The following is a 132,142-nucleotide window of genomic DNA, read 5'->3' on the forward strand; positions in this document are numbered from 1 at the left end:
GGAAGGAGAGAAGCAACAATGTATGGTTGCCTCTTGCACACCCCACGCTCGGGTCCTAGTCTATAACCCAGGCATGTTCCCTGACTAGGAATCGAACCAGTGACCCTTTGGTTCGCAGGCCAGCACTCAATCCACTGAGCCACCCCAGCCAGGACAGTATTTTTGCTTACTGCTTCAATCTCATTAGTTGTGATTGGTCTAATCAGGTTTCCTGATTCAGTTTTGGAAGATTGTATGTTTCTAGAAATAAAACCATTTCACCCAGATTTTCCAACTTATTAGCATACAGTTGTTCATACTATTTTTCTCACAATTCATTGTATTTCTGTGGTGTTGTTACTTCTCTTCATTTTTGATTTAATTTATTTAGGTTTTCTCTCTCTTTTTTGATGAGTCTGTTTAAAGGTTTGTCAATCTTGTTTATATTTTCAAAGAACCAGCTCTTGGTTTTATTGACATTTTGTATAGTTCTTATAATTCTTTATGACAGTGGGTTTTTAAAGCCCCTATTATGTTTGTATTGCTGTCACTCTGTCCCTTAATGTCCACTAAGATTTTCTCTATATATGTAAGTGCTATTATGTTGGGTGCATATATATTTACAAAGGTCACATTCTCTTATTGGATTGATTCCTTTTAGTAATTTGCAGTGATAGTCTGTCTCCTGTTATGCCCTTTGTTTCAAAGTCTATTTTGTCTGATATAAATATTGCTACCTAACTTTTTTTTTCATTTTCATTTGCATGAAATATTTTTTCCATACCTTTCACTTTTAGTCTGTGTATCTTTTGTCCTGAGGTGGGTCTCTTGTAGACATGTATGTTTTCTTATCAATTTAGCTACCTTCTGTCTTCTGATTGGATCATTTAATCAGTTTGCATTTAAAGTTATTGTTGTTAGGTACTTATTTCATTGTATTCTTTCCACCTATGTTTCTCTCTCTTGATTTCTTTTTTTCTTTCTTCTTAAAGAAGACCCTTTAACATTTCTTACCATACTGGTTTGGTGGTAATGAACTCCTTTAGTTTTTGTCTTTTGATTTTTGCTTTGTTGTTTGTCTAGGAAGCTCTTTATTTTGCCATCGATTTTAAATGATAGTTTTGCTGGCTAGAGTAGACCTGGTTTTAGGTCCTTGCTTTTCATCACTTTGAATATCCTATGCTCGTCCCTTTTGGACTGAGGTGTTTCTGTTGAGAAATCAGTGGACAGCCTTATGGGAGCTCTTTCGTGTAAGTAATTGCTTTTCTCTTGCTCCTTTTAAGATTCTCTCTTTGTATTTAACCTTTGGCATTTTAATTATGATGTGTCTTGGTGTGGGTCTCTTTGGGTTCATCTTGATTAGGATTCTCTATGTGCTTCCTGAACTTGTGTGACATTTTTCTTCACCAGGTTAGGGAAATTTTCAGCCATTATTTCTTCAGATATGTTCTCTATCCCTTGCTTACTCTCTTTTTCTTCTGGTACCCCTATGATGCAGATTGCAGATGTTGTTACACTTGATGTTGTCCAAGAGGTCCCTTAGACTTTCCTTATTTTTAGATAGAGGGGATGGGAGGGAGAAAAAGAGGGAAAGAAACATCAATGTATGAGAGAAACATTGTTTGGTTGCCTCTCATACATGCCTTGACCAGGGACTGAACCTGCTGTCCAGACATGTGCCCTGACTGAGAATCAAACTGGCAACTTTTCGCTTTACTAGACACAAGGCTCATCCAACTGAGCCACATCAGTCAGGGTGAGACAGTCCTCATTTAAAAAAAATTCTCTTTTCTTTTTGATGCTCTTCTTGGGTGCTTACTGTTCTTTTATCCTCTAATTGCTGACTTGATCCTCTGCTTCATCTAATCTGCTTTTGATTCCTTCTAGTGTATTCTTCAGTTTGGATATGTATTCTTCATTTCTGACTTTTTTATGGTTTCTATGTTCTTTTTAATGCTTACTATCTCTTTGTTTAAGTTCTCACTGAGATCATCCATTCTTCCCCTAAGGTCCCTGAGCATCCTTATAACCATTGTTTTAATCTCTGAATCTGGTGTTTTGGTCGCTTCCATTTCACTGAATTCTTTTTTCTGGGGATTTCTCTTGTTCTTTGTCTCCCCATTTTGTCTGCCTTTTCATGCTTGTCTTTTTGTATTCAGTAGAAATCAACTTGTTACAATATGATGACTTGGTGATGTAGGTGTCTTATTGAACTCAGTGGCACAATCTTTCAGATTACCTGAGCTCAGTGCTCCAGGAATGTTTCTTGTGGATTATGTTCACCCTCCGGTTGTAGTTGAGTCTGCAATGCCCTTGGCCTTTTTGTGGGTGGAGTTACTTCTTCAGGTTGGCTGACTTATAAAGATAAACCTCAATCACTCTGTATGAGTCACTGTGAAGGGGCTGCTCCCTGAAGCAGAGTTGTTCCCAGCAGGGTCTGGTGGCAGCCAGAACCCTCCTTTGGGTGTGCCACTGTGTGGCTATTTGGGTCAAGCTCTGGTGTGGTCTCAAGTCCTTTTTAATTTCTGAAAAAAACCTTCAAACTGCATTCCATAGTGGCTACACCAATTTAAAATTTTACTATGCTTGTTATTTTTTGTTAACAGTTTTTCTTTCAGGTGACACTTTTTCATTTGCATTGCTTGATGATTAATGACGTTGAACATTTTTTCATGTACCTATAGGCCATGTGTATGTCTTCTTTGGAAAAAATGTCTAGATCTGGCCATTTTTATTTGGATTTTTTGTTAATTTGCCATTAAGTTATATAAGCTTTTAATATATTTTAATATTAACCCCTATTTAGATAAATGATTTGCAAATATTTTCTACCGTTCCATAGTTTGAATTTTAATTTTGTCGATGGCTTCCTTTGTAGTGGAGAAGCTATTTAGTTTGAAGTAATCCCACTTGTTTATTTCTACTTCTATTGCCTTTGCTTTTGTTGTTAAATTGAGAAAAGTATCACCAATGTCTATGTCAAGGAGCTGTGGCCTACTAGCATTTTTATAGTTTTCTGTCTTAACATTCAAGTCTTTAATCCATTTTGAATTAATTTTTGTGTATGTTGTAGATAGCGGTCCAGTTTCATTCTTTTGCATGCAGGTGTCCACTTTTCCCAACATCATTTATTGAAGAAACTGTCCTTTGCCGATTGTATAGTCTTGGTTTTTCTGTATGAATGTATGTATATATTTATTTATTTTGACATTATCTAAGTTTAGTTTACTGCAAATATCAAGACAGCAGACTAGAAGTTGGCAGCTTCTATTTCACACCATTCACAGCACTCACTCAGTTCTTCATTTCATTCACTCACCCATGCAGAAAAATGCCGGCATACACTCAGTGGTGTCTGATGTTTCTTGGTTTCCTTCCACAGTATAATAGGAAACTTGACATTTCAATTAAAAATGTAAAATGAGGATATTTATCATCAGACTACAAAATTCCTCTTCTGGAAGAGGGATACTATGGTGTCTGAAGAAATGTTTTGGAAAAATCATATGCAAAGTGAAAGGAGCACCATTTCAAGAGCAGTAGGACTACATTAAACTTAAATAAATTCCAACACTCATAATAAACAAATCTAGTCTCAACAAAAGTTCCAATAAGCTAAAATTATCTTAACAGGCACAATGAACAGTGTAAACACTGTTAATGGGCACCAAGTTTAATAGGGCAGACAAAAATTGCTTTTGCATTCACACTTATTCTTTTTTTCCAATTACATTTTTTTAAAAAATGGTGCTGCTTAAGCTATGAATGTTTTACAAAAAATCTTAATAAATATGGCAAATTCTAAAAATCTAGCCAGATTATCATGCAAGATATTATATAACCAAGACAAATTTATAATAAACATAACTTGCATTCAAAATGAACTCTACCCTTATATTTTATTAAAAGGGTACGTGGGCCTGCGAAGCAAAGAGTCACTGGTTCAATTCCCAGTCAGGTTATGTGCCTGGATTGTGTGCCAGGTGCCCTCTGGGGGGCATGCGAGAGGCAATCACACATTGATGTTTCTCTTCCTCTCTTTCTCCCTTACCTTCTCTCTAAAAATAAGTAAATAAAATTTAAAAAGGGGCAAACATCATGAATTAAGCTGCTTACTTGAATTATAAAAGTAACATAATTGATTAGGAGAATAAGAAACTATCTATAAATATGACAGTAAAAACTGCAATATACAATGCTTATAGGAGTCATACAAAGCAACAAACTCTTGTACAAAACAAAAATATTTTAATACCTTTAAAACCCAACTTTTCCTTTAAAATCCTTTATGAAAAAGATTCTCAAGTCAGAATGAACACCTCAATTAGTCAAGCATCAGCAAGCCACACTACAGCTGTCTAGTATACAAAGAGACATGCTTTCACCAGTCCTTTCTTTCCAGTCTCTCTGCTTCGGAATCATACAGACTCTCTGGCTTCTCTGTACTTCCCACTCCATCATTTCTTCTGATCACGAAAACTGAAGTTGTTGAACACCAGAAATCTGTTGATATGATGCTGTGTAAACCATAACATTTTGTTGTGGGCCATCTGCAGTTATTAAGACAGCTGGTAACTGGTTAGTAAATGCCTCCTCCCTTAGCTCTTCACTGAGTCCATCTGCAGCTGTGACTGCTCCACCAATTCTTTTCTCTGCTTTCATTGCCTCTCCGAATTTCTAAAGGTATAATTTCAGAAGTTCTACATAACCGTCAAAGTCTAAGGTACACATGGCAAAAAGAATATCTTCTCCATTGATTGTCTTCCATTTCTCTTGACGGCATCCTTCACTCGCTTCAGATGTTATAAAGCTGATGAACTCAGGCATTCTTGAACACGTTTTTCGGCATCTTTTGTAATCTTTCCCGTGTGAGGTATGGCATTTTTCATCATCCTTGCCACATTTGCGATGGGAAGATATATATCTTGTTCTCTGAAACGTTCTTTTGAACCTTTTGTGTCTCCGTGATCATTCACGCTGTCCTCAGTGTATCATCATGAGGCCGTATAACTTAATGACTTCCTCCAATATAGCCTGCAGAAATTCCTAGTTGAGAAGCGTCATTCTAGAACTGTCGCCACCCATTGTCATGCAATACTGTCAGAACCGTGTTGTCAATGACATTCAAGAACTCCACTCTGAATCGGTGCCTAATCTTTGCCCAGTTTCAACCTCCAGTGCAGCCCTGCTTGGCCCCCCTCTCCAATCGGCTGTTTGGCTGGACAGAAAATGGCTGTGAAGGAAGCAGTCCCGGCGTGGAGCTCCGCTTCCAGCACTCAGCCTCCCTCTCCCTTTTTTGGTTATAATTTAATTGACCATCTATGTGCATCGGTGTATTTCTGGGTTCTATTTTTTGTTGTTGTTGATCCATGTGTCTGGTTTCTTTTTGTTTTGTTGTTCGTAGACAAGGATTGCAGACCCATTGGCGGACTCCCGGCTTGTGCCAAACCCTCTCTGGGGGAGGAACTCGGACCTTCTGGTCCCTTAGATTTGCAGTCTGGCCCTGGAGCCCCTCTTGTTTTACATGAGGACATTGCTCCCCCTGGAGACTGAGTCTGGAATTCCCTGCACACAGATGTGCTCCCGTTCAGATAAGCTGCAGGAAGACACCACTGTCCCTCTAGGACCAGGAAAAGTTTTGTTTAAAAGCCAACTGGAGGGGACAGGTCACACTCTCTGGTCAAAGCTGGTCCAGCTGAGCCAACAGACCGGTGCCCCCACTTGTCACAGACGATTACGGGAGGCAGGCCTTTGTGTACTGTCCAATCAGAGGCACGGAAGGGCAGGTGGGTGGGGCAATGCTCAGCGAATCACACGACACTCCCGGAGGAGTTTCAACAGCGAGTTCTGTGCGGTTAACCACCCGGGTGTCTCAGTATCCGCGTCAGTCGCGCTGAGAGCTACGCCGCCCCTGCGGTAGCTGGGGGGACGACACCAGGGGGCCCAGGTCCGGAGTCTGTCGATCGGAGTCCTCTGGGGGCGCCATCTGACCTCGGTGCCCTCACAGTATCGGGGCAGGGCAGGCAGCCGGACCCTCGCGAACCGTCCGGTCACCCGGGGCAGTGACGTCTTCTGCCCAGGAGCAGCTCTGGGCAGCTCTGTGCCCGCAGCCCCGCGTCTCCTCAGATGATGCGGTGACCACGGGGAGGATCGCCGGGGGAATCGTGACTCATTTTCCACGATTCCTGCGTGGGAGGAGCTGTAGCTCCTGGGCTTTCAAGTCCCTCCTTTCTCCCCAGCAGACCAGTTTCACCAGAGTTTTCCCAATGTTTGGGGAGTGCGGTCTCCAATTCACGTCCCTGTCCCCCACCCCCACGACCCCGACCTTAAGGGCTGGCTAACTGCCTGCATTTCCAAGTCTGTCCCTGTATTGCCAAACACCAACTCCCCTCTCCCATTCAAGAATCGTAATCAACTATTTGTCCTCCCCCGTGCATTTCAAACACGCCCATATTTTAATTGTTTATCATTTTCCCACAATCCATGGGTAGCTGTTTTAATATTTATTTTTTGTTTGCGTATATTTTACAAGAGAGAAATGTACCCGGAGCTACACTGTGTAAAATCCTGGTGCCCCCCCCACCCCTGCCAGATCTTTCCTGGGCACTGACATCCTATAGGAAGTCCTTTGGGTGGAAGTTCCTCCTTGAAACGTTCCTGATGTTCTCTCCTGTCAGCACGATCTCTCCCTGGGTGTGACACCTTTAAAATATTTATTCCCTTTTTTAAAGTCCCCATTTTTCAACAAATGCAAAATGTATTTAATTAATAGATCCTGAAAAGTGTATAAAATATTCTCAAAGAGGCATGGGAGGTAAATTTTAGGAAAGAAACAATGTTCCGATGTTGGGAACCTCCCTGCCTGGTTTCAGAGGCTGTAACCCCTCATGGTTAAGGCTGAGTCAGAGTTGGGACCATAAGCCACTAAGGAGACAAAGCTTATCTCCCTGGCAGAAGTGCCACTTCTGCCCACTTCACCCTGCTTGGCCCTGAGCTTGGCCAGTTAGCCAATGACAGGTAAGAATCCTCAAGGGAGGATCAACCTAAGACAGGCTCTGGTCACGGAAAAGGCCCGCAGGGAAGGACTCGGGGGGCTGTGGAAAAAGGGGGTGAGGGACCCTCGCCCCTCGGCTTTGAAATAGCCTGAGTCCTCATTCTGTCTGCAAGAAGTCTCCTAATCTCTTAGCTGCCTTACTTCCCTTGCCTGACTTAAGCCTGAAGCAATAACAGAGGGCAGTGCAGTCCTGTGCTGGAAGGGGCGGATTCCCTGGGGAATCAGGCCTAACAAAAATACATACATTCCTGTGAAACCTACTTAATTTGTACTCTCAGTTTAAGAGATAAGGTCCAGACCTGAGATGAGTCTGGCGCCTAAAGTTTTATGGCCCTCTAACTAATTGGCTGTAACTCAGAATAAGCCCTCAGAGTTCTCTGTAAATCATATATTGTTTAACCCTTACTGCCTGACAATGATTGATGAGCTTTATCCGTATTCCTATGTGAATGAACCTAATAAAAGCCCCTGGAGAGAGAGGCTCTGGGCCCTTCTCCCCTTGAGAGAAGCGGCCACCTTTCCTCCCCAAGCAGATCATGTCTTGGTAGTCTTTTTCTTCATCCGTGGCGGACCCGGGGGGCTGCGTTAAAGCCCCTTGCCATCTGGCGCCGAGGACAGGGACCTGAGGATTTTCAGAACCTGCACGGACCAGAGGCTTCGAGCCACCATCGCCACGGCTTCATCCATGGCGGACCTGGGGGGCCGCGTTAAAGCCCCCCGACATTCCAGTATTACATTGCATGCATTAAAAATTATTTTCCTTTTTCCTCCCCTCCTCTGAGTGTTTTAATAATGTTCTGAAGTTGGTTCTTTCATTTTGGGTGAGTTCAAATGGATTTCCAGGGCTCAGAATTTCAGACCTAAAGTGTGCAAGTATGATTAATAGTTTAAGCCATTTATTTATTTATTTATTTACTTACTTATTTACTTATTTATAGGGGAAGGGAAGGAGAAAGAGAGGGAGAGAAACGTCACTGTGTGAGAAATACACTGATGGGTTGCCTCTCACACACCCACAACTGGGGACCTGACCCACAGCCCAGGCATTTGCCCTGACTGGGAATTGAACTAGTGACTTTTTGGCTTGCGGGCTGGTGCTCAATCCACTGGGCCACGCCAGCCAGGGCTAGTAGTTTATAAAACAATTTATTGTCATGGAAACAATGATTAATTAACATCTGGTTTTTTCAGTAAGAGCTGAATTGTGTCTCCCAGTTTCACGTGTTGATGTCTAAAGGCCAAAGACCTCAGAATGTGCCTGTACAAATCCATGGCCCTAAAGGAAATAAGGTTGAGCGAGATCACTGGGGCGGGTCCTAATCAATATGACTGGTGTCCTTATAAGAACACACAGGGTCACGGAGAAGCACAGAGGAAACACATGTGAACACAAAGATCAAAGACGCTCCCATACAAGACAAGGAGAAGGGCCTCAGGAAGAGCCAGTCCTGTTCACATCCTGATCTGAGATTTCTAGCTTCCAGAACTGAGACAAAATAAATGTTTGCTGTTTACACCAACCAACGAGGAACTATGTCACGGCAGCCCGAGTAAACTAACAGCGCCCGTCAGGACACACTTTAGAGGTTCCTGACAGAACTGCGGACACAGCAACTGAACTGACTCAGGTTGAGGTCCAACATCACTGTGGCAGACCACCTCCCTTGTGTGACATCGTGAGAGCCAGTGAGGCCCCAGCTCCTGGCCGTGGGGTGTCCTGGTCTGTTAGAGGACAAGTTGCACAGAAACCTGTAGAATAACTGAATTTCATCCTCCCTTTTTGTGTACAAACCATCCTATTAATTGTGATGTGTGTGAGACCTGGAGAAGGTCTGGAGGGACATTGGTGTTGACTGCTACCCAGGCTACCTGGGGCAGGCAGTTCAAACATCAAAACAGCGGCAAAATGCAAGATGCTCATGGCCTGGCATGAAGTCAAATGACATACCATTTTCTCTAATATTCTCACAAGTATGTGAGGAGTGCTCTCTACCCTTCCACGTAGCTGGTGGTGGGGAGAATGGAGGGCTAGATTCCTCTGGGAATGGGACAGTGGGACGCGCTCGTGGGAAAGCCTGAGAGAGCTCCAAAGAGGCCCCGGATTTGAGTCCAGGTTCCGGGCCCACTCAGGCCAAACTGAGGACCTGGGTGTGCACACCCCTCTGTGCCTGCTCTCCCCTCTGCCTGGCTCTGACTGTTGGTGACCTGGTGCACCTGCCCAGGGAGATGGAGAAGCTGTACCTGTCCACCTGCTCCTCCATGGTCTCCTGGGTTGAGCTGTGTGATGACGCTGTCTGGTGTCCAGCACAGGGCTGGCCTGGGCAGGGCTGCACTGGTAAACTCATTGTAAATGCTGCTCCCCTCCTCAGGCAGGAGGGGCATCTGCAGAGACCTCCAGCTGGGGGAAACAAATGACACCTCAAGGGCCCAGGATTATAAGTGGGTAAAGAAGCTTGTCCCCAGCACTCACTTCTTGTCCTGCCAGCCATGACTTGATAGACCCCCCAGGATTCCCACACCTGACAAATTGCTGCTGCTGTTGCCCAGGCAGGCCCCCCTCCCTGTCTGTTGTCCCCCACCCCAATGCGCACACTTGAGAAGTGGCCAGGGCTGAACAGCTGCCCACATGGGATCACAACAGTGGCCTTACCCCGACTGGCCTGCCCTGGGCTGCTGTAAGTTACCTGAGGCTACACGCTGCTGAATGAGCACAGGCGTTGGAGGGGAGGCCAGAGCCACTGTCTACAGCTTTCCAGAACCCACAGCCTCGGAAAGTCAGGAGATAGCTGGAGAACATGCTGTTCTCTCAACTGCCTCCAGTCAAGTGAGCTGGAGAGGGGCCTTTCTCTAGAACGTCGGGGTCTGGTTACCAGAGTTCTAACTTCTGTTTTGTTCTGTCACCAAGGATATGAGGACACCTTCCTCAAGAGTCCATTACCTGAGCCCTTCCTTCAATCAGACCCACTCAGAGGTCCCCTTGGGCTGGTGACTGCTCACCTGCCTCGCCCACACCACATCCATAACTGTACACAGACACCCGACACAGCCCTCCCCATAGCTCTGCAAAACTGTACCCAGGGTCCAAGCTTTCAGGAGACAGAGCTGAGTTCAGACCTGTTTTTTTCTGAACAGTCTATGTCCTGGCAAAGCTGACAATTACATTGTGCCTCTCAGGGCCTTTGTAGAGTCCCAATCCGGGCACAGCAGAATTAATGCCAGAAACTACTTCCTAGGGACATTGGCAGGTATATATGACATAAAACCTACAATACCTATGGGCTGGTGTCCCCTGTGTCTGAGGCAAAGTCTCAGAGATGGCAGAATTACAGAAGGGGTGGGACGGAGAACAAATACCACTTAAAACAAGCCTGGCCTTCTGTTTTGTGATCTTGGGAATATCAAATGCGTCTGAGCCACATTTTAAAGTCTGCACTTTTAAGAGACTGAAATTAAGGAAATTCAGACATTGTCACCTACTAGCATGAAACCTGTGGTCCCCTGTCATACTTGAAATTAGACGTTGTGCCTCCCATGGGCATCTGGAAAGATCTCCTGGACGTCCCTTGGGGCGAGGAGCTCGGGAAGCACAGTCTTCCCATTGCCCTCCAAGAAGCTGGGGAATTACCTGGGGTGGAGTTGGGGGCAGTGCAGAATTCCAGGGCCAATGGTGGCTCTGGGCATGAAGCCCCTTGCACTGTGGCTGGTTTGGTATCTGTGGAGAGAGTAGAGTGTAGGAGTTGAGTGCTCTTCTCAGGCAGGATTTTCTTGAGCGTTAAGGGCATGACCAGGAGAAAGCACCAATGACTCAAATTCTAAACACACACACATGTGTGCGTATGTGTGTGTATATGTATGTGTGTGTGTGTGTATATATATATATATATATATATATATATATAATGATGTCATGCAATTCTGAATTAAAATATTAAGGGCAAAACATAAAAATCTAGAACCATCTAATTTGAGAATATAGATAGAACAGCTCTTTAATGAAATATTATGTTGGAATTTGTTGGAATATTATAGCCTTAAACATATAATTTGTTAAAATATTACCCATTCTGAACAGGTAGGTTTTACTCTGACTGTGAGGGCAAAAACTGGATAATTCCACGACTTGGATAATTCTCTACTGGCTTCACAATACAAAAACAACAATGTACATAGCATATGAAAATGAATATGAAAAACTAAGATGTCAATTTTTTTCTCACCTAAAACCCAATATCTCACCTCAAAAAACCCCCCAAATCATTTGCAACTAAGAAAAGTCCTCCAGCTGCCCCAGGAGGTCCTGTCCGAGCCCTGCAGGCAGCCCTGCGGCTCACACTCAGCAACATGGTTGCACTGTGCACATCCTGAGTTCATCTGAGGATCTGGGGTTCCCTGCCCATGCCAGGGGGACCCCATACCACGTGGGAATTCAATACTGAAGACCAAACTATTTCAGCCCAGAGAGCAGAGCATATGCATGTCCCGTATGAAGAAGAGGAGGGGAAGGCTCCGCTGGGCCTCCAACCCTCTTGGGGTCTTCAGCATACCATATCGTGGGGATCCGCCCCTCTTCCCTGAGCACCTTCTTCAAACCTCTCTCCAAGGGCCACTGCCCCCTAGAGCTACTCCTGGCTGCCCGAGTCCAGGCCAGAGTGCGCCCTCTGCCGGCTGAATTCAGCAGGACCTCTGCAGTCTGGGTCCCAGGATCTGCTCTGAGCTTAGACCCCTGCCTCCCTCCCTGCGTCTGCAGATCTTCCAGGAAGGCCCAGAGATGTCTTTCTAAGAGGATTGTCCCGAGTGCCCGCCCCAAAGTCAAGAACTGGCACATGCCACTCAAGGACAGACGACCCCTGCTCCTTCCAGTGTATCTGGATAGAACCTGGCTTGTCATCATTCTGGTGTGGATTACATTTCCAATGGGAATGTTGGATTTCTTGAGTGTTAATATATTGTATTAAAGTGCACTGGCTCTGTTTGTGGGTTTTTTTTTTAATGTTTTTGTTCAAAAATTTGAAATCCCATATGGTGCATTGTTGTTTCTATTGGACTTGGCTGGACAAAGCATAGGATAGCTAAGCCCAATGAGAGTGGACAGTAATGAATTCCCAAGGAAGCTCTGCCACCTTCCAAGGTGTGATTTACCCCGCAGCCCGCGCATGTGCGGGCGCACACATACTGTGAGGGGATAAAAAAAAAAACTAACCTATAGAGGCAATCATTTTACAGTACCTACGTATATGAAATCATAATGCTGTGTACCTTAAACTTACACATTGTTACCTGTCAGTTATATCTCAGTAAATCTGGGGAGAAGGAAGGATTTATCTGGAGTTTCATAGGAGCCATGCTTGTAGTCACCTTGGTGGGTCTGTAGCGGTGGGTGTGGGCGGTGTGTGTGGAGAGAGTGTGTGGAATGTGTACTGTTCCACTGTGGTTGAAGATCAGACTAGGTGCTATTTTAGCAGTCGTTTGTTCCCTTTAAGAAAACAGATGTTTGTATTTAAGTGCTGATGAATGGACAGGATATCCATTATCTCTAGCACCTGGAATACCATAGGTGCTTAATAAATTTGTTCCAAATTTTTTTAATATGGAAAAAGAACGTTGTTACTATGGTAAAGGTAATATGATTTGGAAGAGGGTTCATGACACCCTTAAACGTTTTTCAGTCTTTTCAGCCCAGGGCAGTGAGTCCTGTCTTCTCAGCATGTCTACACCAAGGCCCACAGGAGGGGCAATCTCGGTGAGCAGCGGGGGCAGGGGCTGATGTCCAAGTCCAGGGAGGGGCACAGCTGCGGGTGGGAACCCTCAGTCGGGGCTCAGTGTCCCTCTGACCCTCCCACTGTTGACGGGAATGCAGACTGGTGCAGCCACTGTGGAAAACAGTACCGTTTCCTCAGAAAATTAAAAATGGAACTGCCTTTTGACCCAGCAATCCTACTTCTGGGAATATATCCTAAGGATCATAAAACACCAGTTCAACAGAATACAGGCACCTCCGGGTTCATAGCAGTTTTATTTACGATAAATAGCCAAGATTTGGAAACAGCCCAAGTGCCCATCAGCAGATGAGAGGATCAAAAAGCTGTGGTACATTTACACAATGGGATACTCCATGGTTGTAGAAAAGAAGAAAATCTTACCTTTTGCACCATGGATGGACCTGGGAATTATTATGCTAAGTGAACTAAGCCAGTCAGAGAAAGACAAATACCATATGATCATACTTATATGCAGAATCTAAAAAACAAAATAAACTGATGAACAAAAAAGAAACAGAGGCATGGACACATGGAACAGACTGACAGCTGTCAGAGGGGAGGGGGTGGGGAGTCTGGATGAATGATGATGAAGGGATTAGTCAAAGAGCACATATAGATAACTCATAGACACAGACAACAGTGTGGAGATGTCCAGAGGGAAAGGGGGATGAGGGGAGGTGGAGGTGGGCAAAGGGGGTGGGAGGGATGGGAAAGACTTTGCTTAGGGCGATGGGTGCACAATACAGCGTGCAGATGAGGTTTTATTGAGTTGTACCCTTAAAACCTGTATGGTTTTGCACTCCAGTGTCACCCCAATAAACTCAATTAAAAATGTACAGTCATTTTGTTAATATTAACAAACAAAAAACCCCCAAAATCAACAACCTAAACTTTTACCTTACCAGACTTGAAAAGACATGATACCAAACCCAAAGAAGGAGGAAGGAAATAATAAAAATTAGTGCGGAAATGAATGAAATAGAAAATAGAAAAAATCATGCAGAATGTCAATATAGATGAAATGGGTTCTTTTGTTGGACAGGACTAGCTCCCAGGGACAGTGCACACAGGTGCACCTGGAATTCTTGGTGACACGAGCTGCCCCATCCCCCAAAGTTGAAAGGCCCCCTGCACAAGGGCAACGTGCTCACCCTGTTGGAGTCAGAGCAAGAGGCCCCCAGCTGTGCTGAATTTGTGTCTGGGTCCTGGATATCTGGGTGGGCCACATGGGTAGTGGGAATGATGTTTGAATGATGTTTGATGTTAAACATTGATGAAACATTTATACAGCATATTTGTATGTAAAAACAAAACAAAATAAAATCTCTAAGGAATCCACTAAAAACCTATTGGAAGTAATAATTGAGTTAAGCAAGATTGTAAAATTCAAGATCAAAATATAAAAATCAATTATATTCCTATACACTTGTAATGAACCATCTGATAATGAAACTAAAAAAAGAAATGCATTTACAATAGAATAAAAAGAAATAAAAGTCCTGGCTGGTGTGTCTCAGTGGTTTGAACGCTGGACTGAGAACTGAAGGGGCACCGGTTCAATTCCCAGTCAGGGCACATGCCTGGGTTTCAGGCCAGGTCCCCAGTGGGGGTTTTTGAGAGGCAACCACATATTGATGTTTCTCTCCCTCTCTTTCTCCCTCCCTCCCCCTCTGTCTAAAAGTAAAAAGTAAAAATTAAAAAAACCAAAATCCTTTTTAAAATTTTACAAAATAGGTACAAAACACATACTCTGAAAATGACCAAACATGCCAAAAATTAATAAATGTATAAATAAATGGGAATGCATCCCAATTTCATGGGTTGGAAGACTTAACATTGATGAAGTAGCATGACTCCACCAAATGATCTAGCAATTCAGCACAATACTTGTCATGATCCCAGCCGTAATCTTTGTAGAAATTGGCAAGCTGCTTCATAAATTTATGTGGAATTGCAAATGAATCAGAATCACCACACCCATTCTTGAAAAAAAAATAGTAAGACTAACATTTCTTGAATTCAAACCTTTTTACAAACCAAAGAGGATCAAGATGGTTTGGAACTAACACAAAGATAGACATACAGATATGAAGAATTTGAGCTTGAGATTTGAGAAATAAACCCTTATATCTATGGTCGACTGGTATTGGAAAAAGGTACCAAGAATGGGGGAAGAATTAATCTCTTTTCATCGCTCTCTGTAAGTTGGTGTTGGACCCGCTGGACAACCACATGCGAAAGGAACAGGTTGTGCTGCCCACCTCCCACCACTCACTGTGACTTACCCAGAAGGACCAAAGACCTAAACATCAGATGTAACTAAAACAAACTTAGATAAAACACAGAAGAAAATTCCGGACCTTGGATTTCACAAAATACTGTTAGATATGACACAAAGGGCAATAATGAAACAAAATTAGTAATTTGGACCTCATGATATTAATGATTTTTTTGTGCTTCAAAGGACAGGCACCATCCAGAGATGAACACACCCACTGAAACCCTTGTGCAAAACTGCTGGGAATATATAATTGTGTTGCCAGTTTGAAAATATGACGGTTTATCAAAACTGAGTTACTACTATCAAATAGTAACTGAGTTACTACTTGATCTAGCAATTCTACTTCTGCGTAAGTACCCAAAAGAATGGAAAGCCAGAATGCAAGCAGATATATGTCTACTCATGTTTATATCAGCATTATTCACAATAGCCCACAGGTGGAAATAACCCAATCATTCATCATCAGATGAATGGATCAAAAAAATCTGGCACATCCATACAACAGAATCTTTTTCAGCTTTAAAAAGAAAGCAAATTCTGACATATGCCACAACATGGAAGAACTTTAAGGACATTATGCTAAGTGAAATCAGCCTGTCAGAAAGGGCCAAACACTGTATGATTTTATTTGCGTAAGGTAGACAGAGTAGTCAAATTTATATAGACAAAAAGTAGAGCGGTCGTTGCCAGGAGCTGGGGTGAGAGGAAGGAGAAGTTTTGTCTAATGGGAGAGAGTGTCGCTTTTGCGAGATCAAAGTAGTCCTGGAGATGTGTTTTAAAATGTCAATGTTCTCCCTCCTGAAAAACACACTTATAAACTGTCAAAATGTAAATTTTACAGCATGTACACATTACCACAGTTAGAAGTAAATTTTTAAGGCAAGAGAGTGAAAACACAACACACAGAATGGAAGAATTTGGCAAATACATCTGATAAGAAACTTGCATCAAAAATATCTGGAGACCTTTTATAACTTAATTATAGAAAGTCAAAAAACTGAATTTAAAAATGACAAAGGGTTAAATACACCTTTTCCCAAGGAAGATAGACAAATGGTCAAGAGCACATGAAAAAATATTGGACGTCATCACTCACCCACAAAATGCTAGAGTGAAATGAAGTCATTGATCAAAACCCCAAAGCGATACCCCTTCACAGCCACTAGGTTAGCTAGAACCAGAAAGTGAGATAGTAACAAACATTGTCAAGGACATGTGGAGGTGTGTGGACCCTCACACACAGGTGGTGCAATATAAAATGGTGTAGGCACTATGGAGACCGTCTGGGAGTTTCTCAAGAATTAAACCTAGAATTACCATATAATTCATCAATTCCTATCACAAGTGTGTGCCCCAAAATGAAAATACATTTGAACAAAACAAAAACTTGTATATAAACTTTGTAGCAACACTATTCACAGTAGCCAAAACGTGGAAACAAACCAAATGTACATAACAGGGGAATAGATCAGTTGTATCCATCCAGTGGAGAACTATTTGGTTGTAAGAACAAATGAAGCGCTGGTGCATGCTACAACCTGGACGACTTTGCAAAACTTACGCTCTATCAACGAAGTCAATCACAAAGACCATGGATAATAGAATTCCTTTCACAATAAAGCCCCGGATAGGGAGATCTGTAGAAACAGGAAGTCAACTCACGGCTTGCCAGTGCTAGGGATTGGAGAGGAAGATGGGAAGTTTGGAAGTTACAGCTTTGTTTTTTTGAGGTGACAAAAATGTTCAAAATGGACTGTAGTGATGATTGCACATATTTGCAAATATCCTGAAAACCATTGAGTTTCACACTTTGACTTGTACACTTCAGATGCAGGGCACAGTATGCAGATTACAAATCAATAAAAGTGGTTCATATGAATAAATAAATAAATGTGTCAGAGTTTTGCAATCCAATCTCTCAGGCACATTAGAGTTTCCAAGTTAATTAACACGTCCATCACCTCACATAGTTCCTGTTTTGTGTGTGTGGTGAGAACACTTAATTCACTGTTTTAGCAAATTTCAAGTGCACGATCCAATATGTGTACACCAAATCATCATGTTGTAATTTTTAAATATAGACAATTTTTTTAATCCAATTTGGCTTTTATTTTATTGGAAAAAAAATTATTCAAAGCCAAAGTGTGTTACTTTTGGTAAAACACTTGCAAACAGCCACCTGAAAGTGCTGTTTCCTGTTTTAGAAACAAAACATAAATACAGAAACATAATACAAAAACATAAAAACAAAACTATAATAATAAAGTAATTGACTTTTTAAAAGTACAAAATTCAAGATTTCCAAATATCAGGTCATGGAAGCAGTTTGAAGGGTTGTAACACCTAGTTAAATATCAGTCTAGATATTAATACACATTTGGTCCCTCAACACAACATTAATGTGTCATTTTCAATCTGTAGATAAACCATCCTCTTTCTTGCATACTGAATTTAAAACAAGGTAAGTGGCATGCATCACTTGCTAAATGAGAAAAAGGCAAAATTTGTCAATATATTATGAATGTTATTAAAAAACTATGTTAGTAAAAATACTAACATAGTTACTATGTTAGTAAAAATGAAAATCATAATATAATCTTTAATAGTATACTGATCTAAATTCACTTTTTAACTTAAAGTTGCTTCCTTTTCCATACCACACTTTAAAAATTTTTTTTCAATTACTGGTGACACAATATTATATTAGAGTCAAGTGTACAACATAGTGATTACACATTTATTAAGTACTGTACAGAAATTTTGTTTTTCAATTATACCTCAATAAAGCTGGGAGAAAAAAGTTTCCAGGTGCATCCCACCCACTTCTACATAACGATTTATTATTTTTCTTACATTATTGAATATAGGAATAAATTGCCTTAAAGATATTATAGTCGTTTGCACTTTAAAGTTCAATAGGGACCCAGGCAAAAAGTTATCTGAACTACATTTCCTCCCAGGGTGGACTGGACACCTGAGAATGTAATGAACACGTCTAACCCTGTGGTTAGACAGAGAAGAGTCCTTGCGCCCAGGCTGACGCGTGGGGGTTTTAACTTCCCACCACAGCCAGTGCTCTGGGATTCTTTTTCTTAAGGACCAAATGAGTGGGATTGGGGAAGAAGAGATGGGGAAGGTTAAGGCTTGCAAGGATCAAAGACTAAAATGGAACCAGACTCAATTACAGACGGTGAAGTCACATTTCAGTGTCTGCATTTCTAAACAAGGGTCACAATCCTGTGAGTGGACTCACAGACTTACCGCCAAGCCCTTGACCCCTGGAGGACATTAGACCCTCTTGTTCCACTGTGGCTTGGCCGGGGTCACCTTCCTGTCCTTGCTTACATGCTCCATCTGAAAACTAAATCAGGATTCCCTGCACACAGCTGTGCCCTCGCCTTCATAAAGAGCTGCTGGATCTACTACATGGGCAGCCCCGGGACTGGAAAAAATTCTGTTTATTCAAACATTTCAAGCTGGGTCAGCTTCCAGTTCGCCAGGCGAGGCTACTTCAGCGGAGCCAGAGTTCTCCCATGGCTGTCACTCAGGCTTGGGGCCTGTCCAATTATGAGCGCGCTGGGACAAGTGGGTGGAGCAACGCACCGCAGTGGCTTGTACATCCTTGTGGCTGCGTAGATCCAGCGTCGCCTGCTTTTCAAGGTCCCGAAGGGGTCTCCTACAGCGTCTGTCGCGCTGTAACCTATCTTGGGAGTCGTAGGAAGAACTCTGGGAGACCCAGGAAACCTAGAAATGGTGAGTGCCCAGGGCCAGTGGGGATGGGAGGAGGGGCTGGTTGGAACCGGTTGGAACCGGCGGTGGAGGGCCTCCCTACACCACGCCCCCCGTACCCCCCAGTCACCTCGGAGTCTTGAGGCCCCAAGTCCCTTGGGGCGCTGCTTGGACTCGGTCCCCCTGCCTCGCAAGGTAGGTGTTGGGCCAGCAGGGGCACCCCAGACGTCCTGTCCCGTCACTGCGCGCCGCTTCAGCCCCGAGCCTCTCTGAGCGGTTCTGCGCTCCGCAGCCCCGCGTCTCCCCAGATGGTGCGGTGACCACGGGGAGGGTCTTTCGGGGGACAGTTGTGACTTGGTCTCCGGGGGTCATTTGTGGGAGGAGCTGTGGTCAGTGGGGTCCCCAGTGTGGAGGAAAAAGGGGCACTATAATAAATCTAATCGAAAGTAACCTGACAGGGTGATTAAGTCAAAATTCCTAACCCGGCAGGCCCTGATCACGCCCCAGGCACACAACTTTAGGTTTATCTTTGTCTTAAGCAAGCCCACTGCTTTGTTCTGGTGCATCTAGGTTAGCACACCTTTGAAACGCCTCTTTTTCAGACATCTTGGAAACATAACCACCTTCAAGGGACCACATAATCTCGTTAAGCATCCTGTAATTCAGTCCCCACCTGGCTTTCTCCCACAGTCATGTAATAATCTTCCTTAGGTTCCCTCCTTACTTCCAAATGCGTAAAAGAAACTGCAAACTGGAAGAAAATTGTAAGGGTCCTGTACTGAGAAGCATTTTTCTCACTCTGTAGAGATCTTGCTTTTAGGCAGATCCTCTGTTCAGATCAAATAAACTCTACTAAACAAAAAGATTTTCTACAGGGATGTCTCTTAGTTTGACACCAGTCCTTTCTGGGTCCCCAGGAGGACTCTTTTTGTCCTGAGTTTTCCAAATGCTTGGGGAGCAGGATCTCAAATCCACAACCCTGTGCCTCTAACCTCGCTCTTTCTGGGGCAAGTCCCTACATTTTAAAGATTTATCTTTTTACGTGTATAGGTATTTTACATGAGGGGAAAGCAGAGAACAACCACATGGAAAACTTGAAATCCTTGATGTCGGGTTGCTTGAAATCCCCAGGACCTTCCCTGGGCACAGGCATCCTAGGAGAAGTTCTTTGGGTGGAGGTGGCTCTTTGGAAAACTTCCTGGGTGATCCCTCCAGTCAGCACTGCTCCTTCCCTGGGTCTCTCACCTTGAGAAGATCAACAGGGATAAAAAATATTTAATCAATAGAGCTTGAAATATAAAATAGTTTCAAACGGCAAGAAAGAGGTGAATTTCAGAAAAAAGAAAATATTCCAGTATTACATTCCATTTGTATAAAATTCTTCTTTCACTCTTTAGTCCCCTAAGAATGTGTAGGAAGTTTTGAGGTATGTTTTTTAACTTTTGGGTATTTTCATATTAAATTGTAGAGTTTAGACTTGCAGAGTAGAAATATTTAAATATGATTAATTATTTACAAGCCAATTATTTTCCATGGAAATACAGTTAACTGATATTTTCCTGAAAATATTAGGTGTTAGAAGTTTTCTAATTGAACTACTAAAAGACTCTTACAGTTTTCTTTCTTTTTTTCCACGTAAGGCTGGGTTTATGTAATTTTGGAGGATTTTTAAAGCACTGGGCTTTTGTTGTTTAAAATATCAAGAGTTGTCCAAAGCAACTCCGGTTGGGGCTGGAGGCCTGTGTTCAGTGACTCAAGCTAAAGCCCTTCATGTGCTCAGGGAAGCACATGAAGGCCCAATTGTTCCTGGGGAGCCTCTGCCTGCAGGTGTCCTACCTGCTCACACCTACCAGGGAAGGAGCCTGCAACTGAGAAGCTGCAGCCCTGGAAAGCTGGGGCGCACGTGCACATGGGGTCGAGGGTGGTGGGGAGGGCGATGATGCCCTCTTTGAGGTTACAGTTTTTTAGGCCCAGACATTTTTAGACCTGAGGTTTGAGTTTTGCGTAGGTGCTCTCCACAGCGTAGGTGCTCTCAGGTATAATTTTTGCACATTGAGGAAGTGTGAAGATCAGGGGTTCTGACTACCGGACAAAGGTTTGAAGAATTGGGGAAGAATTTGGATTCTTAAACTGGATCAGGCTGGAGTTCCCTCACTGTGCGAGTGGACGCCCGGGGGAGGGAGCGCTCCCATGCTTCTGAGAGAGGGAAGAGTGTGGAGCTCCCAGAGCTCACTCCTGGGGCTGCTCACGTGTCCCTCCCCTCCTTCCCACTCTGGGGGTTCTGTCTCAGAAACGGGTGTCCAGACTCCAAGTTTGTGATTATGCTCAACTTTGTCAATGTGAGTTTTTCCTTCGCTGTAGGGAAGCAGGCTGCTTCTCTGTTTTGATTCCAGTATGGCTATATCTTTTCATTGGATTGTTTTTTCTCTTGGATATTGCGGCCCTTTAGCTCTCATTCCCATTAGCACTTGTAGCACTTGGACTTTAAAATACAACTTCATTGAGGGAAATGGCGTGAATAAGGCAAGATTGATTGGCAAATAAATAAAATTGCATTTTAATTCAGGTAAGACAACATGAAGATATGAGATGGGTGTTTTTAAGTTCTCAGGGGCATTTTTCATTTTTAGGTCAGTTTGTATGTGCCCGCCCCCAGAGAACTTTGACATGTAAAAGGTCATACTATTCCTAAACTCCTATTTTAAAAGATGGGAGGAAAACAACTATTGAATTTTGATTTTCATTGTTATGAAAAAACATATCAAAGCTTATGTAAATTTTTGAAATTTCAAGTATAGGGCTAAGTTCAAACCCCTAATGCATAAATATCCAGAGTGTGAAATATAGTGAATGGAAAAGTATTATAATTCCCTTTGGTTTTTTTTAGAAAGGGATTCGTAAATCTTTTATATTCTTGCAGTTTTATAGCATTTAATTTTTAAAGGCTTAAGTTTTAAAATGGTTTCCTGTGTAGAAAAGTTAAGAACAATTAATTTAAAAAGCAAGGTAATTAACAATGATGATTAACCATAGGAAATAGGGTGTATATAAATTTCTGTTCTTGTTTTAAGTAAATGATGAATGGGAAAGTGCTTTAAATGCCTGAAAGGAAGCTGATTTACGGTCACTGCCTGCATATCCTGCTCCATTCCTGTGCTCCCACTCCCTCCACCCTCAAGGGTCCAGTTCTGATCACTTTTGCTCATCCTCTTAGTGTCTTTATATAAAAACAAGCCAGTGGGATTGCGTAATTTTTATACTTGTGTCTGTTCTCGTCATGGGCAGTCAGACTCCACATATTTGATGTTTGTTTACCAAAAATTAAGCATCAGCCCTCCCTTTCCCCCTGGTCCTTCTTACCTATCAGGCTGTTGGCTGCCTGCTGGGGGCCTCCCGTGAGCTGGTGACCTCATGGAACCTGGGTGCTACATTCAGAGGACTCTGAGTTGAGAGTTTAGGCTATTTCTCACCCTTTGGGAGCAGGAACATGGGAATCGGATCCTCCTTAGAGTGGACCTGGGTCAATGTCTTGGCTGCAACTTATTTGGTCATTAGCATGAAGGTGTGAATGAGGCGGGGGTCACTCTACAGTAAGGGTGGGCCTAAGGGGGGTTTAAGAATGATTATATCCCAAGAATGAGGGGAGCCCACAAGGTGGTCACTCTTTAAAGAGCAGGTATTTCAGAGGGAAAGAGCAGAGACGGGAAAAGGCAGCCCATAAACGGTAGGCAGAGTCCACTTCCCTAATACCAGAGGACTTCCCAGGACCCTTAGGTACATCTGCTGCTGCACCTGCCTCTACTGCATCCAAGGCCCTGACCCTCTGATATACCAGGGACAACACCCATAGTCTCACTGTGGCACAGCCAGGGTATCATCCAAACAGACTTAAGCCTGGGGTCCTCAAATCCTGCATAGCAGCCATTTCCATGGGGGCAGTCTCTCACCCAAATGGCATGGACTCGAGGTCCTCTGGACCTTGCTCCAGGAGAACAGGTATGATGTGACATTCATGTCACTCTGTGGACATTCATTTGGCATTCAGGACATACATATATATTGGAAAAGGGGGTTCAGAAAAAGTGGATGGGCGGTTGCCCCACACACCTGGTGAGTCCCTGACGCCTAGGTTAAGGCCATTCACTTTGTGACAGCGCGAAGAAATAGCTCCAGTCCCTCAGAGCACCCACACATTGTCTAGATTCTTTTGTGTTTGGGAGGTAATGTATTCCTTGTTTACTAGTTTTTTTGATCCCATTTATGCTGTTACAAACTGCTCCTCGAGTGGGTGCTCCTACCATAGAAGGCTCTGGACTGTTTCAGTTGTCACAGGACAGGCATCCCTGGCAGCGTTCTCAGAGCCCCCTTCACTATAGATGCTTCAGTGACCACCTCTCTGAGCTCCTTAGACTTGCCTATGATGGCCTTGCATTGTAATTTTGTCTCCCTTTCCTTCATATTGTTGACTAGATGCTTCTCAATTTTATTAATTGTCTCAAAGAACAGCTTTTTTGTTGTTCATTTTTCTCCATTGACTTTTTTTTTTGTTTTTACAATTACATTGATTTATTTTCCCTAGTTTTCTATTCTTTTAGTCTGCTTACTTTGGGTTTAATTTGCTCAGCTTTTTATTGCTTCCTAAGGTAGATACTTACATTATATGATTATAGATCTTTCTTTTGCTAGTGTATTTGTTTGATGGCATAAATTTTTCTCTAGGCATTTCTTTTGCTGCATCCCACAACCTTTGGAAAGTTTCATTTCATTTAGTTCAAATAATTTTTAATTTATTTTAAGATAACTTCTTTGATCCCATGTATTATTTAGATTTCTGTTGTTGAATCTCCAAATATTTGGACATTCAGCAACACAAATGTTTCCCAACTCTCTTACTATTATTGATTTCTAGATTAATGCCTGTGGTGGAAGAGCTTATTTTGTATGATTTCTGTTCTTTCAAATTTTTTAAGGTGTGTTTTATGTCCCAGAATGTGTTCTGTCTTGGTGAGTGTTCCATGTGAACTTGAGAAAAGAATGTACATTCTTGTTGCTGTATGAAGGATACCAACAATTTACATTTTCAAGGCTCAGGTTTTAAATCATAGATTTCAATCACAGATTACAATTTTTAAATTAAATTTTGTTGTTACGTGGCACTGTTCAGTTCAACGCTGTCCTTCGTGAATTCTTTCTGCGGCAGTTTATAATTTGTGATAGAGTGTTGCTCTCTGCAGCAGTACTGGTGGGTTCGTCTAGTTCTCCTTCGCTCCCGCCTCATGCGTTTTACCCCCGTACGGTTACGCACAAGCGTCTAAAGGACTGCTATGCCTTCTTAGAGAATGGACTCCTTTATCACTATGTAATGTTTGTCTTTATCCCTGAGTTGTTGGGGGTTTTTTTTGGTCTGAAATCGGCATCATCTGAAATTCATATACCCTTGCCAACTTTCTTTTTTTATTATTATTATTGTTGTTCAATTACATTTGTCCCATTTTTCCCCCATTACTCTCCTCTGCCCTACCCCCCTCCCGCCTCCCATAGTACATTTTCTCTATGCCTTTACCTTTCACCTGTGCCTTCATATTTAAAGTGGGTTTATTGTGGGCAACATATAATTGTGTTTTAAAATCTCATAGTACAGTACTTTGTCTTTCAGTTGTAGCGAGACCATTGATGATTAAAGTGGTGATTGACACGGTTGGATTAATATCTACCACGACTTGTCCTGTGTTCTATTTGTTGCCCTTGCTCTTCATTTTTTTTTCAACCTTTTTTCTTCATTCTCTGACTTTGAGTGTTTGACCTGATTTTTCTTCTCTCTTATATCTTTCTTATAAGAAAATACACATATTTTCTTAAGCTTTTTAGAGGTTGTCCTTGAGTTTTGAGGATACATTTACAACTGAACCACCACCTTTGTCTAGTCACACTGTACTGCTTCACTGGTTATGCAAGTACCTCACACCACACTACTCCCACTTCCCCCTCTCTGTCCCTTGTCACATTGCTGTCATTTATTTCAGTTATCCATAGCTTGAAATTACAGAATACATAATTTCCAATATTGTAAACAAGATGTCATGTATTATATGACATGTTTAGTGTTCTCTGTCCATCCCGTATCTGCACTGTGCCATCTGTCATTAACTTGAGGAAGTCTCAGTGCCTGTTACTTTGCTGTCTTTCTGTCTTTTATGTTCTTCAGGTATTTCCATTAGGTGTATTTAACCTTCTGTTAGAAGAAAGTATCTAGGGATTATGGGTATTGTGTTCTGCTTTTTTGTTCTTTTTTTTTTTTTTTGGTCTTTGCATTAGATTTTGCTGAAACATTTTTTTTTAAGATTTTAGTTATTTACTTTCAGAGAGAGGGGGAAGAGAAGGAGAGGGAGAGAAACATCAGTGTGTGGGAGATACATCTATCGGTTGCCTCTCACACACACCCAACTGGGAACCTGGCCCACAACCCAGACATGTGCCCTGACCGGGAATCAAACTGGCAACCTTTTGGTTGGCAGGCCAGCACTCAATCCATTTAGCCACACCAGCCAGGGCCGAAATAGATTTTTTTGAGTACAGGCCATGTTAAGAACAGAATATTTGGGATATTTTTCTAAACGCCAAGTTTACTTTCTCTTTTCCAATTTTGGTGACACCGAGTTGCCCTGTGACCTAAATGCTCTGAAGTTCATTTCAAGTTTTTTAGCTTTTCTCTTGTGAGTTTGGGAATGACAACTTCTAAGGTACTTAAATGTCAGACCAGAAACCGCTAGTCTCCTGCTCTAATTCCTTTTTTTTCCTGTTCTCATTCTTAATTTTATTCTTTTACTGATTTTAAAGAGAGGGGAAGAGAGGGAGAAAGAGAGGGAGGGAAACATCTATGTGAGAGAAACATTGATCGGCTGCCTCCTGCATGCACCCTGACCCAGGATGGAACCCATAACCCAGGCAGGTGCCCTGAGTGGGAATCAAACCGACCTTTCAGGTCTGTGGGATGATGCCTAATCCACTGAACCACACCAGCCAGGGCAACCTGCTCTAATTCTTGATGACTGATGGCTGACAGCTCTAGAGCCTCATTCCTGCTCCTTCCCCTTGTGCCCCCCATCTGCACAGGTGATGAGAAAGCCTCAGTGTGCCCTCCCTGTGGTAGCAAGTGACTGAATCCTTGCAAGCTGCTGCCCTTGTGTGTGAACCCTCACCCTAGCTCACCCCGTAACCTCGGAAAAGAACGTGTCCCTGCTCTTCTCTCGCAGGCTATTCAGTGCCCTCTTGAGAGGCCTGCCTTACTTACGCTGTCCAGACACCTCACTTGGGACAGTAATAAACCCTTCATACCCTACAGGTTGGGTGTGCTGTCATCCGCGGAGGGATCCCATGCTCAGGGGTTGAGCTATGCTGTTCCTTGTCTCCTCCGGGAACTTGGGAATGACCGAAGGGAGGGCAGCCCCCAGAGTGGCTGGTCAGGAAACACTTCCTCCTGATTGGAGAATGGATGTTATATGCTCTTTTGGAGGAAACCACTGCTACACCCTTAATGTATTTTATAATCATGAGCAAGTTCACCATAACACTACTGTGGATGTCAATGACCTCCCTTGTACTCTAAGCCTCTTAACCTGGTCCTCAGTGTCAGTAGCACCCAGGAAAGACTTTTTGGTTGTGTTGGAAAGAGCTCTTCTGCCATATTATTATCTCAGTGTGTGCCTGTGTGTGCCGGAAATTGGCTGGAAGCAGCCCTGAGGCACATGTCTAAAGGGATTTGTCATGTAAGTTGTCTTGCCTTCTACTTTGTGTCTGAGCTCTAAGTCTGAAATAACTTTTTAGACCATCAGATCAGACAGAAAGAGAAAGGAAAAACTGAGTCTGTGGAAAATATTCCACAAGGTAAGAGCAGTACTTTTCCACAAGGATATTTGTACGCAGCCAGCTGCCTGCAGTTGCTTCTCGTGTCCTGGAGGAATTTATGACAATATAGCTAGCTGGGCTTTGTTACAAGTCGGATTTCCACAGGCCTCCTGGACGCTCATGTTTGGAATGGGACTAGAACAAAATGCTTGTAGATCTTCACTGTGGTTTTATTCATTAAAACCTCATGGCAGATGTCAACACCTGCTTCATGGAGTGCTATAAATGGTGGCTGTGAGGAAGGAAATGAAAGACTATTTCTCATAAAGAATTGATGGTCTTAACAATGATAATATGTTTCATTTGAATAGCAGTTCTGTTATTCCCAAACATTCTCTGAACCCTGCCATCAGAAAGAAAGTAAGGTGTAATGTGATCAGAGTAACAATGTGTAAACAATTTCCACATATTCAGGTTGGTGTTAGATTCATGAGGAAGCAAGTGTGGACAGAGAGTTTCTTATAGTTAAGTCATAGAATACATGTTAGGAGACAATAGAATCACTTGTAACCTTTCTATAAATGGGGTCTGGGTGTCCAGTGCTGTCAGTCTCACACATCTTATTCTATACAAATTTCGGGTTTGTAGGACTCAGTGGCCTTTGAGGATGTGGCTGTGAACTTCAGTCGGGAGGAGTGGGCCTTACTGGATTCTCCACAGAAGCAGCTCTACAGAGATGTGATGCGGGAAACCTTCAGGCACCTGGCCTCAGTCAGTAAGGATGACAAGTTATCTTCACCTTGTTAATCAGAGGACAGAAACAGGTGTTTCTTGGCCAACATTGATCTCAGAGGTGGGATGTGGGAAGGGAGGACACTGGTAAATAAACTGGGCATGCTCACAGCTCATCGTAGAACTAGAATCTAATAATTTTCCTAGAATTTCTAATAGTTTGGAATCAAATTTCTGGGTCTGTATTTTAGGGAAAAAATGGGAAGATCATGACATTGAAGATCAGTACAAATATCCGGGGAGAAGACGAAGGTGAGTCACACTCACAGCAGAAAGCACTATCTTGTTTAGAAAACTGTTACGCTACCAGATTTAAAAAGAAGCGACCAGAATAACTTACGCTTCAAACTTACTACTTACCAGAAAATTTCCACCTAGTTTCTTATAATGACAAATTTGTTCAGTATTTGAAAAATAATTTAAATGGAAAGAGTGTCAATAAAACCTTAGGAAGAATATCACTGTTTTGATAGTAACAAAGGCAAACTCCTCTTGCAAAGCATGCAGTACATTAATTAAGTTTCTATCATTCATACAAGGGGAAAACCTACATTTTTGCTGTAAATCATGAAAATATAGTTCAAATATGGTACTAATAATTTTAAAATCATTAATGAAAAAATTATTAGTAATGTGCTCCTCAATTTTTACAGAAATCCAATGTTAGAGAGACTCTGTGGAGGGAAAAGGAGGAGTCAATGTGGGGAAAACCTCAGCCTTTTCCCAAATCTCCGTCTGAAGAAGAAAACTCTTCTGGGAGGAAAACTGTGGGAACACAGCACGTGTGGGAAAGCCTTCATGCACCAGTCATCCCATAATGGGCACGTCAGATGTCACCCTGGACGCACACCCTGTAATTGTCAAAGTTACGGAGACAAACTGTGTAATTATGATGTATGTGGGAGAGCCTCCAGTTATCTCCAGTGTTTTGACAAACATGAAGGAAATCACAATGGAGAAAAAGTCTATAAATGTAAGGAATGTGGGAAAACGTTTAGTTCTTCGAATTCACTTCAAATACATGAAAGGTCCCACACTGGAGAAAAACCTTATACATGTAAACAATGTGGCAAAGCGTTCGGTTGTTGCAGTTCTCTTCGACGTCATGAAAAAATTCACACTGGAGAAAAACCCTATGAATGTAAGGAGTGTGGAAAAACATTCAGATATTATCAAAATTTTCGAAGACACGAAAGTAAGTTTACTGGAGAGAAGCCCTATGAATGTAAGGAGTGTGGAAAAGCCTTCATATGTTATCAGAGTTTTCGAAGGCATGACAGAAATCACAGAGAGGGGAAACCGTATGTGTGTAAGCAATGCGGTAAAACATTTACTTGTCTCCGTTATCTTCGAAAGCATGAGAGAAACCACACTGGAAAGAAACCCTATGAATGTCAGAACTGTAGTAAAGCTTTTAGGTATCCCAGTGATCTTCAAAAACATGAAAGAAATCACACTGGAGAGAAGCCCTTTGTATGTCTGGAGTGTGGGAAGGCCTACAGAGATCCCAGTTCCTTACAAACACACCAAAGAACTCATGTTGGAGAGAAACCCTATGAGTGTAAAGCATGCGGGAAAGCTTTCAGTTCTCATCAATGTGTCCAAATACATGAAAGAAATCACACTGGAGAGAAACCTTATGAGTGTAAAATATGTAGCAAAACGTTTGGTTATCCCAGTTCTCTTCGATACCACAAAAGGACACACACTGGAGAGAAATCCTATGAATGTAAGGAATGTGGGAAAGCCTATAGATATCTCAGTTCCTTACGAATACACCAAAGGATTCATACCGGAGAGAAACCTTATGAATGTAAGGAGTGTGGAAAATCCTACAGATGTTACCAAAGTTTCCAAACACATGAAAGTAATCACACTGGAGAGAAGCCATATGTATGTAAAAAATGTAGTAAAGCATTTAGTTGTCTCCATTATCTTCGAAAACATGAAATAAACCACACTGGAAAGAAACCCTATAAATGTAAAAACTGTAATAAAGCTTTTAGGTATCCCAGTGATCTTCAGAAACACGAAAGAAATCACACTGGAGAGAAGCCCTTTGAATGTAAGGAGTGTGGGAGAGCCTACGGAGATCTTAGTTCCTTACAAACACATGAAAAAACTCACACTGGGGACAAACCCTATGAATGTAAGCAATGTGGGAAAGCCTTTAGATGGTATCGAAGTTTCCAGACACATGAAAGAACTCACACTGGAGAGAAGCCGTATGTGTGTAAAACTTGTGGTAAAGCATTTACTTGTCTCCGTTATCTTCGAAAACATGAAAGAACTCACACTGGAGAGAACCCCTTATATGTAAACAATTTGGAAAAGTCTTCATTTATCATACAACCTTTCAAAATGTGAAAATGCACACTGGAGAAAAACCATATTAATGTGCAGAATTTGGGAAAGACTTCACTTTTCCCAGTTCCTTTCAAAAGCGTAAAAAGACTCACTGGATTAAAAACTCTAGAATGTAAACAGTTTGAGAAAAGATTTGAATTGGTCCACATTCTTACAAGTGAACATTTCCTCCAAAAAAGAAATGGAAATGTAACATGAGAAAGCTTGATAGAAATTAATCCACATATAATGTGTCAGAAAGTTTTCAATGTGAAAGAGTTTTCATTAATGTTGTAAGTATATTCTGTTTATTACACCTTTTTCTTCATCATTGGACTGTGGATTTCTAGTAATGACTTTCAGAATGAATGCTCACACGAGATAATGAGAGTCAACAATAGTACATGTAATTAATAGGTAGTGCTTTTTTCTTAAAACATTTAACTATTTTCTATCTTGAAGCCTCTTATTAATAGATACATGGATGAATTTAAGTCCGGTTTTTATATGCAGTTAGGTTAAACAGCTTTCTATATTGTTTTGTTTTATGGGGCCATTGAAAAATGACAATTTGGTGTTAGGGTTTTCCTAGTGGCCTGAGGCAGCCCTTCATATCCCTAGTCCCTGAGACACATTCTACTTTTCCCTCTGACAAAGCTCCTTGTTTGGCGTGGTAAGTGCAGGATGCTTTTTCTATGTTCCATACTGATAATTTCATGTATGGCAAGTTTAGGAAAGAATATAGTTATATGTGAATTATTTTCATATTTGGACCTTTGCTTTCTTTGGACTGATGTTTGGTGAATACACTTCGAATTAAGAACAGGGACCTGTGATAGGGCAGCAAAATCAAGAGCTGAAGATTTTCCCTTCCATTGGGTAATGGTAGGACCTTGATTTTTCCAGAATCCAGCTCCTTTATGGTCCATGTTAAAATTCCTTAGTATCCTCACTTGCATGAGGTTTGGAAGGCAAGAATGAGTAAGGCCAACATTCCCACGGACAAACAGGCATAGGAGCTTCAAAGACAAAATCTTTCAGCCTGTTACCTGGATTTTTTGACTTTCCAATCGAGATCATTCTCAAAACCACCACCAACTGTCTGATATCCATTTTCTGAGATGCGTAGTTTTCCACTGATGTCTTCACAAATTCCACATCAAAGATGCATCAGAGTTTGGATTTTTCTGTAAGCCCTGTTGTGTCCACCAGCAAACTGATTCACACTTCTTGCTCATGTCTGATTCCCCTCTTCTCTAGATTATATCCCTATAAGATCTAATTTGTATAGGAAACACCTTATGCACTTAACAGTGTTAGTGTTTTCCTTATTCAACATGTTTCCAGTCATGTTCGATTGTATGTGATTAAAAGTATGTGTATTGTCAAATGAACACATATTTTATTAACTGTTTTCTAAACCCTTGTATGCTGACAAATACTGTGATTTTTATTTCCTGGGAAGGTATGTTAAAATGTCCAATAATAATTATGAATTTCCAAATAAACTTTGTAATTCTCTTCATTAATAATTATACTCTCTCTTCCCGAAAGCGACCAGAGGTGACCTCTGATGATGGTTCGCTATTCACTTGACCCAGAGAACCCCACAAAATCATGCAAATCAAGAGGTTCAAATCTTCGTGTTCACTTTAAGAACACTCGAGAAACTGCCCAGGCCATCAAGGGTATGCATATTTGAAAAGCCACCAAGTACCTGAAAGATGTCACTTTAAAGAAGCAGTGTGTCCCATTCCGCTGGTACAATGGTGGAGTTGGTAGGTGCGCCCAGGCCAAACAGTGGGGCTGGACACAGGGTCGGTGGCCCAAAAAGAGTGCTGAGTTTTTGCTGTACATGCTTAAAAATGCAGAGAGTAATGCTGAACTTAAGGGTTTAGATGTGGATTCTCTGGTCATTGAGCACATCCAGGTGAACAAAGCTCCCAAGATGCGGCGCCGAACTTACAGAGCCCGTGGCAGGATCAACCCGTACAGGAGCTCTCCCTGCCACATCGAGATGATCCTCACTGAGAAAGAGCAGATTGTTTCTAAACCAGAGGAGGAGGTTGCACAGAAGAAAAAGATATCCCAGAAGAAACTGAAGAAATAAAAGCTTATGGCTCGGGAGTAAATTCAGCATAAAATAAATACTAATAAAAGTAAAAGCAAAAAAAAATTATACTCTGTGGGTTAATTTTATTATGTGCATTTATGATCAGGTAGTTTTTCCTCAAGCATATTTTGTTTTATTTTTTTATAGATATGGTTTTTGTCATGACACAAATTGCCATTCAATCTTAATACCAAAATCCCAAATCGTGGTTTTTTCATGCTCTCTTGCCAGTGACCCGTGTGATTGAGGCTGTAGTCAGAGAGGAGTGTGAGGGGTTGTAATAATAAGAATAACCACAGAGCGCACATGGCTGTGGGTGTAACGTCAAAGGCTGATCAGGACTTTTGTAGGATTTGGCCTGTGATACGTGGTCTTATGGCTATTTAAGGCACCAAGACATTTTGTATATTGAATGCTCTGAGGAGGTAAACAAGTTATGTTATTGGCGATCATAAACCGCAATTTCTGGAAGGCATTGTAGTGGAGCTACGCCTAATTTGTAAGAGGCCTCAGTGAGTCACATTAGTAAGAAGAGGACGTTATTAGCCATTTTTACAATTTGGTGTTGTCACCTTTGTCATTTTGTGAGCCACTGTCCATCGTGCTCACCAAGGACCTTTGGTGAAGGAGGTGTGTGACGTCTTTCTCCGGCGGCCTGAGGCTTGGCTGCGCAGTGATCGTAGCCCCTGTCCTCTGAAACAGCCTGTGGCCGGGGGACTTCCTCCCTGAGCACTGGTGTGTTTCCTGTGGAGCGTTACACCATTCACCATAATGTATTTCAGTTAAAGTATGTAAATTCACTTCCTAGTGGACTCTGTAATATTAATATCGCATTTCTAACTCAACTGAGGCCTCTAAGTAAGTGTAGGTAAGTTGTGAGGGAACACAAACTGGCCAGGGAGGCAGGACCACTCGCCCTGTCCGGCCTCTCGCTCAGAGACTGTGCTCTTGACACTGTGTTCAGCATCCCTCATTCCCATGCTCTTTAATAGAGTTGTCATGCCCAGTTCAGCACAAGTGATCAAGGCCCTGTAGGATCTGGATATAGCGACAGGAGACAAACATGTTCTAGCAGTCATGGGGCCCGTATTTGGTGGGAAAAGAGAGCTGGTTAACAAATGGTAAAGCTTTAGTTTATAAGAAGGAAATACTGGCTATGAAGGAAATGAAAACTGACCGGATGTAATAGGGAGGCTGTGTGTGTGTATTTTATGAGAGTAGCATCCTCAGTGAGGGTGTCGTTATTGACCCCTGGGAGTTTGACCATGTAACACATCGTAAACACTGTTTCGAGAACTGCTTGGTTATGGAAATAAATACAGGGTGGTAATACAGAATGCCCTGCTTTCATTGACTCACAGTAAAGATTCACCATAAAGATAAAGATATAAACATGGTTTATCTTCATGTATGCAGTTGTTACACATGTGTGTAGGTGACATGTGGTTGTGAGTCTGGACATTGTTTTGTGGAACTTGAGACTTCCTATTAATTTGGGCCACAGATATTTGTGGTGTCTTTCTGTGTTTAATTCATTTGAAAGGATTTTCACTTGACTTTAAATATTTAATATCGTATAGTATTTGCCATTTTTATGTTGCTGCCATACACACGACCCAATGTGTACCCCACTACATCCGATCCGCCCAATTAGAGAAAGAGTTACGCTTACCTGCACCGTTCTAGCCCATCCTGAGTCTCCTTTATGTGTAGGATGATGTCTATGCAAGATGCTGTGACTCCCCAGTGGAAACACCACAGAGAGTTGTGGCATTGTAAAGGCAGTCATGCAAGGAATAATTGAGGTGAGTTGCAGAGAGAGGATATTATTTGGAGTCATATCCTAATTGAGTGTGACAGGACAGACGGGAACTTTATAACATCGTTTTCTTGCAAGAGTAGTTGGAAGCCTTTCGTTTCATGATCCAGCCCCATGGCCCATTTGCTGTTCACATGGCCCATTTGCTGTTGCAGAAGTGAATAACATACTTGCTTTCATATGCTGAGATAATGCTCAGCTTTCCTGCCCTGGCTGGATGGCTCAGTTGGAGCATCATACCCTAATCGGAGGTTGTGGGTTCAATCCCCAGTCAGGGAGTGTATGAGAAACAACCAACCTCTGCTGCTCTCTCACATCAATGTTTCCATCCCTTCCTCTTTCCCTTTCTCTCTCTATAAAAAGCAATAAAAAAAAATGCCCCCTGGTGAGGATTTAAAAAAAAAAAAAGATCAGTTCTTCTGAAACTTGATTTTTGTGTGTTCAGAACTTCTTTCCACAGCTGTGGAATCTTTCTGGGGAAGAACTGAAGTTTTGTGAGGAAGAGTTCAGCCCCCACTGGGTCTTCCTTGCTGCCCGGTCTCAACTGAGAAAACACCCGCTAGGGCTGCGCTGCCCTCATCTCACACACACAGACGGGAGTGAAGTGACAGGGCTCCCAGAACCTGTCCTGGAGTTTAAACCAGGCTCCTCGGACAGACCTCTGGATGCACTGTGGTCCTGAAGCTTAAAGGTGCGTCCCATGTGGGCTCTGCCTGGGGACGTCCTCAGTCATGCGTGTCAACATCATTTCCCTCCAGCACCCCCATAGGCCAGTGCCAGCTCTTCATTGTGTCTGCTCACTTGGAAATGTCTTTAGAAATCTATGCATGTCCCGCTTGAAATTTCTCTGAGCAGCAGCTGTGAGTTGAGAGGGCGACAGAAGCAGTCAGCAGACAGAACCTGTGTCATGGGGACATTCCGTCACCCACAGCAACCAGAGCCATGTACACTCGTGAGATCTGCTTGCCTAATTATTCACAGAATACTTTAAAATATACTGCATTTGAATAGGGAAACAAATCACCAGGAACTCGTCCAGTACCAGCCTACTGTCTCCTCCCTAAACCCCTTTATTATAGAGGCTTCAGCGGTATGCATCTCAGGGTCCCTAAACCACCTGTGGTGGACGAAACTACCCAAGGCATTCTGGTACCAGAAACTATTCCTGTCAAGTGGTGCTGCCCACACAGAACTAGAGGAGCACTGACATGTAGGCCTTTCCAGTGGCCTGGGTGGTTGACCCTCCACAGCCCACTTCCCCTTTGCCTTGAGTCATGAATGCGGAACCCCTCAGACTTGCTCACCAGAGGCTCCTCATTGAGAAAGTATCGGTAGCTGCAGGACAAAAAAATTGCTCCTCCACTGCCTGGTATATCCCACTTACAGGAGGAAATGTGTTCCCCTCACACGGATGCAATTCATTCTGGAGGAAATCACTTTTCTGGACCTAATGCACACTTCAGGAGTCACTTGGGATCACATGAGTGACCAGGGACTTCATGTAGTCTATAAATGGCGTGCTGCCAGCACGTGTGACGGAGTCCACTGTGGAGATGCTGTGTTCTGTTCCCACATCAAATAGGTCATCCCTGATCAAAGATTGCACCTAAGCATCAGACCCATTAGTCAAACTCTGGCAATTATGCTCACATGAGAGAATTCCAGAGTCTTTGGTTTATTGCAATAGTGCACCTGAGCCACCACCCTTACCTCTCACTCCAGGGTCTGCCATGTAACATCACCTGCACAGCCTGTGTACCCTGCATGTCAGTGTTGCGTTTTGGGCATCCTCCTTCAAACCCCTCTGGCCTGTCCAACACAAATGTGCTGTTTTCCTACTGCATGCACTCATTCAGTCGTTGTCCTGTCAGTCACTGGGGCTGACCTGGGCACGTCATTAATGCCAATCAAGAAATGTCCAAGACACTCAGGTTACATGTAGTAGACAGCTAATGCTTTAGATGATTTCTTGAAAGAAAAGTTTCTGCAGCCATGGTCGCTGATGACCAGTTGGCTTTGGACTACTTATTAGCAGCCAGGGAGAGTTCTGCTCCCTTAAAAGGGCTACTTGCTGCGTATGGGTAGGCTACACTGGCAGGGTGTCACCAATAACACAACCCACGAGACAACAAATTGAAATACGCACGTTACTGAAATATTTAAACAGACTTCTGGAATCATATTAACAGTTCCCCGGATCTTTCCAACACTCTGGGATGACTAGATTCAAATCTTTTTTTAAGGTTTCATTATTTTAATTATAATATTAATATATTGCTTGTGCTTTTCACATGGCTTTTAACTTAATGTTCAAATTTAAATTTATTTATGAGTTTTGGCTCATTCATTGATTGAATCTATTTTTTTGAGGAAAACAACCCCTCACATTGCTACCACTCAGATCTGACTGAGCTGTGAAGGCTACCTGTGTTCTCTGTACAGTTGATGCTGGCATAACCCCTTCAGATTTCACCAGGCACAAGACGGTCAGTTCCAGGATGGATCTCCCACCACTTCCGGTTGGGGGGGGGCGGGTAGTGGATTGAAAAATGTCTATCAAAAATTCATGTGTCCCAGAATTTAGAATTTGACGTTATATAAAAATTGGGTCTTTGTAGATGTGATGGGTTAAAGATATGAAGATGAACTCACCCTGGCTTTCGTGTGGGCCTTATACCCAATGACTGAGTCCTTACGAAAGAGGAGAGGACAGAGAGACATGAAGGGAAGAAGACCCAGTGGAACACAGAGGCAGAGACTGGAGCTCTGTGACACCAGCCAACGAATGCTGGCCCCACCGGGAGCTGCTGGTGAAAACCTGTGAATCAATGTACAGCTTTCCATTCATCCTCACTCAAACTATCAAAACCTAATAGCACCTTGTCTTAAAAATTCTAATTTATTGTGTGGCTTATCATATGGATGTCCCGAGGATGATTAACCAAGCTGGATGCCATCATTGAAATTTATCACACCTGAACCAACAATCACACCTGAACACCTTCATTTTCCAATGTAACTCACTGAAATCATAGTTTACATCTGGGAATCACTCAGGAATAATTTAAATGCACGAGAGACAAAAACCCAACTAAAACTAACAAGATAAAATAATTTAACAGAATGTAAGAAGAGGGAAGAAAAGATTCAATGAGTGGGAAAAATCAGCTCACATTAACAGGAGTAGGTATGTCCAGTCACAGATGTGAGCACTGTGCAAACGATGGGCAGGTCTCCTGACCATCCCCAACACCCACCCACTGCCCCCAGTCGTCTCCAACCCTGTCAGCTGTTTCTGCATTGTGACCTCACACGGCTCCACTTCTTAGAACTCCTGGTCTAACATGTAAGAACCCTGTCTATACCTGGCTCCTCCTCCTGTTCCATAAGGGTCCTGTGCTGGATCCTATTGGACCATGGAGGGCCATGTGACATCCCCCTACCCCAGAACCTCTGCTAGAACTGCTCTATCTAAAGTTCAAGGAAGTCCAGGAGATGCCTGATCACTCTAAACTCTCATCACTCCTTTTCTGTCTTGACCCAGGGAAAGAATCTTCTTATCCTTGCTCCTGTAATTTGATATTTTTTCCACCAAATACTGTTGATCACTTGTTAATTGAAAGATTACGACAGGCCCTGTGCTGTGAGCAGGTGAGCAAGTTTCATGACTCAGGACCTATTGCCAGGGCTAAGACAATGAGCCTGCTGCCAAGGTTCTCTCTGTGTGAAATGTTCCCAGACAACATTTCCTTCTGAAGAAGCTAAGGTTTGCTCTAAATAATTTTTAGTAACAGATAGAAGTGATAATTAAATTATACTATAATGTCTTATGTCTGAATTAGCCTTTGGCAAAAAAAAAAACCCCACAAAAAATACAATTTATGTTAGAATGAGATATAAAAGCAAGCTTAATAAAATCATATTTGTATGGAATCAAATTAATTTACCATTAAAACAATCTCTGGAGCCCTGGTGGGTGTGGCTCAGTGGATTGAGTGTGGGCCTGGGAACAGAAAGGTGGCCGGTTTGATTCCCAGTCAGGGCACACACCTGGGTTGTGGTCCAGGTCCCCAGTTGGAGGCATGCAAGAGGCAACCAGTTGATATTTCTCTCCCTCTTTCTCCCTCCCTTCTCCTCTCTCTAAAAATAAATAAAACCTTAAAAAAATATCTCTGTAGAGGAGGTATCACCTTTTCCTGGAGTATAAGTATTATAAGAAGAAATGGTAACTGATCAGTCTCAAAGTTACCTCTGTAGAATGTAATGTAAAAGTGAATAAAAACCATGGGAAACAGAAAGTGAGGTGTACAAGGACAAGATCTCCTTTCTTATCACTTGAAACCGAATCTCTCACCCACAAAACCATCTGCTCTCATATCTTTGTCTCTCAAAAGAGTTTAATAATGTACATCTTAATATAACAAAGCATCACAAGAAGCCAGAGCAAGACACAGGGTTAACATTAAAGGAAACGGGTATGCTGAGAGCAGTCTCAGTGGACCACTTCCCAAAGGCCACACCACTGGACTTTCCGGCACAAACTTCTCATAATTTTCCTTCAGTTTTCACAACATCCTTCTGGGCTCCTGGCTCTCTCTGCCTCCCTGGCCAACCTGTCTTCCCTCAAGGCTGCAGCCAGTCTCTCTCTTGCTTTTTTCACTTTCCGAGTCTGTCTCTGGATATCTGCGCGGGTAACCGGTTGTCTGCAGAGAAGCTGTGGGACACAGAGCCCTGCCCCTGGGATCATCTCGGCCCAATCTGAAGACCACGCGGTGGTGGGCTCCGGACTGGTGCCTAGAGACCCAGGGCCAGCACGGCCCAGGGATCCACCTGCACTTCTCCGTGCAATTATATTCATGATATTCATGACGTCCAATGTACTTAAAGGCTCCCCTTCACTGCTGCAGGCCTGGAGCCCCTGCAGTCTCCTGTACGCACAGACTTGCTGGGGCTTCTCCAAGGTCTTCTCTTGCTCCTTGAACCTGACCTCATTGCCAGGATGGGAAACTATCCTTGTGACTGGCCTCTTGAAAATGCAGCTGGTCAGCCTCTTAGGAAGTTCAGACCTTTCACGACGTCTGCACTTCGCCTTTGATAAAAGTTGTCTCTTCTTCTGTAGAGTCTGGGGCATCATATTTCTTTTGAGGGTTCTCTTTGAAAACACAATAAAATTTAAAGTTTGAATAACATAGGAGATAAAGGCTTTCAGTTCACTTGGATCCTCTACCCTCCTCTCTTTCTAGAGAAATGTATGTGTTCATCACAGTCATCTGGAAAATTGTTAAAACTCAGTTTTCTGGACCTCAACCCAAGTAGACCTAAGGCTGGGCCAAGAATTCACATTCCTAAGGGTTTCCAGATTGCTGCTGATGCTAACACAGGCACCGCACATTAAGAACTGGATCCAGGGACATCAAAGCAGTTGTGAGTCAAGAACAGAAGGCTCAAGGTCATTATCCAGTTTCAATTCCAGACCATTTCATTCACCATCTTCCTCTGGGGATGTTTCCCTCTCCATGTTCATGTCAATGCCAACTGCACATATGCTGGGACCCTCTGGCCCAGTGAAGCTGTGTGTCTTTCAACCCCTCAATGCGCACTTCCACTTGCACACCCAAGTCCCATCTTTCCTTAAATATTCTCTGGTTCAGAAATGACTCAGACGTATCGTATTTCCATCACACAGTTTCTTTTTTGCACAAAGACCTCTACTGTAAATAACCATTTTTATCCTGCTGACTCTTTTCCTTTTCTCCTCCTGCTCCTCCCTGTTAGTCTCAGCTAAACACAATTGATGTTTCTTAGAAGTCAGAAGCTCAGCATTTATTCTCACATTTATTCTAAATCTACACCTTTTCTAGGCCATCCATCCATTTCCCCGGCTACAAATACCATTAATGAACTGGAAATGCCCATAGAACCAGTGTAATCTGACTTCTACCCTGAGACTCAAATATCCATCTGCCCACTCAGCATATCAGTGCTCACATCCTTGACTCAACTCACAGTGACCACGTGTCCCACTGAACCAACCAGCTCCCCAAATAATTCACTACTATCTCAGTGTCCCCGAAAGTCACTTGTTGATGGTAAAATCCTGTTTAAAATTGAGTGTTATTCTGGACACCCTGCCACCCCACACTCATATCAGTGGACTATCTATCCACCCTTCTGAATCCATGTAAATGTTCTCAACTTTTGAATAATTTTTCAGCATCTTTCAAATTTCCTACAAGCTATTGTTTATACAGAATGACCTTCCCTAATCCAGCAGTCAAAATTAATATTACATTCTCTGTGTTAATTTTTTCAATTTTTATTTGTATGTTTTTAATATTATTTTATACTATATTGGTTTTTTATATATTTTTTCCCTAAGCTGGATACTCCATGAAGAGAAGTGTAATATGGACTTTAATGGTTTGCATTGCCATGTTCACTTACTGACTTGCTCTCAGAAGGTGTTCAGATATATTTATTGAAAGAAATTATTCAAACTCAAAAAAAACTCTAAATTTAATTTCAAACAAATTTACCCAACCAGAATTATACAACGATCTGCAATATATTATCACTGCTTAAGAGTTCAAATCCTTTCCCTCTGTAACCCATTATAAAGCTCTAGTGGCAATGAGCTATTTGCAGTGCAAATCCAATCAGCATACCTTTTCTTTTAATCCCCTCATTTCTGTCTTCAGAGTTACTTTTAAAAGGAGAAACCATAAATCTCATTACATCCCTGTTGTCTTGCCATAATACTGCCCCTTCCGTTGCCCAAGATGTCTCAGTTTGCAGTGAAATTTATGTGTTCTTCCCATTTATAGATCACCTTTTATATGCCAAGTTGCGTATGTACTAAAACGTGATTTAGAATTCAACTTGAAAGTCACTGCCCCTGTTGATTTTAATCTGGGCTGGAGGAAAGAGTTAATAGACTGATGAAAGTCTAATATAGTGTTAGATATAATTAAGTGCTGTGAGAAACAGTAAGGTCAACAGAGAGACAGAGAAAGGGGAAAGGATGGAGGATGAGAGGTTAAGAGGGATAAAGAGAAAGAAAATAACTACAATTATTGATGACAGATTAGGAAAGAACTAACTGATGACAAGATTTTGAGTACAGCACTAAATTTTTGTTTATATGACCAAGCACACTGAATATAAAAAATTTTTCCAGAGAGGGGAATAATTTAAACAGTGCAAGGTCAAACACTACTACTAATTTCTAGTGATGATTGATGTTGGTTAAAAACAAAGCAAAACTAAGACAAAACAAACATCAGGCATATTATTCCCAAGAAAGCTTTATATACAAAAAAATGTACAATCCCTTGACACCTAATATTATTAACACCTAACATTCTTAGGTGTTAATATCTTAAGACCTAAGAAATGACCTTTAGTAAGATACTTTCTTGTTTTAAGAGTAACAGTCTACTAATTTCAGGTTTCACAAAAGGAAAAGTATACAGATGGACACTTTTGCTGTCAATATGGAATCTGTACTCACCAGAATAGGGTGGTGGCTTGTGGTCCAGAAAGAGGCAGGTTCCCCCATGGCTGCAGAGTTGTCTTGCTGACCCACTCCTGAGGTCCAGAGAGCCTGTGGCTTGCTGAAAAATGAAGTGACTTTTGCCTCTGATTCCCCTTTTATAGAGGAAGGGAGTGGATAATCCCATCAGCAGATAATCCGACATCCTGTCACCTCAATAGTATTGAACAGATTCCTAAATCTTTATATAGAAACACAAAAAATGGAATTATTGACACTGTTCAAGACCATTATAGATTTAAAAAATTAACGCATTCATATGTGTGCCCTGGCTGGGGATTGAACCTGCAATGCGTTCGATTTTGTATGTGGCCAAGTGCTCTTGTCTGCTGGGCCACCCGGCAGGGGCGAAATGATCAGCTTTTCAGGGTTGTGCCAAAAGGAGGGAGGTCCCGCATCTAGACAAATATGCTGACCTCTTTTCTTTCTTAGGAATTGTATACTATCAAATGACATTAAAAATATTAGTATGAAAGTCCTTTTTACTGTGGTTGTATGTAGCAAAATTAGGTAAATGCGTTATTATCCACTGAACAAAATCAATGCATTTGTTGATGGGGGTGGTATTTTCAGTTTCTAGCAACATTTGAATGATTTTTTTATCACCCACATTGTTACATTCTATAAGAACAGAAATGGAAGTTTCTATGCACAAAAATTTCCATGCAATTTATGTCTTAATAGGAAAACATAGAGACTGTTTAAATGTTTATCATGAGAAGACTATCCAAAATACTTATTTATAATTCTATATATTACACAGACATTTAAAAGTAAATCAATATTCTGTACATTTGCATTTCACCTAATTACTGATAAATTTGAGATTGTTTCAATCACCTTACTCTTTTCCTTCCCTTTGCTCTAATTAGATATTGTTCCTTTACTCTGTACTTCACTGACTTTGATTTAACTATTTTATTATTTCATTGTTCCATCTATAAATTTGTTAGTTGATATCATGTACAAATCTTTGTGTCATTACACTGATAATTAAATCATGCACCATTAATATGCTATACTACAATTAATTACTTTTCCCACCACCCCAAATGCTAATAACTTAGAACATTTTCAATTCTATTTTTAACATTCCTGGGTTTTGCATTACTGTTGTCATTCATTTTAATTCTATTTGTGCTTAGTCTTTTAAATGTGTTTTTTTCAAAAATTTGAAATCCCCTGTGGTGCATTTTTGTTTCTATTGGACTTGGCTGGACAAAACGTAGATTAGCTAAACCCAGTGAGAGTGGACAATAATGAATTCCCAAGGCAAGGGAAGCGCTGCCACTTTCCAAGAAGGTGTGATTTACCCCAAAGCATGCTTATGTACACACACACACTTGAAAATGTATGTGGGCTTGTCAAGGTAAGAAACGTCCAAATCTGTAGAGAATTTTTTTAGTTTATTTGAGCCAAGCTGATGACGTATGCCAGAAATCAAGACCTCAAATGCTCCCAAGAATACCAGTTTTGCAGCAGTTTTAATGCGTTTAAAATTAAGGAGGAGATGTAAGGAAGATTACATGGAGGTGGGAGCAAGCTCGGGAGTGAGGGATTGGATTACAGAGTACCTAACAAGGTTATGTGCTTTCTTGAAGGTGGTTACAGTGTATTTCCAGGGAGTGCTAGCCTAGATGCACGAAAACAATAAGGCTTGCTTAAGGCAAAGATAAGCCTTTTAGTAAATAGATTACATATATGCCTGGGGCATAACAACCCACCAGGACTTGCCCAGTTACAAACACGATCCCCTGTGAGGTTACTTCCCACAGAACCAAATCCACAGGCCAAATCTTTTTTCCTTTGGTCTCTCTCTCTCTTTCCCTTTATCTTCGTACACACACCCAAACACCCTCATACTGTGAGGTGATGGATGTGTTAATTAACTTTATTGGGATTTTCATTCCTATTACATTTTATACCTTAAATTTATACCATGTTATGTTTATATGAGCTGAGAGACAAAGATTTAGCTGGAGGGTTTTTTTTTTTTTTAAGATTTTATGTATTTATTTTTAGACAGAGGGGAAGGGAGGGAGAAAGAGAGGGAGAGAAACATCAATGTGCTGTTGCCTCTGAGGCGCCCCCTGGTGGGGGTATGGCCTACAACTCAGGCATGTGCCCTAGACTGGGAAGCCAACCCGCAACCCTTTGGTTTGCAGGCAGTGCTCAACCCACTAAGCCACACCAGCCAGGACTAGCTGGAGTTTTATAGAACCCATATCTGTAGTCATCTTGGTTGGTTTATAGTAAATATGTAGTAATATGTGTATGTGGTATGGGAGTGTAGAGCATGTGTGTATGTAGTATGTACTATTCTATTTATTTAAAGACCAAAGCAGGACCTGTTTTACCAGTCATTTGTTTCCTTTAAGATAGTAGATATTTGAGCATATTTAAATACTGATGAATAGAGGAAGATATCCATATATCTCCAGCAGATATTTATGAAGATCTCACCGGTGAAAAAATTCATATAGAAGAAGACCATTGTTGATATATTAAAGTTAATGTGATTTAGAAGAGAATTCACTGGGCCCTTAATTTTTTTTCAATCTTCATATTTGTTTCACTCTTAGGATACAGTCTGATGATCGGTCAGTATAGGTTAAAATATGTGCAGTAACAAATATGCACTGCCTCGCCCACAGCCTGGTCCCACCCACAGCTCCCCTCCTCAGTCTGGTTCCCTTCTTATCAGGTAATCCAGCTCAGGGCCCAGCCTTGTTCAAACTAAACAAACGAAAACACCTGGGCCTGAGGCGGGGCTGCCAGGGCCGGTTGCATCGCCCCCTGCTTCAGCCGAGACCCTCAAAGTCCAGCTCGCAGCATGGGACGGCCGAGACCGGTAGCAGAAGTGCGGGTGCAGAAGGCGTTGCTTGGGGGCTGGGGCACGCGGTAGAGGGGTCGTGAGACACCGGGGACCCCACCCAGGATGCCAGCGCCTGTCATCTCAGCACTACCCACCAAAGCCTGCATGAGGGGCAGGCCTTGGTCACCGATAGGGTCCGCATTTCCGCCAGACCCAGGGAAGGGCTTGGACTACAGACATCCCTTGTCAGGGCCTGCAGTCCCTCCGTCCCGCTCTCCTGGGAGCCCTGTTTCCTCTCCAGGAGCTTCCACTGTTCCCTCAGGTCAGCCTGAACCTGCTGTGTCCTCCCAGCTCAGGACCCCTCCTCAGACAGTCCCCTCCATTACCCTACCTTGGGGGCATTCTGCTTCCTTCCCCTCCCCTCCCCCACTCTGGCCTGGTCGGGAGGCACTTTTAGTTCTCACAGATTGGGAGGAAGCGGAGATCTACTGGCGTCTAGAGCGCCGTGGCCAGGAATGCTGCTCAGGGTCTGCAATGGGCAGGACCCCACACCACGAAGACTTATCCTGCCGCCTGAGTATCAATAGTGCTGAGCTTAGGAAACCCTGCTCTCGGGCCTTAAAGTCTCTAGAGTCTTGAATTAACTGTGGAAATCATTTACAATTCAGCAGTTATTTGTGGACCTGTAAGTGCTAAATCGCATTTCAAGTGTCTGGAGTCCCTGTGAACTCTAATCTAGCCAGCTGAATTCAGCCAGTAAATGCGCCAGCACGAAGCTGCTTCCTCTCACTTGGGAGAAAAATCCAGCCAAGGCTAACTGGCTGGGTGGGCCCTTATTATTACATCTTAAATCAGGTTAAAAATCAAATTACTTGATTTTCTTATAAACTAATCTAAGATGTGTATAACATGTTCACGAGTAAAGGCACAAAGGGCATGGATGTGAGCAATACTGTATTAGGGTGAGAAAATGACTACAGATAGTGAAAAAAAAAGTGTACTTTCTTCCCGCTAGAACTGCCATCTTCCAGTAATACGCCAAAATGTCTAACACAAAGGACAAGAGGAGAGGCGCTGGCCATTTGTTTTCTAGGCCTTTTAGAAAACATGGAGTTGTTCCTTTGGCCACGTCCATACAAATCTCTAAAAAGGTGATTTTCTAGAGATCAAGGGAATGTGCACTGTTCAAAAAGGAATGCCCCACAAATGTTACCGTGGCAAAACTGGAAAAGTCTACAATGTCACTCAGCATGTGGTGGGTGTTGTAAATAAGTTAAGGGCAAGATTCTTGGCAAGAGAATTAATGTACATATTGAACACATTACGTATTCTAAGGGCCAAGACAGCTTCCTGAAATGTGTAAAGGAAAATGATCAGAAAGAGAAGGAAGCCAAAGAGAAAGATACCTGGGTTTAACTGAAGTGTCAGCCTGTCCCACTCATAGAAGCACACTTCGTGAAAAACCAATGGATAGGAGCCCGAGCTGCTGAAACCCATCCCCTATGAATTCATGGCATGATGAGTGTGAAAAAATAAAAGACCTCTGTACTGCTGAAAAAAATAAAAGAAGTGCAATATATCGGGTTATATCATTAATAGACACAATCTACATAACAATAATACCATCAAAGTGGTAAAAGAAATAGAGCTTGATAAGGAGAAAATTCTGAGATGTTCTAAGAAAAAGACAGAACTGTTAGCCTGTTAATAGCTGTAAGCCACTCAACAAATACTACAAAGGATGATGCAGCAAAATATACAAAGAATTATATACCAGGACCAAGTAGTATTTCTTCCAGGGATGAAAGGTTGAATTAACATCTCAAAATCCATTAATGTAATACATGGGATCAGAGAGTTAAAACCCAAAGTGCAACATTTTCTCAATAGACTCAAAGAAAATAAATTGACAAAACCCAATACCTTTTAATAATTAAAATACTCAGCATACCCAGAATAGGACAAAATTTCCAAACCACATTGTGGGCATCTGTGGAAAACCTACAGCTAATATTACATTTAATCATGAGCTTTTCCGCGTGTTCTCAATTCCCACATAACTTAAAGGAAAACGTTCACAATGTCTGGAGACCCTGGTGTCCTGCAAATGAAGGGAGAGGATGTCCTCAAATTCCTTGCAGCAGCAACCCACTTAGGTGGCACCAATCTTGACTTCCAAGTGGAACAGCACATCTACAAAAGGAAAAGTGATGGCATCTATGTCATAAATCTGAAGAGAACCTGGGAGAAGCCTCTGCTGGCAGCTCATGCCATTGTTGCCATTGAAACCCCCACTGATGTGAGTGTCTTATTGTCCAGGAATACTGGTCCCGTGAGCTGTGCTGAAGTTTGCTTCTGCTACTGGAGCCACTCCTACTGCTGGCCACTTCACTCCTGGAAACTTCACTAACCAGATCCAGGCAGGCTTCCAGGAGCTGAGACTTCTGGTGGTTACCAATCTCAGGGCTGACCACCAGCCTCTCATGGAGGCATATTAATCTGCCTACCCCTGCTCTGTGTAACACACTCTCTTCTGGGCTCTGAGGACATTGCCATCACTTGCAACAAGAGGCTCACTCAGTGGGTCTAATGTGGTGGATGCTGGCCCGGGAAGTTGTGCACGTGTTTGGCACCATCTCCTCTGAACACCCATGGGCAGTCATGCCTGATCTCTACTTCTACAGAGATCCTAAAGAGATTGAGGAGGAAGAGCAGGCCACTGCTGAAAAGACTGGGAACAGGGAGGAATTTCAGGGTGAGTGGACTGCTCTGGCTCCTGAATTCACTGCTGCTCAGCCTGAAGTCACTGACTCGTCTGAAGGAGTGCCAGGTGCCCTCTGTGCCTATTCAGCAGTTTCCTACTGAAGACTGGAGCACTCAGGCTGCCACTGAAGACTGGTCTGCAGTCCTCACTGCACAGGCCACTGAGTGGGTGGGAACAACCACTGAGTGGTCTAAAGCTGTCCTTCCACAAACTCCTAACAGGATGGAAATAAGGTTGATACAAAATAAAATTTCTTTAAAAAATCATGAAAGGCTGAAAGCTTTTCCCTGAAGATAAGGAACCAAAGAAGGATGTCTACTCTGGTCACTTTATTCACCAGTTTACTGGAGATTTTAGCCAGAACCTTCAGACAAGAAAAGAAATAAAATGCATGCAGATCAGTTAGGAAGATGCAAAAGTATCTCAACTTCCAGATGAGGTGTCTTGTACATAGAAAATTCTAAGGAATACACACACACACACACACCCCCAAAACAAGACTATTCAAACTAAGAATTGAATCCAGCAAATTTGTAGGATTCAAAATTCCAATATAAAACTCAATTAGATGTATAGAAATCTAACATTTCTGGATGTCAAAAATTTGTGAACAACTTGATAGTGAAATTAAAAAAAGAAATGCATTCACAGTAGAATCAAAGGAATAAAATATTTATATAAATTTAACAAACACATACTCTGAAAACTACCAAGTATCATCAAAAGGGTTTAATAAATGTACAAATGATTAGAAAGCATTTTAACTTTATGGATCTGAAGACCTAACCCTGTTGAAATGCCACTAGTCCACAAAATAATCTACAGATTCAGCACAGTATCAGTCAGAGCTCAGCTGGCTGTAATCTTTCTAGAAATTGGCAAGCTGTTTCATGCATTTATATGGAATTGCACGTAAACCAAAATGACCAAACTCTTCTTGAAAAGGAACAAAGTTGTGGAACTCACATTTCCTGATTTCAAAAATTTGTGTAAACCAAAAGGAATCAAAATAGTGTAATACTGACACAAGAATAAACATACAGATCTATGGAATAGATTGAGATTTGAGAAATAAACCCCTGAATCTATGAGCAACTGATACTTCAAAAAGGTAACAAAGATACGGAAAATTATTTCTTCATAAACTGGTGTTGGACCAACTGGATAACCACATGCTAAAGAAAGAGGCTGCACCATTACATCACACCACATAGTGTAATTTCCCAAAAAGATGCAAAGACCTAAACAAAAAACAAAACTATACCAAAGTTAGATAAAGCATAGGATAATATTCCTGACCTTGAATTTGGCAAACTATTCTTAGACATTACACAAACATCACTAATATTAAAACTTGGTAATTTAGACTTCATCAAATTAGTCAATTTTGTGCTTCAAAAGACACCATCAAGAAAGGGAAAACACCCACTGACAACCTTGTGCGCCATTGCTGGGAATATAAAATAGTGTTGCCAGTATAAAAATCAACATGGCAATTCATCAAAATTAAGAATTCAGTTACCATCTAATCTACCAATTCTACTTCTGGGTACCTATCCAAAAGAATTGAAAGCCAAGACTCAAGCAGATATATGTCTAGTCATGTTCATGATGCATTTTTTTTTTCACAATAACTAAAAGGTGGAAGTAGCCCAAGCATTAATCATCAGATAAACAGGTTTCAAAATTTTGGAACATCCGGTGTTCCCAGCCGCCATAGCTCTCTAACGCCAGCACCTCCTACAGCTCGCTGATCTCCAGCAAGAAGGAGAAGGGGGGTAAGTAAAGAGGTCCCTATACCATGGCTCGTACAAAGCAGACTGCCCGCAAATCGACCGGTGGTAAAGCACCAAGGAAACAACTGGCTACCAAAGCCGCTCTCAAGATTGTGCCCTCTACTGGAGGGGTGAAGAAACCTCATCGTTACAGGCCTGGTACTGTGGCACTTCGTGAAATTAGACGTTATCAGAAGTCCACTGAACTTCTGATTCGCAAGCTTCCCTTCCAGCGTCTGGTGCGAGAAATTGCTCAGGACTTCAAAACAGATCTGCGCTTCCAGAGTGCAGCTATTGGTGCTTTGCAGGAGGAAAGTGAAGCCTGTCTGGTTGGCCTTTTTGAAGACACCAACCTGTGTGCTATCCATGCCAAATGTGTAACAATTATGCCAAAAGACATCCAGCTAGCACACCACATACATGGAGAAAGTGCTTAAGAATCCACTATGATGGGAAACATTTCCTTCTTAAAAAAAAATTCTCTTCTTCCTGTTGTTGGTAGTTCTGAACGTTAGATATTTTTTTCCCATGGGGTCAAAAAGGTACCTAAGTATGTGATTGCAGGGGAAAATAGGGGACAGAGATCAGGTATTGGCCGTTTTTTCACTTTCATTTGTGTGTGAATTTTTTAAATATAAATGCGGGAACATAAATGCCAGTCAAGGTGTTTCAGTGAACAAGTTTCAAGCAGTTCAACTTTGTAACAATATAAATAAACCCGTTAAGTGTTTCTGGACAATGCCAGCATTTGGATTTTTTTTTAAAAAGTGAATTTCTTATTGATGGCAACTAAATGGTGTTTGTAGCGTTTTTATCATACAGTAGAGTCCATCCATTCACTATACTTTTCTAACTGAGTTGTCCTACATGCAAGTGTTTTTAATGTTGTCTGTATTCTGTGCTGTTCCTGTAAGTTTGCTATTAAAATACGTTAAACTATAAAAAAATTTTGGAACATCCATACAACAGAGTCTTTTTCAGCTTTAAAAAGAAAGCAAATTCTGACATGTTTTACAATGTGAAAGAACTTTAAGGATACTATGCTAAGTGAAATCAGCCTGTCAGAAAGGGCCAAACACTGTATGATTTTATTTGTGTAAGGTAGACAGAGTAGTCAAATTTATATAGACAAAAAGTAGAGCGGTCGTTGCCAGGAGCTGGGGTGAGAGGAAGGAGAAGTTTTGTCTAATGGGAGAGAGTGTCGCTTTTGCGAGATCAAAGTAGTCTTGGAAATTCGTCTTAAAATGCCAATGTTCTCCCTCCTGAAAAACACACTTATAAACTGTCAAAATGTAAATTTTACAGCATGTACACATTACCACAGTTAGAAGTAAATTTTTAGGGCAAGAGAGTGAAAACACAACACACAGAATGGAAGAATTTGGCAAATACATCTGATAAGAAACTTGCATCAAAAATATCTGGAGACCTTTTATAACTTAATTATAGAAAGTCAAAAAACTGAATTTAAAAATGACAAAGGGTTAAATACACCTTTTCCCAAGGAAGATAGACAAATGGTCAAGAGCACATGAAAAAATGTTGGACGTCATCACTCACCCACAAAATGCTAGAGTGAAATGAAGTCATTGATCAAAACCCCAATGCAATACCCCTTCACAGCCACTAGGTTAGCTAGAACCAGAAAGTGAGATAGTAACAAACATTGTCAAGGACACGTGGAGGTGTGTGGACCCTCACACACAGGTGGTGCAATATAAAATGGTGTAGGCACTATGGAGACCGTCTGGGAGTTTCTCAAGAATTAAACCTAGAATTACCATATAATTCATCAATTCCTATCACAAGTGTGTGCCCAAGAAAACTGAAAACACGTTTACACAAAAACTTGTATATAAATGTTGTTTACACAACATTATTCAAGTAGCCAAAAAATGGGGAAAAAAATCAAATGTACGTTAATGGGTGGATAGATAAATTACACGTATTGTATCCATCCAATGGAATATTATTTGGCCATAAAAACAAATGAGGTACATATTACAACAAAGGTTACTTTGAAAATATTATGCTCTATCAATGAAGTCAATCACAAAGACCATAGACAATAAAATTTCTTTCATATTAATGCTGGATAGAGATAGAAAGTACATTCGGGATTACCCAGTGCCGGTGATTGGAGATGAAGATAGGGTGTGTGGGGGTCATAGCTAAGTGAGAGAGGGTTTTTTTCCTCCAGGTGTTGAAAATGTTCAAAAATGGACTGTGATGACGATTGCATATGTATGCAAATTTTCTGAAAAAGCATGGAATTGTACACTTTGATTTGTACACTTTAGGTGTAGTGATTAGTACGTGGATCACATCTCACTGAAAGTTGTTGATATAAATAAATAAATAAATAGCTTTGCAATCCAATCTCTCAGGCACATTAAAGTTTCCAGGTTAAGTAACACATCCATCACCCCACTTATTTACAGTTTTGTGTGTGTGGTGAGAACACTAAATTTACTGTTTCAGCAAATTTCAAGTATATGATGAAAGGCATGTACAAGGGGGGACCCAAAAAAACCCCGAACTTATGTTCTGGTGGGCAGGCCCCTTGTAATACAGGCTTCCTCTGCTAGGTGAATGTTCTAGGCACCCATCTGTATCAGTGTACTAGCTGGCATTGTTGTGAGAGGCTGTGTTTGGCCTCAGGGAATTTTTTTGTTTGAGTGTTTGCCCAATTCATGAAGGCTGATTTACGAGCACACCTGCCCACACTGTGCTGAATGTTCAGCAGATTTTGACCAAAAAATAGCATGACCCTCATGCCCCACCCTCCCTATTCACCTGATCTCACCCTGAGTGGCTTCTTTAATTTCCACAGATGAAAAAAGTCCTCAAAGGGAAACAGTTGGTGGACATTGAAGAGGTGAAACAAAAAAGGGCAGAAGCACCAAAAGGCATCAAAATCGATGAGTTCAAAAACGGTTTGGAACAGTGGGAAAAAAGCCTTGATAGGTGTATTGCATCAGATACTTGGATGCAGAGTACTTGGAAGGTGACTGAAGTTTAAACATGTAAAAATAAATACACAATTTTTTGTAAATAAGTTCTGGGTTTTTGGGGTCCCCCTTGTGTAGCAAATCACATTGTAATCTTTAAATATAGACAATTTATTAGTCAATTATACCATGATAAATCTGATGGAGGAGAAAAGTTTCCAGGTGCATTTCACATTTACATAACCATTTTTAAAAAAGTATATATAGAAAAGGAAAGGTGAGTGGCAGCTGCAGATATTATATTGACCTGAGCTGGCAAAGGCTCTTCAGGTTGCTCTTGCATTCAGTTGGCGAGCCAATGGTTATAGCCAGCCACAGCCCTTGGAAATATGCTGTATTGTTTTTCATATATATAAATGTTAACCAATGGTCATTGGTGCCAATTCAATACCGACAGGAATCCCCAATTTGGGGTGCAGCGAAGAAGGAAACTTAATTCAGTGCAAACACTCAAGTGTTATACAGTATAGCTGTGAAAACAGCATGGCTGTTAGAGATTCCCCTCTCTGGCTAGATAGTTGTGGTCTGCTCTGTGTCATGGTTGGTGTTTTAACCGCCAGCAGGGAAGTACAGTTTTCAGTCTTTGATGTAAAGGGAAAGTGTACTCTCTAAGCCAAAGGGGAGCTGATTTATACACACAGGAGTCCTTGCCTCTGGTCCCTGATTGGCGTGTCCTCATGCAAATGAGGACTCCAATGCTTTGTAGTTTGATTGGTCCAAAAGGCACCGTCTTAATTGGTCAGAATGGAGCTGCTCTGATTGGTGAGGTTAAAATCTTTAACCTATTGGTTAAAATAAGATTCCTGGAACTCCTCTATAAGAGCTGGATCAGATGGCGGGAACACAGTGCAGGCAGGTAGTTCAGTGCAGGCTTCTTCCCCAAGAGCAGTTTGCATGACAATGTCCTGTGTAGAAATGGCCGTTAGGCTGTTTTTTTAATTTGAGTCCAGTTCAGCCACCAGGGGACCTTTTTGGTTGGTATCTTCTTTCTCAAGGTCCACACAAAGAAAGAGGAATCAATCCCAAGGAATCTAGGGATATTATAGTCATTTGCCTTTCACTGTTCCCTAGGGAGTCAGGCAAAAACTGATGTAAATTAAATTCCTTTCCAGTGTAAAATGTACGCCTGAGAATGTAATGAGCACATCTCACACCCTTTGGTTAGACTGAGAAGAGTCCTTGCACCCAGGTTAGGGCTTCAGGGTTTCAACTTCCCGCAAGAGCTAAGTTCTCTGGGATGCTTTCTCTTAAGGACCAAATGCGTGGGGATGGGGAAGGGATGGTGAAATGTTCCAGGCTTGCAAGGAACAAAGATTAAAATGGAGCCAGGCTCTATTACAGACAGCGAAGTCACATTTAAGTGTGGGAGTTTCTAAACAAGACTCACAGTTCCATGAGTGGACTGCTAGCCTTAAGCCAAGCCCTTCATACCTAGAAGATGTAAGACCCTCTTATTCCAGTGCGGCCCATTCTGGCCCACTGCATTGTCTGTACTGGCTCCACTTGGAAACTGAATAAGGAATTCCCTGTGCGCGCTTGTGCCCCACTGTTCACAAATCGCTGAGAAAAAACACAGCTCCAGGACCAGAAAAATCCTGTTCATGCAAATATTCCAGGCTGAGTCAGCTTCCCTCCCACCCGCGGCAAGACGTTTCCTTTGAGCCAGAGTCCTCCTGCCGGCTGTCAGTTAGTACGAGAGGGCGGGGCCTTAAGACCTGTCCAATCGGGGGCAGAACTGGGGCAGGTGGGTGGGGCGACGCAAGGTGAAGTCTTGGACGTTCTAACTCCATCTAGCGGCGCTGAGGATGGGGTGTCGCCGGTTCTTTCTGCTCCTGTCCTCTGTGCCGCAGCCTACGTCGCACTGGGATCTGCACTGGACGTGGGGGTCGTAGGCACTACTACTCAGGGAGACCCAGGAAACCTAGAAATGGTGAGTGCGTGGCCGGATGAGGAGTCTGGGAGGAGGCGCTGGTCGGAACCGGCTGTAACCTTAGGTGGTGGAACCGGCCTCCCCTGGGTCCTCTGGACCCGAATCCCGGGCGCCTGTGGAACAGCTGTCCCCACAGGCAGCCTGGGGCGGGAGTGGCGGGGGGTGTAGGCCTTCAGCCAGGCCAAGGTGTCCTGTTCTGTCACTACATGCGGTGTCTTCAGCCGGCCTGTAGTCTCTTTAGGCAGCTCTGAGCCCCCAGACCCGCGTCTCGTCTCCCCAAAAGGTGCCATGACCGGAGCGGGGGAAGCGTCATCAGGGGACAGACAATCTGACTCTGTCTTGGGTTGGTCCATGGGAGGAGCTGTCGTCTCTCGGGTCCCCTGTCTCTTCTTCCTCCCCAGGGGGTGCCCGTTTTCTCCTGAGTTTTCCAAATGGAAAGCAGGGTCTCAAATCCAGACCTATCCCTCCAGCCTGACTCATCCTGGGCTTGGCAATAAATCCCTAAATTTACATTTTCCTCCCAAACATCAGCTTCCCCTCTCTGATTCACTGCATCGTTATCAACTATTTGCTTATTATTTTTCTGCAGAGCCATTTTTCTGGATGGCTCTTTATAAAGATTTATATATCCCTCTGTGGATACTTGACATGAAAAGAAAGCCGAGGATAACCACCCACAGAACTAGAAATCAAGTTGCTTGAAATCCCCGTTCCTTTCCCACAGGACCTTCCCCTGGGTGCACACATTCTATAGGAAGTCCTTAGGGTGGCGGATCCTCTTTGGAAACTTTCCTGGGTGTGTTGGCCTGTGAGCACCTTTCCTCCCTGGCTTTGTCACCTGAAAAAACTTAGCTACTTATGTATGTCTTTGTTTTTCAGTAAGGGTATGACATATTTAATTATAGAGCTTGGAAGACAGTGGTTCTAAACAGGCAAGAAAGATGTGAATTTCAGAAAAAAAAATATTCTAGTATTACATTCATTTGTGTGAAGTTTTTCTTTCACGCTTTCTTCCCTGAGCACGTGCAGTAAGTTTCTGAGGTCTGTTTTTTTTTTTTACTTTTGGATGTTTTCAGATCAAATTCCAGAGTTAGGCTTGCAGGGCAGAAGTGTTCAAGTATAATATAGGGGTGGGCAAAAGTAGCTTTATACTTGTGAGTACATGAAACACAGGGTTTATTCTTATATTATTATTTATTAATTATTGTATTATTTGTATTACAACTGTAAACTTACTTTTGCCTACCCCTGTATTAATTACAAACCAATTACTTTCCCTGGAAATATAATTAACTGGCATGTATTTCTGACAAGAATAGGTATTAGAGGTTTTCTAACTGAACTAGCAGAAGATCCTTAACACTTTTCTTATCTCCTTTCCCCATAGACTCTGGGTTTAAGTAAATTTGATGGATTGTTCATACACTGGGTATTTACCATTAAAAATATCAACAGTGGTCCAGAGCAACTCTAGTGGGAGCGGAGGCTTGTGGTCAGTGACCCAAGCTAAGGCCCCCTTGGGCCTGCACAGGGAAGTACTTGAAGGTCCAGTTGGTTCTTCCTGGGGAGCCTCCCCTACAGGTGTCCTACCTGCTCACACCCACCAGGGGAGGAGCCTGCACACTGAGAGAAGCTGCAGCCCCGAAAGCTGGGGGTGTGTGTGTACATAACAAAAAAAGGTGACGTCCTTTCTAAGGTTGAGGTTGTGGTTTCTGAGGCCTAAACATTTTTAGACATTGGATTTGAGTTTTACGTCCACAGTGTAGGTGAACTCACAGTGCACATGAGAAGTCTGTGAATATCAAGAATTCCGTCTTTTAGAAAAGGAGTTCATGAATTTGGGAGTGCATGCTGGGTCAGAATTTAAACTGAATCAGGCTGGAATTCCCTCACTGTGAGAATGGAAGCCTGGAGGAGAGAGCACTTCCATACTTACAGGAGAGGGGAGGGTGTTAGTGCTCCCAGAGTTCACTCCTGGGGGGCTGCCTGGGTGTCCCTACCTGCCTCCCTCAGGGACTGACCCATCTAGGGATTCCCAACCACGGGTGCCTAGACCCTCAAGTTTGGGAATCCCTAGATGTTCAACTTTCTGAGTTTGAACTTTCAGAATATGTTCAGCTTTCTGAGTGTGCGTTTCCTTCTGAACTGTAGAGAAACAGGCTGCTTATCTGTCTTGATTCCAGGATTGCTGTTTCTTTTCATTGGATTCCTTTTTTCTTTGAATATTGCAGCCTTTTGATTCTAGTTTCCATTAGCACCTGGGCTTTTACAATATAATTTGATTGGGAGATACTGTGTGAATGAGGGAAGAAACTTGGGGAACCAAATAGAATTTTGGTTGCATTTAGGCAGGAGAACTTGAAGATATGAGATGAGTATTTTTAAGATCTCAGCTACTTTTTCCATTTTAGGTCCTTTTTTGTATGACCAAGTCTTTAGAGAATTTTGACTTTTAAAAGGCTATACTATTTTTAAGTGTTAGTACATGCAAAGCTAGGAGAAAGCCCCAATACTGGAAAATACCTCCAAAAGTGGAAGGCAGAAAAAGAGCAATGGAAGTGGCTGGCCACTTCAGTCTTGTGAGTAATTTTAGAGTTTATATGAGGCATGTCTTGGGCAGCTGTAAAATGAAATGGATTCCCATGCCTCTCAGCAGGTGCCAAAGGATTATATAGGGTAAAGGGGGGAACAGTCCCTGGTAATAGTAACTGAATGTTCCCAGGTATGAAAAATTACATGCTTGACCAGGTCAAGACAACAACCTGGCCCAAGAACCAGCACATAGCAGGAGGCAAGGAAGGGCTGCTGATTCAAGAACATCAAGGACAATCAGACAGCCTCTACAAGGAGGAGGCCAGTTGCAGAACGAAACTTCCACTCTGGTCAGGGTCCAGCTTGTGGGGCAGATAGTGGACATGTTATGGAACAGTTTCTCCTCCACACTAAGACAAATGAATTTCTGTTTTAATGGATGTGAGCAAATGGCATATGTATTTTCATTAATATGAGTAAAACACCTCAAAGCTTATGTAAATCTTTGAAATTCATAGTCTATTTTAGGGCTTCATTGCACCCCCTAATGCATGATAATATGCAACTCAATCCTGAAAGTATCCCCAGTGTGGAATATTATGGATGGAAAAAATATAATGCCCTTTGTTTTTTTAGTTAGAAAGGGATGTGTGAGTTTTTTCTGGTCTGATGTTTTATATCATTCAGTGTTTAAAGGATGAAATCTTAGAGTGGTTTCCTATGTAGAAAAGTTAAAATTCAGTTTTAAAAAGCAAAGTTACGTAATAATGATGATTAATCATAGGAAAATATGGTGTGTATAAGTTTCTATCCTTGTTTTAAATAAATAATGAATGGGAAAGTTATAAAAAGAAATTTGCACACTAGGAAACTAGCTTAAGGTCAGTCAGTGCCTGCATATCCTGCTCCACTACTGTGCTTTCTCTAAAAATACATTTGATCATGTCTATATCATCCTGTTAATGTTTCCTGAAAACAAGCCAGTGGGAATGCATATTTTTCTTGTGTTTGTTCTCACAAAGAGGAGTCAGAGTCCACATGTTTGATGTTTGACTCCTGACAACTTAAGCCTCAGCCCTCCCTTTCTCCTGGTTCTTCTTACCTGTCAGGCTGATAGGAACCTGGAGGCTCCTGCTTTGTGAGCGGCTGCCTGCTGGGGGTCCTCCCGTGAGCCGAGCCGCCCTGGGTTGTATTGTTGACCCCACTGAGCCTGGGTGCTGTATTCAGAGGACTCTGAGTTGAGAGTTTAGGTAATTCCTTGTCATTGACACAGGGAGATGGGAGTGGTGTACTTATTAAAAGGTCCTAGGGTGATGTCTTGGTTGGAACCCTACTGTGTGCTTAGCTTGAAGGTGTGACTGAGGCTAGAGTTGCCCCAATAGGAGGGTATCTAAGGGGGGCTTCCAGGATGATTGCACCCTGTGAATGAGGTGAGCTTACCAGAATGTCACTCTTTAAAGAACAGTTATTTCAGACAAAAAGAGAGAAAAAAAGAGAGGGGGAAATTCAGCCCACAGGCTGAATTCTACTCTCCTCTAACAAGAGGTCTCACTGAGACCCTGAACTATCTCTGTACCTGCTTCTGCGGCAGCACAGATGGTGACGCTCCAGGCTATTGGGGACAGCATCCATAGTCTCATCGTGTCACAACAAAGGCACTAGGGACCTTAGATCCAATACAGCAGCCATTTCCACAAGGGAAGCCTTTAACCCCAGTGGCACTGATCTGACACCATCGGGAGGAAAAAGCGTGTGGGTACCGGGGTAAAGGGGATACCCAGTACCTCAAAGTTTATCCGGTGATTAAAAATACAGAATGGAAGGGAACGAGAGAAAGAATGGGAGAAAAAGCATATTGGAAAAGGTCTAAAATTTTACCCAATGGGAAATCCAAAGTATACTAAAAGTATTTACATAACAAAAAATTCAAAGGGCTCTCCTTGGCTTTTAAGCTCAAAAATATAAGTTTTGAATGAATGTTACCACCTCCTGTAACACAGTGATTCACAAATGTTCATGCAATTACTTAGTGCTTGGTTAAATTACAGTGGTACCTGGGATCTCAGTACATTGAAGCCAGGCACCCCATGATCTTAGGGGAACTCTGAATGCTGTGTGTAGGACGAAATGGTGTGCTTTGCCTTGGCCATCGGATGCATTTGCCTTTTCTCACAGGCATAGCACCCGTTGTCCCAACATATCCGATCATGAGCTGGACAGCTCGGAACCAACAATTCATCAATTTAAATTAAATTAAATCTTCACCTTTTCCTAATTGGTTTCATGAAATGGGACTCCATCGTGATTATCCCCAGTGCTTCTCCTTTGAACAGCTGAGTTTGGTCTGATCTTAAACCTGGAAAGAATGAATAACACCTTGCAGTGCATTACCACAGCCTTGAGGCCATGGTTCCTCCAAACAAACCCCTATTCCCAGTCCCCAACATTACGGAAATTACTGGCTCCATCCACTCAGCAACTGGTACACATTCTGCTACCGTGGATTTAGGTAAGTCTGTTCTGTTCTGTGCCTATGTCAACAGTCTCAGCTGCCATTGGCCTTCAACTCCAACAGACATGATACACCTTTACCTGGTTACCCTCAGGGAACCTCAGCACCACTGTCATTGTACACAGCTTCTTCAGGCAGGATCTGAACTGCATTTACCTTGCTCCAGGAGATATGACATTACATTTATGACAGTCTCCTTTGCGCACACTTGTGGGACATGTAGGACATACGTGTAATGGAAAAGGCAGGCTCATAAAAACTGGATGTACAGTTGTCTCACACATATTTTGAGGCCCAGAGCCCTTGGTTACATTAAAAAAAAATTTAATAAACAGAAGGTCACTCCCTTTCTCCAAACATAAAGAAATAGCTATAGTTCCTCTTAGCATCCACATCATTGTCTTGGTTATTTTGGTGTTTGGAAGGCAACATAGTCCTGGTTTATAAATTTTACTTGAGCCCATTTGTGCTGTTACTTGTAACTGCCCACCCTGTGTGGCCCCTCCACCACAGAAGGCTCTAGACTGATTAAATTGCCATATAAAAGGCACACCTGGCTGTGTCCGCAGAGACTCCTTAACTGTAGGGCACAGGTGGCAAACACAACACCTGCGGGCTGAATCCAGCCCTCCATCTTGTTTTATCCGGCCCAGCACCTTGTTTCTACCTGGTGGCAGCGCCAAGCTCCTTGCCCCTAGTTAAGGAGCAGTTACATTTATACAGCCCTAAAATTACATTCGGCCCTTTGAAGGCAACTGTGAGATTGATGTGGCTTCTGGTGAAAATGAGTTTGACACCCTTGCTGTAGAGGATTTACTGTAGAGTTTCCCACGACAGCCTTATGATGCAATTTCTCTCTCCCTCTTTTCTTAGTTATGTTTACTAAAGGCTTATCAACTTTACTAACCTTATCGAAGAACACCTTTTTTATTTTTCTCCATTGATTTCCCACAATTACATTGATTTCTAATTTTCATGATTATGCTTGCTTTGAGTTTAATTAGCTCTTTTTTTCTAAAATAAATGCTTACATTATTTGATTATAGAGCTTTCTTTTTCTAGTGTATTTGTTCAATGACATAAATTTTCCTCTGGGCATTGCTTTTGCTGCATCCCACAACCTTTGAGAAGTTGTAATTTTATTATATTTAGTTCAAATAATTTTTTATTTCTCTTGAGACTTTTTCTTTGATCCCATGTATTATTTAGAAGTGTGTTGTTGAGTACTCACGTATTTGGCTGTTTTCCAACCGTCTCACTATTATGGATGTCTACATTAATGCCCATTGTGTAAGAGCTTATTTTATATGATATCTGTTCTTTCAAATTTGCCCCAGAATATGTTCTGTCTTGGTGAAGGTTCCATGTGAACTTGAAAAAAGTGATGTATTCTGTTCGTGTTGCTGTCTGAAGTATTTTAATGATTTAAACTTTTAAGGCATAGATTTTAAATCATAGATTTTAATCACCAATTACAATTTTAAAATTGAATTTTGTTGTTACATGGCATTGTTCAGTTTAACTCTGTCCTTTGTGATTTTTTGCTGCTGGAATTTATAATTTGTTACAAGGGAATGTTGAAATTTGCAGCTATAGTCGTGGGTTTATCTGTTTCTCCTTGTGTTCTATCAGCTCTTGCCTCACATGTTTTGCCCATGTTTTTATGCACATACACCTAAAGGATTGCAGTGCCTTCTTGGAGATGGACTCCTTTGTCATTAAGTAATGTTCTTTTATCTCTGATATATATTTGTGTGTGTGTGTGCCTGAGATCTACACTGTTTGGAATTTATGCCACCATTCATTTGATTGCTGTTGGCACAGTACATTTTCTCCATGTCTGTGCCTTTCACCTATCTCTGTCTTCATATTTAAAGTGGGTTTCTTGTGGACAACATAAAATTAAGTGTGATTTTTAAAATTTGATATTATAGTACCATATTTGTCCCTCACTTGTAGCAAGACCATTGGTGATTAAAGTGGTGATTGAGACAGTTGGATTAATATCTGCCACAACTCGTCCTGTGTTCTGTTTGTTGCCTCTGTTCTTTTGGTCCTTTACTTTTCTTCTTCTTTCTCTGGCTTTGAGCATTTTACCTGATTCTTTTTTGTCTCCTGTCTTTTCATATCAATTACAAATAACTATTTAAACCTTTTTCTAGTGGTTGCCCTTGAGTTTTCAGTTACAACTAAGTCACAGCCTCTGTCAAGTTGTACTATACCATGTCAGTGGTCATACGAGTACCTGGTAACACACTGTCCCCAATTCCTTCCTCTGTGTCCCTGTCATTTTGTCGTCATTTATTCTAATTACTCATAGCTTTTAACTTCCATATACCTTATTGTTAATATCTTTTAAAGTTTCGTCCATTATATTAATTATAAGAAATTAAAAAAGGTAGTTTACCTTCATTTACTAATTCTAATTCTCCACCTTCATCATTTACATTTATTCTGATATTGAATGTTTTTTTTCTAAGTAAGTGTACAGATGTCAAATTACTTCCATTGTTTTCTCAGAAAATATTTATTTCTCTTTTATTTTTGAAGAATAATTTTGCTTGACACAGACTTTTAAGAGAGAGCGTTTTTTCCTTTCACGATTTCAAATATTTTACTCCAATTCTTGATGACTGATTGCTGACAGCTCTAGAGCCTCATTCCTGCTCCTTCTCCTTGTGCCCCACGTCTGCACAGGTGATGAGAAAGCCTCGGTGCGCCTTCCCTGTGGTAGCAAGTGACTGAATCCTTGCAAGCTGCTGCCCTTGTGTGTGAACCCTCACCATAGCTCACCCCGTAACCTCGGAAAAGAACGTGTCCCTGCTCTTCTCTCGCAGGCTATTCAGTGCCCTCTTGAGAGGCCTGCCTTACTTACGCTGTCCAGACACCTCACTTGGGACAGTAGTAAACCCTTCATACCCTACAGGTTGGGTGTGCTGTCATCCGCGGAGGGATCCCATGCTCAAGGGTTGAGCTATGCTGTTCCTTGTCTCCTCCGGGAACTTGGGAATGACCGAAGGGAGGGCAGCCCCCAGAGTGGCTGGTCAGGAAACACTTCCTCCTGATTGGAGAATGGATGTTATGTGCTCTTTTGGAGGAAACCACTGCTGCAACCTTTACACATTTTATAATCAGGAGCAAGTTCACCATGACACCACTGTGGATGTCTGGACATTAATAAACTCCCTTGCAATCTAAAGCTCTTAACCTTCCTTGAGTGTGAGCAGGTCCCAGCAGAGACTGTTATGGCTGTGCTAAAAAGAGCTCTTCTGGCAAATAATTATCTTAGAGTGTGCCTGTGTGTGCCCGCGTGTGCCCGTGTGTGCTGAGAAGCAGCCCTGAGGCACATGAGTGTAGGGATTGGTGGTATAAGTTGTGCCTTCTTCCTTTTCTCTGAGCTCCAAGTTCCAAATACATTTTTAACTGATCAAATCAGATAAAGAGAAAGGACGGACTGAACCTGTGATAAGTATTACATCAGGTAAGAGCAGTGCTTCTCTACAAGGATATTTCCATTCAGCCAGCCATGAGTAGTTACTTCTGATTTTCTGGAAAAATGTAGAACAACATGGCCAGCTGGGCTGTGTTAAAAGCTGGATTTCCATAGGCCTCCTGGACTCTCATGTTTGGTGACAGGAGTAGAACAAAAAGGTTGTAGTTCTTTAGTATGTTTTTATGTATTGAAACCTCATTGCAGATGCTAACATCTGCCTGATGGAGTGCTATGAACGGTGGCTGTGAGGAAGGAGATGAAGGAATTTTTCTCCAAATGACTTGATGGTCTTAAAAGTGATGATACCTGTTTCACCTGAGTCACATTTCTGTCTCTCTCAGCATGCTCTGAAGGCTGCCATTAGAAAAATGCAAGATGTAATGTGATAATGGTAAAAGTGGGTGATTTCCATGTGTTCATAATGCTGTCAAATTTATAAGGAAATAATTGTGGACAGAGAGTAACTTTCTGATGAGCAAGTCGTAAGAATAAATGTTTGAAGATGAGAGATCATATGTAACTTTCTGTGTGGCTTGTGAGAATGTGGGCCCCTTCCCAAGCTCTTACTCCCCCTCCCACCCTGTGGGAATATAACAAAGGCCATCTGTAAGTGCACTGTGAGACCTTGGAAGCCTGGCCAGCTCTGCAGTCAAGGAATGACCAAAGGCCCCACAAAAAACCCACAAAACAAACCTGTTCCTGTATGTGAGCCTGGATTGTAAATAGCTGGTGTTACGACCTCACACAGCTTGCACACGAGTACATCCACTCTGCACACATGATTTATTGCCCTGCTTGGTTTTCTGTGTTCCGTATAACCCTGTACTGAGCAAACCTGTGTTGTGGAGACTTCACTGTCAGGCCGCCCCTGGGGCGCATTTAAGTCCTAATGAACACTTGTCTTTCACAGCCTATCTTCCAGGTTATTTCTTTGGAATGGGCAAGCAATACGCTGAGGCCTCCTTGGACTTTGGCTCTGTGCATAACACCTTCCTATAAAAGGGGTCCTTGTGTCCAGTGCTGTCAGCCTCACAAGGCACATATTTGGGATGTTTCAGGACTCAGTGGCCTTTGAGGATGTGGCTGTGAGCTTCAGTCTGGAGGAGTGGGCTTTACTGGATCCTTCACAGAAGAAGCTCTACAGAGATGTGATGCGGGAAACCTTCCAGAACCTGACCTCCATAGGTAAGCATGACAACTAAATCTTTACCTTGTTGAGTAGAGGACAGGTGTTTCTTGTCCATCGGAGTTGTTCTAACGTGTGGGATGCGGGAAGGGAGGAGACTGGCAAATAAACGGGGTGTGGTCACAGCTCATTATAGAATGAGAATCTCATAATTTTTCTGTAATTTCTAATACTTTTGAAACATATTTTGGGTCTTTATTTTAGGGGAAAAATGGGAAGATCATGACATTGAAGATCAGTACAAACAGCAGGGGGGGAAACGAAGGTGAGTCACAGTCACATGAAAAAGCAGTGTCTCTAACACGACAATCTCCGTATTCTATAAATTTTTTAAAAGAAGCAAACAAAACAACCCTTGCTTGAAATGTATTACTTCTCTGAATATTTCTGCCAAATTACTTTCTTATATATCATAGATGTTCAGTTTTTGAAAAATAGTTCAAATGGACAACCCCATTAATAAACCTTCTATATGAATATCACTGTTTTGGTATTAGCAAGGCTAAAGGTTTTTTGCAGAGCATTCAGCATATGTATTCAATTTTATTTTTATTTATTTATTTGTTATTATCCTTAACCAAGAATATGTAATTTTGTCATTGATTTTTGAGAGAGAGAGAGAAACAGAAACATCAACCAGTTGCCTCCCATATGCGCCCTGACTGGGCATTGAACCTGTAACCTAGGTATGTGCCCTGACCAGGAATCAAACCTACAACCTTTTGGTGTACAGGATGATGCTCCAATCAACTGAACCACTTGGTCAGGGCATGTATTCAATTTTAAATAATTCATTTAGACAAGGGGAAAACCTACAGTTTTGCTATAAAAATTTTGGTATAAAAATATAGTTTAAATATCCTATTAATAAATATAAAATTATTGGTAAAGAAATCATTAATAATATACTTCTTGTTTTTTACAGAAGTGATATGGTAGAGAGAATCTGTGAAGGGAAAAAGGGTAGTCAATGGGGAGAAAACTTCAGCCTTTTTCCAAATTTCAGTCTGAAGAAGAAAACTGTTCTTGGAGTAAAACCCTGGGAATACAGTATGTGGGGGGAAGTGTTCATGCATCAGTCATCCCATAATAAGCACATCAGAGATCACACTGGACACAAGCCCTCTCACTATCAGAATTGTGGAGAGAAGCCATATAAATGCAAAGTGTGTGGGAGAGCCTTCAGTTACCCCCAGTGTTGTGAAAAACATGAAAGAACCCACACTGGAGAGAAGCCCTATCAGTGTAAACAATGTGTTAAAGCCTACATGTATCACAGTGCCTTACAAAAACACCAAAGGACTCACACAGACAAGAAACCCTATGAATGTAAGCAATGCGGTAAAGCTTTCAGTTCTCATCTAGGTTTTCAAATACATGAAAGGAGTCACACTGGAGAGAAACCCTATGAATGTAAAACATGTAGTAAAGCCTTCAGTTGTCTCAGCTACCTTCGAAGTCATGAAAAGATTCACACTGTAGAGAAACCTTATGAATGTAAGGAATGTGGAAAAGCCTTCAGATATTATCATAATTACCAAACACATGACAGAAAATTTACTGGAGAGAAGCTCTGTGAATGTAAGGAATGTGGAAAAGCCTTCAGATGTTATCAAAGTTTTCAAAAACACAAAAGAATTCACACTGGAGAGAAACCCCATGGATGTGTGGAATGTGGGCAGGCCTATAGATATTACAGTATCTTACAAAGACACAAAAGGACTCACACCGGAGAGAAACCCTATAAATGTAAACAATGTGGTCAAGCCTACAGAGGTCACAGTGCCTTACGCGCACATGAAAGGACTCACACAGGTGAGAAACCCTATGAATGTAAGGAATGTGGAAAAGTTTTTATTTCTCATCTAGGCTTTCAAATACATGAAAGAACTCACACTGGAGAGAAACCTTATGAATGCAAAATATGTAGTAAAGACTTCAGTTGTGTCAGTTATCTTCGACGTCATGAAAAAATTCATGATGGACAGAAGCGCTACGAATGTAAGGAGTGTGGGCTGGCCTACAGATATTATACTACCTTACAAAGACATGAAAGAATTCACACTGGAGAGAAACCTTATGAATGTAAGAAATGTGGGCTGGCCTACAGATATTCCAGTACCTTACAAAGTCATGAAAGGATTCATACTGGAGAGAAACCTTATGAATGCAAGGAATGTGGGAAAGCCTTCAGATGGTATCAAAGTTTTCAAACACATGAAAGAAATCACACTGGAGAGAAACCATATGAATGTAAAACATGTAGCAAACGATTTAGTTGTGTCCGTTATCTTAGAAAACATGAAAGAAATCACACTGCAAAGAAACGCTATGAATGTAAACACTGTAATAAAACATTTAGGTATCCCAGTGATCTTCAAAATCATGAGAGAAATCACACTGGAGAGAAACCCTTTGAATGCAAACAATGTGGGAAAGCCTACAGAGATCACAGTTCCTTACAAACACACAGAAGAACTCACACTGGAGAGAAACCCTATGAATGCACACAATGTGGGAAAGCCTTCACTTATCACACAACCTTTCGAAGACACATGGCCATACACACTAAAGAAAAAACATAGAAAAGTGCAGAATTTGGGAAAGGCTTCAGTTATTGCAGTTCTTATCAAAATAAGAAAGGACTCACTAAATTAAAATTCTTGAATATAAACAGCTTGGAAAAGACTTGAATTGGTCCACATTGTTGCATGTGAAAACTCCAACAAAAAAAGAAGGAATAAAAAAAGTAAGTTACGTGAGAAAGCTTGATAAAAATTCAGGTATAATGTTCTAGAAAACTTTCAGCATGAAGCAGTTTTTATTAATGTAAATATATTGTATTTGTTGAACCTTTTCTAATAGCGCATCATTGGACTGTGGATTTCTACTGATTACTTTCAGAAATAAATACATGAGATATTTCAGAGAGACATTTTTCAAAAATAATACATAAGATTAATAGGTAGTGCTTTTTCCCTAAAATGTTTAATAATATTTTCTCTGGATTTTGAAGCCTGTTAGACCCATGAATGTAGTGTTTTTTTTTTAAAAAGTATATGTAGTTACCTTAAAATTTTAAATAACATTTTATTCTGTTTTGGGAGCCATTGAAAAATGACAGTTTGGGGTTAAGGTTTTCCTAGTGGCCTGAGGTCACCCTTTATATCCCTAGTCCATTACATATATTCTACCTTTCCCTCTGACAAAGCTCCTTTTGGGTGGTGATATATATTAAGATCTCTTTTTTATTTTTCATACTAATAAATAGTTGTAATAAATTGTATGTATAGCAAGTTTAGAAAAGAATGTAGATTCATGTGAATTTTTATTTTCATATTTGGATCTTTGCTCTTTCTTCTAACTGATGTTTGGTGAATAGACTTTGAGTTAAAAAGAGGGACCTGTGGTAGGGCAACAAAACATAGAACTGGATATTCTCTCTCATTGGTAATGGTAGGACCCTGATTTTCCAGAATCCATCTCCTTTACGGTCCATGTTAAAATTCCTTAGTAGCCTCACTTGCATGAGATTTGGAAGGCAAATATGAAGAAGGCATTAGACAGATTTTGGAGCCATCACTCAAACTAACAGACAAATACATTGGATCTTTGAAAACATCTTCTAGCCCATCATAACTGAATTCTTTGACCTTCCAATCAAGACCATCCTCAACACCACCACAAACTATTTGATATCCATTTTCTGAGACACGTGGGTTTCCACTGATGTCTTCACAAATTCCACATCAAAGATGCATCAGAGTTTGGATTTTTCTGTAGGCCCTCTTGTGTCCACCAGGAAACTGGTTCACGCTTCATGCTTATGTCTCATTCCCCTCTTCTTTAGATTTTATCTGTATAAAATCTAAATTGTGTAGAAATGCAGTGCTGTCACTAGGGATAGTGATTATGTTTTCCTGATTGCACATGACATCTGCAATGGTGCCGTTAAAAAGGATGTGGGACAGTGTTTCTCTGCTGCGTGTGCAGTGGCTGCCTTGACCCACCCCTTCCATGGGAGAATCAGGACCTCCCTCCTGTCGGGAAGGCTGTGGGTGTTTCCTGTTACTTGTAGCTGCATGTAATCCCTCAGTATATTTTCAGTTATGTTCAATTGTATGTGATTAAATTCCAGATTTTTTTTTGTTAAATTAACACTTTTGTAGGTCTTTTAGAAAATATTTTATTAACTGTTTTCTAGGCTGTTGTATACTGACAAATAGTATTTTTTAAATGTTAATATGTCCCATTATAATTATAAATTTTGCAAGTCTCTTGAATTAATAAAAATAAATTTTGCAAGTCTCTTGATTTAATCATTCTAGGCTATTTCACTTTTATCATGTGCATTCAAATTCAGGTAATTTTTTTTCAGGTACATTTTGTGTTTTAATCTTTTATAGTTATAATTTTTGTCATGACACTAATTGATACCAAAACCTGAACTCGGTTTTTTCAGTGTCCTCTAACCCATGACCTGTGGGATTGTACGTGGTTTGAAAGACAGGAGCATAACGAGTTGTAATAAGCATGACCACAAAGTGCACATGACTGTGGGCATAACGTAAAAGGGTGCTCAGGACTTTTATAGGATTTTGCCTGTTTTAGATAATTAGATGGTTATTAAAGGCACAAACATGTGTTTGCATATTGAATGCCATGCGAAGGTAAACTTATGTTATTGGTAGTCATAAGACTTGTTTACTATAAGGTAAAAACAATGTGTTGAAGCTTACTTTAATTTGTAACAAGCCTAGTGAATCATATTAATAAGAAAAGGGTGATCCTGTGTTCAGTGTCTGCATTTCTAAACAAAGGTCACAGTTCCAAGATTGGCCTCACAGCCTCACTCCAACTGAAACTGGCAAAGACTGGTGTTCATGCTCCCTGTCACATACCCAACCCAATAAGCAGAGACAGGGATTGAATCTTAATGGGAGCTTTATTCAGATGGCTGGCCTTCTAAGTAGATGGTGGGTTGGTACCCTAACGGACCACCTTAAATTCCATTCTAAATTGGCCCTTTTTATAAGGAGAACAAAGTGGAGGTAAGGGGTTTGGAATTCCGGGAAAAGTTAATTGGATTAAAAAAACTGCAGCATCTTGCCCTGGGCGGTGGTCATCTCACTGGAGTACAGTGGCTCAGATTCCATCTTGAATTGCTTGCAGTCTTCCCGAGGCACAAAGGTGGAACTCTTTATGGTCTCCTGGAGTCAGGGTGGGTCATACCTTCAGTTCCTGGAATAATAGCTTTTACATGCATTGATTACTGAGCTTATTAGCTATTACTTAAGCTAAAATTTTCCAATTCTTGGGTCCCCTATCACAACCCCTTGAGAGGACCTAAGACACTTTTGCTCCAGTAAGACCTAGCCTAACCCTTTTGTCTATTCTTGTTCCATTTGCAACCAAGTAGCCTAGCAATCACATAGAGCTGGGTGAAAACAACTTGGGCAGCATCAACCCGGGAAAAAGTTCTGTTTAAAGGTTACTGCGCCAGTTGGGGTCAGATTCCCTCCCACCAGCGGAAAGTGTTTCCCAAAAACCCTTGTTCTCCTCTAGCCGTCACTCAGGAACTAGGGGGCGCGGCCTTGTGAACTGTCCAATCAGGGATGTCGCTGGGGCCGGTGGGTGGGCCGACACACCCAGAAGCCTCCGACCTCCCCAGTCGCCTCAGTGGTGGCGGGAGTCGGGTGTCTGGTCCGCCAATGCTTTTGGTGAGTGTTCTGCAACCCGTGTCTTCTGTGATCTGCACTGGCCCTGGGAGTCCTGCGCAAGGCTCAGGGAGACCCAGGAGACCTAGAAATGGTGAGTGTGCGGCCGGGGTTCGGAGACACGAGGAGGTGCCTGTTGGGGTTGGCGGTTTGGGACCCAGCTTTCCCGCCACATCTTGGGAGTCTGCAGATTCCAGTCCCCTGGGGGCGACGCTTGGACCTCGTTCCTTTCAGGCTTGGAGTGTCTGGGCTTGGGTCCCCGCCGGTACCGCCCCTGTCTGCGGCGACTTCGGCTCAGGAGACTGTGCATCCGCAGCACCGTTTCTCCCCAGATGGTGCGATGACCATGGGGGAGTGGGTAGTGGTCTGGGGACAGTCGTGACTGGGACGGCAGGGTTTGTGCGTGGAAGGAGCCGTGGTCTGTGCGGGCCCCCAGTCCTTCCCTTTCCCCCAGGGGGACCCGTTTTCTCCTGAGTTCTCCAAATGTTTGGAAGCAGGGCCTCCTCAGACCCACGACTCTGTCCTGTGGACTGGCAGCCGCCCTCCTCGAACTCCAAAGCCAACTTTCCCTCTGGGAGTCAGAGCATCATTATCAACAATTTGTCCTCCGTGGTACATTTCAGAGACCCAATGCTTTATTTGTTTTTTTTTTTTTTTTTTCCCCACAGAGCCATGGTTAGTTTTTTGGTTGTGGGTTTTTTTGTTTTTTGTTTTGTTTTGTTTTTTAGAGAGAGAGATTTACATATTTTTGTGGATATTTTCCGTGAGAGGAAAGGCAAGAAGAACCCCCTGGAAGTCTGCTCCATGCAATCCTGGTCCTCTCGGGCAAGGACCTTTCCTGGGCACAGACGTCCTAGGGGAACTCTTTGGGTGGAGGTTCTGTCTGGAGATTTTCTTGGGTGATCTCTTCTGTCAACAAAGATCCTCTCTGGATTTCTCACCTTGAAAAGATTTAATGACTTAAGTGTTCGTTTTTCAATGAGGGGTATATTTTGGAGCTTGAAAGACTATATAAATAGTTCCAAACATCCAAAAAACAGGTGAATTTTTAAAAAAGTTCCATGATTACATTTTATTTTTGTATCTTTCCCCATTCTGCTGAGCATGTGTAGTAAATGTGTGAGGTCTGTGTTTTACTTTTGGAGGTTTTCAAATCCAATTGCAGCATTTAGACTTACAGAGCAGTTGTGTTCAAGTATGATCAATTATTTCCAAACCAGTTTCTTTCTCTAGAAATATAATTAACTGACATCTTTCACTTAAAGCAATAGATATTTGGGGTTTTCTAGTTGAACTGGGAAAAGACCTTTAAAATTTTCTTTTTCCTTTCCATATAAATGACCTATTTAAGTGATTTTGCTGGATTGTTCAAACTTTGGGTTTGTGTCATTTAAAATATTAATAGTGGTCCAAAGCAACTCCAAGGGGAGCGGAAACCTATGGTCAGTGACCCAAGCTAAGACTCCCTTGAGCCTGGGAAGGGAAGTACTTGAAGGCCCAGTTGTTGTTCCTGGGGAGCCTCCTCTTACAGGTAGGTACCTTACCTGCTTGCACCCGCCATGTAGGAACCTTTACACTGAGAGAAGCTACAGCCCTGGAAAGCTGGGGATGCAAATATACATGGGGTTGGGAGTGAGGATACCCTTTCTGAGGTTGTGGTTTCTAAGGCCTGAACATTTTTAGATCTTACATATGAGCTTCCCATCACCAGTGCAGTTGACTTAAGAGTCTAATTTATGCATATTGAGAAAGTCTATATAGATCAGGGGTTCCAAGTTATAGACAGAAGGTTTATGAATGGGGGGTTCATTTGGTCAGAACTTTAATTCAATCTGGCTGAGTTTCCCCACTTTGAGAATGGAAGCCCGAGGGAGACAGCACTTCTATGCTTACAGGAAAGGGGAGGGTATGTGGAGCTCCCAGAGTTCAGTTCTGGGGCTGCTCAGGTATCTTTCCCATCCTTCCCCCTCCAGGGGTTCAGCTAGGGGTGTCTGTACCCCTTGTTTGTAATTATATTCACCTTTTTGAATGTGGGTTTCTTTCTGAACTATCTTGATTCCAATATTTATTTTACTTTTTGTTGGATTTCTTTCTCCAGTGAGTATTGTATCCTTTTGATTCTAGTTTCCATTAGTACTTGGACTTTTAATATGTAAGTTGATTAGAGATACCATGTGAGTAACACTAGATAACTGTGGAACTGATACCGTAGGTCTGGGGTCCCCAATCCCTAGACTTGTACTGGATCGGTGGACTGTTAGGAACTGGTTGCACAGCAGGAGGTGGGTGGTGGTTGAGCAGTTTAGTGAGCTTTCGAAGCTTCACATGTATTTAGCCAGATCCCATCGCTCACATTACCACCTGAGCTCCACCTCCTGTCAGATCAGCAGCAGCAAAAGATTCTCATAGGAGTGTGAACTCTACTGTGAACTGCGCATGTGAGGGATCTAGGTTGTGCGCTCCTTATGAGAACCTAATGCCTGATGATCTGAGGATCTGAGGTGGAGCTGAAGCAGTGATGCTAGCGCTGGGGAGCAGCTGCAAATACAGATTATTGTTAGCAGAGAGGTTTGACTGCACAAAGACCATCATAAATCAATTGCTTGTAGACTCATATCAAAACTGTCAGTGAGTGGCAAGTGACAATTAAGCTGCATCTGGTGGCAGGCTTTATAGTGGCAAGTGAGTTGATGTACTTCAATTACACAGCTGTATCTGGTGGCAGGCTTTAAGTTAGAATCTGACACTTCGGGTGTCGCTATCTCCCATCACGCCCAGATGGGACCGTGTAGTTGCAGGAAAATAAGCTCAGGGCTCCCCCTGATTCTGCATTATGGTGAGTTGTATAATTATCCCCCTGATTCTGCATTATGGTGAGCTGTATAATTATTTCATTATATATTATATGTATAAAGTGTAGAAATAAAGTGCACAATAAATGTAATGTGCTTAACTCATCCCAAAACCATCTCCCCCTACCCCTGGTCCATGGAAAAATTGTCTTCCATGAAACCAGTCCCTGGTGCCAAAAAGGTTGGGGACTGCTGCCATAGGTAGTTAACTAGATATTATTAAAGAGAGCAAAGGGAATTAGACATTGAGTTTAATAAACTGGGGAGTATGAGCCTGTTTGCTTCACGAGGAAGCTACAGCTTCACAACCCAGGAGATTACAGCATTTCTCTACCAAGGTGATTAATACTTCTTCCTTCCCCTCGCTAGTACCAGATTGTTGGGCCAGGGGAAGGTGCTGGACCATAGAGGCCTGCCAATCTAGGTAGAGGGGGTGGACCCATCAAAAAGTCCATGAAATTTGGGAAGTTTATTCGTTCTTTTGAAAAAGCATCTGGTACGTCCCAAACCCAAGCTAATGTAATCCCTGGGGAACAAAGGAGCGCACTCTGTCTTTCTCTTTCTCTCTCTTGTTCATGACCCGCACTTGCCCCATTCACTTGCGTGTCCTCTCTCCATAGCCATGTGGACTTAGCCGCTGCATGGCCAATGGCTGCACAGACTCCACTCTCAGGCTCCAGGCAGGAGCCTGAATACCTCAGCACAGCAATGGTTTGCAGCCAGGAGTAGAAGCTAAACTAGCCAGATGCTGGACTGAAATGAGTTTTATATGACACACGATCTCTGGACACTCACTTCATTTCTGGCCCTGATTTTATGTGACAGAGAAGGGACCCAGGGGCAGCCTTCCACACTAATAAACCATCTTGCCATCCATACCCATGTGTGGGTCCTCGAAATGCTTTCCTTGTGATCCTATGAAAGAGCCTGATTTTCATAACAACAGAACCAAATAGACTTTTGCTTCCTTTCAGGCCAGAGAACCTGAAGATGTCAGATGAATGTTTTTAAGTTCTCAGGTGCTTTTTCCAATTTTAGGTTAGTTTTGTGTGTGCCTGTTCCCAAAGAACTTTGACATGTAAAACACTGCTATTTCTAAGGTAAATGAACTGCTGTTTTTTGGATGTGAGGAGAGAAGAAAAGCAATTGAATTTCAATTTTCATATTGAGAAAGCACATCAAGGTTTATGTAAGCTTATGCAAATATTTGAAGTTTCTGGTACATTTCAAAGCTTAATTGCAAACCTCTAATGTATTATATATGACTCATTTCTTTTATGTATCCTTATTGTGAAACATAGAGAAAACTGGCATAATGTTTTTTGTTCTTTCAGTTAGAAAGGGACTTGTAAATTTTTATGGTATGCATTTTTCTATAATTTATTGTTTAAATCTTGGTGTGGTTTCTTATATCAAAAAGATTAAGTTAAATTTAACAAACAATATTTTATTAATAATAATGATTAATCACAGGTAGATGTGGTTTGTATAAATTTTTCTATTTTAAACAAATAATGCATGGGAAAGTGAAAAATTCCTAAGCAAATGTCAACAGATGGTCATGGCTGCCAATTTGATGCCAACGGGAGTCCCCAGTTTTGGGTGTGGTGAAGAAGAAAGCTTGATTCAGTGCAAAACGTCTTAATTGTGATACAGCACAACTATGAAAACAGCATGTGTAAGAAAACAGCAAGGCCGTAGGACAGCCCTGGCAGCCTCCGAGCCAGGCCCCTCTCTGGCTACACAGCTCTCCTGTGCTCCTCGATGGTTGGCTCTGCTGTGTTCCTTGCCAGACTACTTTGTGCTGTGTTGGTCTGCTCTGCTCTGATGAGATATCTTCAGTGTTTCAGCGCAGTCTGGAGGGTGCAATCTTCAGTCTTTGGTGGAAAGGGAAAGTGTGCTCCCAGAGCCAGAGGGGAGATGGTTTATTTGGATAGGAGTCCCCACCATTGGTCCTTCCTCATGTGAATAAGGACTCCAAATCCTCACAGTTTGATTGGCCCAAAGGCACTGTTCTGATTGGTCAGAAAAGAGCTGCTCTGGTTTGTTGGAGCTGTGTAGCTCCAAATAGATGCAGAAGGCCTCAGTCCTATTGGTTGAAAGAGAATCCCAGGAATTCCTTTTTATAAGAGCTGGCTAGATGGCAGAAACACAGTGCATTTTGCAGGAGAGGCTCCTGTGTGGAAATGGCTGTTAGGCTGTTTTTAAAAATTTGAGCCCAGTTAGCCACCAAGAGCCCTTCTTAGTAGGTGTCTTCTTTCTCAGATTTCACATTAGAGAACTAATTGAAGAGGACTCTGTCAGCATATTGTGCTCCAGTCTGTGTTCTAACTCCTTCCACCCTCAAATGACCAGTTTTGATTAATACTTGCTCATTCTGTTAGTGTGTGTTTATATAAAAACAAGACAATGCAAACATCTATTTTTCATAATTGTGTTTGTTATTGTCACGAGTGGTCAGGCTCCACATGTTTGGTGTTTGACTCCTGAAAACTTAAGCCTGAGCCCTCCCTTTCCTGATAGCCCTAATCTGGACAGGCTGATAGGGAAGCCTGGGGGTTCCTGCACTGTGAGCTGCTGCTTGCCGGGCACTGCTGTGTGCTGTATTGTTGACTCTACCAACCCTGGGTTCTAATTACAGAGGACACTGGGTTGACAGTGTAGCTGATTCCTCATCCTTTATGAACAGGAGTGTGAAAGTCAGACTGTCCTTACAGTAGTGCTGGGTTAGTATCTTGGCTGTGAAGGTGTGACTGAGGCCGGGTTTGCCTAGACATTAGGGGGAGCCTTAGTGGGTATGAGGATAATTGTACCATGTGAATGAGGTGAGCCCATCAGATGATCTCTCCTCAGTTGCCTCTTGCATGCCCCCTGCCTGGGGACCTGGCTCACAACCCAGGCATGTGCCCTGAATAGGAATTGAACTAACGACCTTTTGGTTTGCAAGTCGGGGGCTTAGTCCACTGAGCCACACTAGCCAGGGCTGAGATGGTCTCTCCTTAATAAAGAACAGTTATTTCAGGGAGAAAGGAGAGACAGGGAAGGTAAGCCAGTAGGTGGGGAAATGCCAGAGGGCTCACCAGGAACCCTAAGTAACTCTGCTGCTGCCGCCCCTGCATCTGTCACAGCAAAATGCTGACCCTCTGGGTTACAGTGGACAGCACCATTGTTTCAGTTTGGCACAGCAAAGGGATTAGTTCAAACGCTTCTTAAGCCCGGCGTACTTAAACTCTACAGCAACCTTTAGTCATAGTGTAACTGAATGCAGGTGTGGCTGCCTACTGCTTCAAAAACCAATTCTTGAGAGGCAGGTGCTGATGTAAAGGAAAATGGTTTATGACAGGTGCCAGCAACCTGGAAGATGGGGATTCTTGCCTCAAAGCCCATCTTAGTGTCTCAGTGCAGACAGATGTTTTGATAAGGAAGGAGAGGGACAAGGGGAACAAAGAAATCAGGGGGAGAGGCCGTGGACATGCTGGCAGTGTCCTTAGTGGTCCCTTAGTGGTCCTTATGGATTTTTAATGGCAGCATCCTGGAACTGGTCAGTGCCAGCCAAATCCCTGTAGTTGGGTGACCTGCATCACCCAAAGTTGTGGTCAAGGCTGTTTCTTGTATAAACAGGAGCTGAACCTGCTGGAGCCTGCAATAGGCTTACAAAGAAACTGTCAGTGTGTGAGTTCTTTTTATCAGTGAGTACATCTTATTCTAATTCTATTCTATTCATCCAACTCTATTTCATGGTAAGTCAGTGTAGTATAAAGTTTTTATTCCCTGTTACAATAGAGGAGACTTCTAACCCTGTTGTAAGGGACTTGGGGCTCTTTAAAGGAAAACCTTAAGTTGTCCATCGGCTTCTGATTAAGAAATTGACCTAGGCCCCACACTATAGGCCATCAGAGCTGCAGTTATAACACGTAGTGGGCTCTCTTCACAATAGAGGCTCTCATAAGCATTGAGCTTGTGACCCCCCACTGAGCTGCCTCTTAATATCTTTGGTCCTGGAAATAGAACCCACTGACTCAGCAGGGCTAGTGACACTGACTTGTGACATGGTGGAGCCCAACCTTTGCTCTCTGGCTATGACACCTGCAGGAGTGAAACTCATTCGTACTTCAGTCCCTTGAATGAAGCTAGGGTGTTGAAGGAGGTCAGCCCTGTCCCAGATGTTGGTTCTTTGGACTGTTCCTTGGGAGTCACTGAATGCATAGCACTGGGGAATGCACAGTCTTTCAGGAGAACCGTACACATTTATACTTGATCAAGCTCAATGGGGAGTTGCTGGTATTCATCCCTTAATTGGAACATTTCTGATAAAGAACAGAGCCCCAGGGTCACTGCTGCTAACCAAGTATCAGGAAGTCATCTTACTACTGGCCCACAGTTGGCCCCATTAGCATATGTTCATAGACTCTATGAGTTCCTGTATAGATCCATACAGTTTGCACTATTTTTTCCATGTTGAATTACTGTGGTACATTTGTTAAAATTGCTGAGCCAATATTGATGCATTAAAGTGCATACTTTACATTAGCGTTGACTTTGTGTTATGGGATCTATGGATTTGGGCAAATGTGTAATAATATGTATCTATCATTTTTATATTATTTATAGTAGTGTTACTTCCCATTAATCTTCTATGCTCCAATTATTCAATAATTTCTCCCTCCAACCCCTAAATCCTTCAAACCCAGAGTACAGTCATACCTCGGTACTTCATCGGCTTCAGAACTCTCAAACTGTACTCGGCGCATTTTGACAAGAAAAAGATGTTTCAGCACTTGGTGCTTGCTTGGGACTTGTAGCACTTGCTAGAATTTGTGTGAGTCACAACGCCGTCCCATAAGAGAAAATGCTTCAGTACTCATTGGTTTCGGCATTCCTCGTGAGTTCCGGAACGAATTAATGACGAGTACAGATGTATCACTGTCCTTTTTATTGGCTCATAGTTTTGTCTTTTCCAAAATGTCATGTACTTAGAATGATATGGTGTGTAGCCTTGTGAGATTGGCTTCTTTCACTTAGCATTGTTCTTTTAAGGTTCCTCCTGTGTTTTCATGGCTTAATACCCCATTTCTTTTTATCACTGAAAAATATTTCATAGTTTGGATTTACCACTGATTGTCATTTAGGTTTGCCACTAATTGTTAACCTTTTGAAGGACATCATGCTTAACTCTTAACTCTTGTCAATTATGAATAAACTGCAAATAATTCATGAACAGGTTTTTGTATAAACGTAAGGTTTCAATTCCTTTAGGTCTATACTATGGAGTATAATTGCTGGACCTTAACCATATGTAGTAAGAGTACATTCATTAATGAAAGAAAGTTCCTTTCTCCAATGTAGGCATGCCCAATTCCATTCCCACCAGCAATGAATGTGGATTACCTTCGCCTTCACATTCCATCAATATCTGGTGTTCTGAGCATTTAAAATTTTATCCTTTTAATAAATGTGTAGTGCCTCATTGTTCTTCTTTTGCACCTAGATTTCCTCATGTTATCATGTAGGAGTTTATTACTTTTGCTTTTTACAGGTAGGTCTCTGATGTGCTTTGAGTTAGTTTTTGTGAAACGTGTATGGTCTTTGTCTCTTATTTGTTTTCTGTGTGTGTTTGTATGTGGGAATTCATTATCTCCATCACTGTTTGTTTAAAAGACTTTCTTTTTCTGTCAAATTGCTTTTCTTCCTTTGTCATTTGAGTGTATTTGTGTGGCTCTAAAGGAAAGCTATTGGCTTGTGTATCTTTCAGTTACTCTCTTACTTATTTCAGGAGTTCTCCTTTGTTGTGAGTTCTCTCTGGTGTTTCACATAGACATTCATGTCACGAGAAACAAATGTGATGAGTTTAGCTACAGGTTTTGAGGATGTTTCTTTTCCATGGAGTACATAGACATTGGCTGGTGTGGTTCAGTGGGTGGTATCATCCTACAGGTTGAAAGGTCGTGGGTTCAATTCCAGTTAGGCCAAATACCCAGGTTGCAGGTTTGATCCTGGGTTGGGGTATGTAGGGGTGCATAGGAGAAGACAACCAATCGATGGTTCTTTTTTTATTTTATTTTATCTTAAAAATTTTAAGAATTTTTATTTGTTTTTAGAGATGGTGGGAGGGGAAGGAGAAAAAGAGGGAAAGAAGTATCGATGTGTGAGAGGTGTGTAGATCTGTTGCCTTTTGTATGCCCCCTGCTGGGGGTCCTGGCCTGCAACCCAGGCATGTGCCCTGACCAGGAATTGAACTGGTGACCTTTTGGTTCACAGGTTGGCACTCAATCCACTAAGTCACACTAGCCAGGGCTCTTTTTTTAAAAAAAAGATTTTATTTATTTTTTTTATTTTAGAGAGAGTGGAAAGGAGGGAGAAAGAGAGGGAGAGAAACATTAGTTGGTTGCCTCTCTCATGCCCCCAACTGGGAAACATGGCCCACAACCCAGGCATGTGTCGTGACTGGGAACCAAACCTTTTGGTCTGTAGGCCAGCGCTCAACCACCGAGCCACAGCAGCCAGGGCTCTATTCATTTTCAATAGTCATTTTTTTCTAGTTCTCTACCTTCATCATTTACATTTTTTTCTGATTTTTTTTAATGGTTCTTGCTAATATCAGCAATGAACTCTTTTTTTAATTTGAGAGAGGAAGGTAAAAAGTAAGAGAGAGAGAGGAAAAAAAAACCCATTGACCTGCTGTTGCACTTCATTCGTGCATTCATTGGTTGATTCCAGTGTGTGCCCCATCCGGATATTGAACCTGCAACCCTGGTGCATCAGGACAACGCTCCAACAGTCTGAGCCTCCTGGCCAGGGCATTTCAGTTAAAGTAGCTGTATTAATAGTGTTTTCCATCAGGGTGGTGGGAGTATGTAAACGCAGTACTCGCATCCTCCCCCAACTACATCAAAATTACAACCAAACTACAGAACAACTATCATTGAGAACCTCCTCAAAGTTAGCTGAACAGTTCTTATACATAGGGATATACAGTAGAATCCATGTGGAGACTGGTTCAGGGAGCAGAGACACTGAATGAGCTGGTAGCACATCCACATGTGGTGTTTAAAAATTGGGGAGAAATATCTCGGTTGTGGAAGGCCCCTCGGAGAAGCAGGAGTCTCACCCCCACTTCAGGCACCCCAGCCCAGGGTTCCAGCACTGGGAAGAAAAGTACCCATAACTTCTGGGTGTGGAAACCAGCAGAGATTGTGGCTGAGTGAGACAGAGGGCTACTGAAGTCCTAGGCATTCCTCTTAAAGGGCCCATGCACAAACTTACTTGGACTCATTCCTTCTGAGACCTAGTGTGTGAACAACAGTTCAAAGGCTGTCAGGATCATACAAGGAGGAACTGGATTGTCTGGCTTTGGGGTGAGGGCTGGAGGAGCAGCTTTCTCCCAGACTGAAGTGGTGGCAGAAGCCTGCCTTTTTTTTTTTCCTGAGCCCTCCACCTGCAGACACAGGCAGGTACCATGTCTTAGTCTCCATAAAAAAAAAAAAAAAAGAAAAAAAAAAAGAAAGGTTGTTTTAGATTTCATGGGTTTTGTGTTCTGTCTTTATTATTCTTCATTGTCTTTGCACTAGACTCTGGTGATGTAGTTTTTTGGTTTCTTTTTTCTTTTTTTTTTAAACAGGCCTTGTAAGATCAGAATATTTGGGATGTATCTCAATATACCACCTGTTCTTTTTCTTAATTTTGGAGATGCCACTTGCCCTGTAACCTCAAGGCTCTGATGGATTTAAGAATAGTAGTTTATTTCACCATTTTTTTCTTAAAAAAAAAGATTTTATTTATTTATTTATAGAGAGAGGGGATGGGAAGGAGAAAGAGAGGGAGAGAAACATCAATGTGTGGTTGCCTCTCACATGCCCCCGACTGGGGACCTGGCCTGCAATCCAGGCATGTGCACTGACAGGGAATCAAACAGACGACACTTTCGTTCGCAGGCCAGCACTCAATCCACTGAGCCACACCAGCCAGGGCACGTTTTTTTTTTCTTTTTGATGAAATTAAGAATGGAAGTTCTGTAAGTGCCACACCGGAAGGTGGCAAGTCAGCCACTAGAGTGACTTGTCAGGGAAATTTTTCTTTGAAATTGCAGAATGGAAATTTTGTGTTCTTTTAGAAGGATGGACTGTTGAACGTTTTATGTGTTCTGTAATCATGACCAAAAACACCATCAGACCACATGGAATTCAATGAACTCCCTGGCAGTCTGCAGCTCTTAACCTGTTTCTCAAGGGCAGTGAGGCTCCGGGTACCCCGTTAGGTTTGACCAGAAAGAACTCTCCTGGCCTGTTCTCTCACTATGTGTTCTAGAATTTGTCAGGAAGCAGCCCTGAGCATGAGTACAGGGATTTTGTGGCATAACTTGTTATGGCTTCTTTCTTGTGTCTGAGCTCTAAGTTTCAAATAACCTCCTAGCCCCATTAAACTGGACAGAGAGGGAAAGGACGAACTGAGTCTGTGACAAATACTATACAAGTTACAAGCAATGATCTGCACAGGCATATTTACACTGAGCCAGTTGCATCTGATTACTGGTAAAGGCCTGGACTTTAGGGCACCACTGTCAGCTGGCTTTGTTGAAAGTGATTTTCCCAGGCCCCCTGGACTCTCATGTTTGGTTATGGGAATAGAAGGAAAGGTTTCTAATTTTTCACTATGTTTTATTTATCAAAACATCATGCAGATTCAACCCTCTGCCTTGTGGATTGCTATAAATGGTGGGTGATAGCAGATGAAAGAATTATTTTCATGAGAAATTAGTGGTCTTAAAATGATAATACATGTTCCAGCTGTATGGCATTTCTGTTATTTTCAAAAATGGTCAAGACCCTGATATTATAGAGAAATAAGATGTATTATGTCAGGTGCGGTGGTGCACACCTGTAGTCCCAGCTACTTGGGAGGCTGAGGCACGAGGATTGCTTGAGCCCAGGAGTTCTGGGCTGTAGTGTGCTGTGCCGATCGGGTGTCCACACTAAGTTCAGCATCAATATGGAGACATCCCTGGAATGGGGGGACACGAGGTTGCTTAAGGAGGGGTGAAGGCCCAGGTTGGAAACAGAATAGGTTAAACTCCCATGCTGATCAGAAGATACATTATGAGCACAGTAAGAATGTGTAAGTAATTTCCAGGTGTTCAAAATGCTGTTAAATTTATGAGAAAGTAATGTTTTGATGACCAAGTCATAGAATAAATGTTTGGAGACAAGAGAATCTTAGGTAATTTTTCTGCAGTCTAGGTGCCCAGTGCTGACAGTCTCACATTTTACTGTACATATATATTTGGGGTGTTTTAGGATTCCCTGGCTTTTGAGGATGTAGCTGTGAACTTCAGTCTGGAGGAGTGGGCCTTACTGGATCCTTCACAGAAGAAACTCTACAGAGATGTGATGACAGAAACCTTCAGGAACCTGGCCTCCATAGGTAAGGGTGAGGACATTCCTTCAGTCATCAGTTAGACAACAAGAGTTTCTTGCTCAACAATGTTGTTTCAAGATCTGTAATGTGGAAAAGGAAGATGCTGGTAAATAATCTGGGCATGGCTACAGCTCTTCATGATCTCGGAGCAAATAATTTGTCTATCGTTCTAATTCTTTGTAATCATTTTTCTGGGTCTCCCTTTTAGGAAAAAGGTGGGAAGAACATGACATTAAAGATCAGCACAAAAAACACAGGAGAAAATTAAGGTGAGTCACACTTGCAATAGAAAACAGAGTCTCAGGGGAGGATTCTAGTATTGGGTTGGCCAAGAAGTTTATTTTTTTCTGTAAGATGGCTCTACTAGCACTTAGTTGTCTTTAACTTCATTTGAAAGAATTTTGTTAGATTGTATTGTGACGGCTGCCAGATTAGTGTGCATTAAAAAAACCCATCAAAATTGGTGAATTTTTGTTTAGCCATTTTAATATTTAAAATGGAGGAAAATACACAACATTTTCAGCACATTATGCTTTATTATTTCAAGAAATGTAAAAATGCAAATGAAATCCCCTCCCCCCCCCGCAAAAAAAAAAAGATTTGTACAGTGTATGGAGAAGCCTGTGACTGACCAAATGTGTCAAAAGTGGTTTGCGGCCCTGGCTGGTGTGGCCCAGTGGATTGAGCACCGGCCTGTGAACCAAAGGGTCTCCAGTTCAATTCCTAGTCAGGGCACAAGCCTGGGTTGTGGGCCAGGTCCCCAGTAGGGGGCGCATGAGAGACAACCACATATTGATATTCCTCTCCTTCCCTTTCTCCCTCCCTTCCCCTCTGTGTAAAAATAAATAAATACCTTTTTTTTTTAAGTGGTTTGTAAAGTTTTGTGCTGGAGATTTCTCACTGGATGATGCCCCATGATTGGGTAGACCAATTGAAGTCGATAGCAATCAAATCAAGACATTAACTGAGAACAATCAACATTATACCACATGGGAGATAGCCAACATACTCAAAATATACAAATCAATAAAGTTATTGGTTAAAATGAAAAATGTGTCTTTTATTTTACGGAAAAATCTAAATCGACTTTTTGGCCAACCCAATATGTTGTGAAATTTTTAAAATATGTAGCAAACAAAATAAACAAATAAATTCTGCTTCAAATGTATTCTTGTTAGAAAAATTTTTTAAAGTACTCTCTTAAATGGAACATGTATGTTCAGTGTTTACTAAATAATTCACTTGAAAACAGCATTAATAAACCCTACATTTGATATCAGTTTTATAATAACAAGAGTAAAGTCTTAGAGAACATTCAGTGTATTTTCAGATGAGATCGGGCACAGTCAGGGTGATATGGCGGTAGACTCAGTATATTTTCAGACAAGACAGTATATACTTTTCCTATAAGTCATAAAAAGTACAATTAACATAGTTATTAATCAAGAAATCATTAATAATGTGTTTCTTATTTTTTACAGAAGTCCAATGGCAGTGAGAATCTGTGAAAGTAAACAGGTTAATCCATATGGAGTAAAGTTCAGCCTTATTTCAAATCACAGTCTGAAGGATAAAACCACCAGAGTGAAACAGCATAAATACAGAACATGTGGAAAACTTTTTGTGTCTCATTCATTCCCTAGTAGGCACAACAGATGTCACACTGAACACAAAGCATATGAATTTCAAAAAAATGGAGAGAAGCTTTATAAGTGTAAAAAATGTGATAAACCCTTTAGTCACCTAGTGTGGTTGGAAAAACATGAAGGAACCCACAATGAAGAGAATCCCTATGAATGTCCAATATGTGGTAAAGCCTTCAGGTCTTCCAGAAATGTTAAAGTACATGAAAGAACTCACACTGGAGAGAAACCCTATGAATGTAAAATATGTAGTACAGCATTCAGGTATCTCAGTGATCTTCGAAGACATGAAAGAACTCACACTGGAGAGAAACTCTATAAATGTAAAATATGTGGTAAAACTCACAGAGACCACTGGTCTTTTAAAATACATGAGAGAGTTCATACTGGAGAGAAGCCATATGAATGTAAGAAATGCAGTAAAGCCTACATATCTTTCAGGTCCTTAAAAAGACACAAGTCAACTCATACTACGGAGAAACCCTATGAATGTAAACTATGTAATACAGCATTTAGGTATGTCAGTGATCTTCAAAGACATGAAAGAACTCACACTGGAGAGAAACCCTAAGAGTGTAAAATATGTAGTACAGCATTTAGGTATATCAGTGATCTTCGAAAACATGAAAGAACTCACACATGAGAAGCACTCTATAAATGTAAAATACGCGGTAAAGCCCACAGAGACACAAAAAAACAGACACAAAAAGACTCACATTATGGAGAAACCCTATGAATGAAAAATATGTAATACAACAGGTGGGGACATACCTTGCACTCTGGCAGGAAGGTGTTTCTACTATGCAAACAGGTGTATGATTTCTCCTAGCCCAGCAACAAGACCACCCACTGGGAACTGTTAAAACTCAGTCATTGAAGAGTCCTCACAACCCTGAACTCTTACTTGCCTCCAATGGACTTCCATTCAAAGCACCCCTTCCAAACTTCCTCCTTTTTCTCTATAAAGTAACATTCTTCTCCTTTCTTCAACCTGCCTCTAGATTTTGCTCTGGTATGTTTGCACCAAAATACAGTTCTCTGCTGTTACCAAATAAATCCACTTTACCAGTTACTAGTAAAATCCAAATAGTTGGATTTTATTTTTAAATTCAGCATTGCTGTGGGAGTTGTGTTACTGACTTGGGCACACATAATGTCATTCAACAAAAACAGTTGATACTTATCAATAAATCTCCAAAGCACTCTAAATACACAAACACTTTAGAAGGTTTTTTTTGTTTGTTTGTTTGTTTTAGGTTTTTCATGAAGGACTAACTCTGCAGCTATGGTAGCTGGTGACCTGCTAGCTTTGGTCTATTTATTTAGTAGCCAGGGCGAGTTCTGTTTCCTCCAAAGGGCTTCTTGCTGCGTAGGGGAGGCTACACTGGTAAGGTGCCACCTATAGCACAACAAAATAAAATAAACACCAACATTAGTAAAACATTTGAAGAGAGTTCAGGATCCACACTGACACTTTCTGGGTTTCTCCCGTATCCTAGGGTGAATAGATTCAAATATTTTTTGATGTGTGATCTTAATTATATGTTGCTTGTGCTTTTCACTTTTCAATTAATATTTGAGTTCAAATACATTTAAATGAGATATGTCATTATTCAACTGTCATTAATAAAACTCTGACCTCCTTTTTGATATTTGACTCTTAATTGGCTTTAGATACCTGCTTGTCTTGCCCAGAATCATCAGTAAAGAAGTCATGAAAGTTGATACACATCTTTATGTGTGTCAGTGGGTGGAGGGCCCAACCTTGAAAATGCTCAGCCTCTACTCTTACACACGTGAAAGGCCAACCATTCACCTTTGCACAAACCAGATGAATCAGCTTACCCTTGCTTGTTCTACTTGTTACAGAACAGGTGGGGGGTGGTTCACGATAAATTATTACATAAAGGATCCCCTCTTTCTGTCTCTGGAGGTCCTCCCCCCCACACACACACCTACTAGGTTAGAAATGCCCGCCACCAGAGGAAAGACATATCTCAATGCAAGAGACTGGTGAAAAGGAAAGAAATTATTTATTTAAAAGTTACACAGACTTAGAATAATGATTTAATGTCTTCCTTAAGATACTAAAGTCCTCTAGAATACCCATAGATGCACAGTCCTTCCCTCTCCCTCTAGCCAGTCCGGGGTACTGTATCTCAGGAAAACAAGTAGAAGTCCGTGATTCAGGCTCCTGGAACCATCAGCTGTGTGGCTGCCGCAATCTCGTTAATCCAAAGCCATGTGGCACCTTCTCATGGCCCACCACCAAAAGTCCTTTCTCCCCTTTTCTTCCCGGCAAAGTCTCTCCTGCTGCCTAAGCTGCGTGGCAAAAAGGAGCACTCCAAAACTGCATGGTCCTCTCCAATTCACTCTGCCAAAGCTGCATGATCCTCTCTCTTCTTTCCCAAAACCTCGTGGTCCTCTCTTTCTATGGCCGCCATGCCTAGGTTTAAATCCCAGCACCCATCTTCCTCTGCAGCCGCATTTCTGACTCCTCCTACAATCAGTTACACCTGCCAGCATTCCCATATTCTTCCAGCTTTACTGGGCTGCCATAGTAAGTCCGGGCAGGTGTGGCCCCATGGCATGGAGCCAATCATCTCCAAGCTCTCACTCAGGCCCTGTAACCAGGGGGAGTTGCTTCCCAGTTACATCTTGGGTGGAATTCACTCCCATCCCCCTGCTCAAAGCATGCCCATAGCTATTTAACACATCTATGAAACCAGTGAAAGGTATAGATGTGCTAAATGGCCATGCCAGGGGTTAGCTGCAAAGCTGTTGCTACACAAAACAGCTCTGAATGGCCCTGTTCCTTGTGTCCCATCCCCCAGCTCAGGCTTGTGGGGGTGAGGACATCCTATATATATTTTTCTAATATTTCTTGAACACCTTGAGTTCTGGACCCCATTACAAATCCCTCTTAGGGGCCCTCCTCTTGGCTGCACCCTGTTTCATACTCTCCTTTGAAACTGCATTTGAGTCATAAACATTTTCATTCAGTTGATGCATATGGTGACACCAGTTTTGGGATCCACTTTTATTTTAGTCTGGGTGTTACTACTGCTCCCAAAAGGGCATTGATGCAACAAAAGTTAAACCATGGAAAATATATTCAGGGTATTTTTTTAATCTTCACCTGAGGATATATTTACTGATTTTATATCTCCCACATGCATCCCAACTGGGGATTGAACTGGAAAACTAGGTATGTGCTCTGATGGGGATCAAACCTGAAACCTTTTGGTGTATGGGAGGACACTCCAACCAACTGAGCCACCCAGCCAGGGCCAGGGAATTTTTGTACTTGGCTCTTGTGGTTCTTATGATTTGAAGATGTCCTTCAGTAATAACCATCAGGAAACTTTGAAAAAAGATTATTTACGTTACCTGGAAATTACACAGCACACCTGGGGCCCTACAACAAGGTTGCTGGGAGAAAGGGAAAGAGCACTGATGGGCCTGGGTTCTGCTTTCAGTGGAGTTAAGAATGGGGGCCTACTGTTTCATGAGCTGCCTCTTTATGGGTGAATGTAAAACACAGGAATGGGAATTTAAAGCACTGAGAGAGAAAACAAATTGCTCAGTTACTGAAATCAACTCAGATTTCTAAAACAAAGGAGCCTCAGTGAGGGGAGGTGGCCGGGTTCTTTATCTAGTCCCATGGCTGGCAGTGTGTTTATTCAAGATCCACTTTGAAGTGGATGCCCCATAAATCAAAGCTTTAGTCCTGCATTTGCATTACAACAAAGAGAAACCCCAAATGTCAGCCCTTACACCACAGGGTGACAAACAAGTAGTCAGGATAGGAAATTTTTATATTATAAGGAAAACAAATCCAAATACAGAGATCCCAGTATGATAATGTTTTTAGAGCATTGGTCACAAAATAAAAACTTTGAAACTGTCCACATGGTGGTCATTAGCAGTAGAATCAGTAAGTGGAAGTGACTTCGTGTCACCAGGAAAAACATAGAGCAACACAAATGAATGGATTGTTGTGGTCTGATTTGTAAAGAGCTCTGGTCTTCACCACCACAACAAACCCTGAAAAACAACATTTCTTATATCCATGAGAGATTTGAGATCACATGGCAAACCAATACTCCCAAAATGAGAGACAGGTGAATATGGAGAATTACTACTTTCCTGGAGGAGAGAAACCTAAAGCTAGTAGCTTCTAACATACAGAAGCTGTTAATGATTAACTTTCTGGAGACAAAATGGACTAGCCTCATAGTTAAAAACTTAAGGGAGTCAGTCGGATAGGGGACTCAGGAGTTGGAAAATTTTAGTTTAAGGTAAAAAGTTATAAGCCTAGCAAGTCATGTGTATGTTAAAGCTTTTGTTTCAGAAACTACAGATAAGGCCCATCCTGGCACCTGGGAAAACAGCCGACCTCCTGGGGCACTGCTAAAGATTACCGCCTGGGGACAACTGGAGGCATCCGGGCCTTTGTGTTTCAGGGGGAGACAGCCAGCCACTTGTCCCTGGGAACAGCTACCTGCCCAGGACCAGAATGTTGCAGCTTCTTTCACCCAGTCCTCCCTGAATCTCAAAGTCCTCACCACACCTTGTCTATTCCCTGTTATAAAAAGTCTGGCCTGGAAAGAGAAGGGAAGATGGTCTGTTAGGGTATGAACCCACCATCTTCTCGGCTCATCAGCCTTCTGAATAAAGCGCCCATAAAGATTCAATTGCTGTCATTGCTTAGCGGGTTTGGTAGTGACAGGCATCCCGAACGCTGGTGTTGAAGCAGGGTGCAGCCAAGAGGAGGGCCCCAGGAAGGGATTTGTAATGGGGTCCAGGACTCGGGCTGTCCAGGAAATATTAGAAAAATGTACGTAGGATGTCCTCACCCCCACAAGCCTGAGCCAGGGGGGATGGGACACATGGAACAGGGCCATTCAGAGCTGTTTTGGGTAGCAACAGCTTTGTAGCTAACCCCTGGCAGTCATTTAACATATCTATAACCTTTAACTGGTTTCATGGATGTGTTAAGTAGCTGTGGCCCTGCTTTGAGCCAGGGGGATGGGAGTGACTTCCACCCAAGATGGGACTGGGAAGCAACTCCCCCTGGTTACAGGGCCTGAGTGAGAGCTTGGAGATGATTGGCTCCACGCCATGGGGCCACACCTGCCCAGACTTACTGTGGCAGCCCAGTAAAGCTGGAAGAATACAGGGATGCTGGCAGGTGTGGCTGACTGTGGGAGGAGTCAGAAATGGGGCTGCAAAGGAAGATGGGCACTGGGATTAAAACCTAGGCCCCGCAGCCATAGAGGAGAGGAGACCACGCGGCTCCAAAGTAAATGGGGAGGAGACCACGCGGCTCTGAAGGAAGGAGTAGACCACGCGGCTCTGAAGTAAATGGGAGAACCACGAGGCTCTGAAGCAAGTAGATAGATAGAGGTCCATGTGGTTCTGAAGTGGGGAAAAGGACCACGCGGTTATGAATGAGAGTAGAGAGGACCGTGTGGTTTTGGAGTGCTCCTTCTTGCCACGCGGCTTAGGCAGCAGGAGAAACTTTGCAGCCATAGAGAAAGGGGAGAGAGGACTCTTGCTGGTGGGCCATGAGAAGGTGCCACATGGACATGGCTTTGGATTAACTGGAGATTGCAGCAGCCACACAGCTGATGGTGCCGGGAGCCTGAATCACGGACTTCTTCTTTTCCTGAGACACGGTACCCCAGACTGGGCACAGGGAGAGGGAAGGACTGTGCATCTGTGGGTATTCTAGAGGACTTTAGTATCTTATTGAAGACATTAGGTCATTATTCTAAGTTTGTGTAACTTTTGAATAAACAATTCCTTTCCTTTTCACCAGTCTCTGGCATTGAGAGACGTCTTTCCTCTGGCGGCGGGCATTTCGAACCTAGCAGGTGGGCGTGGGGGAAGGAACCTCCAGAGACAGAAAGGGGGAATCCTTTCTGTAATAATTTATCGTGAAGGAACCACCCCCTCCCTCTGCTCTGTAACAGTTTTTGGCAACCACGAAGGGATAATAATTGCCCGTGGCAGACCGACCCCCTCAGGTGTGGGAGAGTGAGACTGGGGAGTTTTCCCAGTCTCTGGGAGTTTCTCTGCACTCCTGAGGGCATCGGCCGCCTAATCACGCCCGGAAAGGTGAAAAGGAAATGAAATGGAGCAGGGAAGTGACTTGTTTCTGAGCACTGCTTCGGGATAATGGAGTTGTGGGTGATGGTTTGGTTGGTGTGCTGCTCCCAGTTAGTGTGCTGTTTCCAGGTTGCCCCTGGCTGCTCACTCACAGGTTTGGTGAGCCCAGGTGGCACTAAGGGAACTTGTACTCAGGTGTGGGGAGGAAGCAAGCCCCTGTGCTCTGTAAGCCGAGCCTGCATGAGTGTTGGGGATTGGATACCAAGTCATGTGGGTGCGTCACCATTTTGGGTAAAGTGGAGGATGAGCCACGTGAGTGCCCCACCGTGGAGGACGGGTCAACCTTGTGCATCTCCATCTTGGATGATGAGTCACCTGAGAGTTCTGCCACCTTGGAACTGGACAAGGTGGTGGGCTGAGGGTTGTCTTCAGATTATGGGCTGTGTGGGCACTGCACCAGTCAGGTTCTCTGTGCAACTGGCTCTGATAGGGAAAGCTCTGGTTCTGAAGGTCATGGACTAGGGTCCAAGGGTGACCATCTGATTTATAGGGTGTTTGCAAGGTCTAAGCTTCAGAAAGCTGCAGGATGTCCCTGCGAATCTAGGGACTTTTAGTGGAAGGTGCCTGCAGTGCTAGGGACTTCTGGCTGCCGGATACTGGGTTTAACTACTGAGTTTAAGTATAGTCCTTCCCAGTGTGGGAAAGGAGCAGGGATTAAAAGGAAATAGTGGTTAAATCTGGATGGACAAAAATATGTAGAAAGGTTGTGAAAGTTTTAAACCTGGAGGAAAGGAAACTTCAACTACTTTTTTTTTTTGGTTTTATGGGAATGTGGTTTCATTTTGCTTCCATTTCTGATCAGAAACCCCCTGTAGCTCTTGTACCTGAAGACCTGTTTAGGGTCACCTGAAGACCCATATAGGGTCACCTGAAGACCTGTTAGGGTCGCCTGTAACCAGTTGGGGAGCATGCCTTTGCCACTGAGGACCCAGGAAGGGTCATTCGGGCCTGATAAGTGTTTCAGCCTGAGGCAAAGGAGCATGTCTCTGCCAAGAGACCAGACCTGAAAGGCATGTCTGTGCCACTGGTTGCATTTCTGATCAGAAACCCCCTGTACCTGAAGACCTGTTAGGGTCACCTGAAGACCTGGTAAAGTCACCTGAAGACCTAGTGAAGGTCGCCTGTAACTGGTTGGGGAGAATGCGTTTGCCACTCGGGACCCAGGAAGGGTCAGGCAAAGGAGCATGTCTCTGCCAAGAGACCGGACCTGAAAGGCAAGTCTGTACCACTGGTTGTGTTTCTGATCAGAAATCCTCTGTACCTGAAGACCCATATAGGGTCACCTGAAGACCTAGTTAGGGTCACCTGTAACTGGTTGGGGAGCATGCCTTTGCCACTGAGGACCCAGGAAGGGTCATTTGGGCCTGATAAGTGTTTCAGCCTGAGGCAAAGGAGCATGTCTCTGCCAAGAAACCAGAACTGAAGGGCATGAAAGTTTTGGAAAGAAATTATGTGGGGTTAGTAATGGAAGGTATAAGGCACAGAAATGCAATCTTGGTGGATATCAGAAGGGAAAGGATTTTCCATCATACTTGGTATTTTTCTCCCTACCTGATCCCTCCAGAATTTGGCATTCTGAAGGAGTGAGTGATGACATAAGGTTTCTCTGCATGAATCCACTAAGACCAGTCATTAATGGTGGTTTGTTAACCGGTACTTTGACTGGAATGTCACGCCTGAAGGAGGTATGTCTGGGTTCTGGTCGTCACCAGGAAGCCCTGAGGAACTGGGATTGACTTGTGAAGCTAGCAAAAGCCCACGAGAAGAAGCCTGGTACCTTGGTTGGTTGTGCGGTTCGTGGCAGTCTTTCCAGGGAAGGAACGGAGGTTGCTTTCCTGAAAGATGGCTAAAAAGGAACCTGTAGGCACAACGGAAGCCTCAAGGATTTGAGGGAAACGACTGGTACGGGCGAAGCCAGGTGGCGGATGTGTGGCTCTGCTTCTGTGCCCCGAGGGGCGGACTGAAAAGTCAGTCTAAAGGTTCCCTGTGTGAGTTCCAGCAAAGCGAACTTAAAGATCATAGGTGATCCAGGCTGCTCTTGGTGTGTTTATGCAAACAAACAGGCAAAATTAAAAGTTGGACTCAAAGTAGTCTCTTTAATAATGACGAGGGTGATCTTAAGGAGAAAAATCATGGTCTAAGGAAAATCACAATGCTCAGTATTGGATATCTGAATCGTGCAGCTAACTGTCTTGGAAGTTTGTTTTCATTTGGAAGTTGAGACTGGGTTTGTAACATCACCAAAGATGTTCAATTTACAGGCACGAAGGACCTGTCAAATTGTCATTGTTAGATGTCATTGTAGCAAGGGCCTTGCAACTGAATGTCTTCCTAAAAGACAGTCTCTCAGGCACAGAGACTAGTTTGGGGATTGTTGAGTGAATTAACCTGTGTGTTCTTCTGTTTTCATAGGGCGTATGCCTATGACCTCATTACCTGAGAGAATTGATTGCAGTATAGGCCTCACTTAAGGAGCCCACCTTCATCATCGCCCCCTGAGACTCAACGGTTTGCTTAAACTAAGAGGTTGGGTCGGTGAAGGGTTCGGGTGGTCTGTGGGCTTCACTTCAGAGCTTATTTTCCCTTTTCTGTCCTAACAGCCTGGACAGAAAGGGCCCAGAGATCTGAAAGGAGGGAAATCCTGATATATTCCCCTCAGCAGAGCGAAGTGTAGTGAGCCACAAGGGTTTTGGATAGGTGTAGCATGTCTCATACACCTTCCTCCAGATGAGCCATTCTTTACCTAAGTGCCTGCCTTTGTTATTCAGTGATTATGATTTCATTGTGCCTTCCAACTCTCTTGCCAAATCTGTCACCTCCAGAATATGACGAGGATGCCAGCTGTCCAGTAATGCCAGCCTTTGGACACCGAGCCTGCAACTTCGCAGTGACAGCCAACTGACTTGGATTCTGTGAGGTCCTTCCCCTTACAGGAAGGACTCCCTCCGTGCTGCACCCCCTTTCAGGGCACCACTGACCCAAGGTTAGGTAGGACGACATCCACGTCCAGCCGGAAGCAGTTACAAGAAGACGAGACCTTCATCCATTGTCCTTTATATGATTATAAAGTGGTTGTAAATCTGAAAGGAGGGATTGAAGCAGGGTGCAACCAAGAGGAGGGCCCCAAGAAGGGATTTGTAATGGGGTCCAGAGCTCGGGGTGTCCAGGAAATATTAGAAAAATGTATGTAGGATGTCCTCACCCCCACAGGCCTGAGCCAAGGGGGATGGGACACATGGAACAGGGCCATTCAGAGCTGTTTTGGGTAGCAAGAGCTTTGCAGCTAACCCCTGGCACAGTCATTTAACATATCTATAACCTTTAACTGGTTTCATGGATGTGTTAAGTAGCTGTGGCCATGCTTTGAGCCAGGGGGATGGGAGTGACTTCCACCCAAGATGGGACTGGGAAGCAACTCCCCCTGGTTACAGGGCCTGAGTGAGAGCTTGGAGATGATTGGCTCCACGCCATGGGGCCACACCTGCCCAGACTTACTGTGGCAGCCCAGTAAAGCTGGAAGAATACGGGGATGCTGGCAGGTGTAACTGACTGTAGGAGGAGTCAGAAATGGGGCTGCAAAGGAAGATGGGCACTGGGATTTAAACCTAGGCCCGGCATCCATAAGGGAGAGGACCACAAGGTTTTGGGGGAGAAAGGAGGAGACCATGTGGCTCTGAAGGAAAGAGTAGACCCACGAGGTTCTGAAGCAAGTAGATAGATAAAGGTCCATGTGGTTCTGAAGTAAAAGAGGAGAACCACGAGGTTCTGAAGTGGGGAAAAGGACCACGCGGTTCTGAGGGAAAGGAAGAGGACCACGAGGTTTTGGAGTTCTTCTTTTTGCCACGCGGCTTAGGCAGCAGGAGAGACTTTGCAGCCATAGAGAAAGGGGAGAAAGGGTTCTTGCTGGTGGGCCGTGAGAAGGTGACACATGGCTTTGGATTAACTGGAGATTGCAGCAGCCACACAGCTGATGGAGCCGGGAGCCTGAATCACGGACTTCTACTTCTTTTCCTGAGACACGGTACCCCAGACTGGGCACAGGGAGAGGGAAGGACTGTGCATCTGTGGGTATTCTAGAGGACTTTAGTATCTTATTGAAGACATTAAGTCATTACTCTAAGTTTGTGAAACTTTTTTTTTTTCCTGTTGTTTTTAAGTTTGTGTAACTTTTGAATAAACAATTCCTTTCCTTTTCACCAGTCTCTGGCATTGAGAAACGTCTTTCCTCTGGCGGCGGGCATTTTGAACCTAGCAGGTGGGTGTGGGGGAAGGAACCTCCAGAGACAGAAAGGGGGAATCCTTTCTGTAATAATTTATTGTGAACCACCCCCTGCCCTGCTCTGTAACAGTGTCTTTTCCGGTTTCAAGTTCAGTCTTAAGAAACACCCCAAAATTTAGGAATTTTTTTCTACAGGAGTCTAAATAGGTTCTCACCATAAAACTGGGGGAAAACTTTTGCCTTATGCCTTAGGCAGGAAAAGAGGGAAAATATTTGATATATACTCAAATTATTCCATTCTCTGTAACTTAGGCCATCTGTCAAAAAAAGGCAATTTTGCCAAAACCTTTTCTGATTGTGGAAAGAGCCTTCAGAGACTCCCAGACCTTCAGGTTTCCTCTTTGACAAAAGAGGAGGAATTGATGCTAAGAACATGTTTGAAGTTCATAGTCTAGGAATTTTGTTTCAAAAACATGACAGGTTTAATCATAATGATAGGGGACTTAAGAGTTGAAAGTGTTACTAAATAGTTAATAAGCCTAGTAGGTAATACATATGTTAAAGCTGTTGTTTCGGGAACTGCAGGTACAGCCCACTCCCGGGAGGGACAGCCGACCTCCTGGCGCACACCGGGAGACATCCACGCCATTGTGTTCTAGAGAGAGACAGATGCCTGCCTGCCTGCCCGCCTGCCCGGGGACAGCTAACCGCCCAGGGCAAGAATGCTGCAGTTTTTTTAATCTTAATTTTCCCTGAGTTTCAAAACCCCTCACTGCACCTTGTTCTCTGTTGTAAAAAGGCTGGTGTGGAAAGAAAATGTAAGATGGTCCATTAGGGTATAAACCCGCCGTGTTTTCAGATGGCCAACCATCTGAATAAAGTGCCCGTAAAGATTCAATCCCTGTCTCTGCTTATTGGGTTTGGTATGTGACAGGGAGAAGAAACACCATTTTTCTCTGGTTTCAATAACAGAAGAGAACATTTTCCCACTCAAAAACCTGACTACCATATTGTTAGAAATGTGCTAGAGACAGAGGCGGGAGGAACTGGATGATCTGATCCAAGTGCCTTTATTTGATGTTGCCCTTACAGGTGGGCTGAGTCTGGACTGACTGCAGCCCTGGAGGAAGGCAAGAATGGGGTTTTTGGAAACCCCTCAAATGGGGTTTTGGAAAAAGCATGGGGTTTGTGGAGCAGATAGGGGAAGGTTAGTCTCTTGCTCTTCTGGGTGGGTGCCTCAGGGTTCCAGGATGTGAGCCAGGACAATAGGTTAGGTAAAGGGCCGGGCTGTTCCCAGGAACAGGAAGGTCAGCCTGACCACCGACCATTATGGCTGGCGTCAGAGATCTATTGTGGGAGGTAGGAGAGAGTTTCTATTAAGCTGAGGGTTACCCAGCAAGTTGGGATAATTGAGTCATGGGTGGTCCAGTGGGTTGGAAAACTGGCCTGACCCTTTCACATGTGAACCAAGCTACAGTATAAAAGCAGTGGATTAAAGTATGAGCTGCTAGATCTAGTCTCTACTTAAAAGCTTCTAGAGATGCCCAAACATCCCAGAGGAGAAATATATAAGGCCTCTAGCAGCACAAAGACTAGTAAAAGGGAGGTTTGTATCAATTAACACCTGTTACCGAACTGTGTTCCATTAATAAACAAACGTGTGGTTGTTACAGGATAGTTTTATTTACTTGCAGCAAGAAGCAGGGATTCATATCTTGCTCATCCTCCCCGAAGGGAGGCTCAGCCATTGCTTATATACACTGTTTGGTCAATTACACATCAGTGTCTTCTTTGCAGTTGGCTGCTTTCATTGGGTTGAGTTCTGGTAAGCTCATCCTGTTTACAGCTGCGTCTACAAAATACTATGCAACATTTTTAACATTTAGAACTGCACAGACTTTGAGACCTTTGTCCCAACTAACACCTGTATTAAGAAAGACATAAAATTACCACTTAAGACTTATACCTCTGGAACTAAAAAAAGAACATCAAACTAAACTTAAAAAAGCAAAATGAATACTTTGAACACTAAAAACCATGGTCAAAGGAAAACGTCCCAATTCATGGTTCAGAAGACTTAACATTCCTGAAATAGCACTATTTCACAAAATAGTGTTTCATAGATTTATGTAGAGTTGAAACAGAACCAGAATAACAAAACCAATCTTGTAAAATAAAAAACAAAGTACTAGGACTAACATTTCTTGATTTCAAAGTTTTATACTAAACAAAACAAGATTGTGTGGTACTGACAAGGATAGACATATACATTTATGAGGAATAAATTGAGAAATAAACCCCTACATTTATAGTCAACTGATACTTGACAAAGGTACCAAATAGAAAAAGAATATTCTTTTTACAGAATAAAAGAGTACTAGGCCAAATGGACAGACATACGAAAAAAAATGCAGGTTGTACACTTATACCGCATGCTATAATTTACCAAAAATGACCAAAGGCCCAGTACAGCATTAAACCTGAAACGGAGAGTAAACAGAAAAAAAATTCCTGACTTTGGATTTGGTGAATTGTCAGCTATGACACCAAGGGCAATAATGGGGAAAAATTAGGTAATTTAGACTTCATCAAATTAAAGACTTTTGTGCTTCAAAGGACACAATCCAGAAAGTGAACAGACCCTTTGGAACCCTGTGCAAAATTGCTGGGAAAATAAAATCATGTTACGTGTATAAAAACCAACATGGCAATTCTTTAAAAAATTAGGAACTGAGTTATATCTGATCTAGCAATTCTACTTATGTGTAGTAATGCTAAAGAGTTGACAGCAGGGACTCAAACAGATACATTCGTATGTCCACTTATGTTTATTTATTTTCAGAGATGGGAAGGGAAGGAGAGAACCATCAATGTGTGGTTGCCTCGCAAGCGCCCCCTACTGGGGACCTGGCCTGCAACCCAGGCATGGGCCCTGACTGGGAATCGAATCAGCAACCCTTTGCTTCATAGGCTGGTGCTCAATCCACTGAGCCACACCAGCCAGGGCTACATTCGTGTTTATATTAGTATTGTTCACAACAGACAAAAGTTGCAAGTAACCTGTGTCCATCAATGGCTGAATGGTTAAAAAAAGAAGTGGTACATACAATAGAATGTCATTCAGCTTTAAAAACAGCAAATTCTGACACATGCTACGACATGGAAGAACTTTAAGGACATTATGCTAAGTGAAATCAGCCTGTCACAAATGGTCAACTACTGTGTGATTCCATTTGTGTGAGGACCTAGAGTAGTCAAATTCATAGAGACGAAAAGTAGAATGGTGGGTGCCAGGGGCTGGGGTATGGCGAGAATGTGGAGTTGTTTTCCAATTGGTATAGTTTCCGTTTTCAAGATAAGAATTGTTCTGGAAGTTGATTTCACAATATCTATGTACTCCACACTACTAACTAAATACACTTTAAAAATGTTGAAAATGTAAATGATATTGCATATTTATACCGCAAGAATTAAAAGTAAAAAATTTAATGCAAGGGAGTGAAAAACACAATCCACAGAAGAGAGGAAAATTTTGCAAATTATATATCTGATGAGGAGCTTGTATTGAAAAATAAGGACAGCTTATAACTTGATTATAAAAAGTTAAATTAATTTAAAGTAGCAAAGAATTGAATACCCATTTAAAAAAATTGTATTTGTTGATTTCAGAGAGAGAGAGGAAGGGGAAGAGAGACAGACAGACAGACAGACATTGACCTGCTGCTCCATCTATCCATGCATTAATTGATTGCTTCATGTATGTGCCCTGGCCAGGGATTGAACCCACACCTTGGTGCATCAGGATGATGCTCCAACCAACTAAGCTATCCAGCCAGGGCTGAATACCTGTTTTTCAAAGTAAAACATACAAATGGCCAAGAGCACTTGAAAAGATGCTAGAAACAGTCATCAAGGGGAAATGCAAATCAAAACCCTAATAACATACCACTACAAAACCACTACAATGGCTAGAATCAAACAGTCCATCACAAAGACCACATAGAGGAAACTGTTCCACGTGTGGGAAATGTAGCCCAGCTCCCACTCGGAAAAGCCAGTGGGAGTGAGGTTCAGCATGCAGGACCCATGCCCACGGACAGGTTCTTATGTGGGGAATCAGGACTTCATTGTACCTAGGCTGCTATGAGACTTGCTTTTGCTAAAAATCCCTCACCCTGAATCGAGGCAGCAAATGTTTACTGAGTATCTTTAACTTCCTAAAGTCTGTGCTAAACCTCCCAAGTATGGAGTGTAACCAGTTCAACCACTTTCCCCCTTGATCTGTAACATCCTTCTCTTTGAAGTAATTAGCAGCATTCTCTCCTTTGTTGTCTGTAAAAGGTAATCACCTACAGTGAACCTGTGCTTAGTAAATGAGGACCATGCTAGATGTAATGTGTCCAGAAAAGCAATAAAAGCCTGTCCAAGCAGGGGTTGGCTCTCTTGGGCTCTCTCTAGCCCTCTCGCCCTCTCTCACTTAGAGAGTGGCCATGCCATCCCTTTTTCTCCACAGGATTTCTGTAGTCCATGTGCGTTTGTCTATTACTGCCACAACACAGGATCTTGCTGGCCAGGATCCACATCAACCACAGATAATAGAATTATTTTTATATGAAAGCCCTGAACATAGAAATCTTTAGAGACAGAAAGTAAATTAGGGTTTGGAGTGGAACCCCTAAAACTGGAGGTTGGAGAGGAAGATTGGCAGTTTGGGAATTATAAGTAAAGGAGAAAGGGGATTCTCCTTGAGGTGATGAAAATGTTCAAAAATTGACTGGGGACGATGGCATGTAGCTGCGAATATACAAAAAACTATTGAATTGTACACTTCAAGAAAGTGCCATGTATAGCAAGTGCATTATATGTTAACGAAACTGTTGAAATTAATTAATGAATTAATGCATTAGGAACTATCCAATGTGCTGCGTATTGGTTTGCTATGATTTCAAATACACTTTTTTTTATGGCAAAAATGAAACCGTTTTTAAGAGTGAAGTTGTTTTGATGTAAGAATGAAGTGGTTTTTGTAAGTGAACTTGTTGTGGCATAAAGAAACTGCAACAAGGTGTTGTAATTCGACGTCTGTGGCTATCAGTAAGCACTCAGTAGCTCAGCTGCTGAGGGTCCCTGCTGGGGGCTTATGGGTAAGAACGTATGAATAAGCACCTATGGCTAGGGGACACTGAGACTATAAACAGGAATGTACGTGAGGACCATCCAGAGTGTTGGTCTGGGCAAGGATGTCCTTTGCTCACTTAAATTGTCCTCTAAACACATTTGGGCATTAGCCCCTGCCAAGATAAAGGCGAGTCTTTTACCAGCAGTGGCTCAAACCCTGAAGTGGCCCCAGGAAGATCATCTTTATTGTCAACACCAGTGCAGGGGTTCCTACCAATGTGCTGTCACAGCAGATTTTATTTTCCATTGGCAGCTCAGCTCTGGTTAGGCTAAGCCATCTCTCCGGAGAACCGAAAAGGTACATTTCAACTAAATTTGAACTTTATTTCTTTCGTCTTCCCTTGCCCGGAACAAGTATATTTGGTCTGTTACTGGTGTGGTGTATGTTACTTCTTTGTTGGCTTGTTGAGAGACATTATTTTGGATGATATTGCCTTGTGAAACTATTATAATTTCCACAGTGAACTTGTGTTAAATAACTGTTGGCAAAGGCAGTCTCGGTATCTGAGCATTATTTCCCCAGATAAAACACAATGCCAAAGAACTTTGCAATCCACTCTCTCAGGCATATTAGAATCTGCAAGTTAATTAACACATCCATCACCTCACATACTTTGTGGGGTGTGTGTGTGTGTGTGTGTGTTGAGACAGTTTGATTCACTATTTTAGCAAATTTCAAGTATACAATATAGTATACATGTATCAAACCACCACATTGTCATCTTGAACTACAGGCACAATTTTTTTTTAATCAACTATACCTCAGAAAAGCTGGGGGTGGGGGAAAGGAGTTTCCAAGTGCATACCATATTTATACAACTTATTGTTTTTCTTACAGCAGTGAAAATAGGAATCAGTTGCTTTAGGGATATTGTAGTCATTTACATTTCAAAATTTTCTAGAGACTAATGCAAAACTGATCTAAATTAAATGTCCTCCCAGTAAAAAACGTAGAAGGTCTGTCCAGAAGGTATCCAGCCATGTACTATGAAAAATAGAGACACTTATTGAAGAAGATCCAAGATATAGGAAACATTGCACATGGGACAATGATACCTCAGTCCCCTTCAAAGTAGGCACCTTGGGACCTTACACAGTTCTCCCAATCACCGTCAGCTGCCCCATCATCTCTGAAATCTCTTCCCTTTCAAAGGTGATTTTAGTTTTGGGAAAAGCCAGAAGTTGCAGGGCACCAAATCTGGGCTGTAGGGGGGCTGAGCCACCTGGGTAATTTGATGTTTGGCCAAAAAACCCTGCAGGAGACGTGATGCGTGAGCGGACATGTTGTCCTGATAAAGCTGCCCATCACCAGTTGCCCATAGCTGCAGCCTTCTGAATCATCTGAATAGTTTCTGTGGAGGAATGTTCAAGCTTAATGCAAAATTTGATGCAGATTTGTTGCTCCACTTGCTCAGTCATTTTGAATGTGACAGCCACACAGTACACCTGCTCACTCAACGGGGGTCTACTGCCCTCACTGACTAGTACAGTGAAGTTGTCATTGTTCATGCATGCACATTCCGGTCCACTTTCCTTGGCTGCCTGGTTACGTCAATGTCACAGAAACCGTTCCCCTTATGTTAACAATGGTTGGACTTCTTCTGGACAGACCTCATACACTGAGAATGTAATGAACACATCTCACAGCCTGTGGTTAGACTGAGAATTGTCCTTGTGTCCAGAGTAGGGCTGCTGGGTTCCAACTTCTCACCGGAGCCAAGCGCTCTGGGATTCTTCCTCTTAAGGACCAAAGGAGTGGGGTTGGGGAAGGGATGGGTGGAAGGCTAGAGGGTTGCAAGGATCAAGACTAACATAGGGCCAGACTCCTTATTACAGATGGTGAGGCGGCATTTGAGTTTCTTAAACAAGGGTCAGAGTTTCTGTGAGTGGCCCCCCACCCTTGTTCCAAGCCTTTGACTCCTACAGGACATCAGACCCTCCTGTTCCAGTGTGGCCTGGCCAGAGCTCAAGTTTTGTACTTGTTCCATTTAGAAAATGAGTCAGGAATTCCGTGTATGCCTGTGCTCATTTGTTAACAAAGAGTTGTGCAAAAAATAAACATAAAAAATAGTTCTGTTTAAATGCAATATTCCAGGATGGGTCAGATTCTTGGCCTCCAAAGGAGGCTGGTTCCCTGGGGCCAGAACGCCTCTCACCAGCTGTCACTCCGAGGCAAGGAGATGGGTCTTGTGAACTCTCCAATCAGGGCCTCTGCTGGGTGAGACTAGGGGGCACCGATAGCCTCCCCTTTGCACTTCCCCTCGTGTACTTGAGTCTGAGTTCTGTGCCCTTAACGGTCCCTGGTCGCTCTGCCGCAACCTTTGTCAGTCTGTGATCGGGGGAAGGTCGCTGGCGTCATAGGCAGGACTCAGGGAGACCCAGGAAACCTGGACCTGGAGAGCGTGTTGCTGGTGCAGGACTGGACGGGGGCTGGTCCGAGTCCGCTGGAACGAGAATCGGCGGGGCTGTCTCTCCGACATCACTTCTGAGGTCTGTGGTGCCGAGCCCACTTGAGGGCTCCTCTGGGACCCCAGCCCCCTGCTGCCGCTGCCCGTGGCATGTGGGCCCGCGCCGGTCTGGGCAGCTCTGCGCCCGCAGCCCCGGCTCCGCAGGTGGTGCGGTGCTCACCGTTGGGACCGGGGAGGAGTTGAGGTCCGCGGGTTCCCGGTCCCTGGCCCCGCCCTGCCCCGCCCAGTCCAGGACCTTTCGAGTGTCCAGCGATTTCCCGTGACTCCCCGAAGAAAGATTTCGAGGGTGTATGCGAGTGAGAATAAAGCAAGTTGTAATCAGGTGGAGAAAAAGAAAGAGGCCGGAGCCCTGGCGCCGAGCGGGGAAAGAAGCGAGAGGTGCACGTCTGAGCGCGCGCAGGCCGGCTCCGGAGGGAGTTTGCGGCGCCCCGTTGGTCCTTGCGGTTCACTGTTTTGTTGTTGTTGTTGTTGTTGTTGTTGGGGGCGGGGGGTGGTCTCCAAGCTTCGTGGCGCCAAAGTCTGCCTCCGCCTTGTGGTGGGGAGGGGGCCTCGTTCCTAACGTGGGCCTTTCTCCAGTGTCACTGCATTTTGTGCCGGTCAGTCCGCCTTCCACTAGTGGTGTCCATTTCTATTATAATAATGGTATGATGAGCTTTGGGATCCGTCTCTGGTCAATTTTTCCTTTGTCTTGGAATGATCTGGTTCTAGCCAGCCCTTGTTGCTGACCTCTGCAACCACCAGAGAGGTCTTCTTGCCATACACTTTTTATTTTTGGTTCAGGAGCAGAGGAGGGGGCTCCTACTTCCTCATTCCCTTTCCAACTTCTTTCTGTTCGGCCTCACCTCCTTTCTCCCTACAGGGGGCGCCAGTTTTCAGCAGAGTTTTCCAAGTGTTTTGGAAACTGCCTCAAATCCACAATCCAAGCTCTTAGCTCTTCTGGGACTGGAAGGAAGTTTCTAAATTTCCAGATCCTTCCCGAATTCTTAAAGCCAAGTTCCCTTCTGCAGTTCACACCATCATTATCAACAATTTGTTCTCCAGGTGCATTTCAAATAGACCTGATATTTAAATATTTATAGTTTTTACCCGGAGCCAGAGATGGATCACTTTTAAAGATTAAATTTGTCCGTGGATATTTCACTTGAGAGGAAATAGAATGATCACCTCAAACTTCTCTACATGAAATCCTTGCACCTCTCCCCCAGGACCTTCCCTGGGCACAGACATCCTATGGGAAGTTCTTTGCGTGGAGGTTCCTCTTTGAAAACTTCACTGGGGATTCCTCACCTGTCAGCACTGCCCCCTCCCTGCCCCCGTTTGTCACCTTGAAAACATTTATTCACTTATTTAAGTCACCGTTTTTCAGTAAGGGTAAAATGTATTTAGTGAATAGAGCTCAACATTATAAAATATTTCCAAACAGGCAAGAAAAAGGTAAGTTTCAGAAAAAAAAGTATTCCAGTTTACCCAATTCCTTTGTTAAGAATTCTGGTTTCACTATTTTCTTCCCCTCAATGTGGATAATAAGTTCCTGAGGGCTGCTCTTTACTTTTGGGTGATTTCGAGCAAAATTCCAGGCCTTAGGTTTGCAGAGCACAAATATTCAAGTATGATCAATTATTTATAAACCAAGAGAACTCAGTTTGGGCTCCCTGCCACTCAATGGGGACCCCTGCAGCCAAGATATTCCTCCCCAATGTTTTGAAAGTATATTTTATTGATTATGCTATTACAGTTGTCTCCATTTCCCCCTCCCCCCTCCCCCCAGTACCCACATTCCTTCCATCAGTCCCCTCCTTAGTTCATGTCCATGGCTCATGCATAGAAGTTCTTTGGCTTCTCCATTTCCTATACTATCCTAAACATCCCCCTGTCTATTTTGTACCTACCAACTTATGTTTCTTAATTCTTACACCTTTTCCTCAGTTCTACCCTTTCCCCCTCCCAGCTGATTACCCTCCAAGTGATCTCCATATCTATTTCCATATCTCCATATCTGTTTCTGTTCTGGTTGTTTGCTTGGTTTGTTGTTTTAGATTCAGTCGTTGATAGTTGTGTATTTGTTGTTCTTTTAATTTGGCAAAGGAAGTGCAGGAAGCACAGAGAGTCCCAAATGTTCATAGTTTTGATCTTCTTTTTCTTATATAAGTCCCTTTAACATTTCATGTCATAATGGTTTGGTGATGATGAACTCCTTTAGCTTTACTTTGTCTGGGAAGTACTTTATCTGCCCTTCCATTCTAAATGATAGCTTTAACTTTGCTGGATAGAGTAATCTAGGTTGTAAATCCTTGCTTTTCACCACTTTGAATACTTCCTGCCAGTCCTTTCTAGCCTGCAAAGTTTCTTTTGAGAAATCAGCTGACAGTCTTATGGGCACTCCTTTGTAGGTAACTACCTGCTTTTCTCTTGCTGCTTTTAAGATTCTCTTTATCGTTAACCTTTGGCATTTTAATTATGATGTGTCTTGGTGTGGTCCTCTTTCGATCCAACTTCTTTGGGACTCTCTGTGCTTCCTGCACTTCCTTTGCCAAATTAGGGAAGTTTTCAGTTTCTTGCTCTTCTTTTCCTTGTGGCATCCCTATGATTTGGATGTTGGTACGTTTAGAGATGTCCCAGAGGGTTCTTATACTATCCTTGTTTTTTTGAATTCTTTAAAAAATTTTATTTATTTATTTTTTTTAGAGAGAAGGGAAGGGAGGGAGAAAGAGAGGGAGAGAAACATCAATGTGTGGTTGCCTCTCACGTGGCCCCTACTGGGGACCTGATGCACAACCCAGGCATGTGCCCTGACTGGGAATTGAACCGGTGACCCTTTGGTTTGCAGGTGGGGGCTCAATCCACTGAGCCATGCCACCCAGGGCTGGGGCATGTTTTAAAATGCCATTTTCCCCCTCAGTTTTGGAAAGATTGGTTTAGCTATGACCTTAGTGTTCTGATAAAAGTTGTTTATTTCAGGGGTGGGTTTTTTTTGTTGTTGTTGTTTTTTGGCTTTTTTCTATGGGGTCAAGAATGACAACTTCCAAATTTCTTAAATACCAGACTAGAAACCAGGATTCTCTGCCTAGTTGTTGATGATTGACAGGTGATAGCTTTACAGTTTCATTCCTTCTCATTCCCTCACATCGATACAAAGTGATAAGAGTGCTCCTTCCTTCAAAGGTGACAGGAGATTCAGCCCTCTGAGGTCCTGATCTTTCATGTGAACCATAACTAACCCAATCCCTGGCCTCAACTTTACAAAAAGTCCAGGCATCTCTTCCTGCACTCTCAAGTCATTTCACGACTGCTGGAGAGGCCTGCCTTGTCTTCCCCACATACCTCAGTTGTGGAAGTAATAAGCCCTTCATACACTCTTGGCCATGTGTGCTGTCATCACCGAAGGGATGCGACATGTGCTCAGGGCTCGAGGTACCGTGCTGCCTCACTGCACGTGGGAACTTGGGAACTAGAGACATTGGGGGTGCAGCCTCTAGGGTGGCTGGTTGGGAAACACTCCTGCAAAATAAAAATGGAGATCTTATGTCCTTTTGGAGGAAAACAATGCTGAATCCTCCCATCCATCTATGCTATACTCACAGACAGATTCACTGTCAAGCCTTTGTGGATTTCACTGACTCAGTTGCAATTGGCGACTCTCAATCTGATCCTTAAGGTCAAGAAGGTGCGGGGCAGTGTTCTGTTTCTGCTGTAAAGAGCACTTCTGGCATAGTTGTTACTGTGTGTGCCCATGTCTGCCAAAAATTGGCTTCAAGCAGTCCTGAAACACATGAGTATAGGGGTTTTGTGGTCTTAATTTTTCATGCCTTATTCCTAGTGTCTAAACTCTATGCTTTAATGAACTTTCTGGCCTGTAAAATCAGAGATAGAAGGGAAGAACAGTCAATGATAAATATTACACATGTTAAAGAATATTAGAATATTCTAATAGAATGAAAATATTCTCCCAACAAGAATATTTTCATTCTGCCAGCTGCAGCTACCTACTAAAGCCCTGGAGTACGTTAGGGATGATACAGCCAGCCGGACCTTGTTAGAAGTTGGGTTTCCACAGCTTTCCTGGACTCTCATGTATGGTGCTGGGAATGGAAGAAAAAACATTGAGCTCTTCACTCTGTTTTTATTGATTAAATATTATATTGATTTGATTTTCCTCTCATGGAGGGCTGTATATGGTGGGTAATAAGGAAGGAGAAGAAAGAGTTTTTCTCACAGTGTATTGAAGGTCTTAAAGTGATAATATTGGCTTCATTTGTAATGTGTGTCTGTCATTTTCCCACATGCTGTGGACTCTGCCACAAGGGCCCAATAAGATATAATGTGATCACAGTAAAACTGTAGACAATTTCCATGTGTTCATGATGCTGTTAATTTATGAGGAAGTAAGTGTAGATAAGGAGTAAGTATGTCTTGGTCAGCCATAGAATAAATATTTGGAGATGACAGAATTATATGTAACTTTCATGTAAATGGAGGCATCCAGTGCCGTCAGTCTCACGCATGCTACTCTACACGTATTTGGGATGTTTCAGGACTCGGTGGCCTTTGAGGATGTGGCTGTGCCCTTCACCCTGGAGGAGTGGGCCTTACTGCATCCTGCACAGAAGCAGCTCTACAGAGATGTGATGCAGGAAACCTTCAGGCACCTGGAATCAATTGCTAAGGATTACGAGTTACCTTCACTTTGTCACTTACAGAACAAGAGTTTCTTGCTTGTTGACATTTTGCCAAGATTGGCTTGCAAAAAGGTGGGACACTGGTAAATAAACTAGGCATTGTCACAGCAAAAAAATGAGCTTAGTATCCAATAATTTTTGTCTAATTTCTAATATTTTGAAGTTTTTTCTTTTTGGCCTACATTGAAGGAAAAAAATGGGAAGATCATGACATTGAAGGTCAGGACAAAAATCAGGGGAGAAAACTAAGGTGAGTCACACCCACAACAGAAAGTAGTGGATCTTGTGGAAATCCTGTTATGTTATAAAACTTAAAAAGGAAAAAAACAAATAAACTTTGCTTTAAATTTGGTTATTCCTAGAATGTTTTTTACTAAAAATACATCCTTACATTAGATGGTCATTGTCAAAATAGTATCTACAAAACAGTTTACTTCAAAATAGTATCAATAAATTGCACATATGACTATTACTGTTTTGACAATAGCATGGGTGAATTCCTTATATTTTAAACAATTTAGACAAGGTGGAAAATATACACTTTTGATATAAATTTAAAAAGGTAGTTTAGCCCTGGCTGGTGCGGCTCAGTGGATTGAGTACCAGTTTGCAAACCAAAGGGTCGCAGGTTCAATTCCCAGTCAGAGCACATGCCTAGGTTGCAGGCCGGGTACCCAATGAGGGGTGCACAAGAAGCAACCTCACATTGATATTTCTCTCCCTCTTTTTCTCCCTCCCTTCCCTCTCTCTAAAAATAAATAAATAAAATCTTAAAAAAAGGTAGTTTAAATACCCAACTAGTTAATATAAATTTGTTAATAAAGGGAACATTAATACCATACTTCTTATTTTTTACAGAAATCATATAGAAGGGAGACTGTGAAAGTAAAGAGGGTAGTCAACATGGAGAAAAATTCAGTCTTCTTCCAAGTAGGAATCTGAACAAGGAAACCACTGGAGCGAAACCGCAAGACTGCAGCAGGGGGAAGTCTTCATGCGTCACTTGTCCCTTGATAAGCATGTCAGATGTCACACTGGGTGTGAAGCATATGAGTGTCAAAAATACACAGAGAAGCCTTATAAATTTAGGGAATTTGATAAAGCCTTCAGTTATCTTTAATTTTTTAATATACTTATTGATTATGCTATTACTGTTGTCCCATTTCCCCCCCACACACTCTACTCCATCCTGCCCACCCCCTCCCTCCCACATTCCCCCCCTATAGTTCATGTCCATGGGTCATACTTATAAGTTCTTTGGCTTCTACATTTCCTACACTATTCTTACCCTCCCCCTGTCTATTTTCCACCTATCATCTATGCTACTTATTCTCTGTACCTTTCCCCCCCTCTCCCCCTCCCACTCCCCTATTGACAACCCTCCATGTGATCTCCATCTCTACGGTTCTGTTCCTGTTCTAGTTGTTTGCCTAGTTTGCTCTTGTTTTTGTTTTTGGTGTGGTCGTTAATAACTGTGAGTTTGCTGTCATTTTTACTGTTCCTATTTTTGATCTTCTTTTTCTTAGGTAACTTCCTTTAACATTTCATATAATAAGGGCTTGGTGATGATGGACTTCTTTAACTTGACCTTATCTGAGAAGCACTTTGTCTTCCCTTCCATTCTAAATGATAGCTTTGCTGGATACAGTAATCTTGGATGTAGGTCCTTGAGTTTAATCTTGGGTAATGTAATTATGATGTGCCTTGGTGTGTTCCTCCTCGGGTCCAGCTTCTTTGGGACTCTCTGAGCTTCCTGGACTTCCTGGAAGTCTATTTCCTTTGCCAGACTGGGGAAGTTCTCCTTCATTATTTGTTCAAATGAGTTTTCAATTTTTTGTTCTTCCACTTCTCCTTCTGGCACCCCTATAATTCGGATGTTGGAATGTTTCAAGATGTCCTGGAGGTTCCTAAGCCTCTCCTCATTTTTCCGAATTCTTGTTTCTTCATTCTTTTCTGGTTGGATGTTTCTTTCTTCCTTCTGGTCCACACCATTGATTTGAGTCCCAGTTTCCTTCGCCTCACTATTGGTTCCCTGTACATTTTCCTTTGTTTCTCTTAGCATAGGCTTCATTTTTTCATACGGTTTTCGAACAGATTCAACCAATTCTGTGAGCATCCTGATAACCAGTGTTTTGAACTGTGCATCTGATAGTTTGGCTATCTCTTCCTCGCTTAGTTGTATTTTTTCTGGAGCTTTGAAGTGTTCTGTCATTTGGGCCATTTTTTTTTGTTTGTCTGTCTTGGCGTGTCTGTTACTTTAAGGGGCGGAGCCTTAGGTGTTCACCGGGGCGGGGTTGCGCTGGTCGCTACGCTGTGAGGCTGTACATGGGGGAGGGGCTGAGAGGGAGCAATGGCGCCCACTTCACTCTTCTCCGGATTTCAATCTTTCACTCCGATACCCACAATCAAACTGGGCCCCTATGGTGCTGGTTCCCGGTGGGTGGGCCTGTGCACACTCTAGGACCCTGTGGGTCTCTCCAACGACCTCTCCCATGAGGCTGGGAGTCTCTCCTGCTTTTGCCCCAACCCCCATGGGCGTTTTCAATCAGAGGTCTGAGGCTTTATTTCCCCGCACTGGAGCCCTGGGTTGCTAGGTCTGCTTTGCTCCCCGCCGTTTGTCTGGTTTATCTGTGTGCGAATGTGGGGCTGCGTGGTGCTACCTGCCGCTCTGCCTGCCCCATTCTCTGCCACTCTGAGTCCGGCCCTCTTGGTTTATCTGTGCGCAAATGTGGGGCGTAGGGTCTGCTAGTCGTCGGACTGCCTGCCCTGTTCATCCCACACTCCGCCAGTCTGGGTCCCGCCACGGCCACGCGAGTCCTCTCCGCCCCGGTGCCCGTCTCCGCCCCTCCTACTGGTCTGGATGAATGTTTATTTTTCACTTCCTTGGTGTCGGACCTCCTTGCCGTTTGATTTTCTGTCAGTTCTGGTTGTGGGAGGAGGCGCAGTGTGTCTACCTACGCCGCCATCTTGGTTCTCCCCCAATTTTTTGATAAATGTGAAAGAAACCACAGTGTAGAGAAAACCTATAAATGTAAGGAATGTGGGAATCCTTTAGGTATTGCCAGTCTGTTCGCAAACACGAATGGCCTCACACTGGAGAGAAACCCTTTGAATGTAAGCAGTGTGGTAAAGCCCTCAGTTGTCCCAGTTCCTATCGAAGACATGAAAGGACTCACACCAGAGAGAAACCCTAGGAATGTAAGGACTGTGAGAAAGCCTTTGGTGACTCATCATGTCTTTGCTAACACATGATCACTCATACTGGAGAAGGACCTTATACATGTAAGGAATGTCAGAGAGCTTTTATTTCTCCCAGTTCATTTTGGGCACATGAAAGGATTCACATTGGGGAGAAACCCTATAAATGTAAACAATGTGGTAAAGCCTTTAGTTACTACTCTTTTCAATTACGTGAAAGAACTCATACTGGAGAGAAATCCTATGAATGCAAGGACTGTGGGTGAGCATTCTCCCAACACCAAACCTTAAAAGTACACACGAGACAGCACACTGGAGAAACCCTGTGAATGTCGACAAGCTGGTAAAGCCCACAGAGATCACAGTTTCTTTGAAACACACAAAAGAGTTCATACTGGAGAGAAATCCCATGAATGTCTGGAATATTGGGAAAACCTCCAATAACCAAAGGTTAAAAATACATGAGCCTGCACATTGGAGGGAAACCCTATGAAAATGTACAATGTGGTGAAGCCTTTATACATTCCTCATCCTTTCAAAAAATGAGTGTCACGTGACAGACCCTGTGAACGTAAGCAATGTGGTAAAGCCTCCAGAGATTATAGTTCTTTAGAAACACACAGAAGAACTCATGTATCAGAGAAGCCCTATAAATGTAACAGTTGCAAAACCTTCAGAGGTTACTGAGGTTACTGATGCCATAAAAAAAGTTACAGAGAGAAATCTTATGATGTAAGCAATGTGGTAGCACTCCCCCCCCCCCCCCCCATTTAGCTTCAAATACACAAAAGAACTCACACTGGAGAAAATTCTATGAATGAAGACATTGTGGAAAAAACTTTATTTGCCCCACAACTGAAGACATAGGAGGGCACGGTGTAGAGATGTTATGTAAATGTAAAAAATGTGGAAAGAGACTAGTCATGCCAGTACCTTTCAAAGGCTGGAAAGGACTTACTGGGTAAATCTTGAGTGAAAACTGTGGGAAAGATGTCAGTTGGTCCACATCTTTATACATGTGAACTCCCACCAAAAAGAAATACAAATGTAAGTAACATGAGCAAGCTTGATGGAAATTAACCCATCTATAAAGTTCCAGACAACTTTCAACATGAGAGAGTTGTTCATAAATTTGTAAATATACTGTGCTTTTCAAGCCTCTATTTTAAAGGACATCACTGCAGTGCGGATTTCTACTAATAACTTTCAGAAACATATTAAGGTGAGATAATTCTGCACGCCATCTTCATCAAGAGTACCTAAGATTAATAGCTAGTGCTATTTTCTTGACACAATTTTTTTCTTTCTATTTTGAAGCCTGTTGGACCCATGGATGAGTTGAAGTGCATTTCTAAAATGCAGATAGGTTTTAGCCCTGGCTGGTGTGGCTCAGTGGATTGAGTGCCAGCCTGTGAACCAAAGGGTCGCTGGTTTGATTCCCAATCAGGGCCCGTGCCTGGGGTGCTGGCCAGGTCTCCACTAGGGGCCACATGAGAGGCAACCACACATTGATGTTTTCCTCTTTCTCCCTTCCCCTCTGTTTAAGAATTAATAAATACAATTAAAAAAAAAAGAAATGATCAGGATAAAAAAGGCCTTGACAAAATAGTCATTCCTTGATAAAGAATGGATATCCTAATAACTCTTTCAATTTTAACAAATGTTTTTAATATACCATGGAGTTTGACCCCTTCACCTTTTACATGATCCAGAGTTTGGTGGTCACTTTGATGTTGCCTGGTCCAAATACCCAACACATGCAAACATACTATCCATTGCAGTCATCACCTGCTCAACAGTGAATAAAGCACAATTGAAGCATGTCTTTACCAACAGAAAATCCTGGGTTCAACTACCAGTTCTGCCACTTGCCCCTGTGCAACCATTGGTGAGTTACTACTCTTTCTCTTTGGGGACTCACTTTTTCATATGCACATAAAACATCACAGTTCCTGCATCACAAAGCTGCTGAGAAGGTGAAGTGATGTACAACTGTCAAAACAAATGGTCAACAAATGTTAGTGTTACTAATATAATTATGTTTTACCAATCGACTTATTACAATTAATATTGATCATGTGTGATTATTATAATTTATATATTTTATTTATACCAAATATATCTTATTTTAATTATAATTATGATCATTAATAATTATAATTATTAATTCACTGTTATAGGCTAAATGTTCGTGTTCCCCTCCCCCCCAAATTCATTTACTGAAGCCCTAAGCTCCCATGTGAATGTATTTGAGATAAGATCTGTGAGGAAGGATAAATGTTGAATGAGGTCATAATGGTAGGGCCCTAACTCCGTAGGTCTAATGCACTTATGAGAAGAGGAAGAGACACCAGTGTACTTCTTCTCTGCCATCTGAGGGCACAGGGAAAAGGCAGCTATCTATAGCCAGGAAGAGAGCCTTCACCAGAAAAAGAATAAGCCAGTACCTTGATCTTAGACATCCCAGCCTCCAGAACAGTGAGAAAGTAAATTTTTGTTGTTTCGGAAAGATCTCAACTTGCTGAAGGGCCTTTCATTCATGTAAACAGTACTAAAGAGTAGGGAAAGAATATATGAAAAGGGACTTGGGCTGGTACCATTGATTTTCACAAGTCCATGGGAGAAAACGTGAACCCAGCTAGTCATGAGATGAGAAGAAGCTGGACACAGCCTTTAAGATAAGCTCTCAGCAACTGCCTCGCACGTGGGTGCTTTGAAGTGATGGGCGGGATCACACCAGCAGCACCCTATGTGGTCTGAGCGCAGCTCTGTGGATCATTTTCACCAAAGCCATTCGCACCTCCCGGTTCCTCAGACTGTAGATGAGGGGGTTAAGCATAGGGGTGATAAGGCTGTAGAAGAGGGAGACCACGTTGTCCTGCTGTGGGCTGTGGTAGGCACCAGGTACCATGTACATGAACACAGCTGCACCATAGAAGAGTCCCACGACTGTGATGTGCGAGGAGCAGGTGGTGAAGGCCTTGCGCTGGGCCTCCTCGGAGCGCATGCGAAGAACAGCCCCCAACACGTGGACGTAGGAGGTGGCGATAAGGGACAGGGGAAACACAAGGATCAGCACTCCTGAGATGGACAGCGCCAACTCATAGGCAGAGGTGTCTGCACAGGAGAGCTTCAGCAAGGCTGGCACCTCACAGAAGAAGTGGTCCACGATGCGGGAAGCACAGTAGGGGAAGTGCAGAGTGAAGGAGGTCTGGATGGAGGCATTGAGCACACCTGCCATCCAGGAGCAGCCCACCATGAGCAGGCACACCTGGCGCCTCATAAGCACAGGATACTGCAGGGGGTGGCACACGGCCACATAACGGTCATAGGACATGAGGGCCAACAGGATGCCCTCAGCCACACCCATAAGTGTAAGGAAGAATATCTGAGCTGCACAACCCCCAAAGGAGATGGAACTTTCCACATGAAGGAAGTCCGATGCCATCTTGGGGATGGTGACCAGGGGGAAGCCAACATCAAACAGGGAGAGTTGACTGAGCAGAAAGTACATGGGTGTGTGGAGCCTGGAGTCCATGTAGATCAGGAAGAGCAGAACAGCGTTGCTCAGAAGGCCTATGATAAACATGACAGCCACCAGGGAGAAGAGTAGCTGACTTGACCCTGAGCGACTGAAGAGGCCCACCAGAAGGAAGTCAGAGGCCACTGATTGATTCACACCCCCCATTTTTACAGAATATACCTTTGCTGCAGGCAGAACAGGAGACCAATGGCACAAAGACTGAGTGGGGCTGGAAAATAAGTTTCATCCCACCTGCCAATGGCCATCGAGTGGTAGTGGTTGCTTAGAGTGCCATCTTGAGAAGAGTTGTGAGGTCATAGCTAGAATTAGTAGAGGGGGAAGCCATAATCAGTTAGTGATATTTGTCACAGCCATGGGATGGGAGAGCAGTAACTTGCATCTCTGAATAAGATACTTGGCCACATCCCAGGCAAGAGCTTCCCACTGACTCTTCTATTACAAATTTTGAGGTCCAAGTCAAGAACAGTAACAGCCCCAGTAGAACATTTCCAGAGCCCTCATCTCAATGATCCTGGAGCCAAAGTAGAGGTGAGATTCTGAAAAATGCTGGCAGGTGAAATAAGGGATGGAGCTGAAACAACAATCTAAGCAAGAAAACAGAGAGATAGGACAGGGTCCAAATACCTGGGTGAGAATCTGGAGCAAAGAGAAATACATTGTGAGCCAGCACTGGGGTCAAATGGAAGGTGTGAATCTAGGGAGTTCAAGCCATAGGGACACTTGGGTGCCGCTTGGGTGTCAAATGGCCTAGGGTTAGGGGGTGGGACAGTTGTCAATGAGCTCACAATTATTGGTGACTTTGTTGCATTGGATGAGAGAGTAGCAACGTGTGAGTAGCCTGGACTAGAGTAATTTCAAGGACTAGAGTAAGCTACCAGGCCTGGAAGATTGTGAGTCTCTAATAAATATTGCCTGAGTGGACAAGAAAGATGGCCAGGGACAAGAAGGAACTTCCCACCTAAAACAGGGGTGCTTAACTCCCTCGGCAACCTCCAAGCCCCCAGACAAACCCAGATTGCCCTGGAATACTATACACCACACACAATTCCAACAGTGAACAATGCAGGACCAGAAGAGTGTTTATTCCCAACTGCTGGTAGTTACAGAAGCAGCAAGACAGGTCATTTAAAGGCAAGTGGATTCTATTGAGGTCCTCACTGAAGCTCTTTGTCTGAAGGCTGCCATCCTCAGATGGCCTTCAAGGCAGTCTTTAATTATTCACCAACCTGATTTTTCTAACACATCCAAGCCCCTTTCACACATGCATTCAACAAAATCTGTCACGTGCTGGGCTGGGCATGAAACTTTCAAAGGTGGATCACCCAGGCAAGGTCCCTGCTTCCCTGGACCCCACAGTCTCCATCAGGGTGCCAATGCAAATGAGAAAAATGGGCAAATTCTTTGTGTTAAAGGGAAGTACAGTGAGGGAACTGGGTAGAACATTCAGTAGGAAGTGGCTGGGGGCACCACAGCACATGGTCAGTGAAGCCTCTAAGGAGAGTTGACAGATGCCCTCAGTATCAGAAGAGCTTCAATGAGAAGGATTTGGTAGAACCAGCTGCTCCCTGCTACTGGGAGGTGGACATTAGTGAGGCCAGCTGTGTGGTTTACCCTAACAAAGACATTTCCAACAGTGAAATCCAACTAAACATAGAAAAGGCTGCCTTACTGGTGGCATTTTCCAAAGTCAGTGATATAAGAGAGTAAGATAACTTAGTTCTGTGGTTATAAAAGTTAGAGTTTGAGGAAAAGTGAGCGTTGTTCACATCATTTCAGAACAGTCTCATCAGCAGGGTGACAGAGACACATGCCCAGTGCTCTGGGTGCCCTGGGATGAAACTGCCTGGGATCAGGTTGAGAAAGGCTCACAAGGGAGGACACATTGTAGCTGAATGTTGAAGGTCTAGTGGGAGTTTTCCAGGCAGCTAGAAGAGGCAAAATTGTTCCAAGAAGAAGGAATTTAGCACATGGGCTGTAGTGGTTGGTGGTTAGGAGAGTGTACCCAGGAGTAAGATTAAAATGAGCTTGGTACCAGCTCAAGTTTTTGGTAGCAGCATGACCTTGCGTAACTACTCAACCTCAGTTTCTTCATCCATAAAATGTGCGGCAGTAATCTGGTCACAGGCACTGCTGTGAAGATTAAACAAAAGGATAATGTTAAGAGCTTAGTGTCTGTCATGTGCCAAGTGCTCAATAAGTAGACTGTGATACTTATTATTAAATATAATATATTGTAATAATATAGAAATTGTATAATTATACAATTATTGCTAATGCTCTTGGGGGGGAAGTATGAATGATCAGTGTTTCGCATTGTGCCAGACACACAGGACATTCTCAACAGTGCCGGCTCCTATTGTTATCACTACAGTAGACCCTCCGTACTTTCAGTTACCTGCAAACAACCACAGGCCAAAAATATTAAATGAAACTTTTCAGAAATAAATAAGTATAAGTTTTAAACTGTACACCATTCTGAGTAATGTGATTAACTCTCATGTCACCCTCCTCCGTCCAGCTCGGGATGTGAATCCTGCCTTTTTCAGCGTGTCCACACTGCTTGTGCTGCCCACCATTTGTCACTTGGTAGCAGCCTTGCTTATCAGATCCACTGTCATGGCATCACAGTGCTTGTGTTCAAGTAACACTTATTTCACTTAATATTGGCCTCAAAGCACAAGGGTTGTGGTGCTAGAGATTTGGATATGCCACACTAAGTGCTTCCTTTGAGTGAAAGTATATATATATATATATGAGAAAAAGTATATACATATACATATGTGTGTGTTTGATCCTCTCTGCAGTCCCAGGAATCTCCTGGGGATCTAAGAACATATCCCCTGTGGATATGGCGCAACTACTATGTTCAATATTATGGCCTCTTCCATGGTCAAGGCTGACCCTGTCTAGATCATCATCTGTAGTGCTGCTCTGTGATGTCCTTGTACTTCCTGGAGCGAAACCTGCATGTCCCTTCTCTGGCCTCTGAGATCCTGTAGGACAGTCTCTAAAAGTTCATTCATCTCCATTTCCAGTAGTTTACAACAGGGTTTTTCCACCTCAGCATTATTCAGGGACAGGTAAGTCTTTGTTGTGAGGAACTGTCTTGCATGAGGTTTAGCAGCACCCCTGGCCTTAATCCATTTCATAGCAGTACTCTCCTCCACCCCTGGTCATGAAAACCAAAAATGACTCCACACCTGGTCAAATGTCCCCCAGAGAGGCAGAATCACCCTGAGTTGAGAACCTCTGGTTTAGAGACAGGATAATTATAACCTGCAGGGACTGTACTCAGCAATTCCTCTTCCAGATTTTTATTCTAGAATTACAGTAAGCTCAGACCCAGCAAAAACTCTAGGAATATCTCATTATTCATATGTCTTCATGCAAAAACAAACAAATCCTCGCAATTTTTTTGCCAACTTGTAACCAATCAATTTCCAAATCACTAAGTCTCCCATCTGGTAAAATAGCTTTTCCTGCAAACTCCCATCACAGGTTATTTAAGTGGCCAAATGAATCTGATCTTGCTCTGTCCACTCACATGTCCTCACTCTGAAAGGAGCTGATGCCAACTGAGTGCTGACTGTGTGGAAGGCACCCAGTGTTTACATGCTTAACACTTTAATCCTCAAGTCTGGAGATGGATGGTGGACATGATTGCACAACAATGTGAATACACTTAATGCCATCAACAGTACATTTAAAAGTGATTAAGACGGTAAATATTTTTAAAGATTATATTTATTTATTTATTTATTTTTAGAGAGAGGGGAAGGGATGGAGAGAGGGAGAGAAACAACAATGTGTGGTTGCCTGTCATGCACCCCGCATTGGGGACCTGGGTCACAACCCAGGCATGTGTCCTGACTGGGAATCAAACTGGCCACCCTTTGCTTCTCAGGCCTGTGCTCAGTCCACTGAGCTACATCAGCCAAAGCTAAGATAGTAAATTTTTATTTTATTTTATTTATTTATTTATTTATTTTTTAAATATATTTATTGATTATGCTATTACAGTTGTCCCATTCCCCCCCAACTCCACTCCATCCTGCCCACCCCCTCCCTCCCACATTCCCCCCCCCTATAGTTCATGTCCACGGGTCATACTTATAAGTTCTTTGGCTTCTACATTTCCTACACTATTCTTACCCTCCCCCTGTCTATTTTCTACCTACCATTTATGCTACTTATTCTCTGTACCTTTCCCCCCTCTCCCCCTCCCACTCCCCTATTGACAACCCTCCATGTGATCTCCATTTCTGTGGTTCTGTTTCTGTTCTAGTTGTTTGCTTAGTTTTCTTTTGTTTTGGTTTTAGGTGTGGTCGTTAATAACTGTGAGTTTGCTGTCATTTTTACTGTTCCTATTTTTGATCTTCTTTTTCTTAGGTAACTCCCTTTAACATTTCATATAATAAGGGTTTGGTGATGATGAGCTTCTTTAACTTGACCTTATCTGAGAAGCACTTTATCTTCCCTTCCATTCTAAATGATAGCTTTGCTGCATACAGTAATCTTGGATGTAGGTCCTTGCGTTTAATCTTGGGTAATGTAATTATGATGTGCCTTGGTGTGTTCCTCCTTGGGTCTAGCTTCTTTGGGACTCTCTGAGCTTCCTGGACTTCCTGGAAGTCTGTGTCCTTTGCCAGATTAGGGAAGTTCTCCTTCATTATTTGTTCAAATAAGTTTTCAATTTTTTGTTCTTCCTCTTCTCCTGGCACCCCTATAATTCGGATGTTGGAACGTTTCAAGGTGTCCTGGAGGTTCCTAAGCCTCTCCTCATTTTTCCGAATTCTTGTTTCTTCATTCTTTTCTGGTTGGATGTTTGTTTCTTCCTTCTGGTCCTCACCATTGATTTGAGTCCCAGTTTCCTTCGCATCACTATTGGTTCCCTATATATTTTCCTTTGTTTCTCTTAGCATAGGCTTCATTTTTTCATCTTTTTCGAACAGATCCAACCAATTCTGTGAGCATATTGATAACCAGTGCTTTGAACTGTGCATCCGATAGGTTAGCTATCTCTTCCTCGCTTGGTTGTATTTTTTCTGGAGCTTTGAAGTGTTCTGTCATTTGGGCCATTTTTTTTTTTTTTTGTCTTGGCGTGTCTGTTACTTTAAGGGGCGGAGCCTTAGGTGTTCACCGGGGTGGGGTAACGCTGGTTGCTGTGCTGTGATGCTGTACGTGGGGGAGGGGCCCAGAGGGAGCAATGGCGCCTACTTCACTCTCCTCCGGATTTCAGTCTTTCACTCCAATACCCACAATCAAACTGGGCCCCTCTGGTGCTGGTTCCTGAGTGGGTGGGCTTGTGCACACTCTAGGCCCCTGTGGGTCTCTCCAACGACCTCTCCTGTGAGGCTGGGAGTCTCTCCTGCTGCTGCCCCAACCCCCACGGGCGCTTTCAATCAGAGGTTTGAGGCCTCACTTCCCCAAGCTGGAGCCCTGGGTTGCGAGGTCTGCTTTGCTCCCCGCCGTTCGTCGGGTTTATCTATGTTCGAATGTGGGGCTGCGGTGTGCCACCCGCACTCTGCCTGCCCCGCTCTCCGCCACTCCGAGTCCGGCCCTCTCAGTTTATCTGTGAGAATGTGGGGCCGCAGGGTCTGCTAGTGCTCGGACTGCCTGCCCTGGTCGTCCCACACTCCGCTAGTCTTGGTCCCGCCACAGCCACGCGAGTCCTCTCCACCCTGGTGCCCGTCTCCGCCCCTCCTACCGGTCTAGATGAATGTTTATTTTGTATTTCCTTGGTGTCGGATCCCCTTGCTGTTCGATTCTCTGTCAGTTCTGGTTGTGCGAGGAGGCGCAGTGTGTCTACCTACGCCGCCATCTTGGTTCTCCTTTATTTTATTTTTACTGTGTATATTTTATCACAATAAATAAGAAACACTCTATAGATATTATTTGTATTTTTTTGGAAGAAAAGACAAAGTTTCAGTGAAGTGTGGTGACTTTTCTAGCATCACCCACCAACGAAGTAACAGAGCCAAAATTTGAGCAAAAGAGGGATCTGATTCCAAAGTCTCTGTTTTTTCCCTTTGCATTCAACACACTCCCCACAAACACTGTAATAGATGTTTCAGGATTTGTTATACACACACACACAGTCCTGCATGTCCCCAAACTCACCTTTCCTTCCAGGGTGCGCGGGTGGTCCACTGCTATTGATCCATCTTTTTAAAAAGGCACACCCTGGGGTGTTTTTAATTTCTAACATGCAGTTCCTCTGTGCCTGGAGATTCTGTCTGTGATTCCCTTGTGTCCTGAGCTTTTAATAAACTCTTTCCATCCAAAATATTTTTTGGAAAAAAATTGTCCATCCATCCAACCTCTTCCCTGTCAGTCAGACAGGCAAAGCTGGGCAGAACTAACCATGGCTTACTTTAATCTGGGCTGGGTCCTCTCACTGTGACTCCTAAATCAACACATCTCATGTGGATTGAAGAGGAGCCCCTTTGGAAAGTTTCCAAGTTGTGGTTTCACCTCTTCCTGTCCCCATTTATAGGGAACTGTTCCATGCATGGGAAATGTAGCCCAGCCCCCACTTGGAAAAGCCAGTGGGAAGCGAGGTTTGGCACACAGGACCCACGCCCACGGACAAGTTCTCCTGTGGGGAATCAGGCGTGTATTGTACCTAGGCTGCTATGAGACTTGCTTTTGCTAAAAATCCCTCACCCTGAATCGAGGCAGCAAATGTTTACTGAGTATCTTTAACTTCCTAAAGTCTGTGCTAAACCTCCCAAGTATGGAGTGTAACCAGTTCAACCACTTTCCCCCTTGATCTGTAACATCCTTCTCTTTGAAGTAATTAGCAGCATTTTCTCCTTTGTTGTCTGTAAAAGGTAATCACCTACAGTGAACCTGTGCATAGTAAATGAGGACCATCCTCAATGCAATGTACCCAGAGAAGCAATAAAAGCCTGTCCAGGCAGGGGTCGGACTCTCTGGCCCTCTCACCCTCTCTCACTTAGAGAGTGGCCATGCCATCCCTTTTTCTCCACAGGATTTCTGTAGTCTGTGTGAATTTGTCCATTGCATCCACAACACATGGATCCTGAGGACTGAGACCCACATCACCCATTTACTTGAGTGATGTCGAAATTTGGGTCTAGGGGTTCCTCTGGTGATGCTAAGTGACCAGGGGAAAGGCACCAACATTATTTACCTTTTGTTACCAATAAAACATTCACATCTCTCTGTCATGACCAGGCATGATCTGGACCCTTGGTCACCTAATTAATCAAAGCAGTTTGCAGGACACTATCATTTACTGTTTATTTAATCCTCACATCCAATTACCCCAGCTCAAGAATCCACAGCAGAGTTTGTTCAATTAATCATTGCTGAATGAATACATCCTGCAGGGAAACAATATATATTTTTTGGAACTAATGTTGACAAATGGACTGAGAGAGGGTAAGTGACTAACTTAAACTCATACACCAACTAAGAGGACAGGCTAGAATTTGAAGCCTCATTTGATTCCAAATCCTAAGCGCTCTCAACTCTGAATGCTGCATCTTTCTTGAAATCTATGCTCAGCTCTTCTGCCCAGGAGTTCAGAACTGAGAAGTCCTCTGGGAGTGGGGAAGAGGGGAGAATGACTGGTCCTCAGAAGGTGAACTGGGGATGACCCCAAACCATGCCAGATAAGTTATTTTGGTCAAGTGCCCATGCTTGGCTGCTTCCAACAGCTTTTATGGATAAAACAACAACACAGATGACTTCCTGCTGTCTAGAAGCCCGACTTTCTTGGGTTCATAGCAATGAAGACAGACAAGGAAAGACTAAGAATTCAGCATAACAGGATATCTGCTTGTGGGTTGGCAAAAGTCAGAGAGGTAGACAAAAATTCATCTTTGCATCCAAATACCTGTATACACTCAACCCATCATATCTGTGGAAAACAACATCAGCAAGTCTTTAGATCCATCCTTCCACTAACGTCGAATGTCAATCATACCTGGACATCCAAGATCTCCACAGGCTGGATTTCAAGTTCTCACCCTGACTCACCAGGGTCTGTGTGCAGAGTGAGGGGCCTTTCTCAACACCCTGTGAGCTCATCAACCACCCTTATTCCAAGACAGGCTCTAATAAAACCTCCTGGGACTAGCATCATGGGCTGACTCAGTGCTGCCTCTGTGTATGCAGAGACAGATGTCATCCTCTAGGGATAGAGGCTCCAGGGAGAGCTGTTGTATCAGAAACCCCTCAGGGTCTCCAGGTCTGCTAGAGAGAAAATTACTTATAATGAGAGTCTAGAGCCCTTGGTGTTTGCCTCTGGAAGGCTGTGGAAAACATTTACTCATCTCCCAACCACAGGAAGAGTGGGAAACACTGAAGTGGATAACTAAATATGACAGATGTCCAAGTCCTCCTGTTTACATATAGTCAGGAAGAAGAGATGTGGGAATCCATTACAGCAAATGGACGCTATGCCCCACTGCCCCAATTCTCGTGTCCAGGAGACTTCTCCTGAGTTACATAATGAGGCAGTGATGGTGGTGGGACAGCTAGGAGGCAGCTCTCCTGGGTCAGGACATTTCTTCCTTTAAATGCCATTCTTTTTTTAAAAAATTGATTTTAAAAAGAGAGAAGGGGAGAGAGACCTCCATTTGTTGTTCCACTTATTTATGCATTCATTGGTTGATCCTTGTATGAGAGGGGACCCCCAAAAACCCCAGAATTATCTTCTGGAGGCCTGCTCCCTTGTAGTATAAGTTTCCTCCTCTACGTGAGTGTTCTAGGATGCCATCTGTATCAGTGGACCAGCTGGCATTATTGTGAGAGGCTGCCTTCAGCTTCAGTGAATTTTTTTGAAAACTCTTTCAATGAATTTGTCCATTTTATGAAGGGTGATTTACAAGTGCAGCTGTCCATTCTGTGCTGAGTGTTCAGCAGTTTTTGACCAAAAATGGCATGACCCCTGTACCCAACCCTGCCATTCACCTGATCTCATACCAAGCAACTTTTTTTTGTTTCCCCAGATGAAAAAAAGCCTTCAAAGGGAAATGTTTTGCTGATGTGGAAGAGGTAAAACAAAAAACAGCAGAAGCCCTACAAGGCATCAAAATTGATGAGTTCAAAAACTGTGTTTTCCAAGATGTAGAAAAAACATCTTGATAGGTGTATTGCATCAGATGAAGAGTACTTTATTTATTTATTTATTAAATTTTATTTATTTATTTTTATTCAGTTACAGTTGTCTGCATTTTTTCCCCATCCCTCTATCCCACCCCAGCCAGTCCCACCTCCCTTCCCCGCCTCTACCCTCCCCCTTGATTTTGTCCTTGTGTCTTTTATAGTAGCTTCTATAGACCCCTCTCCCCACTATCCCCTCCCTTTAAAGGTGACTAAAGCTTAAACACGTCAGAATAAATACACAATTTTTAATAAATAAATTTCAGTGTTTTGGGTCCCCCTCATATATTAAGAAGTGTTATGTCTTTTTGATGTAGCGTTACTTTTGTTATTTTGGAATCTATTTCATCAGATATAGGTGTGGCTACACCTGCTTTTCTATGGATGTTATTTGTTTGGTGAATCGTTTTCTACACTTTCTCTTTGAATTTACCTTTGTCTTTGCACCTTAGATGTGTATTCTGAAGGCAGCATATGGTTGGGTTTTGTTTTTTGTTTCAATCTGCTTCTGTGTGCCTCTTTTATTGGAGTATTCAGTTCATTTACATTTAGTTATTTATTGATGTATAAGGATTTCCTATAGCCATGTAATCTTTTTTTCTGGTGTTTCTCTGTCTCCACTGATTTTTTACCTTTGTGTTTCTGTCTATTGTTTTTGTTTGGTGGTATTCCATACTTCTTTCCTCTTCTTTTACAAGCTCTGTGTCTCAGTTTTGGATTCTTTGTGTGTGGTTGTCATTTGTTTAATGAAAAAAGATTTTCATATATACAGTAGTTATTTTTCTTTTGAATGCATCTGATCTCCAGCCTCCTTTGCAAATTCAGACCTTTATCCCCGCACCGTTCATGTTTTGTTGTCACAAATTATCCCTGTTTATTCTTCAGATTTGTTGGTGATCGTACTTCTAGTGTTGTGACCTTTCATTCTTCGTTTCAGGTAGAATAATCCCCTTGAGTATTTCCTGCAATGGAGGTCCTCAAAGTCTTTATGTCTCCGTCATATCTAAATGATAACTTTGCTGGATATATTATTATTGGCTAGTAATTTCTCTTTCAAAAGTAGTTTGAATATTTGCTTCCACTCTCTTCTGGCTTGTAGAGTTTCTGCTAAGAAGTGTAATGATAACCTGATGGGCTGTCCTTTGTAGGTCACTTCCTTCTTTGCCCTGGCTGCTTTGAGAATTTTTTCTTTGTCATTATTTTTTTTAAGTTTTAATACAGTGTTCCTTAGAGAGGGCCTCTTTGGATTGAGATGACTAGGTGTTTTGCTTGCTTCTTGGATTTGAGGATCTAGCTCTTTTCACAGGTTTGGGAAGTTCTCATCAGCTACTTGTTTGAATAGGCTCTCTGTTCCCTTTTCCCTCTCTTCTTTTTCTGTTATGTTTATTATTTTTACATTGCTTTTTTTCTCATGGAGTCAGATAGTTCTTGTAGAGCTCTTTCATTTTTTATGCTGAAGTCTCTCTTCTTCCCTCTGCATCATTTCTAGATTTCTATCTTTGATATCACTAATTCTCTTCTCCATCTGGTCGGCTTTATTTCCTGTGCTCACTAGTTCATACTGATCTCTTTTATTGAATTTTTCATCTCCAGAATTTCCATCTGATTCTTTTTTAAAGTTTCAATCTCTTTGGTAGAGTACTTATTTTGTTCATAAATTTGTTTTCTGACTGCATTAAATTGTCTGCATTTTCTTGCATCTTGTTGAATATTTTCAGAACTGCAATATTAAATTCTCTGTAATTTATATCACATGTTTCCACGTGTTCAAGTTTGCTTTCTGGAGATTCTTAATTTTATTCCCAAGCTGCCTCATTACTTTGGTCATTCATGATATTTGATAGATTTCTTCTTTGTCTAGGTATCTATGTATGTGTGGCACTTCTCTAGCAGATTGCTATGAAGAAGTCTTGCCATCATTTGCTAATAGGTGGTGCTGAATCACAAGTCTTTGAAATTGTGCAATCCCAAAGCTGACCCCAGCAGTTGCAATCAGTGTAGCAGCAATGCGTGGAGGTGGGGTTGTCTGGGGTAACCTGGCTGCCCTTTTAAATTTCTCCTCTTGGTAATGGTGACCTTGGACCTCCATGGGTCCCCTCAACCTGAGCACCCTAGGCAGGGATCAGTCACCAAGTGCACCCTTTATTCAGAGGAAATAGTAGTAACAGTTCTTGAATTTGCAGATAAAGTGCTCCACAACCCAACACCAAGGGCGATAGAAGGTGAGTTTTGGGAGTGTATAGGACAGCAGGACTCAATGGCTTTATTTTTTTGTCAGAATGCCAACTGTTTGACAGCTGCAACAGAACCCCTGTGCTGTGTCCTTGCCCAGGTCTCTTGGCTCAGATGCAGCTCACACTTCTCACTCCTGAAGGAGTGCCCACTGAGTCTCTCTGGGCCTCCCAGCTGAAGGAGGTGCCAGCCACAACGAGCTTTCTCCCCTCTCCAGGATGAACCCTGCTGTGAGCTAGAGGTCGTAAATCTGTGTTCATGGCTACTCTGAGCCCTCTGCCTTTCTTGCTTCTCCTATTTGTTCCTACTTGCCCACCTTTAGATATTTCAATGTGAGGATCTGTCAGGCATGCATGTACATTGAGCAGGGAACCCTTTGTTGAATTATAGCTGTTCAAATTGTTAACATTTCTGGGGGAGAGACGAAGGGGATCTCTTACACAGCCATTTCTCTGATGTCACTCCCCTTTACCCATCTTTAATGCCAGCAGTGTAGCATTTTAAAATCTTGTTCTGATACCAACTATATATTCTTTCTTCCTTTTCTACATTCAAAGAACCATGGGTTACATTAGCCTTACCTAGGAAGTTATTGCAAATTGGGCCTTTTAAATTTATTTTTAATTACAGTTAACATACAATGTTATATTAATTTCAAGTGTATAACATAGTGATTCAATATTTATTACCTCAAAAATGATGACTATAATAAGTCTAGTAACCATCTGTCACCATACATAGTTATCACAGTATTATTGACTCTATTCCCTATCTTGTACTTTACATCCCCATGACTTATATTATAACTGGATGTTTATGCTTCCCAGTCCTCTTCCTGTTATTCCCCCATCCCACACCCTCCCTCTCTACTAACCATCAGTTTGTTCTCTGTAACTATGAATTTGTTTCTGCTTCATTTTGTTTATTTATTTTCTTTTTTAGATAGCACTCTGCTTTTTTCCCAGGTAGAAGAGATACCTTCTACCATTTCTCATTGTGAGTCAGCTACCTGAGCTCTAGATCCTACTGCAATCCATGCACTGCTATGCTTTTTTCCTTCTAAGTAATTTGTTGAAGTATAAGTATATAATATAACTGGAATGTGATTAAAATATAAAATGCAATGAATAAAAGTCATAAAAATTATAGTCCATACCTCACGTTTCCTGTTGTGTATAAGTCAAGAAAGTACACAATGACTTTTGATTGCTTCTCAATGTAATTGTTAAACCTGAGCCTCAATTTCCTTATTTCTGAAAGTGATGTAGGATAGCAAACATAACTGCAGATCAATGTTGCAAGAAATAAATGAGCCCGGTCAAGATGGAGACAGGTAAATGCGGCTCACCTCCTCACACAACCACAGCAAAAATTACAATTAAACTACAAAACAACTATCACCCGAATTGTCAGAAAATCGAGCTGTATGGAAGTCTGACAACCTAGGAATTAAAGAAGTCACATGCATTCAGATGGGTAGGGGAGCAGAGATGCATGGAGACACAGAGACATGGAATGGCTGGTCCCATGGCCATATTTGACAGATAAAAATTGGGAGGGTTACCTCAGGAGCAAGATATCCCAGCCCCACACCAGACCACCTAGCCCAGGGTTCCGGCGCCAGGAATAAGTCCTTATAACTTCTGTCTGTAAAAACCAGTGGGGCTTGGGGTGGTGGAAGAAACTGCGGGATTCTTACATGTCTCCTCTTAAAGGGCCTGCAGTGGACTTAGGACTTACACAGACTCAATCCCTCTGGGCTCCAGCACTGGACAACAGCTGGAAGGGCACCAGGGGCATACAGGGAGAAGCTGAAGTGACTGGTATCAGGGTGAGTGCTGTGGAAGAGCTTCCTCCCAAAGCTCCAGAGGCCAGGCAGAAGCATTGCCCCTTTCTGAGCCCTCCTACACACAGAGCCACAGAGTGGCAATACCATATTGGAGACTCCATCAACCTGGTTCATATGGGTTGCCTTGCCCTGGCAATTATGTAAGGCTCTACCCCATCCAACCTACTAGTGTGGTTTTCTGCAATAGGCCACACTACTAAGACAGGGAGTCAAAACAACTGTATCTAATACATAGAAACAAACACAGGGAGGCTGTCAAATTGAGGAGACAAAGAACTATGGTCCAAATGAAAGAACAGAACAAAACTCCAGAAAAAGAACTAAACAAAATGGAGATAAACAATCTATCAGATGCAGAGTTCAAATGCTGGTTATTAATATGCTCAAGGAACTCATTGGGTAGATCAACAGCATAAAAAAGACATGGGCAGAAATGAAGATTACACTAAGTGAAATAAAAAAAAGTTTATAGGGAACCAATAATGGAATGGATGGAGGCAAGAATCACATCAATGATTTGGAACATAAGGGAGAAAAAAAAACATTCAATCAGAACAGCAAGAAGAAAAAAGAATCCTCCATAACAAGGATAGGCTAAGGAGCCTCTGGGACAACTTCAAAGGTACCAACATTTGAATCATAAGGGTGCCAGAAAGAGAAGAGAAAGAACAAGACATTGAAAACTTATTTGAGAAAATAATGAAAGAAAATGTCCCTAATTTGGTGAAGGAAATAGACATGCAAGTCCAAGAAGCACAGAGAATCCCAAATAAGATGGGCACAAAGAGGACCACACCAGGACACATCATAATTAAAATGCCAAAGGTTAACGATAAAGAGAATCTTAAAAGCAGCAAGAGAAAAGCAGGTAGTTACCTACAAAGGAGTGCCCATAAGACTGTCAGCTGATTTCTCAAAAGAAACTTTGCAGGCTAGAAGGTCCTGTCAAGAAGTATTCAAAGTCATGAAAAGCAGGGACCTACAACCTAGATTACTCTATCCAGCTAAGCTATTATTTAGAATTGAAGGTGCAGATAAAGTGCTTCCCAGACAAGGTAAAGCTAAAGGAGTTCATCATCACTAAGCCATTTTTATATGAAATGTTAAAAGGACTCATTTAAGAAGAAGATCAAAACTATGCACATTAGAATGTCAATAAATTCACAACTACAAACAACTGAGTCTAAAAAATAAACTAAACAAACAACCAGAACAGAAACAGAATCATAGATATGGAGATCATTTGAAGGGTTATCGGTTTGGAGAAGAAGGGGAAAAATAGGGTAAAAAGTACAGACATTAAGAAGTACAAATTGGTAGGTATGGAATAGTAGGAGGATGGTAAGAACAGTATAAAAACTGGAGTATCCAAAGACCTTATATGCATGACCCATGCACATGAACTAAGGGAGGGATTGCTGGAGGGAATGAAGGTACTGGATGGAGCGTGGCAAAGGGGGAAAAATTGGGACAACTGTAATTGCATAATCAATAAAAAATATTAAAAATAAATAAATATTACTCCCTCCTTGCAAAAAAAGAAATAAATGAGATATGTGGACATGTCTTGTTGAGTCCAAATAAACTGTTCAGTGATAAAGTGGTATGGATGCATATATGTTTATTCATGTACATTTTTATTTCAAAAAAACAAACACACATATATGGACACAAACAGATTCATATTTGAAGAGAAACTTAAGAGAAAGTTGAAAAGGATAGAAATGAAAAGAATGAATGGTTGTTTTTTTTTTTAACTTTTCATACCAGTATATTTTTATACTAGCTTTTCATATCCAGTATATACTATTTATATCAAGGAATTGTTTATGTGAATCAGTAAGGAGATGCAAACTTCCTTTCACACTTCTTAATTAGGCTGAAATTCTATCAAGGGATTTGTGCTGACCTGAATGATGGATGTGAAATTCAATTTTCCAAAGTCACTGATGCCCAATCAAGGATACAGACAATTTATGTGTCTTTCCTGGACAGTCTCCTGCATGCCAGCATTGTTCCAGGGCTGAGATGCGTGGGGCCCAGTGTACAGCCTGCTTTCACACTGTGGCTGGAAACTCCTGGAAGCCTGTGTTCCATCAACGCTTCAGGGAGGCACTGCTTGACTTACTGTCATTTTGCAATATTGCTTGTATTTTTCATAACTTGGTTTGATTCTTGTTCTACATCTCTGAAATGATCTAATAAAATACAAACAGCAAGCATAGCAGCCAATTATGGCTTCTGTTGATAAATATATTGAGTACCAATAATAGAAGAAAATAACTGACTGTAGGTAAAAGACAAAAGTAGAGGTTACTGATATGTTAAAATTTTCTACTGTTTGAAAATCACCTATGATAATTTTGGGAAGAATTGGACTGAAAATATTTTTAAAAATTTACTTTCTTCCCATTGCTATCTAATCTTCCAGTCATGGACTGGCCCAAACATATAGCTTCGTGAAAATTAAAGTATGGCATCATTAATTATAAAACTCTGCAATTAGTATCCCATAATACAAAGTGCTGCAGCCTGGAAATGTTACATTTAATTTTTTTAAATTAATTAATTAATTTTTATTCAGTTACAATTGTCTGCATTTTGTCCCCAGCCCTCCACCCCACCGCAGCCAGTCCCGCCTCCCTCCCCCACCTCTACCCTCCCCCTTGATTTTGTCCTTGTGTCCTTTATAGTAGCTCCCATAGACCCCTCTCCCCACTATCCCCTCCTCACTCCCCTCTGGCTATTGTTACAATGTTCTTAATTTCAATGTCTCTGATTATATTTTGTTTGCTTTTTTCTTCTGTTGATTATGTTCCAGTTAAAAGTGAGATCATATGGTATTTGTCCCTCACTGCCTGACTTATTTCACTTAGTATAATGCTCTCCAGTTCCATCCATGCCATTGCAAAGGGTATAAGCTCCTTCTTTCTCTCTGCTGTGTAGAATTCCACTGCATAAATGTACCATAGGGTTTTCTTTTTCTTTTTTTTTTTTTCAGGCAGCATGTGAGAGGCAACTGCACAATGATGTTTCTTTTTTAAAAAAATAATTTTATTTTTTTACTGTTATTCAATTACAGTTGTGTGCCTTTTCTCCCCATCCCTCCACCCCACCCCAGCTGAACCCCCCCTCCCTCCCCCACCTTCACCCTTCCCCTTGATTTTGTCCATGTGTCCTTTATAGTAGTTCCTGTAATCCCCTCTCCTCACTGGCCCCTCCCCACTCCCCACTGACCATTGTGAGATTGTTCTTAACTTCAATGTCTCTGGTTATATTTTGTTTCCTTTTTTCTTCTATTTATTATGTTCCAGTTAAAGGTGAGATCATATGGTATTTGTCCCTCACCGCCTGGCTTATTTCACTTAACATAATGCTCTCCAGTTCCATCTATGCTGTTGCAAAGGGTATAAGCTCCTTTCTCTCTGCTGCATAGAATTCCATTGTGTAAATATACCATAGTTTTTGGATCCACTCATTTGCTGATGAGCACTTAGGTTGCTTCCAATACTTGGCTATTGTAAATTGTGCTTCTATGAACATTGGGGTGCACAGGTTCTTTTGGATTGGTGTTTCAGGGTTCTTAGGGTATAATCCCAGCAGCGGAATTGCTGCGTCAAAGGGCCGTTCCATTTTTAGTTTTCTGAGGAAATTCCATACTGTTTTCCACAGTGGCCTCACCAGGCTACATTCCCACCAACAATGTACTAGGGTTCCCTTTTCTCCGCATCCTCTCCAACATTTGTTTGTGGATTTGTTTATGTTGGCCACTCTGACTGGTGTGAGATGGTACCTCATTGTGGTTTTAATTTGCATCTCTCTGATGGCTAGTGATGCTGAGCATCTTTTCTTTTTTTTTCTTTTTTAAATATATTTATTGATTATGCTATTACAGTTGTCCCATTCCTCCACCCCACTCCACTCCATCCTGCCCGCCCCCTCCCTCCCACATTCCCCCCCTATAGTTCATGTCCATGGGTCATACTTATAAGTTCTTTGGCTTCTACATTTCCTACACTACTCTTACCCTCCCCTTGTCTATTTTCCACCTATCATCTATGCTACTTATTCTCTGTACCTTCCCTCCCCTCCCCCTCCCACTCCCCTATTGACAACCCTCCATGTGATCTCCATCTCTATGGTTCTGTTCCTGTTCTAGTTGTTTGCCTAGTTTGCTCTTCTTTTTGTTTTAGGTGTGGTCATTAATAACTGTGAGTTTGCTGTCATTTTTACTGTTCCTATTTTTGATCTTCTTTTTCTTAGGTAACTTCCTTTAACATTTCATATAATAAGGGCTTGGTGATGATGAACTTCTTTAACTTGACCTTATCTGAGAAGCACTTTATCTTCCCTTCCATTCTAAATGATAGCTTTGCTGGATACAGTAATCTTGGATGTAGGTCCTTGCGTTTAATCTTGGGTAATGTAATTATGATGTGCCTTGGTGTGTTCCTCCTCGGGTCCAGCTTCTTTGGGACTCTCTGAGCTTCCTGGACTTCCTGGAAGTCTATTTCCTTTGCCAGATGAGGGAAGTTCTCCTTCATTATTTGTTCAAATGAGTTTTCAATTTTTTGTTCTTCCACTTCTCCTTCTGGCACCCCTATAATTCGGATGTTGGAATGTTTCAAGATGTCCTGGAGGTTCCTAAGCCTCTCCTCATTTTTCCGAATTCTTGTTTCTTCATTCTTTTCTGGTTGGATGTTTCTTTCTTCCTTCTGGTCCACACCATTGATTTGAGTCCCAGTTTCCTTCGCCTCACTATTGGTTCCCTGTACATTTTCCTTTGTTTCTCTTAGCATAGGCTTCATTTTTTCATACGGTTTTCGAACAGATTCAACCAATTCTGTGAGCATCTTGATAACCAGTGTTTTGAACTGTGCATCTGATAGTTTGGCTATCTCTTCCTCGCTTAGTTGTATTTTTTCTGGAGCTTTGAAGTGTTCTGTCATTTGGGCCATTTTTTTTTGTTTGTCTGTCTTGGCGTGTCTGTTACTTTAAGGGGCGGAGCCTTAGGTGTTCACCGGGGCGGGGTTGCGCTGGTCGCTACACTGTGAGGCTGTACATGGGGGAGGGGCTGAGAGGGAGCAATGGCGCCCACTTCACTCTTCTCCGGATTTCAATCTTTCACTCCGATACCCACAATCAAACTGGGCCCCTATGGTGCTGGTTCCTGGTGGGTGGGCCTGTGCACACTCTAGGACCCTGTGGGTCTCTCCAACGACCTCTCCCATGAGGCTGGGAGTCTCTCCTGCTTTTGCCCCAACCCCCATGGGCGTTTTCAATCAGAGGTTTGAGGCTTCATTTCCTCGAGCTGGAGCCCTGGGTTGCGAGGTGTGCTTCCGTCCCCGCCGTGCCGTTCGTCCAGTTTATCTACGCGCGAATGTGGGGCCGCAGGATCTGCTAGTGCTCGGACTCTGTTTGTCCCACACTCTGCCAGTCTTGGTCCTGCCACAGCCACGCAAGACCTCTCCACCCTGGTGCCTGTCTCCGCCCCTCCTACTGGTCTGGATGAATGTTTATTTTTTATTTCCTTGGTGTTGGACCCCCTTGCCGTTTGATTCTGTGTCAGTTCTGGTTGTGCGAGGAGGCGCAGTGTGTCTACCTACGCCGCCATCTTGGTTCTCTGCATCTTTTCATATGTCTCTGGGCCCTCTGTATGTCTTCCTTGGAGAAGTATCTGTTCAAGTCCTTTGCCCATTTTTTAATTGGGTTGTTTTGTCTTCCTGGAGTAGAGTTGTGTGAGTTTTTTATATATTTTGGAGATCAGGGCCTTGTTTGAGGTATCATTGGCAAATATGTTTCCCCATACTGTTGGTTCTCTTTGTAATTTGGTGCTGTTTTCTTTAGCCATGCAGAAGCTTTTTATTTTGATGAGGTCCCATTTGTTTATTCTTTCTTTTATGTCCCTTGTTTAGGGGACTTGTCTGTGAGGATGTTGCTGCATGGAATGTCTGAGATCTTCCTGCCAATGTTTTCCTTTAGGACTTTTATGGTGTTACGACTTATATTTAAGTCTTTTACCCACCTGGAATTTATTTTTGTGTATGGTATAAGTTGGTGATCGAGTTTCATTTTTTTGCATGTAGCTGTCCAGATCTCCCAACACCATTTGTTGAAGAGGCTATTTTTGCTCCATTTTATGCTTAAATTAATGTAAAATTTAAAGATGTAGAAATTTAGACACAAAGATTTAAAGTAAATGGTAAACATGAATTAAATAATTTTCTTTTCCCATATAACTCAAAAGCATCAAATATATAGCACATTGACACTTATGCAAGAAGAAATTCTCTACCAGCCAGAGAGACTGAATATGTACAAAATGATTATATGTGTCTTCCACTTAAGGGGAGATTATAATGCAAAATGCCTTTACTCAGGGGAGACTGAATGAATGAAATGAGACACTTTATCTCAGTTTCTTGAACAAAATTCCTTTGGATAATTGTATGTCTTCAACTATTAATGCTAATGTAAAATTATCACACTAGTGATTTAAAAACAAACACATTTATGCTCTTACAATTCCTGAGGTCTCATGGTCTAGAGTCAAAATGTT

At 42.5% G+C, this 132,142-nt stretch overlaps 6 protein-coding genes, 1 non-coding gene and 4 pseudogenes across 9 annotated transcripts; 7 read left to right on the forward strand and 4 right to left on the reverse strand.

Moving 5' to 3' along the window:
• Window positions 1–4,449: 4,449 nt before the first annotated feature.
• Window positions 4,450–5,070, reverse strand: LOC112301453 (nuclear transcription factor Y subunit beta-like; annotated as a pseudogene).
• A 13,622-nt stretch (window positions 5,071–18,692) lies between these two features.
• On the forward strand, window positions 18,693–31,603 carry LOC123479398 (zinc finger protein 14). Its single transcript, XM_045192504.3, has 4 exons — window positions 18,693–18,826; window positions 27,296–27,422; window positions 27,631–27,691; window positions 28,093–31,603. The coding sequence occupies exons 1-4, from the start codon at window positions 18,824–18,826 to the stop codon at window positions 29,804–29,806; spliced, it is 1,905 nt and encodes a 634-aa protein (XP_045048439.2). The 5' UTR covers window positions 18,693–18,823; the 3' UTR covers window positions 29,807–31,603.
• On the forward strand, window positions 31,225–31,935 carry LOC112301526 (large ribosomal subunit protein uL22-like; annotated as a pseudogene).
• A 6,340-nt stretch (window positions 31,936–38,275) lies between these two features.
• LOC112301417 (methyl-CpG-binding domain protein 3-like 2B) lies at window positions 38,276–41,414 on the reverse strand. Its single transcript, XM_024556868.1, is given in 3 exon segments — window positions 38,276–38,869; window positions 41,228–41,323; window positions 41,325–41,414. Coding segments are annotated over 3 exon segments (780 nt in total).
• A 4,750-nt stretch (window positions 41,415–46,164) lies between these two features.
• Window positions 46,165–47,139, forward strand: LOC112301418 (small ribosomal subunit protein uS2 pseudogene; annotated as a pseudogene).
• A 1,478-nt stretch (window positions 47,140–48,617) lies between these two features.
• LOC112301455 (histone H3.3A-like) lies at window positions 48,618–49,060 on the forward strand. The gene has a single exon (XM_024556897.4). It carries the CDS (start codon window positions 48,650–48,652, stop codon window positions 49,058–49,060), a length of 411 nt encoding a protein of 136 aa, XP_024412665.1. The 5' UTR covers window positions 48,618–48,649.
• Window positions 49,061–51,838: 2,778 nt separating this feature from the next.
• LOC112301598 (small nucleolar RNA SNORA44) lies at window positions 51,839–51,969 on the reverse strand. Its single transcript, XR_002974500.2, has one exon. It is a non-coding gene; the product is annotated as a small nucleolar RNA SNORA44 (small nucleolar RNA).
• Window positions 51,970–53,419: 1,450 nt separating this feature from the next.
• Window positions 53,420–67,562, forward strand: LOC112301513 (zinc finger protein 791). Its single transcript, XM_024556995.4, has 4 exons — window positions 53,420–53,564; window positions 63,160–63,286; window positions 63,492–63,552; window positions 64,213–67,562. Exons 1-4 carry the CDS (start codon window positions 53,562–53,564, stop codon window positions 65,870–65,872), a joined length of 1,851 nt encoding a protein of 616 aa, XP_024412763.2. The 5' UTR covers window positions 53,420–53,561; the 3' UTR covers window positions 65,873–67,562.
• A 173-nt stretch (window positions 67,563–67,735) lies between these two features.
• Window positions 67,736–84,502, forward strand: LOC112301419 (zinc finger protein 709-like). Its single transcript, XM_053911512.2, has 4 exons — window positions 67,736–69,098; window positions 81,147–81,273; window positions 81,476–81,536; window positions 82,749–84,502. Exons 1-4 carry the CDS (start codon window positions 69,096–69,098, stop codon window positions 83,479–83,481), a joined length of 924 nt encoding a protein of 307 aa, XP_053767487.2. The 5' UTR covers window positions 67,736–69,095; the 3' UTR covers window positions 83,482–84,502.
• Window positions 84,503–106,528: 22,026 nt separating this feature from the next.
• LOC128779153 (zinc finger protein 709-like) lies at window positions 106,529–109,510 on the forward strand (annotated as a pseudogene).
• A 1,398-nt stretch (window positions 109,511–110,908) lies between these two features.
• On the reverse strand, window positions 110,909–120,394 carry OR2Z1 (olfactory receptor family 2 subfamily Z member 1). 3 transcript variants are annotated; one of them, XM_045192551.2, is made up of 2 exons: window positions 120,322–120,394; window positions 110,909–114,497 (listed from the first exon to the last, which is right to left on the reverse strand). In XM_045192551.2, the coding sequence occupies exon 2, from the start codon at window positions 112,509–112,511 to the stop codon at window positions 111,555–111,557; it is 957 nt and encodes a 318-aa protein (XP_045048486.2). In that variant the 5' UTR covers window positions 112,512–114,497; window positions 120,322–120,394; the 3' UTR covers window positions 110,909–111,554. The 3 variants fall into 3 exon arrangements, with proteins under 3 accessions (XP_045048486.2, XP_045048488.2, XP_045048487.2); XM_045192553.2 differs by lacking the exon at window positions 120,322–120,394 and adding an exon at window positions 119,524–119,548; XM_045192552.2 differs by lacking the exon at window positions 120,322–120,394 and adding an exon at window positions 118,488–118,589.
• Window positions 120,395–132,142: the final 11,748 nt, after the last annotated feature.

This window comes from Desmodus rotundus, chromosome 9 (genome assembly GCF_022682495.2).
Source record: "Desmodus rotundus isolate HL8 chromosome 9, HLdesRot8A.1, whole genome shotgun sequence".
NCBI lineage: Eukaryota > Metazoa > Chordata > Mammalia > Chiroptera > Phyllostomidae > Desmodus > Desmodus rotundus.

Coding starts and splice junctions, on each gene's coding strand:
- LOC123479398 (XM_045192504.3), top strand. Junction 27,423..27,630: donor CAGGCACCTGGCCTCAGTCA/GTAAGGATGACA, acceptor TCTGTATTTTAG/GGAAAAAATGGGAAGATCAT. Junction 27,692..28,092: donor TATCCGGGGAGAAGACGAAG/GTGAGTCACACT, acceptor CAATTTTTACAG/AAATCCAATGTTAGAGAGAC.
- LOC112301455 (XM_024556897.4), top strand. CDS start 48,650: ATGGCTCGTACAAAGCAGACTGCCCGCAAATCGACCGGTGGTAAAGCA.
- LOC112301513 (XM_024556995.4), top strand. Junction 63,287..63,491: donor CCAGAACCTGACCTCCATAG/GTAAGCATGACA, acceptor TCTTTATTTTAG/GGGAAAAATGGGAAGATCAT. Junction 63,553..64,212: donor CAGCAGGGGGGGAAACGAAG/GTGAGTCACAGT, acceptor TGTTTTTTACAG/AAGTGATATGGTAGAGAGAA.
- LOC112301419 (XM_053911512.2), top strand. Junction 81,274..81,475: donor CAGGAACCTGGCCTCCATAG/GTAAGGGTGAGG, acceptor TCTCCCTTTTAG/GAAAAAGGTGGGAAGAACAT. Junction 81,537..82,748: donor AAACACAGGAGAAAATTAAG/GTGAGTCACACT, acceptor TATTTTTTACAG/AAGTCCAATGGCAGTGAGAA.
- OR2Z1 (XM_045192551.2), bottom strand. CDS start 112,511: ATGGGGGGTGTGAATCAATCAGTGGCCTCTGACTTCCTTCTGGTGGGC.